Source organism: Petaurus breviceps, unplaced genomic scaffold (assembly GCF_028583685.1).
Source record: "Petaurus breviceps papuanus isolate PSGF00001 unplaced genomic scaffold, PetGlider_PUasm1.0 187, whole genome shotgun sequence".
Lineage (NCBI taxonomy): Eukaryota > Metazoa > Chordata > Mammalia > Diprotodontia > Petauridae > Petaurus > Petaurus breviceps.
The window spans coordinates 689,633-795,555 of record NW_027185799.1 but is presented as its reverse complement, the minus strand read 5'-3'; the positions used below and the strand labels follow the sequence as shown (position 1 = coordinate 795,555).

Below are 105,923 nucleotides of genomic sequence, written 5' to 3'. Positions count from 1 at the left end.
GTGAAGGTTTTATAAAGATGGGAGACACATTTGTAGAACATTTAGATGATGTTGACATCAAGAGTTTAATCATACCTGTACGTAGCAGAGGTCAAGTAAAGGTATTGGTTATGTGACTTAAGGCTGACAACTTAGAGGTCAGTATGTTTGAGGGGACATCAACATGTTTATTGATGTTTCCAAGTATAAGGGCAGGGGCTAGGGTGGAGAAGACTCTAAGTAAGTAGGAAGAATGACCTGGGAGGCTGCACATATCCAGGATCTGGATGATGTAAACCTCAAAAGAGAGGCTAAAGGATGGTGGCTAAGAGGGGGTGCCTGGCAGTGACAATGGGAAGCAAAAAGCTCTTCCTCCTGTCCATTATGTCAGAGAGCACGAGAAAAGGTGCTACTAGACCCACCACTAGAGAGGATGCCTGCAAGGGGAAACCAGGTTTTTTTGAGTGCTGGAACATAAAAGGAGTGCAATATAAAAAGGTACAGGATGAGGGAAGTTTGTTCACAATGGAACAAGGGTTCCACAGGGCACAATGATAAAGGAAGGACAGGGCTCAGCAGCATGGGGATTGAGAACAGGGAGTGGAAGCAAGAGTGGCTGCTCTTCCATTTGGCAGCTAGCCGTCCTGTATCACTGGGATTAGGATGGATATGCATTTTTGGACTGGGGCTCCTACCCTTAAGACTTGAGAAGTTAGAGAGCATAATAAATTTTTTTCCTAGCACTAGGAGAGGGAGATTGGGCACTACTCATACTCAAGATTCTGATGGCAGGAGGAGTCAGTGGTCTTGCTCAAAAAAGAGGTCCTGAGGGAGAGGTCTTAATATCAGAATCTCTAGTCTTGGGCTGGGTCCAGTCTAGTGCTTAGAAGTAATAAAGAACTTTAGCTATTATCATAGTACACAATAGCAAAAGATTTCAGGGCAGCAGGTTGGGGAGATGGAGAAGCTAGGGAAACCAGTCCACAAAGATACCACCCTCATCCCTCTCCTGTGTTTCTCATCTATCCTCCTGTTCTTGCAATTCATTGTGTCTATGGGGATCGATTTTCCTAATATATAGCGGTCACCTGTCCCGCCCCACCCCCACCTCAAAAATTTTTTAATGGTTTCCCATTCCATGAACAAAGACTAGACTCCTTTGTTTGGCATGCAAGGTGCTCATCTGCCCCAACCTATTTAATGTCATTTCACATTCCTGCCCCTTATGTAGTACTAAACAAATCAGATTCCTCAAACATGTTCTAAACTTTCCCAGCTTTTGTAACTTTCCTTAACTTAGTTCCTTGTTCTCAGAATGTCCTTCCCATGTCCAGCTGATCAAAATCTCAATTGTGGTTTAGGGCCCAGCTCAAATGGTAGCTCCTCCACGAAGCCTTCCCTTAAGCTCACAGCCATAAATGACGTCTCCCTCTCACAAATACCCAGAGTTGTACTTCTCTCATGCAATTAACATTCCACTGTAATCATCCGTGTTCTTATCTCCCCTCCTAGACTTAAGCCATCCCCTCGGCCTATTCAACACTTTTATCAGTGACTTGGATGATGAAGGCATGCTTATCAAATTTGCTTAAGATGTGAAGCTGGAATAACATTTTGGATAATTGGATCAGGATCCAAAGTGATCTTTTGGAATCCTCATGGGAGCCAGAATGATGGTCAAACCTAGTAAGAGGAACAATAAGAGAGAAATGTGAAGACATGTACTTGAGTTATAAAATCAACTATACAAATACAGAATGGGAAAGGCGGAGATATGAAAAATATCTGTGAGATTAGTAAATTGTAAGATCAGTGTATCAACAGTGAGACAGGGCTCCCCTAGTAAAGAAAGTGTCCAGAATGAAAGGTTACAGAATGCTCTGGTTAGACTGCCTGGGGACTATAATTAGTTCTGGACATTTTTAGGAAGGACATTTTCAAGCTAGAGTGTGACCAAGATGGTGAAAGAACTGGAGAACTTTCTATTCAAGGATGATCTGAAACAACCTGACATATTTAGCTGAAAATAGTCATCTTCAGGCATTTGAAGAGCTGTAATGTGTAAGATGAACTAGACTTCCTTAGCTTTGCCCCACAGGGCAAAATTAGGAATGAACGGAAGTGTATCTCCAGATCAAGATTAGAGAAAATTTGACATTTAATAGTTGTCCAAAAATGGAATTACCTTAGGAAGTAATGCTTCTAAACTACTCAATGTCTTAATGTTATGTTTTATTGCATTTTTATTTTGTTAAATATTTCCCAATCATATTTTAATCTGGTTCAGGCAGCACTCACCAGTGTGGTGAAGGTCAAGTATTTGGACACCTGTTTGGGAGAAGGTATTCTTGCTCAGGTATGTAGGACTACAAGACATCTAACCTCCTTCCTCTTGAGATTCTGATTTTATGATAAAGAGCAGGAACTCTTCCTTATTTAGTTATATCTTCAGTGCCTAACATGCTACACTGGATAGATGAGGATAGATAAATGTTTGATAAATTAATGTGCCTTTAGCCCTTTAGAAAGGTGCCATCCCCCTAGGGCTAGTCAAGGGTATGCTTAGTGTCAGGCTGCACTGTAGGGAGAGAACCTATCTGAGAGCTAAGACACTATGCTGGAAGGAATCTTCCCAGGTTCCCGTTCCAGCTCCACTGATACACAACTACCATGTGTATGTAAATTGTAATGAGCTACTGATGATGCTATTCCTCAGTTCTTCTCCCACATATTGGACAACAGAGCTTCCCACAAACTTTTCTAAAGAAAAAATGATAACAATGATAAATGGTCATATTAGTTTTTGTCTTTTATTCAACTGAGTTATCACCTAGCAATACAAAAGAAATGCTGCTACAGAGCGAGCCACTGTCTGAGGCCTGACAGGGCAGGCAGCCCTCCTATACCGGAGCAGGCATGTCAGGGTGGGGTTCACTCAGAGCTGAATCTGCCACCATCTAACCTGGCGGTCCCCCTCCCCCCAACCCCTGTCTGACTAGCATGGTGACTTCCACTTCTGGAATTCACCCCACCCAGCTCACTGCACTATCAATGGGATACCTTTTGCCAGCTCTCCTCCCATCCTGCTTTAGGCAAAATGAGATACTCTCAGACAGTATCTCCAGGCTGTAGAGAAGGAAGGCATACACACCCTTTGGTAGTGCCCAATCCTACTTCCCTACAGGCAAAGGTCTGTTTGTTTAGGAAGCTCCTTTCTCAATGCTGTCAATCCAACATAATCCATTATCCACAGGCCCACTCCCCTACTCCCAGTTCCCTCCATTTCAAGTATCAGACATTGATTCTTCCTCATGTCTGGAGGGAAGTTGAAAGGGAAAAAAAAGAAAGGCAAAGGGAACTCTTCCCACCTGATAGATGCAACAGAACAGCTAAATCATAAAGGCAAGTGGAGTCCATGGTCAGCCAGTAGACAAGCACCTAGGAATCCTGACTTCCAGGTAATAATGACTAGACACCCCATAAACACTTAGACACAAGAAAGTCTGGGAAATACAAGTTAGGTCAGGAAAATGAAAACCAAGGCTAGAAATGTAGACAGATGAAGCATCAAAAAGAATTACTCCCAACACAAAGTCACACAATACTAAAAAAGTCACAGAATGCAGACAACAGTAGAGAAGAACACTAGGGAGAACCTAGAAAGAACACAGGAAATATGAAGGTAAATTTTAAAATTAATAGAACTCCATGGTTCTAAATCCATAATGCGGAACTGCTTTCCCAATATCTTCAACCAAATTGGCTTAGACATTTAGTATTACATTGCATTGTTATGAGGATCAACTGACAATGCATATAAAGTGCTCTGTAAACTGTAAAATGTTACATAAATTTCAGCTATTACCATAATTGAAGTTTTTCAATTGTTTCCAATAACATAATTTCAAATGTAATCCTTTTTTCAAGTGCAAAGTTGTTAAATGAATGTAAAGTGTGAGCTGGAATTTTAAAAACGTAAATCTTGAAGAAGAAAACACTGTTGCCTATATGGTTCCCCTTTCAGGAGCCAGGCTCACAAGTTCTGGGTGGCTTCCCCACTAGTAACCTCCAAGTGACTTAAATGGACAGAGCGGTAAGGCACCTGCCAGCTCATAACTAAATGCACCAGCTCCTTTTCCCCACTGAAGCTGCCCTCCAGAGGCAGCTAGTTGGCTCTGAAGAGAATGTAGAGCACTGGCAGCATAGCAGCAAACATGGTACAAGTTAGCACGGTGCTGTAGATAGAGTTCCTGTTGACTTGGGCCTCCAACCTCTGCTCCATATCGGACAGCTCTAGAATCATGCCCTGGGCAACCAGGGACTGTCTGGTGTCCAGTGAAGAGTCTAGTGAAGCTTGGTTTGCTTGCTCTACAAGCTGAGAACGGGCTGCAGCCTTTACGAGCTGAACCTCTGCAACCATCTGACTGAATTTTTTGTCCAGGTCAGTAAGCTGCTCTTGTAAACTGGCTAGACATGAACGAACCTGCTGAGATTGGCTGAGCTGTTCTTTCAGAGAGGCTGAAAGTAAGTATGTGTCTTTATGAGACAAGAGGTTTTCTCCAGCAGAAGTGGCACCTTCTTGAGCTCCAGAAGACACCCTGATTCCAGAGTGCACCAAACTCCTCAATTCTTCAATAAGGTCACTGAGATCCTTGTTCTGCACACTATGGCTAGAAACTTGTTCTCTGATGACCTCCTGCAGACTCACTGGGCCAGTTTGTGATTGCAAGAGCAATGACTTCAGTTCCTGCAATCGCACCCGATTCACATAGGTAGAACCAGCAACACCAATCAAAGCCCCCAGAACAGACCCAATGATGGACCAGTTCTTTGTTTTCTCAGCTCTCGTCCGCTCCTTCTCATGACTCTCCCTCACTGCTGCAGAAAAGAGGGAGAACTTCTCTCGCTCTGACTCTTCTGAGTTCATGTAGGCTGTTCGGAGCCTCTTCTCTTCCTGCAGAAACAATGAACAGAAATAAAGCTAGAAAGTTTATATCAATGGAAGCCTAAATAAGTAGGATATGAATGCAGAACTTTGTCCCTCACTCCTCCATCAAGGACATAACTAGGGAGGGGAGGGATGGGGAGGAGACATGCCCTGACCATGAACCATGAAGGACTAAGATGAGAGATGCAGATTACCTCATCAAAAATCTGTGAAGTATCTATTATGGTCAAACAACTATTAGTGAGCATTGAGAATACAATAATGAAAAATAATACAATTCCTGCCCTCACAAAGTTTGTGTTATAAGGGAGAAGGCCTCTCAGCTATTACCATAATATTACCTTTGTGCTGTGGGAAAATGTGAGGAATGAGTGGGAAGATTTCATAGAGGAAGTGGCACCTGAGATAGTTTTTAAAGAAAAATATTTCAAAAATAAGTTAGAAAGGAGGAATGAATATATGTCAAACATGAGGAACGGTCTTTACAAATACAAAGGTGGGAAAATCAGGATCAGTATCTTCAGATCATAGCTGTAGGCATTTTAAAGGACCTTCCTTCCTCATGTCATAAATGGGGCCAGTTAATAGTTTAAAATAAAGTGCATGACTGGCATTGTATGAAATAAGGCTGAAAAGACAGTGTAGTTGTGTGATGGAGGTCCTTCCATGCAAGAGTAAAGCAATTTGTCTTTTATTCTACAGGCAGTAGGGACCTCCTCAGTTTTTAAGTTCTCAGGAAGATGATCAGATCAATTCATTAGAAATGTCAGTTTGGCAGCTGTGTGATGGACAGATTTGTGAAGATTAAGCCTAGGCTACTACAACTGTCCATACCACCACAAATGAGGGCCTGAACTAGGATAGTGGCAATGTGGGTAAAGAAAACAGGACACATATGAACAATATTTGTCTAAGTAAAAAACAGCAGGACTTATAGCAACTGACTGAATATGGGAAGTGAGATGAAGGGAAGAATCAAAGATGACCCGGAGATTTAGAATGGGACAGAGTGGGGGAATGGTGGTGCCAACCAAAGAAAAAGTGAGAAAGTATAAGACGGGGACAAGTTTTAGGGGAAAATGATGAGTTCAGTTGTGCTCGTCTTAAATTTGAAGCGTCAGCAATGCATACATGTACTTTATTAGCAGGCAGCTAGACATAAAAGATCAGAATTTAGATATGTAGATTTAGGAGTTACCTGCAGGAAGATGATAATTGAAGCCATAAGAGTAGGTAAGATTGCTAAGGAAAAGAAAAAATTTGAAAGGGTCAAGGACTATGTCTTGGGGAATACCCACAGTAAAACAACAAACCAGGGAAGATCAAAACAGAGACATCAGATGGATAAGAGGAGAATCAAGAGAAAATATCATGGAAGATAAAGGAAGAAAGAATATCCTGAATGAGAGGATGGCTGCTATTGGCATATGCTACAGAAGGTCAAGGATGATGAGGATTGAAAAGAAGCTATAGAGTGCACCATTAGGAAGTCACTGGTAAGCTTGAAGAAAGCTGTTTCAATGGAGTGGTAGGGATGAAGGCTCTAGGGCAGGAGTGGGGACCCTACAGTCTCAAGGCCACATGTGACCTTCTAGATCCTTGAGTGTGGCTTTTTGACTAAGTCCAAGTTTTAGAGAACAAATCTTTTTATTAATGGGACTTGTTCTGTGAAGTTCAGATTCAAAGGGCAGAAGAAGAGTAATATAGCTTGAAGGGTTTACAAGATCAAAATAAGGGGGGCAGCTAGGTGGCACAGTGAATAGAGCACTGGGCCTGGAGCCAGGAGGACCTGAGTTCAAATCCAGCCTCAGACACTTAACACAAAACTAGCTGTGTGACCTTGGGCAAGTCACTTAGCCCCAATTGCCCCACCTCCAAAAAGGGGGAAAAAAGATCAAGATAAGGGTAGGTTGATTGTTTTTTTTTTTAGATGAGACTAAGTTATGTTTTTAGGCAATGCGGAATGAGCCAGTAAAGGAGAGCAAATAATATTTGAATTAACTAGTTAATAAGGAAGTGTTCAAAGCTACCCATCAATGTTATTATATTAATGTTAATATATTAGTGAATGAAAACAGAGTACTAATAGAGCACTTACTATATAATAGCGATACCTTTCCTGTCCTTCCCTAAGTTCTATCAATGCTCTTTGAAGATGTTAATGACCAAGTCACAAAATAAATTGCTTTTGCAAAATTTAACCATTCAAACCTGATTATTTACAGAGGCAAACACATCTACTACTTCTCCTAAGTGTATAATAACACGGACTTGTTAGGGGATCCAGACCTAAATTCCTAACAGGAAGCTCCAGTCCGCAGCTCTGTTGGTAAAGAGGTACAATCTTAGTAGCTCCTCCAGATTCATCCTACCTGCAACAATCTGTGCTCCAGAGTTGCAAGTTCCAAGTACTGGGTATCTTCTCGGGAAACTCGATCCAAACGATCCCGAATCTCTTTGAGTCTGGCTTGGTGAGCTTCCAGGTCATCCCTAGCCTTTCGGACTATTCCTCGAGCCACCATGAACTCTTTCTCAGCCTAAAAGGAAAACAGAAGTGAAGTCTGTCCCCCTTTCCAAGGTGAACTACTTTCCTAAAATAAGTGAAGTGCTGGGAATGGGGGAGGGCATAGTTACCCACAGGTGGTACACACTGCCTGGCACTCTGGTTGCCCTAGGGTAATTATGTTTTCCTTCTATTTTTATTTTACTCTGGCAGAAGACAGAGATGTGAAAAAGGACAAAATGTCAAACCTGTTTTTCCTACACTGCTATAAAAGGGTATAAGGAAAGGAAATAAGCAATTATTAAGGGCTTACTGCATGCCAGACACTGTGCTAAAGGCTTTACAAATATTTTCTTATTTGATCCTCACAACACTGGCAGGTAGGTGCTATTATGATCTCCATCACACACAGAGGTTGAGTGACTTGCCCATGGTCATGGAGCTAGTGTCTGAGGCTGAATTTGAACTCAGGTTTTCCTGACACCAGGCTCTGCACTCTGTTGTCAATGTTATGATAACATATGTCCACAAAAGAGGGTACCTAGGGCTCAGTCTATCCTTGGATCTGCCATCTACTCTACTCTCTTCCTATTTGTCATTCATTTTTCCCCATTCAAATAGGGGAAGGGAAGCTTTCAATTTAAGTTCTTAATAACTAAGTAACAAAGGTTAAAAGAGATTTAAACTAAAAACACTGATGTTGTATGACTATACACATATACACATGTGTGTATGTAAACACATACAAATGACATATAATGAAAAGTAGAATATTTACCCAATTCTCCACCTGCATAGATAACATAAATTTTAGTGTTTCTGTAAATAAATGATTCTCACTGCCATTGTGGAAAGAACTGAATTTTGACTACACTGAAGCTATGATGGATTTGACTTTTGTCACCAGTTTTAAGCTCTTAAAGCTTAATTGGCACTAAGATTTTGGGGATACACTGTATAGGGTATAATATTTTTCAATTTTTTTCCCTCACAAATGTTCTTTAATTATAGTTTATAAAACCATTATAAATGCAAACAAATACCACCAATTCAATATCAACAATGGAATCATCTACTGGGCCTAACTGTACAAAAGGCAATGACCAAGGAAGGGAGGGGAAAATGGTAGTGGTCTGGTTGAATGAAATACTAAAACCACATTCAGTATCTCCAACCCAATGGCACTAAAGAGTTGAAACTCGATAGCCAGGAAAGACAAGGCTGGATATGGGTTAAACAACATTGCTGGGATGGCGTTAGTCAGAAGTAACATATCATAGCAGGACCTACTACAAAAAATCGTAAGAGCTCTAGATTCTCATCTGTATAACACATGTAATATTTACCTCAGTCACATTCCCCTGGGCCTCTCGAACTTCATTTAGCCCAATGAATTCCTCATAACTCTCCCACCAAGTTTTAGCCACAGAAGATATTCTCTGTTGGAAATTCTGCCCCAAGGCTCGACTCATTTCAGTGAGTCTGTGATACAGTCTGATAGCAGTTTTTGCTGAAGTTTTCCCCTTGGGCTGGATGGGACCTGAGCTGTAGGTCCTCATGATAAGGACTTTCATTCTTTGGTTTCTTAGCCCCAATTTCTGAGATGAACTCATGATGTACTGCATCGCAAAAATTGTAGTATGCCCCATCATTAGGCTTGAGAATTCATGCAAGGCAGTGAGGAATGCTGGAAAAGGGACACAGAAGATATCTACTCAGAACCAAGAAAAAGCACAAAATCAAGCTCAAGCATTTCTAACTCTTTTTAAAAAATTTATTCACTTTTAGTTTACAACATTCAGTTCCACAATCCCTTGAGTTTCAAATTTTCTCCACCCCCCTTCTCCCATAAGCATTTCTAACATTTGAGACAGAACAGTATCTGAACAAAATAAGTACTAATTGAATACTCCTTAGGTATGATATGGTCGATAGAATATTATTCTCTCTCTGCTTGAAGAATGGTTCTCCTCAAAGATTTCAAGTAAACTGGTTCAATGGAAAGATTTCATACATTTCTTGCTTTGATTTTTCCAGACCCATGATTTCCCCAACGTGGAAACCCTCCACCTATCCAGACCTGAAACTCACAGTAACTCTTTTGTCTTACAGAGTTGCTTAGGACACTGAAGAGACAAATGATTTGCCTGTCACACATTTGCCCATGAATTGGAGGCAGGAATTGAACCCAGTCTTTCTTCCTCAGTCCACAGCCACTGCAATAGGCACTAGGCCAAGTTGCCTCTGTTTGTTTAAAATTTTTATTAATGCCTTTTTCTAATCACTTGATGTCCTGAATATATCCCTCCTCCTCTCTTCCCTATTCAACAGGCTTTCCCTTGTAACAAAGATTTTAAAAGGGAAAAAAAGACTTTAGAAAAACTAACCAACACACTTATCACTTTGGACAGTGTAGATGTCTTCTCACTTCTGAAGAGGAATGGTACATTTAATTTTCCAAAAAATTTATTGATGTATTTTGTCTTTTTATTACTACCTATATTTAGTTGGACACAAACAGCAAATAGTATATATACTATCCTCACTTCCACAGCCTATACCTTCCTACAGAAGCTTTGGCTACTCTCCAAGAACAGGTACATCCTGTTAACGAGCTGGATGAATCTTGTGCCTGAGGAAAAGGACACCTAGGCCTGCTCAGACCATGATTCCTATAAAAAAGATGACAAACTGGAGGGAAACATGGGGACAACAGCTCAGCAGGCAGAGTGAGGCATAAAAATCCCCTGGGGAAACCTGAGACAGGATTTCAGGAAACATCTAGCATTCAGTCTCATTTCTTTTAAAAAAAAAAAAAAGCCCAATCAACTGCCTCTCTGCCAGAATCTTCCCTCCAAAAATCAGGCAGATATTCCATATGAAACTTCTATGATTACTGAAGCATAATTTTAAGGAAGATGGTTTCTGCCTTTCCCTGGAGGGAGACAATTTTATAAGAAAATCAGGTCTTCACAGAAAATATTTTTTCCTTGTACTTTGTCCAATTTTTTCCTCTTAATTTCCTTTAATCACAGGACTCCCAGGCTATTTGATTCCTGCATCTCACATTTCAGTACTCTACTCTAATCTTTCCCTTCCCCCACTACTTCTCTTAGTCAGTGCTCAGTCAGGCTCAACAGATTGATTTTCCTTAATCTTTCCTTTTTTTCAGTCTTTTGAATGTTTGTCCTAAGCAAATGGAGAGAAGCTGAAGGCTATTCAAACACAGAATCTTCCCCATTATCCAACACGTAGAGCTCCTTCTTCTACCCCTACCTATCTGCTCCTGTCTTTTCATGTCTATTAAAAGTCTGCCAAAAGATGGAATTGCTGTTTTGTGTTGGTCAAATCACTGTCCAAATAGAAATCACTAAGACAGATTGTTAGAGTGACACCTGGTGGCAACCAAAAATAATAGAAGGCTAAAAAGGCAGGAAAGAATTCAGAACTGATGAAAAAGGAGTTTTGGCAGGGACTCACATTTATATACATGCATACACATACACACAAAATGTCCTCCTTGATCCTTTCTCTTTTCAGGAGAAATGCATGTGGGTATGAATTTCCAAATGCCTAAATATTATTCACTTATCTGCAAAGATGACAATGATTTTTATTTCCTAACCCCCATTTCTACTTACCTTAATATTTCCTATCCTAGCCAAATTACTTTTGAGCTACAAGTTTGTGGGAAAAAAATACTCCAGGGCACACCACCTGCTAATGGAAGGGGCACTAATTTTATACTACCTGACACTCAAAACAGGTGTCCAGAGACTATGGAATGTTCTTGAAGCAAGCGTAAAAGAAATTCATTCATTCACTAACTTGCACAGTATCACCCATATCATTTAATCTCCATTCACAATGCCACCACCCTAGTTCAGACCTCATCACCTCTATCCTAGACCATTTTAATAGACTCTTTATTGGGCTCCCTGCCTCCACTCTCTACTCTTCCTAATGTACAGATTTGACCTTGTCACTCCTCTGCTCAAAACCTTTCAGTGACTCCCTATTGTCCATAGGATAAAATATAAACTCCTTAACTAAGCATGACCCCCAAAAATCTGGCTCCAACTTACATTCCACTCATTTCACATTATTTTCTCTTCATGTTCTCTGTTCCAGTCAAGTGGACTACTAGGTATTTGCTAAACATGATACCCTACGTACCTGGTTATGAATTCTTTTCTCTCAGAATCCTTCAAGTTTGATTCAGGTGTCACTTTGTCCATTAAAGTTTTCTCTATTCCCCCAATTAAGAGTGGTTTTTCCCCTCCCCAATTTTCCTGTCAACAATCTACATAGCATCTAGCTTAATTTGTTATCTTTCCTTTGCTCTCCTCAAATTCTCCCCTGTATCATACATGTCTGTGTAGTCATATCTTCCCATCATAGAAGCTCCCATCATAGAATGTCACTTTCTGGGTGAATCTGAGAAAGTTACTTAACTGTTTGTCTCAGTTTTCTCATTTGTAAAATGAGCTGGAGAAGGAAATGGCAAACCATCCAGTATCTCTGCCAAGAAAACCCCAAATGGGGTCATGAAGAGTTGGACACAACTGAACAATTGTCATTTTTAATTATTTGTATCTTAATCTGTTCAACAGTTAGTCAACTAGCATTTCTAAAGTGCTTACTATGTACCATGTACTGTGCTAAACAGTGGGGATACAAAGAAAGGAAAAAAAAACAGCCCTTGCCCTCAAGGGGTCCAGAGTCTAACTGGGGAGACAATATGCAAAGTATGTACAGATACAGGATAAACTTGGGGTAGTCTAAGAGGGCACTAAGATTAAAGCGGTTGAAAAGCTTCTTGCAGAAGGCAGGACTTTAGCTTAGATTTGAAACCAGGAAGTAGAAATATGGACAGAGTTCCAGGGATGGGCACATAGCTAGTAAAAATACTTCGAATGGACAAATGGAGTGTCTAGTTCAAAGAAGTTTATATCATTGGATTGAAGAATATGTGGAGAATAAGGTATAAGACTGGAGAGGCAGGAAGGGACCAAGTTATGAAGGGCTTTAAAAGCCAAAGAGAAGATTTTACATTTGATCCTGGTGGTGACAGAGAGCTCCTGGAACTTACTGAATACAAAGTGATAGTCAGACATATGCTTTTAGGAGGATCAATTTGATAGCTGAAGGGAGGATGGGCTGTAGTGGGAAGATGCTAGAGGCAAAGAGACCAACCAGCAGGTCTACTACTTTGAATCCTGGCCTTGGGTGATGACAGCCTTCACTAGGGTGGTTGCAGTGTTAGAAAAAGGGGCATATAAACAAGAGATGTTATGAAGGCAGAAATGACAGGAGTTAACAAGTGACTGAATGTGGTGGGTGAAAGTGAGAAGACAATTTCCAGCATGGGTGACTGGATGGTGGTACCCTCAAGAATAATACGGAAGTTAGGAAGAGAGGAAGGTTTTGGGGAAAGGATGAGTTCAGTTTTGGACATGATGAGTTTAATATAACATCCACTATGAGATGTCTAATAGGCATTTTAAGCACAGCATAGGTACTTAACCAAGCATGTATTGGGGGAAACAAAAATGATGATCTTAGCCCTGTCCTTACAGGGCTTCCGTCCACATGCCACCCTTTTGGGGGGTTGGGGGGGCAGATTCATCAGGGAAGAGAATACTCATTCAGTTTTATAAAAGTTGCCTGCAGCTCGGATAAGTGACTTATCCAAGGTCACACAGTAAGTATATTCAAGGCAGAGAGGTTCAAATCCTGCCACTGACAAGGGTCAGTTAATAGACTTGTTTCCTCATCTATAAGAGAGCTGGACTACATGGCCCCGAGGGCTCTTCCAGTTCCAAATCTAAGATTCTATGAACAAGTTCATAGTTCTTGAACATATTTCAAGACAGAAAATGCTACAAAAGAGAAGGAATGCAAGAGGGTCAGGCCCACCAAGTGGGCTCAGAAAAGGGTCTACAGGGCAGGAAGGAAGAATATTTAACGCTGGGTCCCCTCGTCTCACAAGCTTATACAGGCTGGTCCCTGGCCCTGGTACCGAATCCCTATGAAACAGCTCATTCGAAGGGCGAGAAACTCCCCTTCCCTGCGTCCCTGCCTGCTGCTCTTCTCGGGGGGCCCCCACCTCTCCCGACACTAGCTTCAAGAGGTCTCTCCTGGCGTCCCCTCCTACTCCCCTCCACAAAGGCCAGAGGGAGGCTCCCTCCCTCCAGGGCCCAGCCCACCTCTCCTCGGTTTCCCGACCGCCGTGGCCCTTAGATGGCTTCTCCCACGACAGCCGGGCAGGGGCATGGGAAGGAGGGGGCCTGCCTGGGGAAACCTCCGGACTCGTCAGGGTGGGAGTCCCCGAGGCCAAGCCTCCGAGTAGTGCCAAAGGCGTTAACAGCACGCCGGTCGGACAGAGAGAGCCCTCCCTCCCCGAAGCCCGGCCTGAGAAGCCTCCCCTTCACACCAGCCCGAGACCCTCCAGACCCGATTCCCCTCTCCGGGAGTCCCTGGGAAGGCGCGTGGGCCGAGGCCCGGTGAATGGCTGCCCCCGCCTCGCTCCCGCCCCCTCACCTGGCGCGCGGGAACCGAACCGGTAACCGCCGCCTCGCAACAGCCAGATCTTCAGCCGGCCACGACCTCTGACCCCGACGCGGAAGCTGCGGCTCCATTTCCAAGCTAGGAACCAATCAATCTGACGATGGAGGCGGAAGGGGCGTGTCCGAAGGTTCCGCTTCCGGCACTGAAGGGGCTCGGGGAAGCTGAGCTGTAGGCACGATGTCCGGTCGCGAGGGTGAGTGGTCCAAAGATCGGAGGTTGGGGGTGGCAGCTGGGGGCTGCATAGCTTGGCCACTGCTGGGAGGGAACACCGAGACCGCGGGACTACGGGAGGAGGAGCCCAGGGTCCGAGCTCTCAGTCCACTGCCCAAGAGGGGCTGATATGGCAGGACCTTCCGGCCTGGACCAGGACAGGAGGACCATCTGACCCCGAGATCTCTCCTCAAGGCTGAGGTACAGAGGAGCAAAAGAGGAGGCTGGGTCCCAATACTCCTTCCCATCCCAGTATCGGGGTAGTCTCCCAGGAAGAAAAGCAACGGCCGGGTTTGGGACAGAATAGAAGGAGCCCATAGTCCTCAGCTACCAGCCAAGAGGCAGGAAACACCTCCTGAGTCTTAGGCTCCTGTCTCCCAAATTTTTTTTTTGTTTTTTTGGAAGGGGCAAGGTAGGGCAGTTGGGGTTAAGTGACTTGCCCAAGGTCACACGGCTAGCTTTTCGGATTTGAACTCAGGTCCTCCTGATTCCAGGGGCGGTACTCTATTCACTGAGCCACCTAGTCGCCCCTTGTCTCCCAAATCCTAACAGGGCTTCTTATAACCCTTGATAGGTGGTAAGAAGAAGCCTCTGAAGCAGCCCAAGAAGCAAACCAAGGAAATGGATGAGGTGAGGTATCTGGGTTGAGGTGAAAGGGTACCAGGTAGGGTAAAATGGGGTACTTGAGGTTTTATGTCATATACTTGATCCTGCTCAGACCCCAATGGGAGGGAATAGGCAAGGGAATTATAGTAGTCTTCTTACTTCAGCCTCCATGTAAGATTATACTGCCTCCCCAATATTGGGGGAAGAGAGTGGACTTTTACTGGCATAGGCATAAAAAAGGGGGAGACCTTAGTTGGGAACTGAGGGCAGATTCTCCCTTCTCCCACAGGCCAGGCCTTCGAGTATATTAGCCAGTATATGACCCAAATCTTTTCATCACCAACTATCAGCATTCTCAGGGACAAGTACCAGCAACTGCTGGTTACAATCACCCAGCTGAGCTCAGCTGGGACTTCAATAGTATGTTCCACATTTTCTTTAGGAAGATATAGCTTTCAAACAAAAACAAAAAGAAGAACAGAAAAAACTGGAAGAGTTAAAAGCAAAAGCTGCTGGGAAGGGACCACTAGGTAAGTTTTGTTAAAAAGCCTAGTCCTTTGAATTTCTATAGAAAGTATTCAACAACTGCCTGGTAATTAGAGTAAATAGTATACACAATTTACAAATTAGGAAACCAAAGTGCCAGAAAATGAAATTACTTTCCTGGGGACATAGCTAATAAGTGACAGACCCATACCTGAAACTCAAATCAATTCTGTTCAAGTATTTATTTAAAAACCTACTATGTGAAAGGCATTATACTCAGTACAAGGAACTCTGTAAGGTACTGAGCATACAAAAACAAAAAAGTCACTGTCCTCAAGAGCTTGCATTCTGCTGGAGAGATACCAAATGAATATAGAAATTTCAGGAGAAGAGAACCACAAACACTGGAGGAATAAGAGGGAAAAGACTTCATGTAATGGGAACTGAGCTGAGTCTGGGAGAAAGCAAAGAATTCTAAGAGGCAGAAGTGAGGAGTGATCACATTTTAAAGGGAGAGCCATTCAAAGATGGAATGTTATGTTTGGAGACAGCAATTAAGCCAGTTTGGCTGAAGTATAATGTTTATGAGGAGGAGTAATCAACCTAGAAAGATAAGCTGGAGCCAGACTGTGAAGGAGTTTATAAGCCCCAAAGATGAGTTTTGATTTTATCCTAGTGGCAGTAAGAAACCGCTGAAGATTACTGAACATAAACTGTGCTAGTGAGAATTGTGCTTTAGGAAAATTTTGCCAGATATATGGAGGATAGATTAGAGAGGAGAATTGGTAGGGGCACCATGTAGGAGGCTACTGCCATAGTTCAGAGAAGAGATGATGAGGGCCTTAACTAGGATGGTAGCAATGTAAATAGAGAGAAGGATACAATGTAAAGTCACACTGCCCTGAATATTATTTATCTCAGGGGCTAAACAGGGTTGGGCCTAGATGCAAGAAATATTGTGGTGGAATGGACAAGGCTTGGCAGCTTATTAGCTAGATGAAAGGGGTGAAAGAGAATGAAGAGTTGAAGAACTTGAGATTCCAAGTATGAGTGAATGGTAGGGTGGTGGTATCTTTGATAGAAATGGGGGATTGAGGAGGAGTGATGGGTTTAGGGAGTCCTGTTTTGGGCATGTTGAATTTGGAATACCTTTTGAGAGACATTTTGGCAGAGTTCTACACCTTTAAAAACAGAGGAATAGAGCACAGGGAAAAAACAGGACTAGATACGTAGATTTGAGTCATCTGCAAAGAAATAATCACTAAATCCATGGGAACTGATAAAATCACAAAGAAAGGGTTTAGAGAAAGAAGAGAAGGCTGCCCAAGACGAAAATGATGAAGAGAAGCTGTATGACAAAAAAAAAATGGAGGAGAGAAGGCAGTCAGCAGTGTTAAAAGCAACGGTCAGGAAGCCTAACAAATGAAAAGCCTTCTGGATTTAGCAATTAACAGATTATTAGTAACCATGGAAAGAGCCATTTCAGTTGAATAATAGGGCAGAAGTCAGATTACAAAGGTTTGAAATGGGTCAAAGGAGGAGAGAGAAGTGAAGAAACAGAGGTTAACAAATATAAACCATTGGGTGGGGGTAGTGGGGAATTTGGCTCTGAAAGGAATGAGTAATATCAGCACATGGCTTGATGGGACAGCAGGCTCAAGTGAAAGTTTTTTAAAGATTGAGACCTGAGCATATATGTCAGACACAGATAAGCCAGTAAGTAGAGAGAAAATGAGGACGAGATTGGATGGTCAAAGAAGATCCAAAAGAAGACTTGAGAATGGGATCAAGGGTACAAGTAGAGGGTGGGCCTTGACAAGGAGAAGGGCAGCCTTTTATTAGGGACTGGAACAAATGAGAGAATGGGGAATGATGAAGAGATATGAGGTATAAAATAGGAATAAAATAATTAATAAATTGCTGTTAGCTAATAGAGTAATAGATTGCTTTTATATTCTCATAAAAGGAGGAAAGGTCTGCTAAGAGGGACGGAGTAATGTTACATTTGAGGTCAGAAAAGAATAAAGAGTGGAATAAGCTGTTAGAAGAATAAAGAAAGATTGTCATGTAGCAGTGAGGACCCAGTTGAGAATAGACTTGCCCAGGGTCATATAGCTAGTAAGTGTCTGAAGCCAGATTTGAACTCAGGTTCTCCTGACTCCAGGGCCAGAACTCTATCCACTTCCCCACCTAGCTACCCTGTGACATCTTAACTGTTAATCCTGATTTAACAGAAATCTCCCGCCTTAATCATCCTAATCACTTTTCCTTTAGCCTTTCCCTTGATCTTTAATCTTTAAGGTCATATCCCAAACCAATCTAACACCATCTGTTGTTGTTGTTTTTTTTTAATGCTTATTAATATACTTTTCTTTCATATATGTATATGTCACTGGTCACTTCCCAATGACTCCCTCCCCCATAGAACCTTTCCCTATAACATGAGTACAGTAAAACAGAACACTTCCCCACATAGGCATCTATTCTCTTTTCTTTTTAACACTTGGTTGCTGACCTGGAATATTTGCATTGTTTCATTTGATCCTTCCAAGTAGATAAGGTGATCTGCACAAGGGAACATAGCTAGTAGGTGCCTAAGCCTGCATTTGAACCCAAGTCTTCCAATCAAATCCAACACTATTCACTACATCACAACTCCTTTATAATGCTCTGTCTTCAACATGTTATTTCTTCTACAATAAGTGTTTTTTAATATAAATATATGTATACTGCAGGGATGTTAATGTTTTGTTTTTTTAAAGCAATCAGGGTTAAGTAACTTGCTCAAGCTTACACGGCCAGTTATTTCTGGGTGTGGTGCTAAGTATCTGAGCCTGGATTCGATCCCCAGGTCATCCTGACTCTTGGTCCTGTGCTCTTACTCACTGAGCCACCTGGCCACCCCCTCCTATATATCTTAATCCTAAAATCTATGTCTTGCCATTTTGCCTAATTGTTGGCTTAACTATTACTTTTTGAGTATGTAAATAAACACTCATCACATGAAAAAGTTACAAATTATATTTTTCCTAATAAATGTTCGTTTTCTTCCTAAATCCTTTTGCTTTTGGGCTTACCATCCTAACTGAATATTTATAAGTAATAAATTTTATTTGCCCAAACTCCATAGCTTAGCCTTTCCAGCCTTATTTCCCACAGTTCCCCCATTTAAATCCTCTGCCTTTGAAGTCCCCTCACTGCTCTTTCCACATCCTTGCTTATATTGTTCCTTCCATCAAGCTTTATCTGATCACCTCAGCCACCAGGATTTTTCTCTTACTGCCAACTCTTTCTGTTATTTTTGTTTTGGTTTGGTTTTTTGGAGGGGCAATTGGGAGTGACTTGCCCAAGGTCGCACAGCTAGTAAGTGTTAAGTGTCTGAGGCCAAATTTGAACTCAGGTTCTCCTGACTCCAGGGCTGGTACACTATTCACTGTGCCACTAGCTGCCCCATTACTGCCAATTCTTCTACTGCTTGTGTTCTCTACCATATATTTGGCATTGCCAAATGTGATTGTCTTCTATTAACTTTCAGTGTGTTTACTGTAAATTTCTTTCAAGAATGGGCTAGATCTTACCTATCTAGATATTAGACCTGGAGTCAAGCAACTTGGATTCAAATATCATGACATTTACTGTGTGGCTCTGAATAAGTCATTTAACTTCTTTGAACCCATTTCCTCGTTTTTGTGGGGATGATAATACTTAGTACTACATTTTTCATAGGGTTACTGTGAGGAAAGCATTTTGTAAACTAGAAAGTGCTATATAAATGTGAGCTATTAGATTTCTTTTGTTAAGGGAAATAAATTAGAAGTGATCACATTTCAAAAGGATTCTCTAAGCCAAAGAATCCCACTAACTATAGCCTTTCCTCATAAGACCTATTTTCCACAATTTTAAATAAATTTTCAGGCCTTCTTTCTCCTATTTTCCTTTTAAAGTATATCAACTAAAATTGAACACATGCTAGTATGTAAGACATAGTCACTTTAAAATTTACAAAATTCTATTAGCGTTGTAATGTTGTTAAACTTGTATTTAGTTTGCAGAAGCACTTTTTAAGGTGCCTGCTATGTGCCTTATACTGAGGATACAAAAGTGATAGTCCTAATCTTAGATTTTATGAACAAACTACCAGAGTGATACAGTGTTTACAGAGAAGTACAGAATAGGTATAAAATAAATACATAGACATTGGGGGGAGGGGACTCCACTAAGAACTAAGGAAAACAAGAAAGGCCTCTTGAAGGAGATGGCACTGGGACAAAGTCTTGAAGGAGCTGGAGGTTTCAAAAAGTGGAATTGAGGAATGAGATCCTCTCAGTGTGGCAGAATATCCTAAAGAAGAAATAACAAGTCGACTGGTTTATTAGTAATGCTGAGTCCTGAGGGATAATAATTAGCCTAGAAAGAAAAGCTGAAACCACTTCATGAAGAACTTTAAATGCCAAACAGAGAAATTTATGCTTTATCCCCAAAATAATGGGGAGCTGCTGAATTCTTGTGCAGATGAGTAACATGAGCACACCTGGACTTCAGAGAGGTTAATTGGGCAACAGTGTAGCACAGGGGTGGGAACCCCCAGCCTTGGCAAAGTTCTGTGAAGTCTGAATTCAGTCAGAGGGCTGCACTTGAGGACCTAGAGAGTCATATGTGGCCTTGAGGCCAAAGGTTCCCTACCCCTGGGTAGCCTATGGAGGAGAGAGGAGAGACTGGGTACAGGGAGACCAGTTAGGCTGTAACTGTAATCCAGGGGAAAGGTGTTAAAGGGTTTGTAGCATGGTTTGAGAGAAAGCAGTAGATGTGAGAGCTGTTAAGATTCCTACTTAGTGCAACACGTAGAATGGAATTGCAATTCTGGCTAAAATCAAGATAAATCTTCAGGGCATAATGACCAGAGATGAACATCCAGCATTCTTCCCTCTCTAGAATAATATTTTCTTCTCTTACAGCCAGTGGTGGGATTAAGAAATCTGGCAAAAAGTAGACGATCCTGTGTAGATAAAATGGTGATTCCTGTTGGTTTCTCTCTTGCTTTGTGACATCTGCATTTCCTACTTCAACATCTGTTGCCGCCCACAGCCAAGATTAAGTGTCATCTTAATGAGTCTATTGTACATTGTAATAAACTTTTTTTAAAAATCATAATGATGGTTCATGCTCTCTTTATTCTTTTTCCATGTCAGCTCTTCCTAATTCAGCTAGAATGAACTGACCCAGTCTAGAAACTATCTTCTGCCTTACTCTGCTTGATATGCCTCTGGTTTAAACATCAGTGTGTACAAATGGTTGAATGTGCCCTTTTTCTTTGGTGTTATGTTCATTCCAATCAATTCAACAAATAGGTGCCTACTGTGTATAAGATACTATGGGTATAGAGATGAAAAATGGCTGAACTGAGGACCAAATTCTGAAGCCTAGTTAAACCAGCCCTAAATTATCCACAGCCTCTAGATCTGACCTGCACAACCTTTGGCCTGCTGCCACTTACAGCCCCAGGCACACAAGTAGAGGATGTTTTCCTCTACATTTTTCTTGGGCCAATAGAAATCCTTGGTTGTGCTTTAAGTGACCTTCAGGTCATAGGCTGTGTAGGCCTGGTCTAGATCCTGGAGAGGACAGTAAGGTACTCTGCGAAGAAGGCCTAGCTGAAATTTTAATGCATTTTGTTCTGAGGTCATTTCACAGTGTTTTAAATTGAGCTCAGTTCCAGAAATCTTGGCCTTGACAGTCATTCTATGAATAAGCATTTATCAAGGAGCCTACTATGAATAGGAATTATTCTATTATTCACACTAGGAATACAGAGAAAGGCAAAAAGCTGTTACTGCTTTCAAGAAGCTCATAGTCTAGGGGCAGCTAGGTGGCGTAGTTAATAGAGCACCAGCCCTGGAGTCAGGAGGACCTGAGTTCCAATCCAGCCGTGTGACCTTGGGCAAGTCACTTAACCCCTATTGCCCTCCAAAAATGCAAAAAAAATGCTCATAGTCTAATGGGGGAGACAATGTGCAAATAAGATGAAGGATAAATTGGGAGTAGTTTCAGAGGAGGGAGGACTGAAAAAGACATTTTGCAGAACATAGAACTTTATCTGAGACTTCAGGGAAGCCAGGAAATAGAGGTGAGGAGGGAGTGAGTTCCAGTTCTTTGGGGAGGGCAAGTATTTAATGTCCTAGAATCAGAAGATGGAGTACTGAGTTAAAAGGAACCTCAGAGGCCAGTGTCATCAGAATGTAAAAAGACTGTTAAGGTACCAAGGTCTCTAAAAGCAAAATAGAATTTTATATTTGACCCTCGAGATAATAGGGAGCTGCTGGAGTTTACAGCAAGGAGTCTTGGCATTTTTGGTATCGTGGATCCCTTTGGCAGTCCGGTAAAACTGATGGACCCCTTCTCAATATTTAAATGCATAAAATAAGTCAATAAGCATTTATTAAATGTTTAATATGTGCCAGGCTTCCAGCTAAGTGCAAACTAGATCTTGTCCTCAAGAGCTTGCATTCTGATGGGGAGAATATGCAAAAAACCAAGTGCATATCAGATAAACATAGGGTAGTACCTGGGCCATCATCTCAAGGAGGAAGGTATTGGGGGATGGGGAAAAGACCTCTTACAGAAGATGGGAATTAAGCTTTTTTTAAAAGAAGTTCACAGACCGTGTCTTCTTTCACAACATGACTAATAATGGAAATGTTTTGCATGATTGCACATGTATAACATATAAAATTGCTTACCGTTTCAGGGAGGGGTATGGAAAAGAAGGGAAAGAATTTGTAACAATATTTTTCAAAATGAATGCTAAAAAATGTTTTTACATGTAATTAGGGACAAATTTTTTTTCAAAAAAAGTTCAGACCTAAAGTTAAGAAATTCTTAGCACGCTGTTTTGTGTTACTTGCCATTTATCCCCAGCTAGATATTAAGTTCCGCATAGGCATGGGGAACACCACAGGTAGACATTCCGTATTTGACTTTTGGAGGAGGGATGAAAGTTGGGATTTGTAAATTCATCTATAGTAAACTTCTCCCCAAAGACCACTCCCCTCCCCGCTGTTCATTTTAGAGTCACCCTGGGGGCACTGAAAGATTGTGACTAGATTAAGGGGACTAGGCTGGACCCAGGAGTCTAGACAGGGGCTGTCAGTCTTAACCGAGGCCAAAACAGGCCCCGCACTGCCCCGGGAACACTGCATCCCGGAGGACCAAGGTCCACGCGGCTCTTCCTCCGTATTCGTCCCCAGGAGGAACGCGCGGGGACGCGGAGGGCCTCCCTCGGGCCGCAGTACCGCTCGCCGTATTCGGCGTGGGGACGAGGCTGCAGCCGGACGAAGGGAGACCTTATGGATTTGGAGGAGAAGACGTTCCTGAGAGCACAGCCAGCCCTGTCCTCGGCCCCCTCATCCCCCGCCTCCGCTCCCTGCTGGGTCTCTAGAGAAGCTCATGGACCGGGAAAGAGCAGCACGGGCACCGACTCCCAAAGGCTTCGCTGACCTCAGCGCCGCCCACCTCTCCCTCCGGACGTCTCCCTTCCCCCGATTCCTATTTCCCACAATCCTTCTCGCCACGGCTTTCGGCGCCACAGCTCCAAGCTTCCTTGTCCTAGGGACCTCAGGGCAGCCCCGACGCCGCACCTCTTCCCCCCCCCCCCCCAACATTCTTACGTCATCATCGCGCGCTCAGGACACGGCCACCGGCGGCGCCGTTTCGTCAAAAGGAGACGCCCGCCTACTGATTCCCGGGCCTGCCGGGAGCTCAACCTCGCGCCTGGAGCCCGGGACCTGATTGGTCGGTGTGCTTGGGAGGCGGGTCGTGCGCAATGATTGACAGGCGGTGGTAGCGGCTGCTCCAGAACTGGGGTGAGTGGCCGCCTCGAGCCCCAGAGCGGTCTAGAGTCGCGGGATGGGGAGAGAGGTAGGGGAGGAGTGGCCAGGAGGAAGGGATGAGGAGACTACCGGTGGAAGAGGGATGGAGAGGGCAGGTGCGGGGGAAGAGATGTCAGGGGAGATGATGAGAGGACTGATGGGGGAGGGGTGAAGAGAGGACCGGTGTGGGGGGAGGAATGGGGGAGGGGAGGTAAGGGAAGGGTGCCGGAGGAGGTGGGAGGGGCACAGGTAGGGGATGACTGGAAGAATGGGAGATTCTTGTTGGGATGTGACAGAAAGCAGGATGGCTCCTCTTTTTCCCAAGCCTTAAGATGATTGAGCCTCTCTTCTTCCTTTATCGCACCCCATCCGGTTTATGCCACTTTTCCTTCCAGCCAGCCCCACAGCTTCCCTCCCAGGAATCATCAGGACGTGAAGCCATTTCTCCAGAAGAACAACAATGGCAGGGAACTCTGGGAACCGCTTCCTGGGGGGCAAGAAGAGGGGCAGTGCGCAGTTCCAGGGCCTGCGCCCCCCTCACGGTGGAGACGTACCTCCAGGGGTTTCTCCGCCTAGTAAGAGGTCCAGGAGCTTTGACGTTTCTGACTTCAGGGACACAGACGATTCCTTTGGGTACAACGAAGAGTTTACAGCGGATGACCTGGAGGAGATTGACATCATTGCATCCCAAGCTTTGACTCAGGATTTGGCCTATAGGGTTCCACTGAACACAAATGCTGCCGCAGGAGCATCTTGGCCCTCATCCGCTAGAAGCGCCAGCCACAGTGTGGGGCGCTTGGAGCTCTGCAGAAAAGACAGCACAACAAGATGCTCCCTCGGTGTGTCAATAATGCTAATAATAGCTCATTTCTATGTAGTTTTTTTAACTTTTCGAGATGCTACACATTCATTATATCATTTGGTCCTTATACAGCCCTGTTAGGTGGGTACTACAGGTGTTATTCCCATTTTAGAGGTGAAGAAGTCTAAGTCCAGAGTGTTTAAGTGACTTGCCAATGCTAACACAGCTTGTATCAGAATCAGGCTTTGAACCCAGGTCTCTCTGACTGCTAGTCCAATCTACTTACTCCATGGGACTATATGTGCTTCAGTGATGTCATATTATTGGACAGGATGACATGATTCATCCTTTTTCTGATGTGAATGCACTCTTAAATCAGAGTCTGGAAAATAGGAGCACAACTTTGGAATAGAGTTAAACATGTTTCTACAGGTTTACTCACTTTCTTGACCCCTTTCATCTCACATAGGCAGTTTGCAAGTTGGGAATGGGTTGTATTTCAAAAGCTTGTGTTTCAGGTAATCAATAGCTTACCTCTAAACATTGTCTCACATACTATGGAGGTAACTAGGTACCCAGGCCATCTCACCAAAGCCTAATATATAATACTAATGTTACCACAAAAATCAAACCACCATTTGGTTTTACTGGAGCTGGAGCTTCAAGGGCACTGACTCCTTGAGACAGCAAAGTAGGAGCTCCAGCTCCAACTCTGTCAGGAAAATAGATGTAGAGTAGGGGAACTTAACATATGGGATTATTTGTAAATTGAGTGTCTCCTTAAGCTGGGGGTTCCCTGCAGGTTATTCATAATGACAAATGATTCTTTTCGGCATATCTGGATTGAGACATAATATAAGTAAATTCTTACCAGCAGGAATCCCTAAGTTTCCTGAACAAGATGGATTGTCCAGAAGTAAAAATCCTTCAGAGAAAAGCAGAGAAAAGATTCCAACTAAAGATGTTTCTGAATTTGAAAAACTTAAAGCACAACATGAAAAACTAAAGGAAAAGGTAAGTAATGCAGAATGTTCTTTGCTCCTTAGTAGTGCAGATTTAACCATTCACTTCCCCCTTACTCCCCCCAAACCCACTCAGTGAAATCTAGTGACTTCTTTAGCCTCTAGGTTCAAATATATACATATACTCCTCGATTTAACATGTAAAACTCTTCTCAATCTGGACCCCTTTTATCTTTTTACTCTTCATATTCCTCTAAATCTTCAGTTCAGTCATACTGGCCTGCTTACTGTTCTCCTCCCCCTTCCTTTGCTTTGACTGTCTCCCATGACTAGAATGTATTCTCTATTCACTTCTGTCCCTTAAAATCCCTGACTTTCAGGGCAGTTAGGTGGCACAGTGAATAGAGCACCAGCCCTGGAGTGAGGGGGACCTGAGTTCAAATTTGGCCTCAGACACTTAACACTTACTAGCTATGTGACCTTGGGCAAGTCACTTAACTTCAATTATCCTGCCTTCTCCCCTCCAAAGAAAAAGCCCCCTGGCTTTCTTTAAGACTCACTTCAAATGCCACCTTTTATAGGAGGGCTTTCCTGTCTTCTTTGCTGCAGTACCTCCTTTCTAAATGTATCTTGTAGTAGTTCATATTTGTATATGGTCTTAAGGTTTATGAAATTCTTTCTTCACAAAGACCCTATAGAAAAGGTAGTGGAAGGATTTGTAATACCACATTACAGATGAGGGAACTGAATCTCTGAAAGATAAAATAACTTGCTTGAGAGTATATAGTAGACCCTGAGTCTTTTAGCTTCAAGTGTTCTTTTCCAGAATGTTGTCTTTCTTTGATTTGACTGATGAAAATGGACACAGGCTCATCTGTAAAGCCAGTTCAGAACCTTGTCTTGATTAAGGGATAAAGTAGATCTTTCTCTACCATCTTACCCATCAACTCCAACCTTTTGTGTCTGTCTTTTGACTTAGAGAAGCTGAGCTCTCTGAGTGACTTAAAAGCTTTTCATTTCAACAGGATTTTCATAGTCTATGGCACCTTGATCACTGCATCAAAACTTAGTTTGTGCTGTTGTTCAGCCATGTCCAACTCTTCACGATCCCATAAGGTTTTCTTGGCAAAGATACTGGAGTGGTTTGCCATTTCTTTATCCAGTAGATTAAGGCAAAGAGAAGGTAAGTGACTTGCCAAGGGTCACACAGCTAGTGAATGACTGGGGCTGAATTTGAACTCAGGTCTTCCTAACTCCAAGCCCAGAATTCTGTCCACTGAACTATCTGGCTGCCTCCTTAGTTTGTGCTAGCATACATATATATATATATATTTCATTGTACTTTTATATATATAACTTCTCTCTCTCCTTAATCTGAGATCATAATTACATATAGCTTTTTAAGTATTTATGTCTCTTTTTCCTTTGATGATACCTTCTCATAAGATTAATTTGGGATTTACAGATGAAGGCAATGCAAGAGGAAATCCTCATTAAAAATGGAGAAATTAAAATTTTACGAGACTCATTGCATCACACAGAATCCAATCTAGAAGAAAAGAAACGGTCACATTTCCTTCTTGAACAGGAAAAAATTCAGGCCCTCAATGACAAAGAAAAAGAATTCTCCAAAAAGGTAATTTGCTTTCTATTGCCTTTGTTAATGCTGTCAGCTTTACTGTATCAGAACAGCCCTTTTGTTTAGCTCCCAGAGTTCCTTCATTTTATTGAAGAAGAAGAAGAGAGCATTAGCATTAAGATCAGATGTTTATTGTCTTCCCCGATTAGACTGTAAGCTTCTTGAGGCTAGGAACTATCTTTTCTTTTTCTTGTTTGTGTCCCCATAGCTTAAATTAGTACTAGGCAAGTAGTAGACAGCTAACCACATCTAATTAATGTGTATTGAATTGAATTGATGAAAAATAGTATTCAACACTGGATTTGTTGAATGAAACTGACCTCCAGAGGGAGCCTATGAAATTTTACCTCCAGATGGGGCCTATGAAATGACTTAGACACACAGGTAGAATCCAGAGGCCTTCCATAGGCATCATCCACATAAATTCAATAATATTTTGACCAAGAAACATCAAACAAATGACTAAGCCATCCATATTTGTTTATAGAAACAGAGGAGTTTGCGATAGCAGTTCAGGATCAGATCATTGCTCACAGAAGTTACAAAAAGAAACCCAGACTTATTGTTGATTCAGGTATTACAAGAAAATTGTAAAAACAGTACAACATATCACTGCAGTTTTCAAAAATTTAGCATCTACTGAATACCTAGAAAAATATGACCAAGTGGCCAAAATAATACACCAAAAATTTACTATCATTAACACAACAAATCTTATTACAAATATAGCCACCAAAATATCCTTGAGAATTTAACAAACAAGTTGTACTAGGCCCACAGCATCATTATAGAAAAAACATTGGCCACAAACTCCTGGTCATTACACTAATCCATAAAAATTCAAGAACAATGTTCATTTTTTCCCTACTATAATCATTAACAAGGATCTATTCTTTGCCTTCTTCTCCTCCTCCTTTCTGTCCTCCCCACCCCATTGAACAAGAACAAAATAAATTTTTGTAACAAATATGCAGTCAAATAAAGCAGATTTGTTCACTGACCAAATCTAAGTATGTATGTCTCATTTTGCATTTTGAGTATCATCTCTCCATCATTACCTCCATTTTATAGATGAGGTTCAGGGAAGCTAAGAGACTTGCCCATGATCACATAGCTAATAAATGTCAGAACCCAGATCTCCTGGGTCCAAATCTAATATTATTTCCATTCCATGATGGTGCCCTACTAAAACTCAGTTTAAAATCTCTGGTTGCACTCTGCTGGCTTTTTCTGATTTGCTATTAAAATCACATTAGACACCAATAAAGTTAACACAAAGGGCTTCCTGATGGAATGATTTCCTACATTTCAGTTGTCCTCTGCATAGAACTTAGGTGATACAAAGACTCTTAGTTTTATCAACAGTTTTAAACCCCTACAATTGCAATTGAATTACTCCATTTCATTTAAGCCACCTACAGAATGGACCCATAGCTCTATGAACTGTTTGGAGACTTTAGATATTTGGGCTATATAAATCAAGTGGACTTTGGAAATCATTTTTTATAAATGAGCTGTATATATATACTATAATATAGTCATCCTTGCCCAGATTCAGAAACAAGGCTAGAACTTGAGATCATTAGATGTGGTTAGCTGCCTTACAGCAAATTCCTGTCATTGTTTTCTACTGATTCCCTTTTCTAGTTCAAGATGTGAAATCTTGAGGTCAGTATTAAAGATGGTCTAGACTCACTCATCCACAACATGTTTTCATTTGTTTTTGTGTTCCCATCACCTAACATATTGTATTATACCTAATAGATGTTTAAAGAATATTTGTTGAATGGATGAACTGTCTTTTACCTTCTAGCTCCAGTCGCTGCAGTCAGAACTTCAGTTTAAAGATGCCGAGATGAATGAATTGAGGACCAAGCTGCAGAACAGTGGGAAAGCCAGTAAAGCCACCACCACCCTGTCCATCTCCCATGTCAGGTACAGTCTGTCCTGCAGAGAGAGAGAGGGGGGGGGGCACCTTTAGCCTTATTTAGTAAAAGTCATCAGGAAAGTCCTGATTGAAGGTCATTGACAGCCTTTTTTCTGTGAAAGACACCTTCTGTTACAAATGACAGACTTTGGGAAGATTTCAGCAGCCTGGGTCATAACTCCTAGCCAGGAGCCTTGATTCCACATTGGAAGGGTCTAGCACCTCAGAAGTATTCAGATTTTGCCATAGTTTGAGTAAGCATAATATCACAAAATTAAATTTACTTAAACTAAAATGATTTGTTCTCCAAACATTTTTTAAAGAATAGAAATTCAAATCTAAGCCAAGGGAGACTCAGATCTAGCTACTTAAAATATCTGTCCTCATCTGCTGTCTTGGTACTCATTTCTTTCTGACAGCCTCTTCCCTTCCTTTTGGTTGTAAGTGCCTGTTTTACCTTCTTTTCTTATTTTCTTTTTTTTTTTTTGGAGGACAATTGGGGTTAAGTGACTTGCCCAACATCACACGGCTAGTTTTTGTGTTAAGTGTCTGAGGCCGGACTTGTACCCAGGTCCTACTGACTCCAGGGCCAGTGCTCTATTCACTGCACCACCTAGCTGCCCCCTTTCTTATTTTCTAAATTAACCCTATATACATAAAAATGTAGGAACTTATCCTGAAAAAATGGACTCTTATCATTCTTGAAATGTGAAAATTGCTGCTAATTTATTGGTACCTGAAGGACATATGTTACCTCAAATGAGCATGGTATAAGCATCTTTCTTGGTTTGAATCAGTTTGTACATGGGTAGTTCAAGTGAGAAAGCTGAAAGGCTCAGGGCTTTGTCTCTGCAGCAGGTTCATAGCCCTCCTTCCACAATGCATCTGCATGGTTCCTTAAGAGTTTTCACAGTGCCTCATTTTCTGACCTACGAGCTGAAGCTCAGGTTTCTGTGCATTGGGGAAAACAAAACAAAACTATTCTTGACCTTAAAGAAATTGGGATTTGCAGAAAAACTTCCTAAATTTCTGTTATTCTTGCAGGTAGCAGGGACTGTACAGATCTTCCCCACATTATCTTTACCTCCTTTTTCTTGAGTCTTGTGTCTTAGTCCTGAAAAAAAGTCCTAATACTGATGTAATGGCTTCTCTACAGAGAAAAGATGGTTTGATGAATCTAAGTAATAAATGTGCCTAACATTCTTAGTTGACTAGAAGGGCCCAATCTACTTTCATTACCGGATGAATAGGAAATGTCTTGCACTTTGCAAGTATAAAATTTCAGCTGAAGAGTGGGATAAATATAATAGCCAAGACCTTATACTGAACGTGGCAAGGAGAAAAATATCTTGATGTGAAGTTTTCTAGCATGACTTTTGAAAATTGTTGTTACTTAATACTTTGAACTGATTTCAGTAGAATCATTATTGTCAAATTGGAACTTTTTCTAGTCCTAGGAAAAGCCCTTCCAGAGCTATAAAGCAAGAAGCTTGCTCTCCACAAATGGGAAAATCATCTTTTCCTACAAAGGAGTCCTTCAATGCCAACACATCCCCTCCCCATTCCTGTCAACCATCAACACAGCCCTGTGTCTTGGCTCTGTCATACAGAGAAGGTAAGCAATCCACCAAACATTCTGAAAACACAACTGGTTTTCATTCATTCTTTCATTCAGTAACCAGTTATTAAGTGCCTACTAAGTTCCAGCTTCTGGAAGAAATATACAAAGATTATTAAAATATGATCACTGATCTCATGTACCGTGTTTCCCCAATAATAAGACACTGTCTTATTAATTTTTTTGGACAGAAAAACACCAGAGGGCTTATTTTCAGGGGAGGGCTTATTTTAATGAACATTGACAGCAATTTTAATAAACAGGTAAATGTGAATAAAAAAATGTACCTTTATTCAATAATGAATTCAGTAAAGAACAGGATGACGCGCTCACTGCTGCAGCTCTGATTGGATGCAGCTCGGAGCGTGGCGTGCGTTTCACCCGGGGTGGGGGGGGAGACGGTGCATACAGAGGGTACTGTAATGTAGCATGTAGCGCAGGGGATCACCTTCACTACAGTAGCAATCTCAATAGGGCTTATTTTTGGGGGAAGGCTTATTTTAGAGGAATCTTACACAGTAAGGGGAGGGCTTATTTTCGGGATAGGTCTCATTATCAGGGAAACACGGTAATCTGCATTCCTCATAGGAGACTACAACACATATATCAATACTATACAATAAATGTAAAATAACTAGTGCAGAAAATGGATATAAAAAGGATAGAAGGGGATGTGAGGTCAAAGGAAGGACACATTTCTGGCTTGGAGTGGGAAGCTAGAGAAGGCTTCTAGAAGTAGGTGACATTTGACCTAGACATTGAAGAAAGGCTAAGATTTCAAAAGACAGAGACTGGGAGAAGAAAGAGGGAGGGAAGTGTTCCAGGAATGGGGAACAGGGTACACAAAAACATGGATATGAGAGATTATAGGCTATGTGTGAGGAAAAAATTCAGTTTAAATTGTAGCTTACATGGAAGAGAGTATTGTGAGATGAGATTAGAAAAGTGTTCCTTGTGGAAGATCTCAAATGCCAGGCTGAGGTGTTGGAACTTTTTTCTGTTAAGCATTAGGAAATCATTGAAGGGTTTTGATAAAGGAATAAAAGCAGATCTGTACATAAGGAAGATTAATTTGGCACTGGTATAAAGGATCGATTGAGAGGTGGAAAAGTAGAGGTGGGAAGATCTGTTAGCAGGCTAGTACAGTATCCCAAGTGGGTGGTAATAAAGGGCTGTTTTGGGTGGTGGCAGTGGGAGTGGAAAGATGGGAGCAGATGTGAGAGAGAGCATCAACAGGACTTGGTGACTCATTGGCCATGGCCTGTAAGGGGGAGAGGCAATATGCAGCAACTTTGTTCTAGTTCACAAAAGCCACCCTTATGTTCTGGTTCTCTCAGTCAAGATTTGAAGGGATGCTACGCTCTTCTTCTGTAGAAATAAGCTGGCAGTGGTAGGGTTTCATTTTGAGACTGCTGTCTAGGCTATTTCCTCTTAATTCTTTGTGACCATGAGAAAAAAAATTGTGGATTAAATGAAATTTAAGTACATTTTTAAATGTCTTTCTTTCCATTCTCTGAACTTAGTTATGATATAGAATCTTCTTTTTCCTTCTCTACAGCATTTTTATCTCTGAGAAGCTTCCTGTGTCCTCCTCATACTTTTGGCACCTAACTCACAAAAAGCATTTAGCTACCATTTAGTATTTATCTATAGTTGTTAAAAATAAAAGACAGATTTTATTTTCTTCTTCATTACATGCAGTGAATTTTCTCTTTTTAATTCTGGAGATAAAGATATTAAAGCTTTTCTGGGAGGCTTAGTTCTTGTTTTGTTCTTGCTTTGGGTTTGTCTACCATGGGATGTCCAGAGTTTTATGGGACCGATTGATTAAGTTACTCTTTCTCCAAAGCAGTCATCACATGTACATTGAACCAAGAGTTTCTGGGCCATCGTCTTTTGTACATTGCTTACAACTTGTGTTTCTTGTTCCAGACAATAAAACCCACAGTTTGGGAAATGAATCTGTAAAACAGGAGGAGACACAAAAAAATCCCACTTCCAGTTGTATTCAGCAACCAAACACTCAAGGTATTGAAATTAGTAGTCCCAGACACTGGACACCATAACTAAGACTGCTTTTCTCAAGGCATCCCTTTCTCAGGGTGTTCCAGGCAGCTCCACAGAAAATTCCAGGATATGCAAAAGTTCCCATTTGGTGGAGGAGGGGAAAGGTTGGTGGGGAGGAAAGGCAGCTTACAACAGGATTTTCTTCCTTCTCCAACTTGCCTGGAAACTGAGGATCAATAGGAAGTGATGATGGGCCACTTAAACCAAACATTGATCAGTCCTTTAAACAAACTTCATAAAATGGGAAATGAACAGCAAGAGCAGAGGCCTTTTTTGTTAAATTTCTCTAAGCAGGTGTATACAGGAACCTCAAACATCTAACATACAAAAAACACAGGCGTTTTCAGTGTGGACTTGGCTCACATGGTTGTGGGGTGTCTCAAGTAAACTTCAAATTTTCCTTCGGATGCCCTAGAAAAAGCTTCACATCAAGATCAACTCAACCTACTTTATCTTCTGCAGGTTCTGTTTTGATAAACTTGCTTCTGAATCAGCCTTTGACCCCAGGAGCATCCCTAGGTCTCTGTCATCTTCTGAGCAGTCACCCTGAAGCCCCTGCTGGTTTTTTCCAGCCTCCAAGATTGGGCAGGTAAGTGAACAGCTTCTGAGCAATTCTTCTCAGGAAAGGACTGGTGAACATTCTGGGCAGCTAGAGCTGGCCCTATCCTTACTGGGCCATGTGTTTTCTGAGTGGGTGGATATGAAAAGTTCATCAGAGGAAAGTGCTTGGGACCTCTTGGCTATGGTTTGGCCTGCTTGCAACACACACTGTGTCCTCCCAGGTTGGGATCATGATGCAGTGCAGTGTCACACACTACCATAGAACAAATACTTATCAAGTGCCGACTTTGTACAGAGCATTAATATTCAGCCTCACATGGACTTGCCCTCTTTTGTGCTTTTCCTTAGTGCTTCATCAGGAATATCAAGCATCCAGACCACATGTTCTCGACAAGGTTCATTCTCTGCCTCATCCCTGAGAGAAGCACAGAGCCTGGCCATCACAGGACTAAACTTAATTGCCAGGGATGAAGGTTCATCTGATGAAGACCTCACTGAGAACAGGAGGCCCTGTCATGTCACTCAGCTCTGCCAGCTCCCAGGGGCTGTGCACCTTCTCCCCCTTGTGAGGTATTATATTGACCTCTACTGCCAGACTCTGCAGGCTGTGGCCACAGTGAAAAGGAACAGTTCTGGGGACTCATCAGTCTGCTCCTCTCGAGTGAGCACCAGTGCAGAGTCCAGCACAGAGGATTCCTTGTCAGCTCTGGAAGGGTTCACTGTGGTGGCACTCAGCATTCTTCAGCACCTAGTGTGTTACAGTGGGGCTGTTGTTCAAACATTACTGTCAGTAGGAGGGAGAAGAGATGCCACTGATGGAGAGGATCCTGCCTTAGGAGAGAACAAGAACCCTGTGTGCAGAAGGAGTCCTGAGAAGACATCAGAAAACCCTATGGTGGAAGAACACCCAGCAGAGGCTCCACAGGAGACTGGGAATAGCCAGAAGCAACATCCATTGTTAAAGATGCTCCTTCACTTGTTGTCTTTCTCCTCTGCTTCAACAGGTCACCTACAAGTTAGAGTCCTGAACCATTGCCTTAAAGTTCTGGTGAAATTAGCTGAAAACTGTGTATTCGATTTATTACCCAGGTAAAAAGCAGATAGGAATCAAGTTTCTCTTCAGCCTTCCCCCTGAACTTTTTGCAAATAGTATGTGCTATCAGTAATAGTTTGATTCTGTGTCCTTAATTTAATCCATACTTCCTTACTTAAGAAGTATAGTTTTGGAAGACAATTTACGGTCACAAAGTACTTACGGCACTTCATTTGATCCTTGGAAAAGCCCTGTGGGGTGGGTGCAGGGTGTGATTATTATCACCCCTTTTGCAGATGAAAGAATTGAGCCTCAGAAAAGGAAAGTGGCATGTATGGAGCCCATGGTCACACAGGTATCACTGTGACTCTGACCTAACTCTTCTGACATCAGGACTAGTTTTCTAGTCACTTCCTCATAGGGACTGCTCTTATCTGTAAGAGAGTTGGATTAGGTTTGGAGAAGGGAAACAGGATACCTTTTGTTTAATTCTGCCTTTATATGACAGGTAAGATGGGGGCTATATGCCACAGTACACAAAGAGTTCTAGAGGAAAAGCCCAGCTGGAGACACAAACGTCCATTTCCAGTATCCTGGCAGAGAGTGACAACGTTTGCTATCTGGTATCCATCATAATATATGAGGCTCTCTCCAGATGGAGTTGTTAGGTTGCTGATTCCTAAGCTAGGTCACATAAGTTAGTTTCCCTGAAGTCTATATCAAGTTACTGAACCTTGTTCTGTCTGTCGTTCTGCACATGGTACTGTGTTAGGATGAGACTCTGTAATCTTTTCCTTTCCAGAACTTCTTTATGTATAACATTCCACTACAGTTGAGTCCAGCTAAAACAGCATATTATTTTACCCATCTGGATTTCTCATGGGTCAAGTTACTGTGTGACCTTTGGCAAATGTTAGGATCTCTAGGTCTGAGCTGCCTCATATGTGAAATGAGGGGATTGGACTAGTGATCCCTTGGGTTAGCTATAGCATCTTGAGATCATGTGAGTTTGAGGCACCTCAGTTTAACAACGATTCAGTAAAGGCCAATGAGAATGTCCTGTCATTGATAGTTTCCTTCCTGTACAATAGCAGTTAGTTCAGTCTCACAGGACCCACTGCAGTTCTAGATTTCAAGCAACACAAACTGATCTGCTATATAAAAGGGAATTGTTCTAACTTATGTTTTTTTTTTGGGGGGGGGGGTTGTTTTGTTTTGTTTTTGGAGGGAGGAAGGCAAAGCAATTGTTAAGTGATTTGCCCAAGGTCACACAGCTAGTTAAGTGTCAGGTGTCTAAGGCCGGATTTGAACTCAGGTCCTCCTGACTCCAGGACTGGTGCTCTATTCACTGATCCTCTAACCTAGCTGCTCATCTAAATTATATTCTTTGGGATACAGTTGAATGGTTAACAGACTACTGATTTCTCATTGAAAGTCTCTAAAAACCATTTTCCAAAATCTATAAGAAAAAGATCTAAAGTAGTACCAGTATTCAGTATAGCAAATTTCAGGTAAGAGTCAAAACTGTAAGGGCTTTGTCCTGTGATTTCTATTAGCCTAAAATTCCCTAGTTGTGAAACTCAAACATTTGTAAATTGCCACATTATTAGATTTAATGAGAAATATCCTATCGCACCACATTCTCTACACTAAAACATACAGTGCATATTCTTAGATCACATGGATCCTGGAAAGCCTGTGGAGTGGAACTGGAGTCCTTTTGTCACCAGATAGCCTTTGGCCTCACAGCTGCTTTCCTTCGTCATTCAAGTAGCTAAATTCCACCAGCCTACTTTGGGCTCACCCTCTTTGCACCCCATAGGCCTATAGGGAACCAGAGCTATATCTTCAGGCTCCCCTAGTAACTTAGAACCAAGGAGTTCTCCCCCCTTTAGCTGCTTTGGTACCAGAGCCCAGTGGATCTAGAAATGGACCATCCAGAGTTTTTCCTTAGCCCCATTTAAACCACTGTATCTGTGACCTGTACCACACCAGTAATTCCCAGGTCGGCACACTATCTTTAGGTGTGAACCAGGGTGCAGACTCATGTTACTCTTGTTAGGAGGAAGAAAAGCCTCTTATACATGGTTCTACAAGGGCTTCAATCTGTTGTTCGGTCCACACCTAACACATGTCTGTGGTCTGGAAGTGGGCCAGGGAGTAGACTGACAAATGTTTTGTACAAGCGAGGAAAAAAAATCAGGGGGCCCAGGATGGCTAAGGCTGCATCTTTGTGTGTCTGTGTTTATCTCCACAGCTAGTCTGGCTTGCCCTTTATTTCACTTTGACCCACAATGTCAGATTTGCAAGAGGCCTTAGAGATCATCTAGTCCATTATTTTTAGAGGAGACAGGCCTCAAGAGGGGTGGTAGTGACAGAAGTAGGACAAAAACTCTGAAATCCCAGGCTAAGGCTCTTTGTGTTGCACCTTGCATCAGGGGATGTGTTCCCCCTCACTGGGGGACTGGAGAGCATAAAGGGAATGGAAATATTTAATTTGCTCTCTCGTTACCTCTCTGGGTGCTGGAAGCCTGCTGGGGAATAGGCCGTGAGTTACCTATATCCTGACAATCTAGCTGCTCTTTTATTCTCTAGTGAGGAGGCTATGGTATATCCTATAGCACAGAGGTTTTGATAGGTGCAGCATCCTTGTTGTCTGTATTTTCCAGGTTCCAGTGTGTGCTGAGCAGCCATGGGTTGCTCCAGTGCCTTTCCTCAACAGCCCATCTGTCAGCCGTCCTCCTGACTGTTCATCTTCTGTCTCTACTTGGTGACCATAAGAAGTTAGCTCCTCAACTCTGCTCCAAATCAGGTAAAAGTGCATTTCCGGAAGTATAGGGGCTATTGTGGGAGAAGCAGAGTACTGTGTACTCATGAAGCTGGTAGTGCAGTATATAGAGCCCTGGACCTGGAATCAGGAAACCTAAGTTCAAATTAGCCTCAGACATGTACTGACTGTGTGGCCCTGGGCAAGTCTCTGTTTAACCTCTGTGTGCATTAGTTTCCTCAGCTACAAAATGGAGACAATAATAGCTCTTGTCTGAGAGGGGTGTTGTGAGGATTAAATGAGAAAATATTTGTAAAAAATGTGCCTAGAATATACTAGGTGTTATATAAATGTTTATTCTTTCCCTCCTTTTCTCCCTCCTCTCCTGTGTATCAGAACAACTCTATTCTCGGGGCGGCCAGGTGGCTCAGCAAGTAAGAGCACCAGCTCCAGTGTCGGGATGACCTGGATCAAATCCCGGGCTCAGATACTCAGCACCACACCCAGAAATAACTGGCCATGTAACCTTGAGCAAGTTACTTAACCCCGATTGCTTTAAAAAAAAAAAAAGCACTCCTCTATTCTGCCATAAGAAGGCCCTGAAAGCCTCAGTGATGAGGCAGGGCAGGGTTAGGGAGTTTGTTATCCTCTGGATGAATGCTGATGTCTTGGCAGGGAAGAAGGGCTGCACAAGATGCCAAATTTCATCTACAAAACTGTCTGAAATCTTCAGTTGTAACTGCCCTGAAACTGGTGGGGGGAACAAAGGGATGACTGATTACTTAGTGAAAGAAATGGAAACTTTTTTTTTTTTTCCAGAAACCTGTCTTCTCCTCTTGCTGTATATGTACATCACTTCAAGGCCAGATAAAGCAGCTGTGGAGACACAGTGGTTTCAGCTGGAACAAGAGGTAAACACCAGCATGTATTGGTTTTTCAGAAGCCACTCAAGAACTTGCTTTAGTGTTTTTGGGGAGTGATCCCTGTCAGAGAGGTCACAGTTTGGTTGGGAGACAGGATATACTTGCATGAAGCAATTACCTGAGCCCATTTGTATATACGTTCCCAAATGCAGGGCAGACTTTGCTTTGAGTGCTAGTGATGGTCTTTGCCTTGGTGGGTATCTCTAAAGGTGGGGTTCCTTTCTGCTTAGATTGGCTATACTTCTGAGTACCTACTAGTACTCAGGGAGTACCTCCCTTTGTCCAGGTAAGCAGTTGCTGAGTTAGCTGAATCAAAGTGGAGGGCAATCCAAGAAGCCTGGTTACTCTAGAAGGGTCCTGCTCCTGCCTGCAGAGTTTGTGGTAGGACCTTGCGTCCTTGTGCTCTCTTGTCCTAGACTGTGTGGTTCCTGGCCAAGATCATGCAGAGCCCTGACTCTCCTATCTCCATTATAGGATCTGACTGCCAGTGCAGCCTGGAGGTAAGTGGCCAGGGAATGAGAAGATGGGTAGGGGCAGTACTGGGGGAGGCCAGTTCTGCCCCTTGTTTACCATAGCAATTAAAAACCACACTTAATTCATCTTTCCAGGTATTGTCCTTCCTAAGTCCTTATCCTTCCTCCAAACCTCTTGACAGCACTAGCCCTCTGCAGAAAGGAGAATAATGCATACTAAATCTTCCACTGAACCAGCAGCAAGTGGTTGTGATGAAGGAAGGCCATCTGAACCTTCTTCCATGTTACCGAAAATGGTTTCTTCTACTTTACAGTACAGCTCATGTTTGGCTTCATTTCACAGCAGCCTCCCACCCCCTTAGCAGTTACACAGTGATCTCCTGAATAGTACTAACATGACCTCTCCCACGCTTTGAGGCAGTGATCCCCACCACACATGTGTGCATGCATACATCTGGAGCTGTGGCTCTCCAGATATGGGCCTGGGCCTCCAAGGGGTCCCCAGCATACTTTCAGGGGGTCTATGAGGTCAAAACTATTTCCATAATAATACCATGATGCTTTAAACTCTTTTTTTCTTTAAATACAAAAAAAAACATTTTATTAGCTTGATTTTGTATAATAGCGATTACACCTTATATTAAAAATACTAGCTATATACTTATAGCTATATACATATATATGTATAGCTATATATATATAGTTATATATATATCACATATTTATATAATACTAATAGGAAGCAACAAGGTCCTACTTTTCTTTTAATCAAATGCTTTAATTACTTCTAGTTTACATCATTCATTTCTGCAAAATTTTGAGTTACAAATTTTCTCCCCGTTTTTCCTCCTTTGTATAGGTTGTACATGTGTAGCTATGCAAAACATTTCCATAGTGGATATATTGTAAAAGACTTGACTATACTTCTCTCCCTCCTATCCCACCTCCCACTTATTCTATTCTCTACTTTAATCCTGTCCCTTCTCAAAAGTGGGGTGCTTCCAACTCCCCTCCCCCCCAGCCTGCCCTCCTTTCCATCATCCCCCCTCTCATCCCCTTCCCCTCTACTCTCCTGTAGGGTCAGATACCCTATTTAGTGTATATGTCATTCCCTCCCTGAGCCAAATTCATTGAGAATAAGGTTGACCCGTTCCCTTTTGCCTTCCTGTTCTTCCCCTCCATTGTAACCATTTTCCCTTGCCTCTTCTATATGAGATAGTTTACCCCATTCTGTCTCTCCCCATCTCCTCTCATTATATTCCTCTCTCACCTCTTAATTTCACCTTTTAAATATCATCCCTTCCTATTAAATTGGTCCTATGCCCTTTATCTATGCATACCTGTACACATATATACACACATTCACATATGTATTCATACACCCATATACCTTCCTATATAGACATATATATGTATATGTATATATACATTTCTATTCCCTTCAACTATTCTCATACTGAGAAAAGTTTCATTAGGTACAATTAACGTTTTTCCATGTAGGGATATAAGTAGTTCAACTTTTATAAGTTCCTTATGATTTCTTTTCTGTTAACCTTCTCATGCTTCTCTTGCTTCTTGTATCTGAATGTCAGATTTTCTATTCAACTCGGTTTTTTTTTATCAAGAATGCTTGAAAGTCCTCTATTCCACTGAATGACCATATTTTCCCCTGAGGCATTATACTCAGTTTTACTGGGTAGGTCATTCTTGGTTTTAATCCTACCTCCTTTGACCTCTGGAATATCATATTGCAAGCCCTTTGATCCCTCAGTGTAAAAGCTGCCAGATCCTGTGTTATCCTGATTGTGTTTCCACAATATTCAAATTGTTTCTTCCTGGCTGCTTATAATATTTTCTCCTTGATCTGGGAATTCCAGAACCTGGCTATAATATTCCTAGGAGTTTTCTTCTTGGGATCTTTTTCAGGAGGTGATCGGCAGATTCTTTCAACTTCTATTTTGCCCTCTGGTTCTAAAACATCAGGGCAATTTTCCTTGAGAATTTCTTGAAGGATAATTTCTAGGCTCTTTTTTTGATCATGGTTTTCAGGTAGTCCAATAATTTTTAAGTTATCTCTCCTGGCCCTGGAGTCAGGAGGACCTGAGTTTGGATCCAGCCTCAGACACTTAACACACACAAACAAAAAAACCTTGCCATGTGACCTTGGGCAAGTTACTTAAACACAGTTGCCCTCAAAAAAAAAATTATCTCTCCTGCATCTATTTTTCAGGTCAGTGGTTTTCCCAATGAGATATTTCACATTACCTTCTATTTTTTCATTTGTTTGCATCTGTTTAATAGTATCTTGATTTCTCATAAAGTCACTAGCTTCCATTTGCTCCAGTCTAATTCTGAAGGAATGATTCTCTTCAGTGACCTTTTGAGATTCTTTTTCCATCAGGCAAATTGGCTTTTAAAGGCATTCTTCTCATTGGCTTTTTCAGCCTCTTTTGCCATTTGAGTTAGTCTGTTTTTTAAGGTGTTATTTTCTTCAGTCAGGTAGTTGACTTTCATTTCTTAATTTTCTTGCATCGTTCTCATTTCTCTTCCCAATTTTTCCTCCACTTCTCTTATTTGATTTTTAAAATCCTTCTTAAGGTCCTCTGTGGCCTGTAACCAGCACGTATTTTCTTGGAAGCTTTTAGTGCAGAAGTTCTGACTTCACTGTCTTCCTCCTGTTCCATGCTTTGATCCTTTTTGTCCCCCAAATAGGAGTGTAAAGTTGGATTGCCCTGTTTACTTTGCTTCCCTCATTTGCTCATGTTGCCACTCAATTACTTGACTTTTGGGCTTTTTGCCACAGTAGGACTCTGCTATCAGACAGGGGAGCTTCATACCAAATGCTGGGGTTTTCTCAGCTGCCAAAGGTGTTAGTTGGGTGCCCTCTCTGAAGCCTCCAAATGCTCTGGCAAGCTGGTCGCAAACCCCAGGACTTCCACCCTAGACCACAATCCAGATCCAAGCAGGTTTTAAGCAAGAGCGTTTACCCCTCAGACTGGTTGCTTGGTCCCCTACAATCTGCAGGCCAGGAGCTGAAGCTGCCACGTGTGGTGGCTGGGCCTCAGTGGCTTCTCACCCCGACGGCAAAGGCCTACTGCACTCCCAACTACTGGATCCCAAAGTCCACACTGCACTGACCTCTCACTGTGTCCTTAGCATCTATGTGTTGATAATTGTGGAAACTGCTACAGCTGCTGGTGATCTGAAATCCCTCCAGCCAGTGTCTGGTCAGGCTCACCCTAAGGGTAAAGCCTCTGCCCAGCAGAATCCCAGAGTGCTGCGCTGGCCACTTCCTGCTGGCCTGCCGGGCTGTCCTCAGCAGGAGGTTAGCTTCTCTGTGTCATTTTGTGGGTTCTGTCACTCCAGAGTTTCTTCAGAGTCTCCTTTTACATGAATTGGGGGAGGTAGAAGCCAGAGCCCCGCAGAAGTCCTGTTTCTACTCTGCCATCTTGACTCCGCCCCCTTTAAATTCTAATATGGTATATATTGGCTACTAAAATGCACATAAAGAAAAAATCTTTTGGAGGAAGGAGTTATCAGTAATTCTTAACAGGATCCTGAGAGCAAAAAGTTTGAGAAACACTGATAACAGAGAAAGATGCTTTTTCAGTTTTTCAAATTTTTGCCCTTTTGTGGCCTCAATTCTGAATCTCCAGCAGGTTTAGGAACTTGCCTGTTCTGTGTAACTTGGACCAGGCAGCTTGGTTTAGCCATGTCCACAAACAGAAGCACCATTCTAACTATCTTTGCCTTGCTGGGTAAACTCCAGGGGCTCCTTATTGTTCCAAGGATCCAATGTAAACTCCTCTGTGGGGGATTTAAAACCTTCACAGCTTGACTCCAGCATACTCTTCTGGCTTTATTGGTACTTTAGGCACCATCCTGAACTTTTCAGTTCAGCCAAACTGCCCTTTTTGCTCTTTTTTGCAGGGCACGCCCATCTCATTTCTGAGCCTTTGTATTAGCTGTCCCCTTTCCTGGGATACTCTTCCTCCTCCCCTCTGCCCCTCAGAATTCCTTGTTTCCTTTAAAACACTGTTCAAGCACCTGCTATTGTATAAAACCTTTCCTGTGCCCCTCTCAAAAGCCAAAAGCTTACCTTATATTTGTATATATTCTGTATCTCCATTTTATTTATGTATGTGTGTATAATAGTGTACATATGCACTATAAGCTTTTTGAGATATGAACTGTTCCCTTTTTGTCTTTGTCTACCTATTACAGGAGTATGGTACATAGTATGGCTTAATAAGTGCTTGTTGATTGATTCAGTACTTAAGATGAAATCAGTTCTAGAAAGCATTCTCTTCACCTTCAAAACCAGCCCCTAAACAAAAGCCCTCCATTACCCTGTAATCCTAAGCCCTGTTCTTCGTTTGTTTCCCAGGTTGTCAAAGCACTCATAGTGATGTTACACAGACAGTGGCTGACCATTCGAAGGTTGGAAGGCCACGTACACAAGGGTCAGAGGAAGCAGATGATCCGGTGTCTCCGGGACACCTTGTTGTTATTGCACAGTTTGTCGCAGAGAGACGGCTCATTCCATGAGCACTGCGTGGATGTTCTACACCAGTATGACCAGGTGATTCCTGGAATCCAAGCCCTCCTTCGAGGCCTCCCTGACAGGACAAACTATGAAGGTGAGAGAGCAAAGCTGGCCGCTGGCCACTTCTAAGAAAGATTCTGTCCTTGGGAGGCCAAAGGGAAGAAAACACTGACCATATCACTGACTGGAAAGCTGGGAGACCTTTAGGACAAGAACCCTGCTCTGCCTTTCTGTGCTCCCAATAGTAACCCAAGATATGATCTCCTATTATCTCAGTGGCCCTGCAGGTTCCAGTGTGTCTTCTGTAAAATGTTGCTTAGCAGCGCAGCCTCTCCTATGCCCAGCCACTGAGGCCTGTGGGATTTTCCTCCCTGTCTCCAATTTCCTGAGCCAGCTATCTGGTACTCATATCTGCTGCCTGCCTTCACAGCTTGTTCTGACTCAACACCAAAACCTGGGCCAAATGTGACCAGGTGCTAGGGGTTTGGGGAAGGGGAAGGGAATGGAAGCAGAGCAGTCCCTGAAGTACTGAAGGGGGCAGAACAACTGGCTGGCTTCATCAGTTCCGGACCTGAGCTTTGGATCAAGCCATTCACAACTTAATCCTTTTGTTTCTGGTTTAGAGACAGCTCTGGAAGACCTGTGCCGAACAGAGCCAGACTTTGAGGACGCTGACATGGACCCTAGCTAAACCACAAGGTGGTACTTAGACCACCAACTCTTCAACTTCAGACATAAATTTTATGGTTTTTAAGATTACACCAACTGATTAAAGATGAATGTCATTGACACATCAAAGAATATTACTGTTCATTATTTTTATGACTTGCTCCTGGGTCCTTCCTAGTTCTGTAGTTGGAAGAACCTCTGAAACTACATTCATGAATTTTAGAGCTGCAAGGAGCCTTAGAGGTAATCTGAACCAGCCTCTTTAGAGATCAGGAAGCTGAGGTTCAGTCATTTGCTCAGGGTGATTCTCCAGCAGTAGCAGAGTTGGGCCCAGAACCCAGCTTTCCTGCCTCCTGACCTGTTCTTCCCATCCAGGGAGCCCCTCCCCCCACAGACACGCGGTGCCCCCTGTTTGCAACTGAAGAGCATCTCCAAGAGACCAAGTTGGAGTGTCTGCTTGTACTGAAAGTAAAGCAATACCTCCTCCCCATGCCTGGAGAGAAGGAGCATGCCAGGGCGCAGGAAAAGCTGACGTGCCAGCAAGACAGCTGTGCACTTCTCTAGTTAGTCACACCTTCTTCCTTCCTTCACCACAACCATACCGCCATCCCCACCCCACCTATACATGCACTACTCATTAGAGGTCTGGTAAGCTTTGGGAAACGACCATAAATGCTAAATGGTCCCACCTTGATTTCCTGGAATCCCCAGGGGAGCCAGCACTGACTGGATGCCAGTTCTCTGGTGCCCTGGGCAGATGCTGGGAGCGCTGCCAGTCATCACAGGCACTGCACCAATCTTTCCCCAGCAAAGCAAGGCTTTGCCGGAGACATTCCTGGGAGATAGGGCTCGTCGCGGGTTGGGACAGGTTAAAGGGCGCAAAATGATCCTTCTCATTCTGCCTCCAGATAGGTCCGGCCATCCCAGAGCCCCCACGGTCCTTCTAGGTCGGAGGAACGTGGCTGTCCGCTCTCCCCATGCCCTCCAGATGACAGACAAGCTCTCACACGGGATGGGAGGGGGACCAGGAGGCGTGTCCGCGCCCCTCCCTGGGTGCTGGGAGGCGGGGCGGGGGAGGGGCTCGGCCCCAGCTGCGGGGTGCACTGCTTTCGTTTCCCACAAGCCCAGCCTAGGAAGCTAGGAGAACTTCCCCGAAGTCCCAGCCTGTCCGCAGCGCCCAGCCCTCTCCTCCGATCCAGCCGGTGAGTAGAGTGCGGACCCCCGAAGGCACATCCCGGGGAGGGGACCCCAGGGAGGCTCCGCGACTAGCCCATGCCTGCGTGGGGAGGAGGAGCCCGGGTGGTGCCGGGGCCAGTGCAGACGCTCCGCGACTCCACTGCAGAGCCCTGCCCTGGAGGAGGGCACAAGGTGTCCCCTGAAGGCCCTTCCAGCCCTAGAGCCCCCGGGATCCTGGGTCCACCCGGCTCCAGATCCCTGCCCCCCAAACTGGGAGCCGGAGCCACGCCCAGCAACCCGGGCCTCCGGCTGAGTCAGCCCCCCACCCCCGCCCTGACTCAGGGGCCCCACTGCCTCCCCGGGCCCTCTGACTCACAGCCCTGGCCCTTGTGTGCTTCTCACTAGCCCCCTCAACTCTGTCTTCTAGAAATCCTTCAGACGTAGATCCCTCGGCCCCCTCACCTAACCACCCCCAAGTCCATGAGCTTCAGACCCCATTGCCTCTCTCCACCAGTACCCAGTGTGTCACGTTCCCCCTAACCCCAACCCGTGATGTTTTACACTATTTGGTGTATTCCCCCCCCCCCCCACACACACACACACACACACACACACGATCCATGAATTTCAGACCCCAGCGTGGCTCTCTGCCTCCACTTACTGTTGTAGTGAGTAACCCCCAACCCCGACCCCCAGGTCTGTGAGCTTTAGATCCTTCTGTCTCCCTCCACATTCACTCCAAATTCAGGTCTATATGCCTCAAACCGGGCAGCTCCTCAGCCCCTATTCCCAGATTCATGAGGGGCATATACTTCCATGCCTGCCTCCACCTTTCCTCCCTGTGTCCCACGACCCCAGGTCCCCAAGTTTCAGGCCTCTCTATCCCCTTCACTCACTATTTTCCCAGGTCCATGGGTTTGGAAGCTGCCTCCACTAGGCCCATGGAGACACTTGTCTTCATGGACCTAGAAGCCACAGGACTGCCATTCTCTCAGCCAAAGGTCACGGAGCTGTGCCTGGTGGCCATCCACAGACACGCCCTGGAGGGACCCCAACCTGCACCTCCAACTGGGGGCTCTTCCCAGGTGCCGTTGCCACCCCGGGTTGCCGACAAGCTCTGCGTGTGTGTGGCACCAGGAAAGGCTTGTAGCTCAGCAGCCATCAATCTCACTGGCCTGGACACAGCCATGCTGACTGCCCACGGAAGGCGAGGTTTCGACGCTGGTCTCGTTGACCTAGTCCAGGCCTTCCTTCAGCGGCAGCCACCCCCAATCTGTCTTGTGGCCCACAACGGAGACCGCTTTGACTTCCCCTTGTTGCAAGCTGAGCTGAGCAGGGCTGGGCTAGGCCCAGATGCCCTAAGTGGTATCTTCTGTGTGGACAGCATTGTAGCCCTGAGAGCTTTGGACCGCTCTAGCCAACCTCGTGAATCCAATCAAAGGAAGAGCTACAGTTTGGGCAATGTCTACACCCGCCTGTTCGGCCAGGCCCCACCAGACACCCACACAGCTGAAGGTGATGTCCTTGCTCTGGTCAGCATCTTCCAGGCAAGGCCTCAGCCACTGCTGCACTGGGTTGACACTCATGCCAGACCCTTCAACAACGTCAAACCCATGTATGAAGTGGGAGCTGTGACTGACCAGGGAGCTGCCTATGACAAAGAGACAAAGACTGAACGTCAGAAGCTACGGGCAGTCACCAACTTGGCCACATTAGGTGATACTAGCCCAACTGGCAGAAAGAGGAGACCGAGATCAGAGGCTCCTTCCCATTCCGGGGGCATCCCTGCCACCTCATGTTTGAATACTTCCCACCTTCTGGCAACGTTGGGTCCCCTGGTCATCTTAACCGTGGCAGTAGCTCTGTACTGGGCACCATGGTCATTCTAACCATGTCATTCACATTGTCCTGGGTACCCCTTGATCTCATCCAGACTTCGGATGAGGGATCAGCTGGTATTGTCAGGTCCTCAAAAGGAGGGGCTGATGGATATGTTGTAAAACAAACTTATAAATAAAATTAGAACACTTGGCCTAGACCATAAGAACCTAAGGGGCCTAATCCAGCAGCTTCTCTGGCCTGTCTCTGTTGTAACCTTCCAAAGCCTGTTGGGAGGAATGTCCAATTAGACACACCCATCCAGACAAGGTAGACTTGGAGAATTATTTTTAGTAAATCTAAAGAGGGAAGTGAGAAGGATCTGGTTACCTATCAGGCCAGGACCAGAGCCCTCCCATCAGTTGTCATACACAGGGACAAAGTGGGGAGAAAACCTCCACACTCTATTTAGTTCCAGTCTGAGTCGAAGACTTGTGACCTCAGAGCTACCCCTGAAAGCTGAGAGAATCTAGCTTTCAGAGATCTACTGATCTTTAGGGGGCAAATGACAGGGACCTCCAGATCTAATCTGACTGTGGTGACTTAAGCCACAGGGCTGCAATCTGAAAATCAAGAAACATCCTTAAGAGAGGCCCCCAATCTAAGCTGACCAACCTAATACCATTCCCACTAACTGATACCCCACCCACCACCTTTGGAGTTACTGAAGAACAGTCACTTTCAAATCAATAGGTTTATTACAAATAGGAGCTTGGCCCAAACAGGAACAGGCCCCCCCTCACAGAACACACAGAGGCAACAGGTTACAAATGAGAGAACAAGAGAGATCAAAGGATGAGACCAGAAAAGTCCTGTACTCTGAAACCAAATACCCATTCCCCCTTCTAGACAGGACCCAGCCAACCTTCAGTACCATTCCATTTAACCCCTTTCCCTTTGGGTTCTGGGAGAGGAAGGATAGGAATAACTGAATAGGAGGGGACCCAAGCTAGGTAATAGGATTTTGATGCTGGAAGGTACCCTTAAAAATCATCTCAATCCATTCCCCTCAAATTACAGAAGAATAAAGAAGAAATTTGGTTGGTCCTCTCTCCTTTGAGGCATTGTCCCCTTCTCGGTTTCTCCCCTATCCATCCTTGCACCCCACCCATCATGGGCAAGCCTGAGCATATGCTCCTTGCAGTTTAAATGTCATCAGAATCTCTTGCCTCAGGAGACAAACACAGGTCACAACAGCTACCAACGCTGGGATAAAATTTTAAAAAAAAAAATTAAGAGAGAACAAGGGTTGACAACCCTGAGTCTGGATGTCCTTCCTGACAAGGGAATGAATGGGAGAGGGCAGCTCAGCAAATGGAACTGAGACAAACCTAGCACCCAACTTAGCCCCCCTCTGACGGAGGAAGGGACAAGATTTAGATCAACCTTCTTCAGCCAAGCACTGGCCAAATCTGTTTATTGACAACATCAATAAAAAATGATTCATGCCTCTGATCCAAGATGATCTTCCCCTTCATCCCAAAACACACAACCTACACTCCAGGTTGGTTTCAAGTTCTAAGCAGCCATGAGGGTTACAGCCCCACCTAATGCTCTTTCCACATGGAGACTGGATGGAGGGAGGCCTGGGGCCCCAGCAGGGATGCTGAGATGGAAGGACCTGAGGCCTCCAGGAGCACAGAGTGAATTATGTTGTAGCATCTGAAAATGTCTTTTGGCCAGTACAGAGCTGATGAAAATTTTAAAGAAATACCCTAAGCAGATATGGTCACAGCCCCAAAGCCCCTGACCACTTTTTCGGATCAGTCCGATGCTGTTGCTGACCTCCTTCTGACCAGCAGGGCACTGTGGAGGATGTGAGTTCTTCGAGGCCTTCAGCACCAGGATGTTGTCAGTGCCTCTTCTGATCTCTGAGTGAAGGTTGGAAAGGTCACTCATGACGTGGTGAAAAACCATGTGCTGACATGGATATTTTCATCTATTCCTTTTAATACGTGTCTCACAATTGCCCTTTAAACACTGCCCTAACGCTGGTTTCACAAATCTCTTCTTTTTTTCCTGTGACTTGGCAAAAATCACACCAACTCATTTACCAGAATGATCTGAGGAAAGTTTTAGGAAATGTCGTTTCACTGTTTCTCATCCTGGCCCATATATTGTGGCGAAACAGAATGTTACAAATACAACATACAGCTTGCATTTACTTGGGAGAAGAGAAGGCAACACAGACATACACATTCCCACACGCTCCCAACACACACACTAACAGGCAGGAAGAGGAGGGCAAAGCACAGAAGCCACTCAATAAGCTGTCTTTGGAGGTTCCACATATGCAGGGTTGTATGGAGGCTGGCTGATGGGGTATGGCGCTCCAGCACCTGCTGGGGGAACAAACACACCCCCAGATTAGTCACATCCCCCCAGCCCTGAGCCAATCTGAATTTTAAAAAAATCAGATATGTCTCTTAAGAATATTGGTTGGAACCAGAGGGGACAGTGACACTGATCAGGGTCTTGGGATGGAGGGGGAAGTAGTCCCTAGGTAGTCCCCCAAACAAAGCCCCTGAACTTTAGAGGGAACAATGTTTTAGAAAGAAAGAGAGAAAAAGGGGGGGGGAATAGAGGGGGTTAGTAGAGAATGATTCTTATAAATTAGGCTCCCAGAGGTTAAAAAAAATGTCACTTGGGAGAGTTGCTGTGGCTGAAAGGGTCCGGGCCCTGAGAAAGAGGTGGGGGAGAATGTGGAAGGATAAAGCACACCCTTATCCCAGTTGTACTCACCAGACTGAGTCTCGTGGTAAGCAGGAGGTCCAGTTGGCTGGGCAGGATAGGGTGGTGGATACTGGGTTGGATAAGGCGCAACTGGCATCCCTGGCTGGACCGGCATAGGTTGGTAGCCTTGGTACATGGGCCCTGGGTAACCAGGTGGCACACCTTGGGACTGTGGGTATGCAGAGTGGACCACAGTAGTTGAAGTGGTCACCACAGCTGCAAACAGAACACAGAGTTAAAGGCTCCTTCTCTCTTGGATCAGGAAAAGCTTAGACCAAGACCTTCCCTATCTGTTCTAAGGTCTCCATGAATAAGCCCATTTTTTAGGGCAGGACCTGAGCCTGACTCTTACATATTCCCCCACGACACACACACACACACACACACACACACACACACACACACATTCACCCCACCCCACCCCAAAGTCACAAATATGCATACAAAACCGTTGTCCCTGGGATGAACAGAGAAACGATATGCAGAGATATACAAACCCGGGCCTACAGACACAGACCTGCTCATGGGACATACAGAATTGCTCCTCTCTTTCCAACCCTATTCTGGAGCTACTGGAAAAAGTAAGTGATTCCCAGTGATTCCTGAAAATCAGGTTACAGGCTTGGGGAAATATCCTCAAGCTTCCTAATTCTGTTCCACAGCCAGAGACCTCAAAAGGCTAATGTTTTTTGTCATAAATTAAATCACACGTGGCACAGCACAAAGGGGGGGAGACAGAATAGGACACAGCAGGACCCTGAACAGGGCACAGGGACAGACCCAGAGGGGGACAAAGATACTGATGCGCACAGAGTGTATCAGAGTGGGCCAGTGCTTAGGGCACAGAAGTGGGCACCAGAAAGGGGGCAGAGCGAGGCAAAAAGACAGGCCAATAGATGGGCACGGAGATGGGCACAGAGTGTATCAGAGTGGGCCAGTGCTCAGGACCCAGAAGTGGGCACCAGATAGGGGACAGAGCGAGGCAAAAAGACAGGCCAATAGATGGGCACGGAGATGGGCACAGCACGATGGAGAGGGAAACCGAAGGGAACACAGACAAGCAAGGAGATGAAACCAGAAGTACAGGGTGGGTGTGCACCTAGTATACTAATCTAAGGCCGCCAGAGGTAGAAGTCTGGGCAGCTAGATGGCGAAGTGGATGGAGGGCTGGGCCTGGATTCAGGAAGCACCTGAGTTCAAATATGACCTCAAACACTTACTAGCTGTGTGACCCTGGGCAAGTCACCTAACCCAGTTTGCCTCAGTTTCCTCATCTGTAAAATGAGAAAGAAATCACAAACCACTCCAGTATCTTAGCCTAGAAAACTCCAAATGCAGTCATAAAGAGTGAGACACCACATGGCCCTAACCAGGTACCCAGTTGGCCCTCTCTGTCTCTGTCTCTCTCTGTGTCTCTCTCTCTCTCTCTCTCTCTCTCTGTCTCTGTCTCTCTCTCTCTCACACACACACACACACACACACACACACACACACATACCTAGTGAATCTCTTTTGGCTAATATTAGGCCACAGGGTGATTGGTGGGAAAGAAGAATGTTATAGACAAAGGAATGCATGCAGGAAAACAGGTAATGAAACTAGTCTATGTATTCTTGGCAGACAACTAGATTATAATGCTGTACACAGTCAGAGGATGTGGTTCCTTTATAAGTCTGTTATTTTTTGTTATTAGTATTATTATTTTAAAGAGGAAAGGGTTTAGTTTGATTGGAGAAACATATTTCCACAAATAATTATAATGTAAAAAACAAAAAAAGGCACAACAAAAAAAATTTTAAGAGGAAGGGATGGGAAAAAGAGATGGAGTTAGGAATAGAGAAAATTGATGCAGTGGGGAAGGGGTAGGCAGGTAGAAAAGGTTAAAAGGTAGAAAGAGATTAAGAGAGAAATTCAAGTATGGGAAACATGAATGGGGTTGGAGGTAGGGTGAATGATTAGGGTGGGAGAGATGAGGGTCTGGTGGACAGCATAGGGGATAAGAACATGAATGGGAAAAGAGAATGGATGACAGAGACAGAGGGTGGACAAGAGACGGGATTCAGGACTGGGAAGGGACACACTGAGGAATGGGGAGGGAATGGAATTCTGAAAGAGTGAATCTCTATGGATAAAAAGAAGGTGGAAGTTAAGGGAGGCGGGACTAAGGCTAAACTCACGTCTGGGCCTTCGGCACATCTTGTACAAACAGCAGCAGGAACACGTTAAACAGAGGATGATGGTGACCACAATGAGCACAAAGATGGTTGCTCCAATGCCCACGAATGTCCCGAAACTGAGAAGAAAAAACAAAAGGAAGACTAGCTTATGGACTTGATCTCTTAGGATTTCCAATTATCCTATGCAAAGTTCTCCCCCAAACATGTCCTCTCAAATCATTCTCCCTCCTTTCCAAATGACTCACCCTGTGTGTCACTTGCCCAAATCATTTTCCTAACCTACTCAGAAACTTTCAGAGGCTCCTTCAAAAGAATATAGGCTTGAGGGCAGGGGCTTTTCTTTTTTTTTTCTTTTCAGTCCCAAGCAAATTCCTGGCTCATATTAGGTGCTTAATAAGTGTTAAAAGATGGATAGAATCGATCCCACCCTCTCAGGAGGAAACAGGTGGACAGGAGTTAAGTGATTTGCCCAAGGTCACAGGGAAGGGGGGGGGGGGGGCGGGGGGAAAACCCACACACACAAGGCTTCAGGCCCCCCCCCCCCCTTTCAGATTCCAAATCCAGGATATGCCATACTCCCGAGAGTAACCTGAACCGGATTAAACTGTAATTGAGTCCCGCCTCAGATGCTTAACACAAAAACTAGCCGCATGACCTTGGGCAAGTCACAACCCCAATTGCCCTCCAAAAAAATACCAAACAAAAATTGTAATTGAGCAATATTTAACAAAAGACAGAGAAATAAAATAGAACATAGATAATGTTAATTTTGGCTTCCTATATCCACAAGCAGCCTGCAGGGATCTGTAGGTCTGCTTTGGTGGCCCATTTCTATTTCAGTTTGATACCTTAGTACTAGACCTTAAAGATGGCACCAGAGCTGAGCCCTGGGGAAAGAGAGGAGAAAGCAGCATCCATTGTAGGCAGAGGAATGAGCCAACAATGAGGAAGAAGCAACTAGGCCACACATTGGCAAGACCACAGGATCTGGAGTCAAGAAGGTATTGAGTTGTTTCAGTCGAGTCCAACTTTTTGAGACCCCATTTGGGGATTTTCTTGGCAAAGACATTACAGTAGTTTGCCATTTCCTTCTCCAGCTCATTTTACAGGTGAGGAGACTGAGGCAAACAGGGTTAAGTAACTTGCTGAGGGTCACATAGATAGTATTTGAGACCAGATTTGAACTCAGGTCTTCCTAACTCCAGGGCCAGTGCCTCATCCACTGGGCTAACCTGAAATAAGAAGGAAGACCTGAGTTCAAATCTGGGCTCAGATGCCAGCTGTGTAACCCTGGGCAATTCTCAATCTGCCTCAATTTCTTCAAATGCAAAATGGACTTCAGAATAGCATCTACCTTGTAGCATTTTATTTTGTTTGGGGTTTTTTTTGGAGGAGGGAAGGCAAGGCAGTTGGTTTAAGTGACTTGCCCAAGGTCACACAGCTAGTGTGTCAAGTGTCTGAGACCGAATTTGAACCCAGGTCCTCCTGACTCCAGGGCCAGTGCTCTATTCACTGTACCACCTAGCTGCCCCGTAACTCACAGCATTTTTTAAAAATTTAATTTTTTTCAATTTTTATAAGACTTTGTTTTCCAAGTTGTTCTCTCTCCCTCATCCCTTCCCAAGACTGAAAGCCATCTGATATAGACTATCCATGTACAATAATGTTAAACATATTTCCACATTAATCATGTTGTGAAAGAAACAAAATAAAAGGGAGAAAACCATAAGAAAGAAAAACAAATAAAGTGAAAATAGTCTCCTTTGATCTGCATTCAGACTCCATAGTTTTTTATCTGGGTGTGGATAGCAGTTTCCATCATGAGTCTACTGGAACTGTCCAGGGTCACAGAGCTAGTAAGTATCCAAGGCTGAAGCTGAACTCAGGTCTTCCTGACTCCAGGACCGGTAACCTAACAGCCTCTGGGTGCCTGCCAACTAGCAGGTGTTTAATAAATGTTTATTCCCTTTGCCCTGACCCCTTCCCTAGAATGAAAATGGGCAATTTGCCTGGGCTGCAAAGGCTGCAGCCAAACTGTGGGGAGCTTTGAAAACCAAAATAAGAAAGTTTGTATTTCAACAATAAGGAGCTTCTGAAAGTTTCTGAGTAGGATAGGAAAATGTTTTGGGCAAGTGACATACAGGGTGTGAGTCATTTGGAAAGGAGGGAGAATGAAATCAGGCAAAACAATTAGGAGGCTAGGGGAGAGGTTATGAGGCCCTGAACTGGGAGAAGAGAAGGAACATGCTACCAGAGATAATGTGGAGATAGAATTGACTGGACTTGGCAACAGGCCGAATCAGGCTAATGGAGACACGATTCCAAGATGAGGAGACAAAGTAGCCGCAAAGATGATGTTAGCGCCATTAACAGAGACAGAGAAGTCAGGGGAAAGATGAATTCACTTTGAGGAATATTGGCTTTGAGGTTGCTAGTGGAGCTAGGACCAGGACCAGGGACAAGAGAGGAGAGGAGAGGAGAGGGGAAGAGGAGGATGTAACTCCACAGATTAGGGAATTATCTGCATAAAAGTGACTACAAAAGCCACAGGAGTGGATGTACTTGCTAAGGGCCTTGGAGAATGATCTCCAAAGTGGGGCATGCAAAGCAATCAATCCATCAAGGTTATGGGATGAAAATGTTAAAACATATTTATACTTATTTTCATTTAAAAAACAAGAAATGAATTAAACTCTACTGATACTGAGTATATGGACTGATGCTGGTGACATCATTCGGCACTCACTATCTCTCTCTAATAGGTAAATGCCACCTGCCCCATACAGTCTGCAGGGAATCCTAAGGAAAGAGTGAGTGGGCACACAGTGTAGGGGGGCTGACTGTGTGGCATGCTCATTCATTCCATTTGTTCAGCTGATGGAAGATCATATGGGCACAAGCTGACGAAAGGGAACACAACAGAGCTGACACATTTTACCAGCCTTTTTATCAACCACAAGAATGATCTAATTATTTCCCACAAGGTCAGTCAAAAGAAATTTCTAAGGATCAACAAGTTATTTGGGGGCTGCTAGGTGTCACAGTGGATAGAGCACCGGCCCTGGAGTCAGGAGCACCTGAGTTCAAATCCGGCCTCAGACACGTAACACTTACTAGCCATGTGACCTTGGGCAAGTCACTTAACCCCAACTGCCCTCCAAAAAAAAGCAAAAAAGAAGTTATTTGAAAGATGAATTTATATACACTTTCATTAATGATGAACCCCCCAAGTATATGATGTACCATGAGACATTAGAGAATGGTATCATGAAGCCACTGACCTAACAAGACATTTAAAGACAGCTTTTATTACAGAAAACAGTATCAGTGTCCCCTAGAAAAATTCTCATATGTGTACACTTAGAAAACCTGGAAACATAATTTTCTAATCCGTTTAAAAATCTTCAGTTTCAGTAGGTTTTGAACCCATTTGTTAAAAATCTAAAAATGTAACATCTTTCTATTAGCTTGCAAGAACTGATACTTTTGCACACCACCTTTAAAACAGCTTTCTCCACATGTTTACTCTGTTTACAGTACCTCTTTATCTTCCTCCCACTTGATATATAACTTCTGGACATCTGACTTCCTTAAATTCTTCTTTTTTTTTTTTTGAGGGGGAAGGCAAGGCAATTATGGTTAAGTGACTTGCCCAAGGTCACACAGCTAGTTAAGTGTCAAGTGTCAGAGGCTGCATTTGAACTCAGGTCCCCCTGACTTCAGGGCTGGTGTTCTATTCACTACACCACCTAGTTGCCCCCCCCCTTAAGCTCTTTTTTTGTTTTTGCTTTTTGGAGGGGGAAGGACAGGGCAATTGGGGTTAAGTGACTTGCCCAAGATCACACGGCTAGTTGTTGTGTTAAGTGTCTGAGACCAGATTTGAACTCAGGTCCTCCTGACTCCAGGGCTGGTGCTCTATTCACTGCACCATGTAGATGTAGCCACACACCCCCTCCCCCCCCCCCAACTCTTAAAACATACATCCTATTCTATATACTCTTCCCAAACCTTTCCTGGCCCAAAGCCATCTCTACCTGTTTGCCTCCTTTTTCTCACCTCTCACTCATTTCTCAAGTCTTTGCAATCTTGGCTTACAACTTCCTAACTCAGAAACTGACTTTCAGACTTAGCAATTCTTAGACTACTCTCTCCAAGGTAACCAATCATCTTTCAGTTGCCAAATCTACAAACCAGTTTCTCCGTCCTTCTTATTCTTGATCTCTCTGCAGTATCTGATACTGTGGACCATTTCCCTCACTCCTAGAAATCCTTTCCTTTCTCTGGATTTTCATGACATTGCTCTCTCCTAATTCTCTTCCTTCCTAGAAGCCCCCTCTGTAGAATAATCATCCTTGTAAGAGGTGTAACTGTGAACCTATCTCCTGTAGTTTCAACAACTATATAATAATATTGATAGCAGCTAATGTTATGTGCCACACTAATATTTATATAGGCACTGTGCTATTACAATTTATCTCTGTGCTTTACAATTATTTCACTTGATCTTCAGAACAACCCTGGGAGGTAGGTGCTATTATTATCCTTATTTTACAGTTGAGTAAACTGAGGCAAACAGGTAAAATGACTTGCCCAGAGTCATCCAGCTAGAAAGTGGTCAAGGCTGAATGTGAACTCTGGTCTTCCCAAGACCCAGCATTCTATACAAGCTCCAAGTATGTCTCTTGAACTCTAGTCCCACATCACCAACTACCTACTGTACAATTTCTACCTGGATACACCATAGTCATCTCAGACTCAACATGTCCAAAGCAGAACTCATTCTTTTTGCACCCAGTATCTATTTCTGTTAGGGGTATCACCATCCTCCCAGACACATTGGAGCACAATTTCACAATCATCCTCCACCCCTCAGTCTCCCCCCCCCCCCCCATATCTCATCAGTTGAAAAATCTTGTCAGTTCTCCCTCTGAAGCACCTCCTACATCTGTTCCCTTCTTCCTCCTCGCACCAGAACCACCTTTTTGGAAACCCTCACAACCCCTTGCCTGAATTGATGCAACAGCCTCCTAACTGGTCTCCTTGCCTCTGTCTTGCCTCTGTCCAATCATCCTTGCCAGAGCTGACAAGATAACCTTTCTCTAATGAACAGATCCAACCATGTTTGGTGCCCTACTCTAAAACCTTCAGTGGCTCTCTCTTGTCTCAAGGATAAAATACAAACTCGTTTGGTCCTCCATAATCTAACTCTGGCCTGCCTCTACAGGCTTATGGTACAGCAATTATTCCACCAGCTCCCTGAGAGCAGGGGCTATTTTGCCTTTCCTAGAATCCCCATGGCTTTGCACAGTACCTGGCACAGAGTAAGCACTTAAATTCTTGCTGACTTGACCTCATTCTCCTTCATGAGATCTTCCTGCCATGCAACCTCCCATCCAGATCTCCAGCTCCATCCCCGAGGCTGTGCTGACTGGGGAGAGCTTGCTAGCTCTGGCCAATTCTAGCCACCCCACCAGACCTCCCTCCCACCTCCCATGCTGCTCCCCCCCCCCCCTTCACCATGGGAAATCCACGTACACAATCCACATCCTCCCAGAAACCCTGCTTCACCAAACATACCCCATATCCCATACAAGGATTCTTCAGATGAAGCCTATGATACACCATCTAACTGACCACCCAGCATCCTGCAGCTGCTATAGGTCTGTCCCAGACTCCAGCTAGGAATGTTCCCAGTCCTCAAAGTAAAGGTCCATTTCATCAGCTTATTTCACAAGTCCTGCCCCACAAGAGCGTTGGCTCCTGTTACTTTACTACCTGGTGACCTACAGTGTAATAGGGCTACAGGGTATGGGGGTGGGCATGAGAGGATTTCTGGAGGTGAGATGGCATGCCTTCTCAGCAAGTTCCTTTCTTTTTGAAATTTTCTAAAATAAAATGAAACAAAATTAGCTTAATTTTTAAAAATTAACCCAAATCTGCCTTTTCTCTCTCCTTCTTTCCTCTCCCCCCTGAAAAACAAAAACAAAAGCCCTTATAACAAATAAATATAGTCAACTAAAAGTAACTCCTATACGGATCATGGCCAAATATAATGTAATATAACATATACACACATATATGTATACGTATATTTATCTACACACAGAGATACACACACATCTGCCTTCATACTTATCACCAATCTGTCAAGAAGTGAGTATCTTGTTTCATTGTGGTTCCTCTGGAATCCTGGTAGATCATTTTGTAAATCAGAATTTTTTAGACTTTCTGAAGTCAGGAAGACCAGAGTTCAAATCCAGTCTAAGCCATAAGATAGTATTTGTAAAGCACTTAGCAGAGTGCCTTGGCATATGGCAAATGCTTCCTTCTTTCCAGGGTAGAAAAGTAAAACTTCTTCAGAGTAGAGATTATCTCATTCTTTGTCTATATATTGCCAGGACCTAATACGGTGCCAGGCATATACCATGTTTCCCCGATAATAAGACCTATCCCGAAAATAAGCCCTCCCCTTACTGTGTAAGAGTCCTCTAAAATAAGCCCTCCCCCGAAAATAAGCCCTATTGAGATTGCTACTGTAGTGAAGGTGATCCCCTGCGCTACGGTACCCTCTGTATGCACCCCCCCCCCCGTGAAACGTACGCCCCGCTCTGAGCTGCATCCAATCAGAGCTGCATCAGTGAGCGCATCATCCTGTTCTTCCCCAGTGATTTGCTTGCTGGCGCCATTGAGAGCAGTGCAGCAGAGGAGAGCTGAGGCAGGACAACATAAGCCCTCCCCTGAAAATAAGCCCTCTGGTGTTTTTCTTTCCAAAACACTTAATAAGACAGTGTCTTATTATCGGGGAAACACGGGTAAAAGGTACTGAATAAAGTGCTAGTGGAATGGCCAATTCGGGAAATGTTTTGCATGACTTCATATGTAGTGGGTATTATATTTCTTGCCTTCTCAATGGGTGGGGGAGGAGTGGAGAAGAGAAAACTCAGAAATAAAAATAAAATAGAACTTCAAAAAATACATAAATAAGTGCTTGTTGGTGGACTGTGCCTTTATACGGTTGAGTCTATACTAAACAGAGGTTATTTCCAAAAAATCATAATTTTCTTAGATTTTACTTTACCTACTTCCCTATCCCAATCTCTATGCCATCATTGCTTTCTCAGATTTGTGTTTACCAAGAATCATGAAGTCATCTGAATTTTATTAACTGTGGGAAGCTCTTCCTTGGGGAACTCATAAACATAAACAGAACAAAACAAAAATCTTGACTGCCATCATTACGATTTGGAGTTTTGAGGACTTAGAAATCCTAGCTCCACTGCCTTGGGCATATCCTCTCCCAGGGGCCTCAGTAGCCTCATCTGTAAAATGGAGGGTGACCAGACTACCTAGAGGACATTCCATGTCTCCATTTTTTCAGCTTTAAAATAAGGGGGTTTGATTAGAACATCTCCAAATCTACGATCCTCTTATGTTTAATTTTTCCACCTCTTGATACTCTGAACTCCGAATTCCTTAGTTCCTTTATGAAGTTAGAATTCCTCTAAGGTTTCTGCCATTTCTGCATTTCTCTTTTGCAAAAAATAACATTTTACAGATAGCTTTGGTTTTTATATTATTTACACTTCCCCTTCCCCAGCAGTGAAATGAGAACCCAAACCACTGTGGGTCGCCTTGGTTTGTACCCTGTGTCAGGTGCAGGAAGGCCCACAGGAACTACGTACTTTAAAAAGGCATGTGAATAGGCTGAACTTGGTGAGGGAGGGAGGTCAACCTGCAGAAAATCAGTGGGATTATTTGAGGCAGTCTTTTCTTTTGTAGTTTGAGGTTTTGCTGTTATAAAATCTGGGTTAAAGAAAAACAAACTCAGGACACTGGCTTTGTCTTTAGGTTTGGGGAGTACTGAGAGGGATAATTTGTTGTCAGTCCCTTTTAGTATCGGTTTTTATTGATATTTTTAAAAACTGATTTGTTGCTAAGTGCTATGATAGATCATTGGCTTTGGAATTGTGTACCGTGGTTCAAATCCTGCCTCTCTCTTTTACTACCAGCAAAGCCTTGGGCAAGTCACTTAACCCTCGTTTTGCTCATCTTTAAAATGAGGGGATTACATCAGGAGGCCTTATAAGGTCCCATTCTTCTTTAAATCCATGATCCTATAATTCCTTGTAGCAAAGAATAAAAAAGAGGAAAAGCTCAGCAAAACTAATCAATATGTCAAAATTCTGATATCAAATGGAGGGCTCCACACCCCTAGCCTCCCACCTCTGCAAAGAAGCAGGGCAGTGACAGGAGGGGATTAGGGGAAAGGGTGGTTCCTTCTCATACCTCTCCTTTGGGGCCATGCCCTCTGTCAGGCATTCCTGCTGCTAGTGGTCACATCTAAGCTCACCCCTCTTTCTCCATATTATGAAATATATAGTCTTCCTCCTCAAACTTAACAGTGAAAAGACCTACATTTGAGACCCACCCATGGGCCTCCAACATCTGTCTCCACAGGCCCATGGGAACACATGGTCCCAAGACTGAACTTGCCTACCTTGGCTCATCCAGATTCTGTTCCAGTTGGTTATTTCAGAAAAATGCCTTTTATATTCAGTGCAAACCTCAAACCCCCGCCTTAGGAAGGGCGGGTCTGAGCTTGAAGATGAGTCTACATCACCAAAAGAACAAAACTGAAGCTTCAGCCTAGCCCTGCCTCTGAGAAGCCAGGCCAATATGCTGGGCTCCACTTGCCTCAAACTCTTTTCAGCCCTGTAGAAGGGCTCATACTTTCCCTGGGGTTTGAATGACCAGGGTTGGAAAATCAGTAAAGACCTTTTCCCTCCACCCTTTCCCAAGGGCCTTTTCTCCAAATTGCTTTGCACCAAACAGAGCTGGCTCTCATCATCTCAGTCTGGTTGGCTACCACAGCTCATTCTGGGATAAGACAAAATCCAATCTTGAAGCCCAGCCTCCAACATCTTCATCCCCACAGGTCCTGAGGGACAAACCTCTTAGAGCTGAGACACATGCTCATGGCTTCCCACACTGTGGTGCTCACAGGCCTGAGGAGTCTTGTCAGTGGCTTCTCTCATTCTTCAAAGTTCTATAAACATCACCAATCCCAACTTTGATTGTTCCACTCCCTCTCTGGGCCCTCTGGGTTAATCATTACAGCATGCTAGTTGTCACTGGCCCCCCACTCCTTACCACATCCTTTCTCACTTCCTCTCAGTACTGCAAAGCCCAACAGTGACTACCTACTTACTACAAGAGAGACCAGCCCTAATAAAGGCAAGTCTGTGATATGTTACTGGGGCAGTATGATTTTTCTGTTTCTTCCTCCTGCTACCCTTTCTTAAGGACCAGGGTCCAGGCAGGAAGTATCCCATCACTGAAAAAAGTTTGGTCCCGGACCTGTCTGTCACTGGGACCTAGGCACTGGGACACTGTCTCATTGACCAGATGCCTCCTGACCAGGTTCTGTTCCCTGAGAAAAGTTAGTTGGGGAACACTTTCAGAAACCCCCAGATCTCCTCTTCACACCTTTAGTTTCTCTGTCTTTAGCTCCCCAACTGTAAAAAATGAAGTATTAGACTAGGTGGCCTCAAAGGTACCTTCCAGATAGATGAACTATCCTATAATCCTGACAAAGTTCCAGGCTTTCCCTAGAATTTCCCGATTCAACCAAATCTAACTTTTTTTTTTTACCACACTGATAGATTAAGGTATTAGACTTCCTCTAAGTGACCTAGAAGCTTCCCTTAAAAGAATCTTCTCTGGAGATAGAAACTGGGAATGCTTGGAACCACATTCATATCCCACCCAGCTCCATTAGGGCAGGTGAAGGTTATTTTCCTCCCTCCCTCCCCCTTCTTTCCAAACTCAAAGACCAGCCTCAATCTGGCCTAGTCCACAGGACTAGGAACAGACACACCTTTGGTAGAGGCCCTGGTTACTCTTACAATCTTAGGATAAAAGATTCCTCTAGTCACCTTACTATACAGCCCGTTTCCTTACAGAAGGAGCTGATCTATTTCTTTTTAAAACTTACGTTTTTTAATGAAAAAAAAATCTATTTTTTCTCTCCCACCTACTCTTGAATAAAAAGGGGGGGAAGAGGGTAGAGGAGAGTATGATCTATTTAAAAGAAGTGTCCATTTAAAGGATTTCTGACCCTAAACAGAACAATCAAAATCCAAGGTGATTAGTTAGCTAGCTGGAGGGCTATTCTACACCTTGCTAAGTCTCTCTCCCTACCATTATCCCTAAGACCCTCCTCCCCAACTCCCTCTCCCTGGGTGTGTCAGTACAGGACAGAGCCATCCAGGTACCAGAGAACCTATCCTGCATCCTTTCTCCCCAGGAGGTAGGTACTGGATAAAAGCAGTCACTTTTAGAGGGAAGCAGCCCTAATTCACCAATGTCTCTCCACTTATTTATAAGAAAAGCAACATCTGCCCAGGCCATTGCCACAATAACAACACTGATTCAAAGGGATGGTCCTTTAAATGAAGCATGGAGAAATTAACCCTTGGGGGTGCTCTTCAACTGGCAAATCTTAAAATGAGCATTCCAGCCAAGGCTGTGGGGAGACTTTGTTTGCTTAATTATTCCTGGATACCTCAGTATGTGGAACCTAGCTAAAGGACACCCTAAGGGACACTATCAGCTGCATATATACACACAGGGTGAGACATACAAAGAAACATACACAAACACGGAGCCAGACATGGACAGAGAGAGGCAAGGCACACTGAGACAGCACTGGGGATACAAGTTGACATGCACACAAAATAGAAAACAGATACACAAGCTCCCCAAACTTACCCCATTTTGTCCCCACTACATACTGAAGCACTTTCTATACTCTTCCCCGGATCAGCCGGCCACGGTCTCTCTCTCCTCCCCTTTCAGGGAAAATGAAAGTAAACACGTGGGCCTGCAATTCCTAAAACTGCCTCAATTCAGCCCTCTGACGGATGTCAGAGGGAAAGACCTAGAGTGAGTCTCAGCTCCAGACACACCTGGGCATGCTCAAAGAGCCTCCAACCGGCACATGCGTCTTCCCTCCTTCCCCTTGGGAGGAAGCACAGAGGAACAAAGCATTCATTAAGTTCCCTTTCAAGCAAAAGCCATCCTTTTTAAGGTTGGCTGTGTTTTAATTTCTCCAAAAGCACTATCTCAACCTTTTCTTTTAAGATTCTGTTCCCTGGCTCCTTATAGTTATGGGGATCCCTGTCTCCACCTAGACTAGCCCTGTTTTGGCCCAGGGGACAGAGCCTAGAGCTGAGAGCCCTAGCTCAGTTCAAAGCCCAAAGCCTGGATAGATCTCCAATCCTGGGCTCAGAGCCCAGAGCTAAACAAGTACCTAGAGTCCAGCTCAAATCCCAGAAGCTAACCCAATACCTATAAGTCTAGAACACAGACAAGGTCCCAAAATCCAGCTCAGATCCAGATCCAAGCTCAAGCTCAGCCTAGATCATAAAGGCCTAGCCCTGACTAACACTATATCCCAAGACAAACCGCAAAGCCCAGAATCCAGCCCAGCCAGAGAATTCTTTACATGGGCAGATCTTATCTCCTCTGTCAAGGCCTTGCTCCAAATACTTCTCTATCTCCTTCAAGACAGTAAGCTCAACTGTAGATCTTAGTACTCCAATATTAGAGATCATAGAAGTCTACTGCCTAATTTTACAGAGAGAGGAAAGGACTAATAATATCATAATAATATTGACAATGATCTATTATATACAACAATATAAACTATGTAAAGACTGCATATTTTAAAATAATAAAAGCGACTGGTACTTATGACCAAATCCACTTAACCAACAAGCTTTCCACTTCCTAAATCTGCCTGTCTATTAAATCTTTACAATGATGAAAACACCATTGGTATTCCTAAGGTCTTCAGTTTCTTGCTCAAGACTTCATAATCTTTAGCAATGATTTCTAAATTGGCTCTGAACAATAACACTTGTGGCCACCTGAATCGCCAGGAGTGAGAAGCCATCATCTGGTCTTGCAAATCTTGGGAATCTCATCCTGGACACAGGTCCCATGGCTTAAAAAAAATTCTTTTTTTTTAAAAAGAGTGCATGGCTCTCAGTTCTTAATCCGTTTGACAAAAACTACCTCAATAGCCCTCAGAGGAAGTCTCCAACCACCTCTCCTTCTTCTGACTAATCTCTCAACTGATCAATTAATCAATCAATAAACATTTATTAAGCACCTACGATGTGCCAGGCACTGTAGACACAAAAAGAGGCAAAAGACATTCCTTGCCCTCCAGAAGCTCACAATATACTGGCAGAAATAAAATAAAAATAATATATATGAAGTCAATTATATACAGGATAAATAGGAAATAATTGACTGAGGGAAGGCACTAGAATTAAGAGGGGTTTGAGGGGCGGCCAGGTGGCACAGTGAGTAAGAGAACTGGCCCCAGCTTTGGGAGACCTGGGATTGGTTCTGGGCTCAGATACTTAACACCCATACAAAATAACTGGCCATGTAACCTTGAGCAAGTTACTTAACCCGGACTGCTTTTAAAAAAAAAAAAAAGAGGGGTTTAGAAAGACTTCCTTTACAAGGTGGGATCTTGGCTGGTACTTAAAAGGAAGTCAGATCAGTAGTCAGAGCAGAGGAGAGAGAGCATTCCAGGAATGGGCAACAGCCAGAAAAAAATAAAATTCCAGACTTGAAAGATGGAGTGTTTTGTTTGTGGAATAACCAGGAGGCCAGTATCACTGGATCAGAGTACTTGGTGGGAAGCAAGGTGTAGGAAGAGTAGAAAGGTATGAAGGGGCTAGGTTATGAAAGTTTTGGAAGGCCCAATGTAACACTTGTATTTGCTTCTAGAGGAAATAGGAAGCCACTGGAGTTTACTGAGTGACATGATTGGAACTTCGTTTTAGAAAAATCACTTTAGTGGCTGAATGGAGGATGGATTAGTGAGGATAGACTTGAGACAGGCGGACCCATCAGCAGGCTATTGCAGTAATCAAGGTGAGAGGTGATGAGGGCCTGTACCTGAGTGGTGGCTGCTGTGTGTGTGTGTGGGGTGGGGGGAAGGGGTATATTCAAGAGATTTGCAAAGGTGAAATCAACAGGTCTTGGCAATATATTGGATATGGGGGTAGGAGGGACTGAGAGATAGTGAGAATCCGGGATGACTCCTAATTTGCAAGCCTGAGGGACAGGAGGATGGTGGTAATGTGGAAGGCAGGAGTGGGGAGGGTTTGGGGGGAAACAGTGAATTCCATTTTGGACATAATGAGTTTAAGATGGTGTCTGAAAGGCAGCTGGAGATGTGAGATTGGAGGTAAAACAGATAGTGTGGGACCAGATAAGTATGAGAATCTGAGAATCATTCACAGAGATGGTCATTAAATCCATGGGAGTTGATAAGATCACCAAGGGAAGTAGTATAGAGGGAAAAGAGAAGAAGGTTTTGGGCCCTGAGGTACACCTACAGTTAGAGAAAGTGATCTGGAAGATGATCCAGTAGAGTAGACAGAAAATGAGCAGTCCGGTAGGTAGGAAAACCAGGAAAGAGTGCAGTCCCAAAAACCTAGAGAGAGGAGAGTATCAGTGATTAGAGAGAGAACAACGGTGTCAAAGGCTGGAATAACACAAGTCAGAAGCCAGATTGTGAGGGGTTAAGAAGAGAGCGAGAGGAGAAAAAGTGGAGGCACCTATTGTTGTGGATGGCTTTTTCAAGGAGTTTAAAGCAAAAAGGGCAGGAGAGGCAGATGACAGTTAACAGGGATGGGAAGGATCAAGTGAAGGTTTTTTCAGGATGTGGGAGATGTGGGCATGTTTGTAGGCAGTAGAGAAGGAGTCAGTAAAACAAGGAGAGATTGAAAATAAATAAAAAGTGAGAAGAAAGAAAAAGAAGAGAGAAGAGAGAACTCAAAGTTAACGAGGCAAGTTTCTCAGCTGAGAAAGCAGGAGGAAGGAAAGCCATGAGAGGTCTGAGGAGGCATGAAAAGGTTTGGAAATGCTGCTGTGGGGAATGGAAGAGTGAGTCGATAAGTAAGGAGCTGCCTAGCAGCACTGAGTGCCCAGTGGATGTTGTGTAACACAAATTTCTAGTGGATTTGTAGTGTCAGATACTGCCTTTGCAAGTGTATCATCATTCCTGGAAGGACAAGTTGCTGAGTTCTAAAAGGTGACTTTTCAGCTGCCTCTTCAGAAAGAGCCTTATATCTGCTGTTAACTTCAAATGGCAAGTGGTCCTCAACATTCTTACTAATCCATTTATTACATAATATCACGGGGTATAGCTGTTTGCCTTGATGTCTCATATTAGACAGTGAGCTCCCTAAGGGCAGGGACCAGAATTGTCCTCAGTGCGATGTAGTAAAGGCATGGGAAAGGAAGGATTAACAAGAGTTAAAAAAAAAAAAAGGGCCAAATATTTTTTTTTAATGCAGAGGGTTAACATAAGGAAATTCAGAAGGAAAAACAGAGAAACAGGACAGTTTTTAAAACAACCTGTGGAATTATTCCTTTTTTAAAAAAGCAAGCAGTCTAGACAAGGAATATGTTGATTATACATGTGAAGTCATGAAAAACATATTTCCATATTAGCCACAATGCAAAAGAAAATATATACACAAAAAAACAAGAAAAATTAGAAAGTAAAAAAATGTATGTTCCAGTTTGCCCTCAGAAGTCATCAGAAAGTATTTTCTGTCATGGGTCCTTTGGAATTAATTTAGATCATGATTTTGATCAAAAACAGTTGATCATCATTACAATATTGTACAATAGTACAACACCCTACTAGTTTTGCTCATTTCATTTTGAATCAATTCATATAAGACTCACTATGTTTTTGTGAAACCATACTGCTCATCATTTCTTATATAGTATAATAGTATCCGATCACAATCATATACCACAGCTTGTTCAGCCATTCTCCAATTGATGGTCACCCTCTTAATTTCCAATGTCTTCCTACTACAAAAAGAGTTGCTATAAATATTTTTGTACAAATAGGTCCTTTTTCCTTTTCTTTGATCTCTTTGGCATATAGACCTAGTAGTTCACTTGTTGGGTCAAAGAGTATATCAAGTTTCATAGCCATTTGGACATAAGTCTAAATTGTTCTCCAGAATGCTTGGACCAGTTCACAGTTCCACCAGCACTGTACTAGCATTCCTATTTTTCCACATTCCTTCCAGCATTTGTCATTTTCCTTTTCTGTTATGTTAGTCAATCTAATAAGTATGAGGTAGTATCTCAGAGTCATTTTAATTTGCATTTCTCTAGTCAATGGTGATTGAGAGCAATTTTTCTTGTGACTATTGATAGTTTTTATTTCTTCTTCTGCAAACGGCCAGTTCCATATCCTTTGACTATTTATCAATTGGGAAATGGCTTATATTTTTATAAATTTAGCTCAGTTCCTTATGTATTTGAAAAATGAGGCCTTTATCAAAGAAATATGCTATAAACTGTTTTCCCCAGTTTCCTGCTTTCCTTCTAATTTTGGCTTCATTAGTTTTGTTTATGCAAAAGTTTTTTTTATGTAATCAAAATTAGCCAATTCTCTTGTTTGGTCATAAACTCTTCCCTCATCTATAGATCTGAAAGGCAAATTTTTCCATACTCCCCCCCCAGTTATGATATTACCCTTTATGTTTAAATCATTTATATATTACGATTGCATCTTGGTACACAGTGTGAGATGCTGGTCTATGCCTAATTTCTGCCAAACTGCTTTCTGGTTTTCCCAACAATTTTTGCTTTGTAGGGAGAGAGGTAAGAAGGGAAGAACAGAATTTGGAACTCAAAATTTTTAAAAATGAATGTTAAAAATGTTTTAAACATAACTGGGAAATATTTAATATAATAAAAATATATTAAAAATAAAAATAAAAGCAAAAGCAAGCAGTACCAGATTCAGATTCATAATTTTACATATAATCCTCAGGTTCTGCTTCCTGGAAATTACTGATTTTTTGGTGTTTAAATCAGAATAAAATTTTTAAAATTAATAAATATTGAAAAAAAGGGACAACTTGTTCTTGAGAATGAAATACTTATTACAAACACAAATTATGCCAATAACCAGAAATATGGGGCGATGGCTAAAGAGACAGAGGTGATTTTAATAGGATGTGCAAAAGACAGGAGAAACATAAAGCTACAGGACAAATACCTAAGTTAGCATAGACTAAAGCAAGGGTAAAGCCCAAAAAGAGCTGATGCTTAGGCAACACTTTAGGATAACAAAAAAGGAAATATTTTTTTGCATGTTTTCTTTTTTTTTTCTTAAAGCTTTGGAGGAAGTAAGAAAAGAGAGGCTCATTACTTGAAACAGATGGCACACTTTTTTTTTTAAGCAATTGGGGTTAAGTAACTTGCTCAAGGTTACATGGCCAGTTATTTCTGGGTGTGGTACTAAGTATCTGAGCCCGGATTTGATCCCAGGTCATCCCGATACTGGGGCCGGTGCTCTTACTTGCTGAGCCACCTGGCCGCCCCTCAGATGGCACACTCTTAATAGACTGCAGGGTAGTGAAGTAACTTTTCTCCAGAAAAGGAGAGTGACCTTTATACTGGTACAAACAGAGGAAAGAGGAAACTGAAGCCTTAGATGAAGAACAATCAAAAGCTCAAGTCTCCAAGCCTCCAAGCATTTCCATAACAGGAGTGGGTAAAGTAGGGGATGGGAGGGTGGGTGGAGAAGATAAGGTAACAGAGTAGGGTAAGAAGAGAGGCTGAGAAAGAATATAGTAAAAATAAGATGGGGGGAGTACAAATCATAACTTTGAATGTGAATAAGACGTTTATAGTAGTTCTCTTTGTGGTGGGAAAGAACTGGAAATTACAGGGACCCCCATCAATATGGGAATGGCCTTGCAGGAAATGAAGAACAAAGTAAACAGAACCAAGAGAATACCATGTACAGTAATAGTGGTATTGTTTTAAGAATGACTTCGAGTGACTGTCATTTTAACTATTATAAATACACAAATTAAAAATAAAGGACTATGTGCATCCAGAGAAAGAGATGATTTAAAAAATACAGAATAAATTTAAATATATACCTATTTGTGTCTAATGGTAGCCATCTCTAAGGGGAAGGGATAGAAAAAAGAAATAAAGAAAATTTTTATGATAGTCTAGATGAATTATGCCTCAGTATGCTAAAAAAAACCATTATAATGATCTTTGAGGGGTCATGGAGAATTTAGGTGGCACCAGAAGACCAGAGAGAAGAAAAATATCCTAATTTTCTAAAAGGTTGTTTTTAGAAACTAGAGATCTTGATATAAATCCCCAGCAAATTACTGAATGAATTATTAAATGTATGATTTGTGAGCCTTTAGAATGAGAAGCAGTGATTACTATTAGCCAGCATTGGTTCACAAAAACGTTATGCCAAACATCACATAACTTACCTTTATTTTTTTTTTGAAGGGGAAAAGACGAGGCAATTGGGATTAAGTGACTTGCCCAAGGTCACATAGCTAGTAAGTGCCAAGTGTCTGAGGCCAGATTTGAACTCAGGTTCTCCTGACTCCAGGGTCACTGTGCCATCTAACTGCCCCTAACTTTTATTTTTGACAGATTAATTTCACTAGACTAGTAGACTAGGTGAATGCAGCGAGTAGGATTTCAGGAAGGCATCTGATCAAGTTTCTCCTAATACATTAGTAAACAATACAGAGAACTATATAATGGACGAGAGCACAATCATGTGGATTAAGAACTGGTAGAACAGCCAAAGCCAGAGAATGTGATAAAGGATGCAAGCCATCCTGCAAGCAGGTTTCTACAAAGTGCAGAGGCTTAGCACTAGCCAGACTACAAGGGTGCAGGAGATAGGTGGTGTCAAAGTGGGAAGGAAGAAGCATCGATAGAATTCTTGACTTGTTGGCTCTTCTGTAACTGGTACAACTATGTATTGTTAGTTTTTCTAAGATTGTTTTGCATTTTTCATCACTCCTACCATCTCCCTTCCTATACTCTGGCAAATCACCGGGTTTTAGCACCCACCCACTAAACTTAGTCATCAATTATTTCTTAAATGTCAAATCCAATGGTTTTTTTCCTCAGTCTTTGTCTTTCTTGACCTTTCTATTATATTTGAGACTGTTTACACTCCTTAATACTCTCGCCTCCTTTAGCTTTTGAGGCACCAGCCTATTCTGATCCTCCTCTGATATTTCAGATAAATCTCTCAGACTCATTTCACTAGTTTATCACCCTTTCCCCTCACCCCAAACCAAGAAGTCTTTCTCAATGCTAGTCTCTTCCCTCTGAAATTATCTCCAATGTATCCTGTATGTATCTTGTTGCTACAAAATTGTTACATGTCATCTCCCCCATTAACCTGTGAGCTCCTTGAGAGCAGGGACTGTTTGGGGCTTTTTTTTTTTTTTTTGCCTTTCTCCCTATACCCAGTGCTTGGCACAATACTTGGAACATAGTAAGCACTTAAGAAATGCTAATTGACTGACTAAATCTAGGCACTGCCCAGGGCTCTGACCTTGGTCCTCTTTTCTTCTCTCTCTATGTGATATCATTTATTTCCACACTTTCAAGGTTCTGTTCTTCACTCTCTTTTCTTTTCTTTCCCATAGCAATATAATTTTTTCTCATAGTTTCAATTATTTCCTCTCTGCAGATGACCTCACACACACACACACACATACACACAGAACCCTATGATATCTCTGAGATATAGTCCCACGTTTCCAAGAGCATGCTGAAAGAAAACGATTCAACAAACATCTATTAAGCACTACTATGGACTACTCCCCCAGGGTGTTCCATTAGCATGATGAACTCATTATGTCTAAAACTGAACTCCTCTCCTTAAAAATCGTTCTTTCCTTATAGTTTTCCTGTTTCTGCTGATGGTTCCACCATGCTCCCTAGATCCTAAGTTTCTTGTCATCTTTCCCCCTTCCCCGCTTCCCCACCTTACTGCATCCAATCAAACACCAAGTCTTAAGTTAAGCTTGACACATAAACCATCCATCTCCTCTCCACTCAGAGACCACCCTCATTACCTTTCTCCTAGACATTATCAATGCTCTCCTACCTAACCCATCTCCTTAGCCTAAAAGCTCTCCATAGCAGTCCAAATGATCTTCCTAATGTACAAATCAGATCTCTACTCAAAAACTTTCTGGGGCTACCACCCAAAAGATAAAATAAAGTTTTTTTTAAGTTAGCATTGAAGAATTTCTGTAATCTGGTTCCAACCTACTTTTCAATGCCTACCTCACGTCTCTCAGTGGTCACCCCAATTCTAGCCCTCATCACTTCCCACCTGGCCTATTGCAAGAGCCTGCTGGTAGGTCTACCTGCCCTACTAGCCTCTCCCCTCTCCAGTCTATCCTCCACTCAGCAAAGTGACTTACCTAAAGCACAGATCTGACCATGTTATAAACACCCTGCTCCCCTACTCAAGAAACTCTAGTGGCTCCCTATCTCCCCCAGGATCAAATATAAAAATATAAAATCCTCTGTTAAGCATGAAAAGCCCTTCAATATTTAGACCCCCTACATTTACAGTCTTATTACATCTTATACCCCCCATCCCCTGGGAACATTTTGATCCAGTGACACTGACTCCTTGCTGGCCTTCAAACAAGATACTCCATGTCTTGGCTCTGGGCATTTTCACAAACTGTCCCTCCTGCACAGAATATTCTCCCTCCTCAATTTAGCCTCCTGGCTTCCCTGGATTCCTTCAAGTCCCAGCTAAAATCCCACCTCGTATAAGAAGCCTTTCCCAATCCCTCTGAATTCCAGCGCCTTCTCTTGCTGATTCATTCCTGTCTGTTCTGTGTGTAGCTGGCACACAGAGCTATTTGCATGTTGTCTCCTTTATCAGACAGTGAGCTCCCTGAGGGCAAGGGACTCCGTTTGCCTTTCTTTGTATCTATCAAAGGCACTTAGCACAATGTCTGACCGTAACAGGTGCTTGGTAAATGTTTGTCGACCAATCACCATTTTATGCTGTCTGTGTAAAGGCCAAATGGTACCAGGAGCTGTTCCCTGATCTCATCCTGCGCTCTCTGGCCTCCACGCCTCGGCACGCCTCATCCCTATGCCTCAAGTGTCCTCCTTCATCATCAGGTTGAAATTCTCCTCTTCCTCCAGGCTCTGTTCAGCTACTACATTCTCCAAAAAGCCTTCCCTCATCCACGTCCCCTCCCCCCCCCAGGCACCCCACACCCCCCCCCCCCACCTCTTACAGCACTTTGTCTACACATGTCCTTTGCACTGGTCATATTTTCCCTGTTTTAAGACCTGCATATCTATATGTCACAGTCCATTCCCAACTCCCATTAGATTGCAAACTCATTTCAGAGCCTCCACAAAAAGCCACAGTTCCAAACACCAAGCAGAGGCTTAGGCACAGGGCAAAAGTGCTGGGACACACTCACTGGGTATACAGGGTGGCTTCACTCAGGAACTGCCGGCCTGCTCCGCCTGTACCTCACTAGGGGGTGCATTACAGAGGACAAAGTACAATGACTCTGGGAGGGATGTGCCCATGTAAAACAAACAACTGGGAACCGGAGACTTTTAAAATCCAACACACCAGAGCACCTCCCGGTCAGAAACTCAGATACAAGTATGGCGACAGCACTAACTAATGGCATGTCCCACCACTAAGTGGTGATCAATCAACCAAACATTTATTAAGAACCCACACTACAGGGCCCTGGAGTCAGGCAGACCCAAGTTCAAATCTAGCCTCAGACACTTAACACTGGTCATATTTTGTGACCTTGTATGTGACCTTGGGCAAATCAATTAACTTCAATTGCCTTGCCTTCCCTCTCAAAAAAAAAAAGAAAAAAAGAACCCACACTAGGTATCCAGCACTGTGCTAAACCGGAGGGGCCCTAGGATCATGGAAAGATGCTCTCAGCTATGTAACAGCACTTTCCATATAATAATAAACCTGATATAAGAGAACAATTCTAATATAATGCTACCCCCTGAATGTCCAGAGAAAAAAACCTACATGACTCAAAAAACAGGATGTACAGACCACTAAGCTCACGAGGTTTCAGCTACGGGGGGAAGAAAACCCAACGCCTCCTTCAAGGACACCTTTTAGGCCTTTAGCTCGGTAATTCTGCATCATTGGCTACTGATGTACAAACCCTAGTCACTACCCCCAACTCCTAGTTTCCTCAACCCCAGCCCCTCACTGCCCCATTCAGTACTGACTATGCTTTCTCTCTTACCTCTCACATTCACCAGTCCTGATGGGAGATTAAGACTGTCTCTTGTTCCCCTATGCTTCTTCCACACTCTCCTCTCACCACCATCACAAAATAGCTTCTCCTCCTCCAAGTTTCACATGATTCAAATTTGTCACTGAAGCCAGATCCATCTATTGACCCCCTAAACATTCTCCTTCCTCAAAGAATTTGGTACCTGGTTCACAGTCTTTTTCTCCATCCCAATTCCTGCCATCATACTAGGCAAATGTAATAAACATATTTATCCTCCCTAAAATATACTAATTTCCCAGTTCCTCAGTCTATGTCAGGGGTCAGCAAACTATGGCACCCAGGCCAAATCCAGGCTGCAGCCTCTATAAGCTAAGAATGGTTTTTACACTTTTAAATAATATTTTACAAATTTGAAAATGCAAAAACTATTCCTAGATGACCAGCTGTACCAAAACAAGTGAGGAGCCAGATTGACCAGCCATTGGTCTATATGATAGCTCCTCAACTCCAGAGATGGTCATACCCTTGATCTTGCCAATGCCCCCAAATATTCTAGTTCATGAAAATCATGAACTCTGAAATTCTTTTAATTGATCATCATCTTTTATCATTCTGTCTTTCCCTACACCTTACAACTTCTGACCCTAACCTTCATCCTCAACCATAACCTCCCAATATCTGTTTCCTGAATCATCACCCTGGTACTGAATAAGTTATTTTCCCTTCCCTACCCTGACCCCTTGGTGAACCTGTTCAGCTATATACTAGTCTTTACTCTTGAATCCACCTCCCCTTTCTCCCATTCACCATCATTCCTTGCCAAACGTTAGCTGTGAATTACTTCTGCTTCCTTCACTTCCATTCATGTGCTACTGAATGGAGATGGAGAAAAATCATTAAATTGTGTTGAGTAGATCCATCACAAATTTATGCCTTTCTTTTTAACTCTAGAATTCAACATACTACCTGGAATATTGTAAGCACTTAATAGGTACTTGTTAACTAACATAATTCTCTCAGGGAATGCTCTCTCAGCACAAAAACGTGCACATGCAGACATATACATAGACACACACTTCAAACAACACAGGTGTAGTCACACAGAGAATCCCTTCCCAGGCACATGAACACACAGGTGCACATAGACTCACAAATACACAGAAACTCATGCCTAGGCAGAGACAAAGACATAGACACAGACATAGACATAGACATCCACACAAGTCCACACTGTGATGCTTAAAGAAAAACAAACTCGTGTAGATGAATATCTAAACACCACTGGTGACCTCTAGTAAAAACCAACATGAAGATTCGGCACAGGGCTAGTGAGCCCCTCAGGCCCCACCTTCCCAAGCCCATAACCATCCCATATAGTCCACATACAGCAGCTCACACTGATTCGTTTCCATTGATTACGTCCTATCTCCTACCAAACTGGGCATGAAATCAGAAAGCTCATTGAATCATAAATTAAAAAGATATGAAGGGAAGGCAGGAAAGCCTTTGGGTTCATTACTGGAAACAAAAGATTCAAAAGAGCAAACGTGCAGGGGTCCCTAGAATAGGCAGGTGGTACAGGGTGGAGTGAGATGCTGCCTTAGAGAGAGTCAGCTATCACACCTCTCAGTTTACCCAGGTCCAATTTCCTCAGAACTTGCCTATGACCTGCCTCTAGGACTCCCTGTGCCAATCTATCTCCCTACCCATTCTATACCTCATGATCATCAATATCTCACCACCTGACCATATCTCTGACTTTCTACGCTCATTTACACATTTCCTGACTCCTGTGAATCCAGGTCCCTAAGTCCTGACACTTACCTTGTTCTACTTGTCCAGTGAGGCCATCTATAGTTCCTACTATAAACCTGTCTATAAACAGGGTTTATATAAAATATAATTATATAAAAGGTCTATAAACCCTGCCCTCCCAGAGATGACAGATGAATGTTCACAAAACAAAAGGGAAGAATTTACCCTGGTGGAGGGCTATTGTCAAAGTCAAACGTCATCTTCTCGTCTTTTTCTTCCCACTCTATTGATCTGAAAAGAAAAAAACAATAGGAACACAATGAAGAAAGAAAACATACAAGAAACAAAATCCAAAAACTTGTCCCACATTAGGATGAATTAGCAGAGTCTCCAGTCCCAAGGATCAACACAGCCTAGTAAACTGAACTCTTTTAAAAACCATAGTAATTTGCTATTTCTAATTAAAAACTGGGGACAAGTAAGTGGTGTAAAGGACAGGGCACCATTCCTGGAGTCAGAAAGACCTGAGTTCTAACCTGGCCTCAAACACTTTCTAGCTGAATGGCCCTGGGCAAGTCACTTAATCCCATTTGCCTCAGTTTCCTCATCTGTAAAATAAGCTGAAGAAGGAAATGGCATATACTCCAGTATCTTTGCCAAGGAAACCCCAAATTCGGTCATAAAATGTCAGACACAACTGAACAATCACAACAATCAAAAACTGATCATAGCATTTAGAACTAAAGAAACCTCTTTAAACCTCTAAGATCATCTGGTCTAGGGTTTCTAATGGGGTCTGGGAACTTGAGTTATTTAAAATATTTTGGTAACTGTATGTCAATAGAAGTGGCTTACTTTTGTAAAGTTGTGCATTTTGTTTTAGCCTAGGGGTGGGGAACCTGTGGCCTCAAGGCCACATGTGGCCCTCTAGGTCCTCAAGTGTGGCCCTTTGATTGAATCAAAACTTCACAGAACAAATCCCCACTCATTCAAAAGGCTGAACCCAAGGACCTATAAGGCCACATATGGCCTCAAGGCCACAGGTTATCCACCCCTGCTTTAGCCATTTAAAACCTCCATTCAGAGGAGATCAATGGCTTCCCCAAACTGCCTGATGGGTCCCTGGCATTTCTTCCTTTTTCATAGATTCCATCCTGGCTCTTAGCTGTGACTCTGGGCAAGTTACCCTCTTTTAACTTGAGCCTTTTCTATAAAATGGAGGCAATACTGGTAGTATCTTTGGATTCATTGATCCCGCTTCAGGTCATATTTCCCAAAGGGAGCAAATTCCAATTAAAAAAAAAAGATCTCATATATACCATATTTATTCAATATATATATATATTGAATATATATATACAATATTTATTCACGCCAGTGCTTTTTGTAATAGGAAAAACAACAATAGCAACAAAAGCCACCCAACCAAAAACCTGAACATAAAGCAGGCTTCCATGGATTGAGGAACGGCAGAACATAAATCATCACTATAACAGAATGTTATGATGCCACAAGGAATGACAGACATGAAGAACTCTGGTCACTTTGGGACAACATATTAAACTGGTCCAGAGAAGAAAGCAGAACCAGGAACACAATACACCCTTGTGAGAATCCAGGCCCCTGAGGTCTTGACACTTACCTTCTTTCACTTGTCCAGTGAGGACATCTATAGCTGCCACCCTAGTATATAAATCCTGCCCTCCCAGAGATGGCAGATGAATGTTCACATTTAAATTCACAAATATACCCAATGAGTACAATAATCTAAGTGTAAATAACACTAAAAAGGCAGCAGAATTCAAATGGAATGTGGGAATTCCCAGATAAGCAATCACCCTTAGCAGTGCAGATCAGCAGAAAAAGTTTCTTAAAGCAAGGAGAGGTTAGGTGATTTGCCCAAGGTCACACAGCCAGCATATCAGAGGCAGTACTGGGAACCAGGTTTTCTGGGCTTTCAAGGTCAGTTCTCTACCCAATATATCAAATCAGCTCTTCTAAATGAGATCATAAAAAAATCAACAAGGATTTGGATGACCAAATGGGTCAGTTATGTGGAAGCACACAATCATCCTTTGCAGTTTCTCTAGAAATAAGAAGAAATACTGTGTGCTTTTTCAGACTTTCTATATTTTTTTTTCCTTTTCCAGACTTGCTCTCTTAGGAAGCTAGATCAAGAACAAATTACTTTCTTAAGGCAATTAATTAAGGGTAAAAACCCAAAAGAATACCTCTGTAGTTAGGATCTTTGTCCTCCTTGTCCCCAGAACGACAGTAGGAATTGTTCTATTTTCCATTCAGAAGGTACAGAGAGATACTAATACCCAGAAGGGGCCCTTTCTTACTTGGGGTGGGGGGAGGAATCCAGGAAGGAACTGAGCAGGTCCAGTTGTTCTGAAAAGTTAACTTCAAACTGTATTTTTAATCTTTTCCTTATTCAAAATTTCTATAAACATTACCTCATATTGTCTTGGGGGTAGAGCCATGTCCAAGGGCATGGAGGAACTATGCCAGTTTGGTCATATTTCCTTCTAAGCTAGAAATGCTTAGAATAAAAACTGTTTCTGGCAGACTTTGCCTAACACTCATAGTCTAGAATTAATATCTTTTTCTTTGACAGTTGTGTGACCCTGGACAAGTCACTTAACCTTTGTCTATCTTAGTTTCTCATCTGTAAAATGGGGACAATAAAAGAAAGTAACTCCCAAGGTGGTTGTGAGAATCAAATGAGATATTTGTTAAGCACTTTACACATTTAAAATGCTTTATCAATGTCAGCTATTGTTATGTCAGAGAAAGGTAGAAGATGGACTGTTCAACTACTGCACTGGTATCCCTAAAACATTTGGAGGAGAGCCCCCAGTGTGTTGGACATATCTCCTATGGGTAAATACCAATTATGCAGTATGAGAAGGAAAGCATATTTTTCCATCTTTACTAGTAAATGAAGAAGCCACACCAATAAGATCATGGACCCATCAAACTATAAAATTAATTCTTCCTCTTAGATTTGGCTTGTAAGCAACTGACTTCCAACTTAGATTACTATTCTCTCTAAATGTTTTGGGTTTAAAACAATTTTTTCAGCCAAATTACTGTTTCTATGTAGATGTACCTTTTACTCCTGCTACTGGCAATTTTTAATTTTACTGAATTCTGTCCTGTAAAATAGCATACAAAATTTATGTTTTTTTTTAATTTAGCAAGGACTTCTTTGTGATCAGTGACCTATTTTTACAAGTTTTCCACTGTTTTCATCAGTTCCAGTCATTTATCTATTTCCAATTTAGCATCTGTGATGTTTTTCTAATGGAATCCTAATTGGTTTCCCTGCGTTGGATCTCTCCCCTCCATGATCTACCTCCACACAAGGATATTCCTAAAACATACGTGTCTGGGGCAGCTAGGTGGAGAAGTGAATAGCACACCGGCTCTGGAATCAGGAGGACCTGAGTTCAAATCTGGCCTCAGACACTTACTAGTTGTGTGACCTTGGGCAAGTCACTTAACCCCAATTTTCCCTCCAAAACAAAAACAAAATAAAACACACATGTCACCATGTCATCTCCTTGCTCAATAAATTCCAGTGCCTTCCTATTACTTCTAGAATCAAATATAAAATCCCCTGCTTGAGACTCAAAGTCCTTTACAATGTGGTTTTCCAGGTTTATTACATACATTAGCCCTTCATACACTTCACAATCCAGCCAAACCGGCCTTCCTGTTGTTCTTAGCATATGACACTCGGTGTCCTATTTCTGTACCTTTGCACAGGCAAATCCCCAGTACCTGGACTACACTCCCTCCTCATCTCTGCGACTGCTGCTGAGATCACAAGGCTCCTTCAAAACTCAGTTCAAAAGTAACCTAAAGCTTGTCTTGACTCCCTTGCCAACATGACTTTCTATCTCTTTTGTAAATAATTTTATATACTTCTACTGTACATTTTTTCTTCTGCTAGTATGTCCCAGGAGAGAGACAGTTTCATTTCCACCCTTGTGTCCCCAATGACTTGGCAATTCAGTAGGCACTGAATCAATGCTTATTTATTTGTTGTTCATCTTTTAAAAAAGATTTCTCGTATCCTGATAATGGATTGAAATCTTCTTGTATGAATGTCAGCTTTTATTAATTTATCTACCCAATTATTTGATGTAGATCTATTAAGAATGGATAGTCCTACCTCCAAGACTGATGATGGAAAATGCCATCCATACCCAGAGAAAGAACTATGGAGTCTGAATGCAGATCAAAGCACACTATCTACTCTCTCTTTTTTGTTGTTGTTTTGTTTTTTCTTTCTCACGGATTCTCCCATTCATTCTAATTCTTCTTTACAACATGACTAATGTGCAAAAATGTTTAATAAGAATGTATATATTGAGCCTTTATGAAATTGCTCGCCATCTTGGGAAGGGGAGGGGTGAGAGAGGGAGAAAATTTAAAACTCAAAAGTTTATGGAAGTGAATGCTGAAAACTAAAATTAAATAAATTAATTTTAAAAAAAGGATGAGTAATTATTATTACTTCCTTTACCCCAAAATAATATCCTTTCTTTCTCTTTTGGTGTCTTCCCATTTGAATTAAATTTTACTTGATATCACTACCTGCTTCCCCCCCCCAGAAACTGTAGTCACACGGCATATTTAAGACCAACTACTGACCTATAACTTTTTGTATACATGTATTTCCTATCAAAAGCATACTGATGGGCTTTTAAAATACAATCTATTTTCTTTTTAATCAGGACATTCAAGTAATTTAATGTTATAAATGTTAAATCTGATTTATCTTCTGACATTTACATTTTTTCCTATTTTTGTTCTTAATGTCTGAAAAGAGTAGTCTATTTTCTTGCACCTATTTCTACTGCTAGAATTAATTCATGAGTCAAACTAAATTTTTGTTTTTCAAACTAATGACTATATATAATTACTGAAGCCTTGAGACAGTCTTTGGAAATGGGAATTTTCCTTTGGCCAACTCCTTTCCTTCTCCCCCTACCCTCCCTTCTTTTTGTGATTGTTTCTCTATATTCTAGATTCTTTTCCAAACCTCTTAACTACGACATGTGTGAAAGGCAGTGGGCAGAGTTAGTTCAAATCATTCCCTGACTTCTGAGAGGTGCTGCAGAATAGCAAGGAGAAATCTATCAGAAGTCATAAGACCTGGATTCCATCCTCACTTTGTCATTTAATAACTGTGTGACCTTGGATAAGTCACTCTGAGCCTCAGTTTTCTAATCTGTAAAGTGGATAAAAGGTATATTCTGTACTTTAGAGAGTACTGAGAAGAAAGTGTTTTGTGGGCATTAGAGAAATGTAATTCTTCTTATTCCATGACTGAGTGCTTCCCCAGAGTGAGGTTAAGTCTGTAACAGACACATGCAGTACAGGTTTCAAACATACCCCTTGGTTTCTTAGCACATTTTGCCCCCTACCTTCTATGCAATGTGAAAGGAAATAAATTTTAGAATTTATCACTCATATATACATAAGAAATAAAATCAAGTGATTAATTTCTCTAAAGAGACACAAAAAAAATGTTGCTTCTTTGATTAGAAATCAATTAGAAGTTTTCAGAATATTTCAACAGGCTGATATAGTTCTTTACCAAATATTCCCCTGATTGTTCATCCCCATGGGGAAGGCTACAAGTACCCCAGTCAGGTTGGGAACCCCTGCTTTATAGGAACTCAGAGGAGAAGAAAAGAGAGGATAAATCTCTCAAAAGAGATCTGAGACATGATATAATAATAAAAACAACAATGCCAACAAAATCTGGCATGTGCATGTATTGTGCTTTATATTTTACAGGGCATTTTATATATATTATCTTCATTTGAGCCTTGCAGTTTTGTAACTGATGACCCGTGTCTTATGCCTGGGCCCTAGGCCCCACATTGGGAGACAGCTAGAATAGTGTCAGATTTGGAGTCAGAGGACCTGGGGCAAAATCCTTACTGTTACTGTCAGGTGACTTCTTTGGCCTTCAGCGTCCTTAATAGGGAATTAATATTCAAGAGGCGTAGTGAATAGAGCATTGGCCCTGGAGTCAGGAGGACCTGAGTTCAAAAATGACCTCAGATACTTAACACTTACTAGCCATGTGACCTTGGGCAAGTCACTTAACCCCAATTGCCCTGCCTTCTGCCCTCCAAAAAAAGCAAATATGAAATAAAATACAAAAAGAAAAATTAAGAGAGTAAGGAAATAGTAAGAGCATAGCTAACTGTCCCTGATGAGTTCAAATCACCTGGCTTGCCCAGAAGATTCAGTGTGATCACTGAACTACCATGAGTGGGTTTCAAAAGATGGAGAATTTGAGAAGGGCAAATTGCTCTAATTTTTTAAAAAGAGAATAGAATCAGCAAACTCGAAGTCAATGATCTTGACTTTGATTCTTAGCCGTTATAGAATTTATTATTAAAGAATAATAGCTAGTGAATGTCTAAAAAAGGAAGCCATGATCCCAAAGAGGCAGCACGGCCTAATTGAGAACCCTGTTTGCCTCAGGTTCCTCATCTATAAAAATAAGCTAGAGAAGGATATGGCAAACCACTCCAGTATCTTTGCCAAGAAAACCCCAAATGGGGTCATGAAGAATCAGACATGAAACATGTCAAAAAACTTATTTCCTTTTTAGACATGGCAACTAAATGGGCAAGCCAAAGAAATTCTATAGATATAGTTTGCCTTAATTTTAGAAAATCATTTTATGAATTCTCTCATACTACTCTTGCAGAAAAGTTAAATACAACAGTATTTAAACCTGATTGAATGACTAAGCCCAAAGAGTCGTCACTATTGGTTCCATATTTGTTTTGAAAGGAGATCTCCCATGGAGAGCCCCAGGTATCTATGTTCAGTTCTGTGCTGCTGAACATTTCATGAGTAAATACAGACAGAGTTTTGATTTTCCCTATTTCCAGCCTGAACCATTTTACCCTTCCTTAGGCTTCCTGGTATCCCTTCTCTCACCAACAGTCACCATCCATGCCAAATCTAGAATGAAATTCAGATCAGCACAGCCCACTGCAGCTTAGAATTCCTGATCTCAAGAGATTCAACAACCTCAGACTCTCTGGTAGCTGGAATTATAGGCGTATCACTGGTGTACCACTACCACTTATGAAATTGAACAAGATGAAATATAATAGAAATAAATGTAAAACCTGGGTTCAAAAAAATCAATTTTGTACATACAAGATGAGGAAAGTATGGCTGGAGGGCAGTTCATATAAAAAAATATGAAGATTTTAGTAGACTCTAAGTTCAATGTAAGTCAACAGTGTGATATGGAAGCCAAGAAAGCTAATACCATCTTGGGCTAGATTAAGAATGGCACAGTAGGGGCAGCCAGGTAGCACAGCAAGTAAGAGCACCAGCCCCAGTGTCAGGACGAGCTGGGGATAGAATCCAGGCTCAGACACTTAGCACCCACCCAGAAACACCTGGCTGTGTAACCTTGAGCAAGTTACTTAACCCCAATTGCTTAGGGGCGGCCAGGTGGCTCAGCAAGTAAGAGCACCGGCCCCAGTGTCAGGATGACCTGGGGATCAAATCCGGGCCCAGATACTTAGCACCACACCCAGAAATAACTGGCCGTGTAACCTTGAGCAAGTTACTTAACCCTGATTGACTTAAAAAAAAAAAAAAAGAATGGCACAGTATCCAGGACTAAGGAAGTGATGGTGCCATTCTGCTCTGTTCACACCCATTCTGCAGTACTGTGCTCAATTCTGGATGCCACTTGTTAGGAAGGACATTGGTAAGCTGGAGAGTGCCCAGAGGAGGGAAACCAAGGTGGTGAAAGGTCTCGGGTTTCTATCATATCTAGGATAAGCCTAGAGAAGAAAAGAATGACGGGAGTTGTGACAAAAATATAGAAATGGGAACAAACTTTTGCCTAATCCCAGCAGGCAAGACAGCAAACAATAGTTAAAAGTTGTAAAGAGACAAAATTCACAACACAATTCAAAATTTAATGTAAGGATTTAAAACTTCCTTTCAATTAGCACTATTCAAGAGTAGAAGGTTCTTTTTCTAGACATAATGGTTTTACTGTTACTAGAGATCTTTAAGGGAAGGCTGGGTAATTCTTCCTTGAAGGTGTGGTAGAAGAGATTCCTCTAACCAACGATTTGGATTAGATGACTCCTAAACTCCCAATTCTGAAATTCTGTGTTTGTGCTCTGTAAAATAACGTTGGCCTTAGACCTAGGATCCTATGATGTAGATAGAACAACTTCAAGAGTCAGCCACACCCTTGCATGTCTGGAAAGCCCCTATCTGCAGAGCTCCCTCCTTCCCTTCCCAGGCCACGTACCTGTCACCAGAGCACAGAATGCTGCTGTCATCAAGCTTCTTCAGCACATCAGAGCAACAGTATTTGAAGATGCAGTTCCCACAACAGAACTCTGGACAGGATTCGAAGAACCCACACCTCTCACCTTTGGCTGGAAACAAAAGAAACCTTCAAGTCAGAGCAGGAGAGGTCAGGTCAGACTCGAGCTGGGCTATGCCTGACTTTCCTTAGTTTCTCTCTCATCATAACTAGACCTGAATGGAGCTTTCACAGAGTGGAGGCTTGGGAAACCTTTGATGCATAGCTTCTGGCAGAAAGCTATAGCCCAGTATCTAAGCACCCCTGACATTACTCCACATTCACCCCATCAGTGCTGATCTCCCTCCTCCAAGTCACACTATTCACAGCTGCCAAAGGCATCTTCCTAAGGTAGAGTTCTGACCATATCCTACTCAAGAAGAGCTTTCTCTTCCCTCGAAGCCCAAAATCCATTACTTGGCACCATTGCTCAGAAGGCAGCAGTGAAAAACTGAAAACAACAGCAGAAATTAAGCATAGACCGCTATCTTACACCATTTACCAAGATAAAATTAAGACGGATACATGACCTACATATAAAGAGAAACATTACAGGAACATGCTACATACACACACACATATATATATACATATATGTATATATATTACCTACCAGACTTTTGGATTGGTGAACAATTTGTGAATAAATCAGAAATAGAGAACAGGGTGGGTTGTAAAATAGATAATTTCGATTATGTTCAATTAAAAAAGTTTTGCACAAGTAAAACAAATGTAGCCAAGATCACAAGGAAAGCAGAAAATTGGCGGGGAGGGAAATTTGCAGACAAATTCTCAGATAAAGGTCTCCTATCTAAAATATATAATGAACTTTGTCAAATCTATACGAATATGTAATTCCCCAATTGATAATCAAAGGATATGAACAAGCAGTTTTCTAACAAAGAAATTAAAACAATTTATAGTCATATGAAAGAATGCTGCAAATCATTATTCATCAGAGAAATGCAAATTAAAACAACCTTGAAATATCATTTTACACCTATGAAAATGGCTAAAATGGTTGAAGTTGGGAAAGTAACAAATGTTGGAAAAATTGGGAAACTAAGAACAATCTGGAATCATGCTCAAAGAGTTATTAAACAGCCTATCTACCCTTTGATCCAGCGATACCACTACTAGGTCTGTTTCCCAAGATGAAAAGGGGAAAAGGAAAAGAATCTATATGTTCTAAATATTTATACCAGTTCTCTGGTTGCAAATAACTAGAAATTGTGGGGATGTCCATCAATTGAGGAATGGCTGAACAAGTTGTGGTACATGATTGGAATATTAATGCTGTAAGAAACGATGAGCCTGATGATCTTGAAAAATGGATAGATTTGCACAAAATAATGAAAAGTGAAATGAGCAGAACCAAGAGAATGTTATATACAGTAACAGTATTGTTTTAAGAACAACTTTGAGTGAATAAGTCATTATAAATACCCAAATGAACTACAAAGGACCTATGAAGTACAACACTAATCTGTATCCAGAGAAAGAAGTGATAGATGTACAGAATGGTTTTACACATATACACACATTTATACCTAATGGTAGCCATCTAGGGGGAGGGAGGGGGGAAAAAAAGAAAGTTACATGATAAACTCTCTTATGTATTTAAAAGGATTAGCAAGTTCTACATAATAGATTTGCAGTTTCATGTACAATAACCTTTTTTTTCCTATTCTACTATGTTATGGAAATGCATATTCTATTTAAGTTCAAAATAAAATAAACCAAAATTTTTTTTTAAAAGACAACAATGAAAATTTTTTTTCTCTTAAGGGCAAGTGACTAGAAGGAAGAAAAAAAAAAGCCAAAGACTGCACATAAGTAATGTGCCTGATTGTGAAATGCTTTAAAAACTAGAGATGATCATTTATTCTAGAGGCAATGGTGAGTCACTGGAGTTGTTGGAGGAGGGAAGTGACACAGTCAAATCTGCTTTTGGGCAATCACTTGGCATTAGTGTGGAGAGATGAGTCAGGAAGGAAGCTGTTGCAACAATGTAAAAGAGAGGTGATGGATTACAAAACCAAACTAAAACTGTGTGAGTGGAAAGCAATGATTGGACATGAGAGTTGTAGAAATAGAAAAGTAAACGTCTGGCAACTGAGTAGATATGTGGGGTATAGGAGAGTGAAGACTCAAGGATATGCCAATATTACGAACCTGAAAGGCTGAAAGAATGGTGTTACCTTCAAAAGAAACAGGGAAGTCTGGAAGGGTAGGAACAGGTTTGGGAGGCGGGTAGAAGTCAGGAGTTTCTGTGCTGGACATAATGAAGTTAGGAGGAACAGTTAAACATTTTGCATGGCAGAGCTAGGACCCAAAAATGTCCTAACAATTAGGAAGATGAAATGCATCTAGGGTGAAATTTAACAGAGATGATTGCAAAATCCTACATTTGGGATCAAAAAACAAATCACCTAAGTACAAGATAGAAGAGACTGAAGACCATGTGAAAAAGATGTGGTGGGGAGGGGTTTCACTAGCAGATAAAAGGAGCCAACAACATGATGTGGCAGTCAAAAAGAAAAACATCATTACGAAAAGCAGTGATGGAAATAGAAATAGTACTGCTGTACTCTACTTTGGTCAGCCCCCAGGTAGATTGTTGTTTGTTTGGTTTTTTTCCCAGTTCTAAGTGTCACATTTTTAAGAAGAAAAGCTTGGGAAGCTGGGGCATGTCTAGAGGAGGCCAATCAGGATGATGAGGTAACTTGATCTCATTTTCCATCCGGCTGTGCTCCACTGGACTTCAATATTCCCTAGGAACCTCTTTATTCTGCAAGGTCATATGAGCCCTGGAACTGCCACTTTTCAGTATCTCCCCATACCTGGGGCCCCTCTCTCCCTCTGATTGCAGGGCAGAAAGAAGAGAGCTTCTCCCAGAACCTCAGTTTAAGGAGGGCATCCAAACCATCCACATCTGGCTGAACTCAGGACTTTATCATGCACACTCCACCCCTTTAGTATCTCCCCTCCACACACCCTTTAGGGCTTCCTTTTGTGGTTTGTCTTTCCTCATTAGACTGTAAGCTCCTTGAAGGCAGGAACTGTCTTTGGCCTTTCTTTGTATCCCCAGTACTTAACACAGTGAGTGGCACATAGCAGGCAATTAATAAATGTTTACTGACTATCTAGAGACCCATGTCACTTATAATTCAATGTATAATTCATAGAATTTTATTCCATTTACTAAGTCCTGCCCCTTCTTCCTCTACAGTATCATTCACATTTATCAATCCAAAAACTATTTCTTAAGCATCTACATAAAAAGAAGGAGCTAGAGATATCTAGACTAGTAAAAAGAAAAGTTGGGGGGATGGTAGCTGTGTTCAGGGCAATGTAGTGTAGACAGAGAGATTCAGGAAAACTTTTATCTGAATTCTGTCTTAGATATTACATGACTTTGGACTAGGTTAACTTAACCTATCTCACCATCAGTTTTCTCATCTGTAAAATGGAGAAAATGATATATGTAGCTCTTACCTCAAAGATTGTCAGGAGGATCAAAAGAAATAGGCTATGTTGGCTATATTTGTGAAGTCTTTAAGTAACTGAAGAATTATCATGCAGAACTGGAATTCAACATTATACTTATCTGATTCTTCTTTTACAACATGACTGATGTGGAAATATGTTTAATATGACTGTACATGTATAACATATCAGATTGCCATCTTGGGGATTGGGGAGGGAGAAAAAAATTTGGATCTTATAAAAAAAAACTTCTAAAAGTGAATGTTGGAAACTATCAATTGGAAAAAATAAACTACTATTAAGTGGGGGGAAAACATCATACTTAACCTCAAGATAGAATTAGGAGCAACAGGGGAGACAGATGTGGGTTAGGTATAAGGAAAAACTCTTAAGTAATACAGCAGTGTAAGAATGGACTAGGTTACTTTTGCCTTGGAAGTTGGTAAGCTCCTATTCCTAAATGTATTCGAGCAGAGGCTGAATTCAATCAAAGCTGACAAGTATTTACCAATCACCTAGGTAGCCATGGTGGTGTAGATACTGGAAAAACAAAGACAAAACCAAGAACAGTCTCTGTTCTCAAGGTGCTTATAACCAACTGGCTGACCACTGTCAGGAATGCTGGGAAGCTGATTCCTTATTGGGATGGAAGGCTGGATTAAATGATTTTTCAAATCCCTCCCAACTCTAGTTCATTGACTTATATTTTTCCCCTAACACAAACATGAAAACTGATTTATAATCCTAGGTCCTAAAACACAACAAATATTGAAATATACATTTAAACTTGAAATGATACTAGCTGGAGTTGAGGGACAACTGAATGCACATGGAACAAATAGAATGAAACAAGTGATAGAAGAGAGGGGGAAAGGGTAGGAGAGAGAAAACAGGAATATCCAGAGATCCAGAAAAATACAAAGTTGAGACACAGTGAGAGGAAGAAAAACTGAGAGAAGAAAAGAGAAACAAGGAAAGAGAAACTCAGAGACACAGACATAGGCAAAGGAAAAGAAAAACTATTAAGAGAGCAGAAAAAAATTCTGGAAAAGATTATCAAAAGTAAAAAGTTAAATTATGTGAACTGTGAGTTTTAGAGGCAATACAACAAAGTAAAAAAGTGCTGGATGTAGAGACTAGAGACTAGAATCCAATTTCCTTGTTTATTAGCTCATCGGCCACAAGCAAGTTGTCTTTCTCTCCAGGGCTATTTCCTCATTTGTGAAATGAGGATAATAGTAACTGCTCAGCTTTTTTCATAGAGCTGTTATGTTTGCAAATCTGAGTTATCAAATGAGATAATAAAGCACTTTTCAAACCTCAAAGCCTATAGTTATTATCACCTACCATTAAAGATGCTTTTTAAAAAAGGTGGTGGGGGGCGGCAGCTAAGTGGTACAGTGGATAGAGCACTGGCCCTGGAGTTGGGAGGACCTACATTCAAATCCAACCTCAGACACTTACTAGTTGTGTGAACTTGGGCAAGTCACTTAACCCCATTGCTTCCTCCCCTCCCCCTGCCAGCCATTCCACAAAAAAAAAGATGCTCTTATGTTAAAAGGGCTGTTAATACAAAAAAAAGTTCATCTTTTCTGTTTAAAATTCAACACCACAGGACCTCAGCATCAACAGTATTTTTGACATGGAACCATTTAGCCTCTTCCAAAGATGCGTAGTTCAAAAAGAGTCCATATGTACAAAAATAGGCAGCTAAGTGGTACAGTGCCCAGTCTGGAGTCAGCAAGACTCCTCTGTGAATTCTAATTGAGCCTTAGACACTTACTAGCTGTGTGACCCTGGCTGTGCACACCTGGTCTCAGTTCCTCATCTGTAAAAATGAGCTAGAGAAGGAAATAGCAAAAAACTCCTGAACCTGTGCCAGGAAAACCCTAAAAGGGGTCACAAAGAATCAAACACAACTGAAAAGCAACTCAATGTACACAAATATTTATAGCAGCTTTGTATGTGTGTGATGGCAAAGCCTTGGAAACTAAGGAATTGCTCAACAATTGGAAAATGGCTAGACAAGCTATGGTACATGAATGTGATGGCATACTACTGTGCTATAAGAAATGATGAAGTGGGTATTTTGGAAAAACCTGGGAAGATTTATGTGACCTGATGCTAAGTGAAGCAAGCAGAACCAAGGGAACACTTTACACAATAACAACCAACTTACAAAAATTGAGCAACTCTGATAAACACAAGAACCAACTACAATGCCAAAGGACTCCTGGATGAAACATGCCATCCACATCCAGAGAGAGGAGTGATAGGCTCAGAGTACAGATGGAAGCAGATGTTCTTTTCCTTCTTCATTTTTTTCTACATGGCTAATATGGGAATTTATTTTGCATGACTACAAATATTTGTAATGGGCTTTGTTTTTCTTGCCAACCTCAATGAACTGGAAAGGGAGAGGAGGGAAAAGGGGGAAAAAGATGATTTAAACTTGAAAATAAAATAAAATTGAAAAAAAAAAAAGAAATGGGAAGCTTACTACCTCAAGCATATGTTCTAGTGAAGAGGTATAAAATTTTTTTCTCTGCTTAAAGCAAATTAGGAAAAAAAATTGCTAACTTTAGGCAGGAATTAAAGCATTTTTATAACAAAGTCTGGCGATGTAAATCCACCTATAAAATCAAGATTATTACTTTTCATAGGAATAAATACTGATTAGGGCAGGCACTGGCAAGCGAAGTGGTGGATCCCTGATCAACAACTGGGATATTTGCATGAAACATAAGTTACTTTTTTTTAGAGGTTTCCGGTGAAGTGAAGCAAAACAGCAAAGGAGAAAATAATGAATAAGGTATTACCCTGATTCCTGAAGGTGAGAAACTTTTCTCTTTTCTTCAGTACTTTGATGATAAAGATTCCTGCAGGGAATCCTTTGGGGTGGGGATGACCACCTCCCCTAGTCACCTCAGGATAGCCTTTCTGGGGCATCAGCATTCAGAGAAGAAACTTCTGACAGCCCAGAATGCCCTGAGGAAACTGAGGATCTAAGCAGTTAGCGGGTACCTCCTCCTTCCCTGCCCCCATACCAAAGCCCTTTGCTTTATCAAAGGATCAACCATTTCATGGGGGAAATAAAGACATCTCTTAAGAAAGAGAAAACCTTTTGGCACCCTCCCAGGCTTCTCCCCCCCAAATAAACAAAGAAATCTTCAGAACAGCATCTTCTTAGTCCACCCCCTTGTTTTGAGATCATCGAGCACCTCCAAATGAACTGATTCGTTCATTCCACGACCCCCAGGTTTGCTCTCAGCCAAACAGGAAGCCCTGAGTTTTCCACCACTCTTATGAAGCAATCTTTCAGCTAACTTTCTATTCTTGCATGACAGAACTGCCTAAGGTGGTTCAAGTTTGTCTAACCTGCCTCAAAAATACAAACACACAACCTGCCCAAAGACCACCCCCTCGAACCTGCCCCCTCCAAACCAGAGAATCACTAATATACGCAGGTTAGGACAGTGGCAACCATTAAACATTCAATACAACAAATATTTATTAAACTCCTACTAGATGCCAGAAATTGAATTAGATACAGGGGAGATACCTAGACAAAATAAAACCATGAACTAACTTCAAAAAGCCTCATTAACTGGTTCTCCAAGTTCTTAAACAGTCCCCATAAAGTCTCCCAACCCCCATCCTTCCTTCATAAAGTTATTGATTTTTCTCAGCAAGACAAATGGGTTCTGAGTCCAGTTGCTGAAAAAGAAAGGAGCTATATACCCAGTCCCCCTCATGACCAACAATATAAAATGGTGAAATAACTGCCCATAATCAGAGCTCATCCTCAAGGCTAAGGTTAAGGCTCTGTTTTCTTCAGACTCAGGGCCCATTCTGTATCAGAGATCAGGTTTAGTCAGTGGCCAGAGCCAGGGCTTAGTTTGGGAGTAGGGTCAAGGTTCAACCTCTCAGACAATGGCTCAAGGCTCAGTCTGGACTGAACCAAGACTCACAGCACCAGTTCTAGAAAGTCTGCACTCCTGGGTCCAGACCAGATAGTAAATTCCTATGTTCAGCTTAGCAGGAATCTGGAGCTATATGTTTTTTGAACTCAACAGGGAATCAATCATCTGACTCTGAAGCTTCTCCCCTTTTATTCCTCCATGAGGCTGAAAACTAGTCTCCCAATTGTATTTTATATCTCACACACAATTCCCTTCTGGACTGCGTATCACACATATGTACAGTAACCCTCTGTGCTGTACATTGAACATGTAGACACAATTCCTGTTCCATGTCCACACACACAATTCCCTTCTGTCTATCTCTCTCTCTCTCTCTCTCTCTCTCTCATACACACACACACACACACACACACACACACACACACACACTTGTATATTAGAAACATACATACAATTTCCCTGGCAACCATGTATCACATAATTACACAAATACCCCGTGTTGTATAACACAGACATAGCCTTCCTCTAGGTTGTGTATGGCAAACATGCAACTTCCCTCTACACTAGTATCATTCCCACATACATACACTACTCCCTTCTGCACAATGTATCATGCACATGAATGTACACAATTCACCTCGGTCCCACACATACTTTCAGAGGAATTGTATTTACTTCCTCTAGAAGATTTCTGTTTTGGCACCCTCTCCACCTCCTTCCTGGACCCTGGGAATAAGATAAGGAACTGCATAGATATCTGGTCTTGCCATAGGCTGAGAGAGCACATTCAGAGTAAAAAAAAAAATCTATCTCGTTTGAGCTCCCATTTGCCACACTAGATATAAGAGTGAGCTCATACATTCTTCCTCCCTAGCTCAGACTAGCTCTGGCCACCAAGTCTGAGTTGTTCCACTGAGGGGCTAGGAAACTTTCTGAATCCCACATGGACTGATGAAAGAAAGACAAAGAGAAACACTGTCCCCAGCCCAGACTCACTACTCTGCACCCCAGCAATTCTCCCCAACCAAACCAACACAAACCCCAGAATCCTGTCTGGAATCCCTAGCTAAGGCTCAACCAGGGGAAAATATGGCAGCTTCCCTGGGAAAAGAAAGATCCTGCAATACTCCACCACATGTTACCTGAAAACAGACTGTTGTTGCTTTAGCATGGATTACAACAGTTCTCAATAGACTGCCAGTGACCGACAATAAACAGGAGCTCCTCTCCTAGTTCTTAACCTGGCAAATCCTCGTATGACCGTGGACAAGTCCTTTCCTTTCTCTGGGCTTCAATTTCCCCCTACTTAAAATAAGAGTCCTGCCTGCTCTGAGCCTTCAGGCTCCTTTCTTAAGCAAGATAGTGGGGTAGGTTTAATGTACTACCCAGCATGTCCTGGTGAGTCTTCATTACCTCAACTGGGGTTTTCTTGGCAAAGATGCTGGAGTGGCTTCTAACTCATTTTGCAGATGAGGAAACTGAGGCAAACAGGATTAAGTGACTTGGTCAGGGTCACACAGAGACCAGATTTGAGTTTGTGAAGATGGGTCTTTCTGAGTCTAGGCTCGCCCCACTCAAGGCCACATATGAAGTGCTGTACTCTGGCCTTACTCCAGCTCTGAAGTTACTGCTATACAATAACATAAAGCTATATATCCTTTCAAAGCCATTCTCTCATTTGACTCTAGTGATCCTCTTGGCTGGGGAAGCCAGGGCAGGATTATCCCCATTTTACAGATGAGGAAATTTAAGGCCCAGAAAAGTTCATGCTTATCACCTCATTCCCTCCTCTTGAATTATCTAGGGGTAATGGGGTCTGACAGACAGTCCGGCAGACAGTGGGCCAAACTCAAGCCTCCTCCAAGCAGAGGTCTAGCCTGGAGGGGGGAGGGGAGGAGAGAATTAGAAATTTTCTCCCCAGTCCCTGGGATTAGAATAATGTTGAGGTTAGTAAAGAAAGGATGGGATTGGGGTCATGGAGGTCACAGTGACCCAGAAGGGAGGTTGCCTAGTGGAGGATTGGGATCCTAACATCCTCAAATGGGAGAATGGATTAGTGAGAGGCAGGGTTGGGAGGCGGATTGGGTTTTGCAGAGACTTGTTCCCCACCCCCACCCCCAATTAGGAAAAGTATTTCTTCGACTGTTGGGATCAGGAGTCACAAGTCTGGGCTATAGGTCTAGGGCAGGGTGCGGTGGGGGATGGCGCTCACCCCAACGTGGACTTGGTGGTCTAACTCCCTGCGCCCCCCATCTGAATCCAAGAAGGACGCCCCCTTTCCCCCCGCGCTCTGTCCAAGGTGGAACCTCCCCCCTCTTCCCCCCCCCATCCCCCATTCCTCTCCCCTCGGTTCCCAGCCCGGGCATCCCATGGCTTCTCCCCAGTACCGCACTCACCGCCCAGCGGTGAAGGTAGTAGCAGCAAGAAAAGGAAAAAGAGCCCAGAGGAGGACGAAGCCGCCATGGTAGGACCTTGGGACGCACCAATGGACAGATGGACGGACTGACTGACTTACTGGTCGCTCCGTCCCCTTAGTGGGACCAGGGTCAGGACTGCAGCTGGAGCCCAAGCCGGGGCTGGCGACAGCCTACATACAGCCTCTCCCGTCGGAATCCCGGAGCAAGCGGGACGGGTACAGAGACCCTCCTTCCTTCTAGCCCAGGTCCCGGCCCCGCCCCGTCCTGTTCCCGGAATCCCCCCTCCCCCTCCTCCTCTTCCTCCTCTTTCTACCCCGCTCTCCCAGCCCCGAGGCTGCCCTTTGCTCTAGGAGCCACTCTCCAGGAATCCAGAGAGAGAGCGTCTCCACTCTTTCAAGCACTCCTAGGATTTACCGTATCGGGAGAGTGCTTCTCAGGCCCGGGCCATACCCCAGAACCCGAGGGGTAGGACGACGGGGCAACTCCACCCTTCAGTTCTAATTTGAATTTGAACCATGCTTCCTAAATCTCTCAGAAATATTTAACCCATATGAACAGAAATATTTATAGCACCAATTTTGTGGTAGCGGAAGACCCGGAAATACTGTGGGCACTCCTGGTTTGGGTGAGCAAATTCTGATATATGAATGTAAAGAACTGTTGTGCCCTAAGAAACTGAAGTTCTGAACAACTTATTTGGTTAAGACTGGGATCATCTTAAGAAGTCGAGCAAGAGAAGCTGCATCTAGAGAACACAGAGGTCAAACAAAGACCATAGTAACGTAAAGGGAGACCAATTTGGGAAGCCTTTAGATCTCTTAGCAAAGCGATGACTAATCATGGCTTGAAAAGACTGATTATGAGAATTGAAAAAACTCCTTAGAGGGAGAAGTGGTGGGCTAGAGGTGCAGAATAAGACCCCCCCCTTTTTTTTTTCCTTGCAGGCTATCCAATGTGTTGATTTATTTTGCTTGAACTATCCTTGTTTGTTGCAAGGATGGAGTTATGTTTATAGTGGAGGGATGGGTGATTAGGTAGTAGTTTGATAAAAATGCAAAAAAAAATTAAAATATTTTTTAAAAATAGAATATAGAAAATGCACAGAAAAAATTCAGAAAGGCACACAAACATGATAATTTTATTACTACCATATTAAATATTTTGGGTTTTTTTTCTGCTTTTTGGACGGGGGAGAGGGTAGGGCAATTGGGGTTAAGTGACTTGCCCAAGGTCACAAGGCTAGTTTTTGTGTGTATGTGTCAAGTGTCTGAGGTCATATCCGAACCCAAGGCCTACTGACTCTAATGTTGGTGCTCTGTTCACTGTGCCACCTAGCCGCACCTAACTATCATATTAAATTAAAGCAATAAAGGCACAGCAAATGGATGACGATGCAGCAAAAGAGACTGAGAATATTGGTGAGATGTGTAGAAGGAAAACCACGAAAGAGCAGTGTCGTGCTTAAAAGGAAGAAACTTTATTTAATAAGGAAGTAACAAAATTGCCGTTTGAGTGCCTTAAATGAACATTTAATTCTATATACACTTAACTGTATATAACATTAATTCAATTCCATATATCATCCTCTTTTTTTCTTTGAAGTGTTCTTTTTTGTTCATTGAAATATTTGTTTATGATTAACTTTATAATAAAATGAAAACACTTATTAAGTGCCTACTATGACTACTCACTGTGCTAATCACCTTACAAATATCTCATTAAATCCTTACAACAATCCTGGGAGATAGATGTTATTATTATCCCCATTTTACAGCTGAAGAAACAGAGACGGACAGGTTAAGTGACTTGCCTTGGGTTATACAGCTACGAAATGTCTGAGGCTGAATTGGAATTCATGTTTCTGATTTCAGACCCATGGTCTATCTACTGCATCACCTAGCAAGCTGCCTCTAGAAAAAAAACATAGAATTTTATAAACTTCATTACTTCACAAATAGAAAAAAAGAAAATTGGTACAACTATTCTGGGGGGGGGAATGGGAATTATGCTAAAAATTACTAAAATGTCTATATCTCTTCACCCAGAGTTCCCATTGCTAGGCATTCAGTCCAAGTCAAAGACGGAAACAAAGATTCCATAAATACCAAAATATTTATAGTAGTATTTTCTGTGGTAGTAACAAACTGGGAACAAAGTAGATTTCCATCAGTTAAGGAATGGCTGAACAAACTGTTACATGAATATATGAATATTGGAGTAAATTCAAAGAAGCATATGAAGACAAATGAAATAATGCAAAGCAAAGTTGGAAAACCAGGAAATCAGTATACATAACAAATGCAAAGTATAAAGGAAAGAAGAAAATACCTGATTTGACATGTATTGTAAAGGTAGAATGGACAAGATGGTAATAGAGCATGAAATGAGCAGAACCAAGAGAAAGTTGTATACAGTAATAGCAATATTGTTCTAAAAACAACTGTGAATGACCAAGTCATTTGGAGTATTACAAACATTCAAATCATCTACAAAAGATCTATGAAAGAAGATGCTTTCTTCCTCCAGATAAAGCACCCATAAATAAAAGTATGTATAGTATAGTTTTAAACACACACACACATCTGTAGCTAATGGTGGCCTTCTCAAGTGCATGTTGGGAAGGGCTAGAGAAAAAAAAATTAAAAACCACACAGCAGAGAACCAAAAAAAAAAAAAAGGAAGTACAGAAAAGCAGGATAACTTTAAAAACAATTTGTAGTATTTATTATATAGTTTTTAAAAGTTTACAGTGAAATGGAGATTCATGGTTTTATATTGAATACTCTTTTGTGTTGTGCTTTGTACATGGACATTTTTTTCTTTTTGTATTTAAATTCAAAATGAACAAATTTTTTTTAAAAGAAAAAATGGTAATAGAGTGGGTTTGGGGAATGAGGAAGACGGAGGAGTGAAAATAACAGGTTTTGACTGGGTAACTAGATATCCTTGACAAAAATATCAAAGTTAAGAGGAGGGGCAGATTTACAGGGGAGACAGTTTCATTTTGGACATTTGAGTTTGAAATGTTTATGGGAGAGCCAGGAGGAGAAATCCAGCAAGCGACTGATGTATGATTAGAGTTCAGCGGAGAGATGCATATATGTGGGAGCCTTCGGCACTAAGATGATGCCTGACTTTATAGAAACTCCAAGAGAACACAAATAAATAGAAAAGAGGGTGAAGGACGGAAACTTATAGAAAAGAGTAAAGTACCAGAAAATGGATGATGCTTCAGCAAAAGAGACCGAATATTGGTGAGATGTGTAGAAGGAAAACCATGAAAGAGCAGCATCATGCTTAAAAGGAAGGGGGGAAATGGCCAAGAGGAGGAGATAATCAAGAGTATCAAAAGTTGCGGAGATCAAGGATCTCATCGGATTTCATCAGTTAAGAGATTGTCAGTCTCCTTAGAGAGAGCCTTTTCAGTTGAGTATTGGTGCTAAAAAGGAACCAAAAGGGTATGAGAAATGAATGGGAAAAGAGGAAGGGAGTGTTGGAAATTCTTTGTAGGAGTTTGTCAGTGAAATGGAGGAGAGATATGAAAGGATACCTTGAGCGAGATGGCAGGGGCAAGTGGGAGTTTTTCAAAGTTAGGGTAAATCACAGCATGCTTGAAGGCAATAGGAAAATGGCCAGTAGATAGATACAGAAAGATTTAAAGATATGAGACCAAAAAAAGGAATAGTCAACCCAAAAAGAGACAGGGAAGGTGGGATATAGAACAGAAGTAAAAGAATTGACTTTGGTAAAAAAGAGATTCCTCTTTCTTGGAGACAAATATAAAGGAAGGATGAAAATGCAGCAGGGCTTAAAATGATCAAGTTAGGCAGGAAGGGGAGCTCACAGCACATGAGGACAGAAGAGATGTGAAACAGCCAGTGAGGGAGTATGCTAGAGTAACTAAAGGAAAAAGGAATGTTCTCCCTTCCCACAGTGTGCTTAGGTAATGGTGAGCTTAGGTGATGGTGAGCTTATCATGGACCCTTTGGGCACAATGATGTGTTTTTCTCCAGTATCATGCAACAGCTCAAAAGATTGAGGTAGAGAGGGTTGAGGATCAGATGGTAAGAAAAGAGTGAAAGTTTAATTGGTTAACCATAGGATCAAGACTTCCACCAGAAGGAAGTGAGGCCTGAGCAGTGATCATGGCTTGGGGGTACAGGAAGGGATAGAGGAAGCAGAGGTTGTGGTAAGAGTAAAGAATAGGCTTAGTGAGAGCCAGCCTGACATAATAGAGAGCTAACCTTGAAATCAGAAAGGGCTGGGTTCAAGCCCCACCTTTAATATATACTTTCTGCAAGGGCCCTGACTTGTTATTTAACTTTTCATTGCTCCAAGCACCTCTCAACACTACAAGTTGCAGAGTAGGTACCCATCTGCCTTAGCAAAGGGAATTTGCTCATCAAGAATTCCCTATACACTAGCAGCTAGGTGGGAGCGCAGTGAATAGAGCCGACCCTGGAGTCAGGAGGACCTGAATTCAAATCCAGCTTCAGATACTTAACACAAAACTAGCCACATGACCTTGGGCAAATCACTTAACCCCAATTACCCTGCATTCCCCCCCCTCTAAAAAAGAAAAAAAGAATTCCTTATACTAATAAAATTACAGTCCCTCAAAAAATAGATTTATGAGGAACAAGGCAGAGAGAGAAATGGAAAGAAAAATATGATTAGAGATTTAATTCAGTTCAACAAGTTTTTATTCAGTTCAAATTTACCCTCAGACATTTATTAGCTGAGTGACCCTAAATCACTTAATCTCTGCCTCAATTTCCTTATCTGTAAAATGAGAATAAGAATAGCAGTTATTATACAGGATTGTTGTGAAGATCAAATGAGGTCATATTTGTAAACCACTTAACTCGGTGCCTGGCACATGGGTAGATGCCATGTAAATGTTAGCTATCATCATTTTTATTATTATGAAGCACTTACAACAGTTTGCACCAGGCACTGGGGATACATAGGAGGAAATGAAATTGGCCCTCCTGTCAAGGAAGTTGACATCTAACTGGTGTAATGGGTTCAACATCAAGAAAGTGGCATAGTTATGAGGAACGCTGAGATTTAAGGCATGACTGACCGAATCGGTGATATTCTGGGAAGCTGGGAAGATAACAAGGACCACAGGCCCAGAAAACCCCACCTGGAACTCTCCTTGAACTTCCCCATTAGATCTTTCATTCACCTGAGGCTATACGCCTTTCATTATTGCTATGCCCAATTCTTTGTTAACCTAGTCGAGTCTTTCATTGTTCCTTCCCACCCCTTGATCCTATCTAGATCTCATTCTCCTTTGACCACGTGGTCCAGGTCCCTGGCGTTCCCTTCTTCTCTGTTACCTCACAGTTTGTTGGCCATTCCCATCAAGATTCTCTCTAGATCCTTCTCCAAGTCACCCCAGACTACTTGGCCACTTCTAGAACCCGCCCACAGTCTTTCTATATATAAGATCCATCTCACATTCATGAAGGTGCTCACATTCAATCTGGCCCCGCTTACATTAGCTATACAAATGTTCAGAATGCTTAAGAATCTACCCAATATGGCAGATCCTTAATAAACCTTGTTTTTCTCTGGCTGAAAGAAGGGTTAGGTTGAATTCATTCAGGCAGGATCTGTATGTTGCTGTTTCAGGGTCCTAGCACCCCTAATCCTCAACAGTAAGAAAGACTGGACACGGCAATGGGAACAAAGAGGATGCCAATTCTTCCTGATCTAGTGTGTTGGGGGGACATAAGAGAAGGAATAACCAGCACTGGGGATGGTGGCCAGCAATGCAACATCCTGTGGACAGAGCTTGGTTTCCATAAACTGAAAAAAGAAATGTATGAAGAGATCAAGGAGGAAGAAATATACGCTCCTTACCCCATACTGAAGACCCTCTAAGATCTGGCTCCAACTCCTTTTCCGGCTTTATTTCTTACTATTCTCCACATACTCTATTCTTCATCTGCCCATCATCCTGCCCTCTGTGCCCTTTGCTCAAACCATTCCAGTAATAAATTCCTTATTTTATTAATCTGTCTCCTGTTGAAGTTCTCTTTGTTTAAGATTTAACTTGTATTTTTTCCTTCATGAAGCCTTCCCCAACATCCCTTCCCCTTAGCTGACAGTGATATATTTCTTCTGCTCAGATTTTCATAGCACTTTGCCTTAACTTCTCTCTGTACATAATAAGTTCTGTTTATATCACAGATATAAATTTGTTTAGATTAGATTAGACTATAATAACTTCCTTCAGGTAGTAATCCACATTTTATCTCTCTTCCTATCTTCCTTTAGTACTGAGCATAATTCCTTCAGCATATAACATGGTAAATAAATGTTTGCTGATTTGTCAGTCAGGAAACAAGCATTTATTAAGAGCTTTTACTATGTTCTGGGCACTGTACTAAGCTAAGGAAATACAAAAACAAAGATAGTTCCTGCTCTCAAAAAGTGTATATTCTAATGGGAGTGAGATAACACAAAAAAGAAGGCTGAAAAGAGGCAGGGAAAGGAAGGTACCCAGCTCAGGAGCATGATGAAGAATTTGTGAGTGCTTAGTGGTCAGATGAAAGCTGGTACAGCTCTTCAGGGAGATATCTTTAAATGGAGATTCAGGGAGGAACCAGATAATCAGAGGGAGGGGCCTCTTAGTGGAGGGTACATTTGAAATGTGAATTCCATGAGTAGAGTGCATCCTGGTAAACACACACACACACACACACACACACACACACACACACACACACACACACACACACACACACAGACACCCCAGTCTCTGCTGCCAGGTTGGTGGTTTATTTTGTTTTTTAACTGAGACATTTATTGTGAAAAGGGGACAGTAAAATAAATTATGGTGTTCTTGTTTAACCTAGTGAATTGGATTTAAGTGGGGGAGGGCTGTGCAAAGTCACCAGCCTCGATTTCTATTCTGAGTCAAGGGAGCCCAATGGTCAGATATAGATCAGAACAACAGGACATGGCTCAGGATCCAATGAGGAACCTTATCCTTTCCAAGTTAAGGTCTTTAACAAGTCTCAGTTTGACTGAGGCAATGCCTATTCAGTTATTAAGGGTAGGTAAGGAATGAAGCAGATAATGGCCTCTTTACCTACTCAAAAAATAAAATCCATCTGGGAGGGGAAGACCCTCAAGTTTCTGACCAAAACAGAAACAATTGCTATTTACATTCATTCTGAGCCAATCAGGGCCCCAATAATGATCAAGTAGGGCTTGGCCTGGGACCTATTGTTAGCCAATCAATGAGAGCTGTAGTGATTTGGGGTTTAAAAAAAATTTCAGATATTAAAATTTACATTCCCTTTGAGCAGAGCTCCCAAAGCTAAGGCTCTGATACCCTATGTGGACCGAAGGAAGGAAGGAAGGAAGGAAGGAAGGAAGAGAAGAGAAGAGAAGAAAGGTCAATTTCAGTTTGGTTCCCAGTGGGCAGCAACTTTTTTATTCACAGAAGCCATAGCCTAAAAAGCTCTGGATTTGCACAGACTATTTCCCCACCCAAAATTTCCCCTGGAACTGATGGGGTGCTTGGGATCTATATTTGTAACATCAATTTGTAAAACCAATTTGCAACATCAGTCTGTAACATCAATTTGTTAAACCAGTCTATAAAATCACATTTCCCCCTCCCCAGTCCCAGAGCATTAACTCTGCCCCTTCCCCCTACCTGCACTCTGCCTAGCCTCAGAGCATTAACTCTGCCCAGCAACAACTCATGAATTGTTTATCTCAGCTTGGAACAATAACAAGCTACACCTATCAATCCTTCATAAAAGAATCTATGAACATTCCAGCTTAGGCAACTATTATCTCCCCCTTGTATAGTGTCCCACTGCCCCCATGAATCCTTCAATACCCTATCTCTAGGTTAACTCCTTAAGCAACTATCCACATACTGTGTCTCCATTAACCTTGGTTCCCAGACATCAATCCTGTCAAACATGACACTGATAGGTGGCAGACTGGGCACTTCTCAGTCAGCCCTTGACTGCTCGCTGACTTAGTGACATTTCAAGCCTAAAACCACACCTCCAGGTAGCCCCCGCTTGGGCTTTTTCCCAGTGAATCATGGGCAGTACACCTTCGCAGTTATATAAAAAATGCATGTTCTTTTAAACACTGACCCCCCCTTAACTCCTCCCAAATCCCACCCTCTTCTCACCTGGTCAGCATAACTGACATCTAATGAATAGCCTTAACTCTTTAAAAGCTATGCCTGTGTCTTCTTTAAGCTTGCAGGTCCCCTGAGGATCCTTCCCCGATGTAAAGCGTACAATAAACTTTTACAACTCTGACTCCAAATTATCCTGGGCTGAATTCTTTCCAGACTGAATTGCAGGCTTTCTGCTCTTACCTAAAGATCAGAGTTCCTGCCGAACCTAATAGCCAACCCTCATCAGAACCATCTGTTGGGTGTGGGGAGGTGGGAAATAGGAAAAACACAGGGCTCCCTTTGTGAAGGGGTCCCCTGAACTGATCTTGTTGTGTTGCCATATTGTCCACACACACTGGACCTAGAGCATTCAGGAGGCCCTGGATGTGTCAAAGATGAAGTTCCCTCCGAGCTGACATAATTTGTTTGTTGTACCCCAAGCTGACTGCCTGGGTTGTGTGTCCTTTGGAGGCAAGACAGGCGCCAGGTCTGTGCCAGGCTGGGATAATACTTGAGCAGCTGGAATCCTTTGCAGATGGTCAGACCCTCCTATTTTCATGCGGGGCTGGTCTTGGCTTTTGTCCCCGCCTTTGCTGCCCTTCCCTCTCCTCTCTAGTACCCCCTTCTGCCTTTATCCTGAAATTTAAAAAAATGCACACTTTGGTAAAAAGAACTCTTTGGGTTCTACACGCACGTTCACTTCTCTTATAATAAACCTTGTTTGGACATAAGTCTCGTGATATTGTGATCAACTGTTTTGGCCTTCCACCCCGACGAAAGGGAAGAGACCAGAAGCAAGGTCGGACAAACAAGGCAGTTTCAAAAGTTACATGTTGAATTGTTATGAATTTTAAAAGGAAAGCAAACTCTGGATAGAGATGCACAATTTCATGAACAATCCTCTTCTGTTCTACCGTGTATATGGTATGCTCATGATATTTGGCATTTGTTCAGCAGAAGAAGAAAGAAGAAATGGGAAAAAAGATTTAAAGAAGTGGTATAACCCTGGCTAAAAAAAGACGCAGCTGCTAGGAAGAGCTTCAACACCTGGGGCACATGTAGTGAAACAACTGAGAGGGAGTTGGACCAGAGTTAGAGTCAAAAGAGTTCTGAAGGAACTGAGAGCCTGGGAGTTCAAAGGGGGGAGGAAGGCCTTGGGGGTAGAGAAAGAAGACTCTGAATGAGGCTTTTGTTGTTTAGTCTTTTTGGTCATGTCTGACTCTTCAATAGAACCTTTTGGGGTTTTCTTGTCAAAGATGCTGGAATGCTTTGCCATTTCCTTCTCCAATTTATTTTACAGATGAGGAAACTGAGGCAAACAGTGACTTGCCCAGGGTCACAGTGCTAGTAAGTGTCTGAGGCCACATTTGAACTCAGGTCCTCCCTGACTCAAAGCCTATCTATCCATTGCACCACCTAGCTGCCCCATGAACTAGGTCTTGAACTAACTGAAGAGGAAGAAAAAGGAGCTGAAGATTCATAGATGACAATAACAAGGATCTAGAAGGAGGGAATGAATTTGAAAGGTAAGGTGGGTGCTGAGTGACAGTGGTAGAGAGAGCCTGAAAGTGGAGATGAGGATGAAGGAATATGCCAACCCCTCCTCTTGGCTCTGAAGGTCAGGGGGTATGAGAAGAGGAGCTGCCAGCCTTGAAGAAAGTACCAACAGATGGTGTCTTCATGAGGCGGATTAGATCTAACATAAAGAGGATTCTGGGAAAGATGGAGCAGGATTCCAGAGGGCACAGTAGAAAGGAAAATAGATGAGAGGAGCTGGTGGAGAGCTTTGCTGCTAGTGATGATGTGGTGCTGACTCCCCTGCAAACCCTATCCAGCCTATGCGCTATATGTCCTGTGGAACCATTTCAAAAGTTTGGTTAAGGGAGACAAACAGATAGTACCATACAATTACAACATTTACTTCTCATTCCCTTAAGGCTAGCGGACTTGTACAAGGAGTTAGGAGAGCTACATCCTAACTGATGAACGGAGGAATCAGCAGACTTTTTACACATTTTAGAACTATCCCAATTCAGGGTGACTGTGTCACACAATTTTATGATCTCCATTTATTACCATCTATATGTGAGAAAGAAGTTCCTTAGTTGTAAATGCAAATTGACAACAAACAGAGCAGTGTTCATTTACATTTTATGGTCTTGGGATGTCTGTTTTCCTCCCACGATAAGGGGGAATCCCATCTCCAGCCTTATCTGGGTCTCTGAAGTTGCTGACACAGAAGTTGAAGGAAAGCAGTCTGTTTGATTAATTCAGACTTTGGCCAAAATATGATATGTAAGATTATCGATCCCTACACCAGGCCTTGTACTGGGTACAGTCTGTCCTCATGGGATGGCAGGCCCCAGGATTAGAGCATGAGGACCACAAGATCCTGGCCAGTGCTAGCCTAGGGACTAGGTAAGAGAGGGCTAGATGTTCAACCAATGTTCTTCTGGAGGAAGGGTGTGAGTCCCCTAAAGGTTGGCATCTGATTGTAAAGTCCTAGCTACCCCATGCTGCTGGCTTTACTGGAAACCTAAGAGTTTGGCTTGTTTTGTCCCACCTAGGATTTTCGTTGAGAACTTATAGCTTGCTTCTAGGTCTCTACAGAGATGAGTAGAAGGGGTCCTCAGCTCTATACAGTCACTCACATGGACAATATATCTTGGATAAAGAACATCCTTTATCATTTTACACAAAATATAAAACAAAGAAAGGATTTTCTGGAGCCCATGAACAATCCAAACAATTCCTCCCCAGGGACTTTTCTAGTCCTTTTGACTCATATTACTACCCTTTGGTTGAGACTTCCCTAGAAAGGAGATATATGGCAGAGCTATAGCTGCTTAGTCCTATGCTAACTAGGGGCCTTTATAGTCCTACCACCCTAAGTTTTAGGACTCCTGCCAAGGAAATTTTGCACTTGATATTTTGCACATTGGACCTGGATAATCTGTAGACTTCAGAGAAGGATGATGTCAGAATTTGCTTCCTCACATTGTGACTCCCTTCCCTTCTACTTCTCCAGCTCCAGGCCTGTGCTTACTTCCTCTTCTCTCTAGAAACCTAGGATCAGGAATCCTGGGAGAACTTCTCTCTTGAAGTCTAGTCCAGAGATTCAAGTAGGACTTCTTCCTGGAAGTCCTGATTCAGTCATTTTCACTACTCCACTGCTACTCTCTCTGGGGCTTGGCGATGCCCTCCTCTCCCAGTACCAAAAAGTCCCCCAAGCCAAGATTTACTTAGCTTCTATGCCATTGTCTCTCCCTGACTTCATCTCTGGGACAGAGGGATTCTAACACTACTATTTCTGGGGTCAAGGAGTTCCCTGGGGGCCTGTGCTAATGCTCCATCATTCAGGAACTTGGCTGCTTTCTGAAACATTCCCTTTCTCTGTTTTTTCAGGCTCATTTCTGGCCCTGTGAACACTATGCTAGATCTGTCCCTTTTATGGTCATTGATCTAAGGATGAAGCTCCAATCTACAATAACCCTGATTCAGTCATCTTCAGTGAAGTATAAATGGGCCAACCAGTACCCCTCAAAACATCATAGATCATCTCATTGGCACTCTCTCAATCCTCTATAGGGAAATGTCTTCAAAGACATAACAAAGGCCATATTCAACTTCAAGTTACCCAGGCGCTCTCTCTCTCTCATCACCCAAGGTATTTTTTAAATTTTGTTTATTTTTTTGCTTTTTGGAGGGGGGAAGGTAGGGCAATTGGGGTTGACTTGCCCAAGGTCACATGGCTAGTTTTTTTTTGTTTTAAGTGCCTGAGTCTGGATTTGAACTCAGGTCCTCCTGACTCCAGGGCCGGTGCTCTATTCACTGTACCACCTAACCTCCCCACAACCAAGGTATTTTAAGAAGCTGGTTTTTTTTAAAGCCCTAAGTTGAGGTTTAGGGGTGCTGGGACCTCAAAATAGCATCAAGCGGGTCCTTCCCAAATGAATTCAACTCAAGCCTTCTTTCAGCCAAAGAAAAACAAAGCTTATTAAAAATCTGCCATATTGGCCAGACTCTTAAGGAATCTGAGCATTTTTGACCTGACACTTGTGTTGGCAAGGGGGTCTGATTGAATCTGACTTTCATGGAAACAAAAAGGATCTTATATGCAGAAAGACTGTGGGAAGGATCTAGGGTTGGCCAAGTAGACTGGGGTGACTGGAGGAGGGGTCTAGGGAAGATCTTGATGGGAGTGGACAGTAGGCTGAGGTCACTAGAGGTCTGGAGCCAGGAACCAAGAGAATGGGGTTTTAGATAGGATCAAGGATGGGAAGCAGCCATAGGCATCTGAAGATAGCAAACAATGGAGGCCTAGGTTAGGTTAAGGGTAACAAAGAATTGGCATAGTGATAATGAAAAGGTTATAGCCTCAGGCAAATGCCAGTTCAAGTAGGGAGATTCAAGAAAAGTTCAAGGGAATTCCCAGAGCCTGTACCCCATTATTCCATTTATATAGGGCTTCAAAGTTATAACAAAGGACTGTATACATACATGATCTCATTTGATGCTCAAAACAACCCCATGAGGCAGATATAATTATTGTCTCCATATTACAAAGGTCCATGTTCACACAGCTAACTATAAGTCAGAGACAGTACTGGAACTTAGGTCTCTCCTTACTTCAAGTCTACAGTGATGATAAATGTTTCACACCTCCTGACAGAGAAGTGATGAACTGAGTCTGCAGGAGACACACTTTTGGACATGGCCAGTGTGGGAATTTGTTTGCTTGACGATGTTTGTTACAAGAGCTTTCTCTTTCCTTTTTTTTTTTTTTTCCAGAAGGAGGAGAGGAAGTGATAGGGAGAAAAAAAAATGCTTGATAATTGAAAAAAATTCTAAATTCACTTTGTAGGCTCAGATTCTGCATCATATTATATATAGTTTTACACAGCTGGTTACTGTGTTGCCTTTTATAACTGATTTTGTATCCACTTCAGAAAGTTCTAAACAGTGTAATCCACTAATTGGTAGCTGATTAAATGTGGCATTTATGATAATTTCCAGAAAAATCTGGGCACTAGGCCCTGGGTCAGGGGTGTAACCATATACTATGACACTGTTTCTTTTTAAAATGTATTTATTTTTTTTTTTTAAGTTTTCTTTCCAGGTTATTTTTACATCCTAGTCATTTCCTGGTAGCCCATCTATAACACCCCCACACCCAGTGAGCCTTCCCTTGTAACAAAGAAAAACTGTTTTAAAAAAAGGCAATATGGCAAAATATATTAGCTCTGGATTCAGAAGACCTGGGCTGAAGTCCCACTTGTGAAAATTACTCTGTAAGACTTTGGACAAATGGGAGATACCTCAGAGGCTATGGTGTCTGACACTTTTATTTTCTTGTTGTTAAGTAACATCCAACTCTTCATGACCCCATTTGAAGTTTTCTTGCCAAAGATACTGTAATGGTTTGCCATTTCCTTTTCCAACTCATTTTACAAATGAGGAGACTGAGGCAAACAGGGTTAAGTGACTTGCCCAGGGTCACA

At 42.5% G+C, this 105,923-nt stretch overlaps 4 protein-coding genes and 2 long non-coding RNA genes across 16 annotated transcripts; 3 read left to right on the top strand and 3 right to left on the bottom strand.

Moving 5' to 3' along the window:
• Positions 1–2,765: 2,765 nt before the first annotated feature.
• On the bottom strand, positions 2,766–14,099 carry CCDC51 (coiled-coil domain containing 51). Of its 2 annotated transcripts, none has more exons than XM_069090608.1 (4): positions 13,974–14,099; positions 8,777–9,117; positions 7,300–7,464; positions 2,766–4,933 (listed from the first exon to the last, which is right to left on the bottom strand). In XM_069090608.1, the coding sequence occupies exons 2-4, from the start codon at positions 9,080–9,082 to the stop codon at positions 4,145–4,147; spliced, it is 1,260 nt and encodes a 419-aa protein (XP_068946709.1). In that variant the 5' UTR covers positions 9,083–9,117; positions 13,974–14,099; the 3' UTR covers positions 2,766–4,144. The 2 variants fall into 2 exon arrangements, with proteins under 2 accessions (XP_068946709.1, XP_068946710.1); XM_069090609.1 differs by having other exon boundaries at positions 8,777–9,122; positions 13,977–14,080.
• A 2-nt stretch (positions 14,100–14,101) lies between these two features.
• Positions 14,102–20,453, top strand: LOC138163156 (uncharacterized). Its single transcript, XR_011168808.1, has 4 exons — positions 14,102–14,193; positions 14,785–14,840; positions 15,259–15,346; positions 20,258–20,453. It is a non-coding gene; the product is annotated as an uncharacterized lncRNA (long non-coding RNA).
• A 2,552-nt stretch (positions 20,454–23,005) lies between these two features.
• Positions 23,006–43,286, top strand: ATRIP (ATR interacting protein). 4 transcript variants are annotated; one of them, XM_069090605.1, is made up of 14 exons: positions 23,006–23,161; positions 23,563–24,006; positions 24,844–24,983; positions 26,397–26,567; positions 28,384–28,505; positions 29,949–30,112; positions 32,048–32,143; positions 32,645–32,771; positions 33,092–33,832; positions 36,446–36,588; positions 37,363–37,454; positions 37,883–37,966; positions 42,327–42,579; positions 43,109–43,286. In XM_069090605.1, the coding sequence occupies exons 2-14, from the start codon at positions 23,628–23,630 to the stop codon at positions 43,174–43,176; spliced, it is 2,580 nt and encodes an 859-aa protein (XP_068946706.1). In that variant the 5' UTR covers positions 23,006–23,161; positions 23,563–23,627; the 3' UTR covers positions 43,177–43,286. The 4 variants fall into 4 exon arrangements, with proteins under 4 accessions (XP_068946706.1, XP_068946707.1, XP_068946705.1 ...); XM_069090606.1 differs by having other exon boundaries at positions 23,084–23,216; positions 24,847–24,983; XM_069090604.1 differs by having other exon boundaries at positions 23,084–23,216.
• LOC138163157 (uncharacterized) lies at positions 25,503–44,061 on the bottom strand. Its single transcript, XR_011168809.1, has 3 exons — positions 43,844–44,061; positions 28,377–28,517; positions 25,503–25,623 (listed from the first exon to the last, which is right to left on the bottom strand). It is a non-coding gene; the product is annotated as an uncharacterized lncRNA (long non-coding RNA).
• A 151-nt stretch (positions 44,062–44,212) lies between these two features.
• Positions 44,213–46,395, top strand: TREX1 (three prime repair exonuclease 1). Its single transcript, XM_069090610.1, has 2 exons — positions 44,213–44,356; positions 45,238–46,395. Exon 2 carries the CDS (start codon positions 45,242–45,244, stop codon positions 46,217–46,219), a length of 978 nt encoding a protein of 325 aa, XP_068946711.1. The 5' UTR covers positions 44,213–44,356; positions 45,238–45,241; the 3' UTR covers positions 46,220–46,395.
• A 488-nt stretch (positions 46,396–46,883) lies between these two features.
• On the bottom strand, positions 46,884–92,797 carry SHISA5 (shisa family member 5). Of its 7 annotated transcripts, none has more exons than XM_069090616.1 (6): positions 92,673–92,797; positions 82,373–82,502; positions 74,269–74,334; positions 51,119–51,234; positions 48,951–49,157; positions 46,884–48,550 (listed from the first exon to the last, which is right to left on the bottom strand). In XM_069090616.1, the coding sequence occupies exons 3-6, from the start codon at positions 74,301–74,303 to the stop codon at positions 48,471–48,473; spliced, it is 438 nt and encodes a 145-aa protein (XP_068946717.1). In that variant the 5' UTR covers positions 74,304–74,334; positions 82,373–82,502; positions 92,673–92,797; the 3' UTR covers positions 46,884–48,470. The 7 variants fall into 7 exon arrangements, with proteins under 7 accessions (XP_068946717.1, XP_068946714.1, XP_068946716.1 ...); XM_069090613.1 differs by lacking the exon at positions 92,673–92,797 and adding an exon at positions 92,238–92,548; XM_069090615.1 differs by lacking the exon at positions 92,673–92,797 and adding an exon at positions 92,325–92,547.
• Between the last annotated feature and the right edge of the window lie 13,126 nt (positions 92,798–105,923).

Excerpts from the sequence above, each read along its gene's own strand:
- CCDC51 (XM_069090609.1), bottom strand. The coding sequence starts at position 14,071 with ATGGAGCCGCAGCTTCCGCGTCGGGGTCAGAGGTCGTGGCCGGCTGAA. Across the intron at positions 9,123-13,976 it reads CCGGTTCGGTTCCCGCGCGC|TCCAGCATTCCTCACTGCCT; the intron begins CAGGTGAGGGGG and ends CTGTGTCCCTTT. Across the intron at positions 4,934-7,299 it reads TGGAGCACAGATTGTTGCAG|GAAGAGAAGAGGCTCCGAAC; the intron begins GTAGGATGAATC and ends TTGTTTCTGCAG.
- ATRIP (XM_069090605.1), top strand. The coding sequence starts at position 23,628 with ATGGCAGGGAACTCTGGGAACCGCTTCCTGGGGGGCAAGAAGAGGGGC. Across the intron at positions 32,144-32,644 it reads TCAGCAACCAAACACTCAAG|GTTCTGTTTTGATAAACTTG; the intron begins GTATTGAAATTA and ends TATCTTCTGCAG. Across the intron at positions 33,833-36,445 it reads GTATTCGATTTATTACCCAG|GTTCCAGTGTGTGCTGAGCA; the intron begins GTAAAAAGCAGA and ends TGTATTTTCCAG.
- TREX1 (XM_069090610.1), top strand. The coding sequence starts at position 45,242 with ATGGGTTTGGAAGCTGCCTCCACTAGGCCCATGGAGACACTTGTCTTC.
- SHISA5 (XM_069090611.1), bottom strand. The coding sequence starts at position 88,873 with ATGCTGATGCCCCAGAAAGGCTATCCTGAGGTGACTAGGGGAGGTGGT. Across the intron at positions 51,235-74,268 it reads GACAATAGCCCTCCACCAGG|TTTCGGGACATTCGTGGGCA; the intron begins GTAAATTCTTCC and ends TTTTCTTCTCAG. Across the intron at positions 49,158-51,118 it reads GATGTGCCGAAGGCCCAGAC|CTGTGGTGACCACTTCAACT; the intron begins GTGAGTTTAGCC and ends TTCTGTTTGCAG.